This window comes from Zalophus californianus, chromosome 1 (genome assembly GCF_009762305.2).
Source record: "Zalophus californianus isolate mZalCal1 chromosome 1, mZalCal1.pri.v2, whole genome shotgun sequence".
Classification (NCBI taxonomy): domain Eukaryota; kingdom Metazoa; phylum Chordata; class Mammalia; order Carnivora; family Otariidae; genus Zalophus; species Zalophus californianus.
This window is the reverse complement of record NC_045595.1, coordinates 14869493-14991388: the sequence shown is the minus strand read 5'-3', so window position 1 is coordinate 14991388 and position 121896 is coordinate 14869493. Positions and strand designations below refer to the sequence as shown.

The 121896-nt window shown below is 43.2% G+C and overlaps 5 protein-coding genes and 1 long non-coding RNA gene across 13 annotated transcripts; 1 reads left to right on the top strand and 5 right to left on the bottom strand.

Annotated features, from left to right (window-relative positions):
* Positions 1-4624: 4624 nt before the first annotated feature.
* Positions 4625-8876, bottom strand: TMEM42 (transmembrane protein 42). 2 transcript variants are annotated; one of them, XM_027587261.2, is made up of 3 exons: positions 8652-8876; positions 6020-6166; positions 4625-5226 (listed from the first exon to the last, which is right to left on the bottom strand). In XM_027587261.2, the coding sequence occupies exons 1-3, from the start codon at positions 8841-8843 to the stop codon at positions 5038-5040; spliced, it is 528 nt and encodes a 175-aa protein (XP_027443062.1). In that variant the 5' UTR covers positions 8844-8876; the 3' UTR covers positions 4625-5037. The 2 variants fall into 2 exon arrangements, with proteins under 2 accessions (XP_027443062.1, XP_027443063.1); XM_027587262.2 differs by having other exon boundaries at positions 4630-5309.
* Positions 8877-11617: 2741 nt separating this feature from the next.
* On the bottom strand, positions 11618-82211 carry KIF15 (kinesin family member 15). Its single transcript, XM_027587906.2, has 35 exons — positions 82098-82211; positions 70700-70742; positions 70010-70193; positions 67879-67955; positions 62729-62766; positions 59873-59970; positions 58414-58593; positions 56345-56554; positions 54389-54514; positions 54099-54221; positions 51147-51270; positions 47700-47776; positions 47258-47467; positions 45993-46170; positions 43777-43918; positions 42793-42934; positions 37388-37585; positions 36419-36526; positions 35673-35778; positions 34367-34532; positions 31645-31795; positions 31363-31448; positions 30310-30379; positions 29847-29933; positions 28721-28825; positions 27505-27627; positions 23555-23701; positions 22600-22701; positions 22135-22299; positions 20470-20579; positions 17757-17829; positions 17254-17291; positions 12960-13125; positions 12578-12709; positions 11618-12243 (listed from the first exon to the last, which is right to left on the bottom strand). The coding sequence occupies exons 1-35, from the start codon at positions 82114-82116 to the stop codon at positions 12181-12183; spliced, it is 4167 nt and encodes a 1388-aa protein (XP_027443707.1). The 5' UTR covers positions 82117-82211; the 3' UTR covers positions 11618-12180.
* Positions 82212-82313: 102 nt separating this feature from the next.
* KIAA1143 (KIAA1143 ortholog) lies at positions 82314-105895 on the top strand. 6 transcript variants are annotated; one of them, XM_027583146.1, is made up of 4 exons: positions 82314-82484; positions 86906-87050; positions 87715-87925; positions 105875-105895. In XM_027583146.1, exons 1-4 carry the CDS (start codon positions 82377-82379, stop codon positions 105882-105884), a joined length of 474 nt encoding a protein of 157 aa, XP_027438947.1. In that variant the 5' UTR covers positions 82314-82376; the 3' UTR covers positions 105885-105895. The 6 variants fall into 6 exon arrangements, with proteins under 6 accessions (XP_027438947.1, XP_027438943.1, XP_027438942.2 ...); XM_027583142.1 differs by lacking the exon at positions 105875-105895 and adding an exon at positions 99028-99204; XM_027583141.2 differs by lacking the exon at positions 105875-105895 and adding an exon at positions 96664-96960.
* Positions 90227-91921, bottom strand: ZNF501 (zinc finger protein 501). The gene has a single exon (XM_027583140.1). The coding sequence runs from the start codon at positions 91040-91042 to the stop codon at positions 90227-90229; it is 816 nt and encodes a 271-aa protein (XP_027438941.1). The 5' UTR covers positions 91043-91921.
* On the bottom strand, positions 92346-96657 carry LOC118357014. Its single transcript, XR_004820098.1, has 3 exons — positions 96480-96657; positions 94440-94514; positions 92346-92400 (listed from the first exon to the last, which is right to left on the bottom strand). It is a non-coding gene; the product is annotated as an uncharacterized LOC118357014 (long non-coding RNA).
* ZNF502 (zinc finger protein 502) lies at positions 102383-113749 on the bottom strand. 2 transcript variants are annotated; one of them, XM_027583138.1, is made up of 3 exons: positions 113650-113706; positions 104499-104612; positions 102383-103986 (listed from the first exon to the last, which is right to left on the bottom strand). In XM_027583138.1, exons 2-3 carry the CDS (start codon positions 104551-104553, stop codon positions 102413-102415), a joined length of 1629 nt encoding a protein of 542 aa, XP_027438939.1. In that variant the 5' UTR covers positions 104554-104612; positions 113650-113706; the 3' UTR covers positions 102383-102412. The 2 variants fall into 2 exon arrangements, with proteins under 2 accessions (XP_027438939.1, XP_027438940.1); XM_027583139.1 differs by lacking the exon at positions 104499-104612 and having other exon boundaries at positions 113650-113749.
* Between the last annotated feature and the right edge of the window lie 8147 nt (positions 113750-121896).

The following is a 121896-nucleotide window of genomic DNA, read 5'->3' as shown; positions in this document are numbered from 1 at the left end:
GAGCTCTCTGCCAGGCAGGGGCAAAATATAGCCTCTTGTAAAGATCTATTTTTAAAACTCAAACACAACATTAAAGCAGCAAGAGCATCCCCATTATCCCGCTGCCTGTCACACAATCGATTTTTCTGTCTCTTTCCCTGATGGTACTTGCACACATGTATTTACCTAACCGTGAGCCGTGGATGGGCCATTTCCTATTATCTTTGCATCTGAAGTGGGGTATTTTTTTTTTTAAAGATTTTTATTTATTTGACAGAGAGAGAGAGACAGCGAGAAAGGGAACACAAGCAGGGGGAGTGGGAGAGGGAGAAGCAGGCTTCCCGCTGAGCAAGGAGCCCGATGCTGGGCTCGATGCGGGGCTCGATCCCAGGACCCTGGGATCATGACCTGAGCCGAAGGCAGACGCTTAACGACTGAGCCACCCAGGCGCCCCGCGAAGTGGGGTATTTTTAATCACCCCTACTGGCTTGCCTCCAGCCAGCTATGGTGTCAGCCGGCCTCAGCCCCATGATTCATCCAGACGGCTCTCCGGCTGCCCCGCTGTCTCCTCTCCCTGCTCCAGCCCCACCCAGACACACCCTACTCCTGGCTAAGACCCCGGGGCGTCTGAGGATGGAGGTCCCCCATTCCGTCCTTATGTGTCCACATCATTCCCCCACGACAGACTGGGAGACAGGATCCAGTGCTCCGGCCCCCCAGGCCCCACAAGCAGGGCTCCGAGCAGCACCCGCGCCCTGGGCAGGGTCAGGCTGTCCCGGAGCACCCGGCTGGACCGGGCCCGGCCACCAGTGAAACACCGGCCCATGCCGGACCACACGTTTGATGGTCTGGAGCGCCAAAGTGAGGTGAGGAATGGCGTGCTCCTTTTTCAGGAAGTCAGTGACGAGCATCTTCAGACCGGCCAGCCGCACAGCTCAGGCGCGGCAAACGGGACTTGGGCTCAGGCCTCATGCAGATTTCGGACACCGCTCCGCGCAGCCCCTGAGCTACGAAAACATCCCAGATGCTGGGCTGGACCCTCTGGGTCATGGAACGGGTGCCCGCGGGAGAGAGCCTGTCCTCTGATGGGGCCACCGGAAATCCAGCTGCTGAGAGGCTCTGTAGGCCATCGCTGTGTTCCTGCCCGTTGCGGAGGGCACATCCCAGGGACCCCGCGTGCCCCTGCCAGCTCGGACGACTCGGGACCCCCGAGGGGTGTCGGGGTACGATCGGCGTTCTGGGGCCTTTGCAGTTTGCAACAACGCCTCTCTGTCCCTCCTCTTCCTCCTTCCTGGTCCGCACACCTTAGGAAGACGGTTTGATTACGACATGCAGCTGTCCCCCAGAAAGGGCTAGATCTTTTCTAGGCTGCCCAGTGGATAAATGGTCAGGACAAACGGAGTGAGATGTAAACCACATCGGAAATATGTGAAATTTCAGAATTTCATCCTTCGCAATTCCTTTTTTTTTTTTTTTTTAAGATCTTATTTATTTGAGAGAGGGAGCACGAGCAGGGGGTAGGGGTAGAGGAAGGAGCAGGCTCCCCGCGGAGCAGGGAGCCCGATGCGTGGGGCTCGATCCCAGGACCCCGGGATCATGACCAGAGCTGAAGGCAGACGCTTCACCGCTTGAGCCACCCAGGAGTCCCTTAAGCTTCCTCTTCTATGAATGATCAACTCATGTGCTTTGCCCAATTTTCTTTTAAGGTGTACTGTCTTTTCTTCATGATTTGAAGTTTGAGGAACTTCGAGAAAAGAACTTCTACGAGCCCTTCCAACAACATCCAGCCACCTTACCTGGCGCTCTGCCCACAGACCAAAGTCCTGAGCTCTTGGAGAGTGAGATGTCTGCGGCCTTTGCAAAAGCCAACCCTCACGTGTGCACCGGCCCCAGTTCAGGGCTCTGAACAGCTCCTTTCCCTGCACCTTCAGTCTCCCCACTGATAGTTCACTGACATTAGCCTACGTAAACACGCTATTTCTCCTCTCACAACCAGAAAAAAAATAACCACCCCCGCCCCGTCCCTTTTCTGCCACCTACTGCCCAAAAACTCGTTCAAAGAGTCTTCACCACTAGCTGTCTCCAATCCCTCTTCCTGCCATTCCCTCTTTTCTCGGTTTGGTTTTTTTTTTTTTTAATAGATTTTTTATTTATTTATTTGACAGAGAGAGAGAGAGCACGAGAGCAGGAACACAAGCAGGGGGAGAGGGAGAGGGAGAAGCAGGCCTCCCGCCGAGCAGGGAGCCCGATACGGTACTCGATCCCAGGACCCCGGGATCACGACCCGAGCCGAAGGCAGATGCCTAACGACTGAGCCACCCAGGCGCCCTCTCGGTTTGGTTTTTATATGGATAAATACAATTATGACATAAAATTTACCAGTTTTAAGTGACAATTCAATGGCATTAAATACATTCACCATGTTGTGCAACGATCACTACTTACCCATCTCCAGAACCTTACTGCCCCAAACCGGAACTCTGTACTCTGTCCCCATTAAACACTAACTCCCCCACCCATTCCCCTCCTCCAGGTCCCTGAGCAACCACCCTCCTACTTTCTGTCTCTATGAATTTGCCTCCTTGGTATCTCATATAAGTGGGATCATACAGTGTTTGTCATTTTGTGTCTGGCTTAACTTAGCAAAACGTTTTCAAGGTTCACCTTTGTAGCCTGGGTGTTAGATCTTCATTCCTTTATAAGGCTGTATAACCTATTGTATGTCTATTACCACGTTGTTTATCCAGAATGTCTCCACCTCCTGGTCATTGTCAATAACGTTGCTATGAACACCGGCATATGAGCATCTGTTTTGAGTCTCTGCTTTCAATTCTTTGGGCTATACACCTAGAACTGGAACCGCCGCCATCATATGATGGTTTAGCTTTTTGTGCATCTGCCAAACTGTCTTCCCCCGTGGCTGTGCCATTTCACATTGCCACCAGCAATGCACAAGGGCTCCAGTTTCTCCACTCTCACCAATACTTGCCATTTTCTGTGGTTTGTTTTGGCAATAGCCGTCCTAATAGGCATGAGGTGCTGTCTCATTGTGGTTTAGATTTGCATTTCCCTAATGACCAGCGATGCTGAGCATCTTGCACTTGCTTCTTGGCCATCTGTGTATCTTCTTTGGAGAAATGTCTGTTCATGTCCTTTGCCTGCGTTCAAGTTGAATTTTTCGTTGGTGAATTGTGGTTCTTTATATATTCTGGATATTAATCCCTTTTCAGATCTATGGTTTGCAAAATAGCTCCCATTCTGCAGGTTATATATTCACTCTCTCGATGGCGTCCTGTGATGCACAAAAGTTCTTAATTTTGATGAGGCCCAATTTATTTCTCTCTTGCTGCCTGTACTTTAGGTGTCAAAAAATCATTGCCAAATCCAATGTCATGAAGATTTTCTTTGGTTTTCTTCTAAGAGTGTATAGTTTTAGTTCTTACAATTTTAGGTCTTTCATTTGAGTTCGTTTTCTATATGGTGAAAGGTAAGGGTCCAACTTCATTCTTTTATCTGCATATAGATATCCAGTTTCTCCAGCACAGGCTGTTGAAAAGATGCCCTTTCCCACTGAATGGTCTCAATACCCTTCTCGAAGGGCTTGGGTTCTCTATTCTGTACCATCAGTTCATGTCTGTAAGCCAGGACTATATATACTGTTTTCGTTACGTAGCTTTGCAGGAAGTTTTGGAATCAGGATGCGTAAGTCCTCCGACATTGCTCTTTCTCAAGACTGTTTTGCCTACTCAGGGGCCCCTTGAGGGTTCCTATGAATCTTAGGACGGGCTTACCTATTCCTGCAAAAAAACACCAAGCACGGGGGCAGGACTGGACATACGAGACTCGAGAACTGTTGAGATGCAAGTGTGGGGGGTAACTCAAGCGTGGTGGGTTGCGGGGGTATTAAGGAGGCAGCGAGAGAGAAGTTGGAGAGGTGGGCTAAGGCCCGATCCCACTCGGTAGGAGCCACGAACAGTTTTCGGAAGCTCATCCGTCAGCTGTGCAATGAGTAACAGAGGAAGGCAGTGGAGGTGCTACATGGGCAGGGAGGAGGGGCAGCCTGGACACCGCCCTTGTCCCCCCACCTCCCCCCCCCCACTGCCTACTGGCCACCAAGTTCCTCTCTACTGCAGGGAGTGTCTGAAGAAGACATGGAGGCGGTCAGCCTCAGGGAGAGCTGAGAGGGCGCCGGGACATCCAGGGGAGCACCCCCTGCCCCGAGAACCTGAAGCCCCACACGAGGGAGGGAACGTGCAGGCTACGTACACAGACCACGTGGAACATTCACACTGCGTAAGATACAAAAATGTCACAGGGATCCGATAAAGGAAATCAAAGGGCAGAGAGGCCTACGGGGGGAGTGAGGGGGCGAGAGCGGCCTCTGGGCCGGTTTCCTTTCCCACCAAGTAAAACAAAACTAGGTCCCCAAAGTGGTGAGGGCAAGCCTTCCTTCTTGCGTACCACGAAAATGGACAGACGCTGCTGAAACTGAAGAGCGCCAGCCTGGGTGGCATCAGGGAAGGAACCGTGGGCTCTATGAGCTTGGCAGGCAGGAGGACAGCTGAGCCCCAGGCCCCGGGGGGCGAGGGCGGCTCTCAATTCCAGTCCAAGGGCCACGGCTCACCTGGGCTGCTCCCTCTTACTCCAGAAGATTTGGAAAGGGGGAAAAAAAAAAAAAAAGGACAGTGTCAAGATTGCACACCTGCTACTTTTAACTTACAAACCGAAGGATTTATTAATCCAGTTTCCCTTCCCTTGCCAGACTGCAGAAGCAGGACGCAGATGCCCCAGTACAGCCGCGTGGAGGTGTCGGAAAGCTCCACCGGAACCCACCCCGGCGTCACGGGATGGGCCTCTGTTCGGCCACAGGACTGCAACCGCAGCGTGGCCTCAAGGCCGTGCGCCCAGCAGACTGACCCTTGGGTCTCCAGCGTCTGCCAAGGGGCACCGGGTGGGCCCAGGGGGCGTGAGAAGCACCACGCGGGCGTCTCGAGAAGGCTTCAGGCTGAACACAAGTGCACCTGTCCCTCCCCTTCCAGAAGGGGCGGCTGGCCAGCCTCAAGGCTGCCGGGTCGGAGGCCCATCTCCCGCGGCAGCATCCCCCTCTGGCTGATGGTCAGAAGGCCCTGGGAGGTGGTCCCCACACGCCATCCCGCGCCTGGGCCGCCGTGCTGTCTCTCCACCTTCCGCTACTTCTGCTTGTATTCGGGGGCCTTCCCGCTGGGCGGCAGCTCCCTGTGGATCAGGCTGAGGCCGCAGAGGATGAGGAACACGCCTCCCCACCACAAAACCTCCTGGCACTCTCCATACAACACAAAGCCCAGGAAGGCCTGTGGGACAGAGACCACGGTGAGGCCATGTCCACACGTGCCCGCAGGACTCGAGCGCAGCAAGGAGGCACCACCTCACTCCCCCAGGGGCTGACGGCCGTCCTGGGGCAGGAGGAAAGGTCTGGAGCTGGAAGTTGGGGGCCTGAAACCCAGCTGTCACCTTCCACAAGTCACTATTCACGTCTGGCTCACCTGGAGAGGGGAGGAGGGTACCTTCCTCACAGCCCTGGCCCCGAGTGAAGTGCACAAGAAAGCCCAGCAGAGGCCAGCCGCTAAGGCCCAGCACACAGCGGGCGCCTGGTGTTTGCTGATCCAAACCGGCCGGCCAAGCCCTCCCTCCCTCGACGGCAGGACCAACTGGGCTCAGCCCTGCCTGGCTGACATCAGGCTATCAGAGGAAAGAGTGGCCCCCCTCCACATCTCACGCTCAAGTTCACAGAGCCCTAGGCGTCCAGCTAGCACAGAGGTGGCCGAGACTTCAGAATGAGGGGCTGCAGCCTGGAAGGGCAGCATGCAGGTAGGCTTTCTCACAGTTGGACTTCATTCCCAGCTAGCTTCAGAGTTCGGCCAAGTTTGAGATGAGAGGAGCAGCCCCCAGGGGTCAAGCCACAGCCCACTCTCCGTCAGCTCCTGTCTGCAAGGGCGGGAGTTCCCCAACTCACCCAGAACCCAGCTTTGGGACAGGGGGACTGTACCCTCGGGCCACTCACCGAGCTGAGGATGTTTGAAAACGTCACTGTGACTGATGCAATGGCTGAAGACATGGAGAAACTGAGGCCCCGGCTAAAGAATGTCCACATCAGAGAATTGGTGGTCGCCATCACAATGACTCCCAAGATGCAGAATCCCATGTTCACCTGCGGGAGAAAGTGTCACTGCGGCCACGCTCAGCCAGGGCGGACCTGTGGCCCCCCTCACAGCACACCCAGGGGCCTGATCACCAGCAGCCGGGCCCCTACTGAGACCCCACCACAGCTCCTCAGAGCTTTCCTGCACAGGACCTCACCTAACCCTATGCTCAGCGCACCCATTTTACAGCTGAAATAAACTGAGACTTATTTGACCGTCTTGCTGGCCATGTGCCCTGGGGCAGAGCAAAATGCTAATCCGTAACCAGTACTTTGTTTAGAACACCAGTCCCTTACTGGTGTTGAAGATCAGTGCCGGAGGGCAAGCAGTTATTAGTCAGTATGTAGTGTGAGCAAATCAGGGGCAGAGTCCTCACCTCCAGGGATCAGATAAACCGTTCATTTGCCAAGCTTCCTCCCATCCTGTGCAGGCTATAGGACACGCAGGCCAGTCCTGCTGGGCATTCTGGAGTTTTTACTCTGTGCCAGGCCCTGTGCCCAGGTGTTTTAAGTGCACTCTCATTTATTCCTTAACTTCACTTTACAGATAAGGAGCCTAAATTAGTAACTTGCTTATTAAAGTGCCTATAACCCGTGGGAGCCACCAGGATTCAAACCCAGGCAGTGGCTCCATGCTCTTAACCAGGACGCAGCCCTGCTCAGGGAACCCCCCCACCCCACTTGACTAGTGATCCCAGGCATCACTTGGAGTACTTGCAGCCTTTTCCTTTCTTTTTTTTTTTAAGATTTTATTTATTTATTTGAGAGAGAGAGAGAGAAAGCACGAGTGGGGGGGAGCAGCAGAGGGAGACGGAGAAGCAGACTCTCCGTGGAGCAGGGAGCCCGACGTGGGGCTCGATCCCAGGACCTGGGAATCACGACCTGAGTTGAAGGCAGATGCTTAACGACTGAGCCACCCAGGCGCCCCTTTTCTTTTTTTTTTTTTAAGATTTTTATTTATTTGAGAGAGAGAATGAGAGATAGAGAGCACAAGAGGGAAGAGGGTCAGAGGGAGAAGCAGACTCCCCGCTGAGCAGGGAGCCCGATGTGGGACTCGATCCCGGGATTCCAGGATCATGACCTGAGCCGAAGGCAGTTGCCCAACCAACTGAGCCACCCAGGCGCCCTAGAAAGGAGAGGATCTTAAGCCTCCTACTCAACATGCAGATCCCTTGCTTGGTTTTGAGTTAGAAACCTGCTTGCAGACAGAGATGCCTCCTCTGCGGTGACCATCTACATAGCACACTCTTCTTTTTTAAAAAGATTTTAAGTAATCTCTACACCCATTGTGGGGCTCAGACTCACAACCCTGAGACCCAGAGGTGCATGCTCTCCTGACTGAGCCAGCCAAGCGCCCCTCATACTCTTTCTTTCCAGTGTCGTAAGGAAAGGGTGTCTTGGGGCACCTGAGTGGCTTAGTCTGTTAAGCATCTGCCTTTGGCTCAGGTTGTGATCCTGGGGTCCTGGGATCAGGTTCCACATCGCATCGGGCTCTCTGCTCAGCGGGGAGCCTGCCTCTCCCTCTCCCTCTGCCTGTCCCTCTGCCTATTCGTGATCTCTCTTTATCTGTCAAATAAATAAATAAAACCTTTTTTTTTTTAAAAAAGGAAAGGGTGTCTTTGCAGAATTTTCACAAAAGCACTGTATGAACCAGTGGCAACCTGCTTATGTAGTTATGAAGGCCTGGTGCACAACTACACAGACTAGGAAACCTCATGGTTCAGAGTTACTCATCTTCCTTTGGGGCACTTCAAGAATTACACCCAATAGGGCACTAACCTCAAGCATGGTGGTTCCCACTGGATTAGCCCTAAACAGGCTTACCCGCATGGACCAGTCTGTCCACTGTCCAGGTCAGGAACTAACCCTGGGGTACTGGGGCAGTGAAACCCCTCGGGCAGCAGACACTGGCCTACCACTCGGGATGGGAGGGGCAGAGGTCCACTTCAGCAGACGTGTGGAGGCCGTTTAGGAGTTCTCAGCAAGGGGATGGGAGCGGGGTATCCAGCATGCTTCTCCGTCCTCTCTTACGCCTACGTGTCCCAAACTCCCAATTTTCCTGGCAGCAGGGTATATGGGTCGAAACACTCGTTAATTACGGAGCAAAAGAGATGGGCAAAAGGCTTCTCACCTTAAGAGTCACGTGGAGAGACATGTTCAGGCATAAGGGGCTTAAAATGAAAGGTAGAGAGTGGATGCAGGAAAGCGAACTAGCCCAATCGGAGGACAGACTGTAGGTCCCTGGTAGGGAAGACGCTCAGGTCTCTTACCGCCTACACTGGACGAGGATTTGCCGGGATTTAGAATGCAGGGATGCTCTCCCGCCCCAGCTGACTGCAGCGCCCGGCTGCGGACCGGGCCAACAGACCCGCGGGCGTGAGGCTTCGCCCTGCGCCCCCAACCCCAACCCTCCCGGAGCCTCGCGGGCCCCGCAGCGCCCCTCCTCCGCCCGGGCCCACCCGCCCGCCGGCCGCGGCGGCGCCCCGGGCTCGACCTCGCTGCCGAAGGCCAGCTTGGCGGAGGCGGCGGCCAGAGCCCCGAACGCGCCGGCGCACAGGCAGTTGAATACACCCCAGAAGCGGCGCCGCATCGCGCCGGCCTGCAGGTGCGGGGGGAAGTCCGCGGGGGCGTCGGGGTAGGCGGCCGGGCACACCGCGCCGCCAGGGGACTGCGGCCTCTCGGCCATGGTGCCCGCCGCCACCTCTCCCGGCGCCCGGCGCACCCGCCACCAGCGGGACCGAGCGCGTGCCGCGATTGGGCGGCGGCCCCACGTGACGCGGCGCCCACGTGAGCGGGGAGGCCAATTCGGGCGCGGCGAGGGCCTCCGGGGGGCGGGGCCGGCAGCCTGCGGCGTTGGGCTTAGGTGTACCCGCGAGCCGTCCGGGGCTGGCGTCGGAAGCCGCGGCCGTGCCGCTGTGGTTGCTGCTGTAGAATAACTATCCGTGACCCGGCCGTTTCAGCCTTTGCCGCTGAGTGCGGCCCAGCATCCGCGTTCCCCAGGAACTTGTTAAAAATGCCGAATCCCGGGCCCGCCCGACACCCATTGATCAGAATGTGCATTCCGACGAGACCCGCTGGGGATTCACGGGCACCTTCCAGTTCCGGAGGCGCGAAGTGGAAAGACGCCTCAGCAGAGGGCGCTAGAGACCTCCACACTCGGCCCGGAGGCGGGCTCCGGTGAGGGCCTCTGACAAATCAAAAGGCCCAGATGGATACGCGCTCACTGTAGGATTTAGAAAATATAAGTCACCCATAATCACTCTGCTCAGATACCCAGGACTAACATGACTTCCCATTTCCTATGCACTTAAATGTTTAAAGTGTTTGTGTGTAAAAAGTAGTACATGTCTTTCCAAGAGAAGTGTTGGACTACTTCTCTCCGGGAAAATCATTATTAGCGTACTTTCTGTCTAGGCACAGTTTTATATATAGCACACGTTAAAAAAAAATGATCTGTATTGGACGTTTTTAGTATGATTTCACACTGAACTGTTGAGCAGCATTTTTTTTTTTCCATTCAGGAAGTTTTCGTGGAAGTCCTTCCTTGCCACTCTCACAGGGTGGTTTTGTGGCTCAAATTAAAGCATGGATAGCCCTGCTAACTGCTATTTATGGGTTGAATTGTGTCCCCCCCCCAAAAAAAAAGATATGTTTAAGTTCTAATCCTCCACACCTGTGAATGTGACCTTACTGCAGATGTAACCAAATTAAGAAGTCATTAGCGTGAGCCTTAATCTGACTAGTGTTCTTCCAGGAGACAGAGACACAGGGAGAAGGCCATGTGACAACGGAGGCCGACTGGAGTGATGCATCTACGCGCCCAGGACCGCCAAGGACTGCGGTCGGTACCGCAAGCTAAGAGAAAGGCATGGAACAGATGCTCCCTGAAGCCCTCAGAATGCCCTTGCTGACACCTTGAATCTGGACTTCTAGCCTCCAGAAACTGTGGGAGAATACATTTGTTTTTAGCCCTCCAGTTTGTGGTCATTTGTTCTGGCAGCCCCCAGACACTCCCATAGGTGGGTAAGACCCAACCAAGCCTCTTTAGTACCAGCTTCAGTGTTCCAACCCTTCTCCCACCTCCAGGGCAATCTCAGTTTCTACACTCTATATGCTGAATTTTATTTTATTTTATTTTTTTTTTAAGATCTACACCCAACATGGGGCTTGAACTCACAACCCCAAGACCAAGAGTCCCACGCTCTACCATCAAGCCTGCCTGGTGCCTCCTACACTGATTTTTAGTTCCCTTTTTTGTTTCTGGCTCTTAGGGATTGATTACTCTTTGGGAATTCAACTGTGCATTAATTTTTTTTTTAAAGATTTTATTTATTTACTTGAGAGAGAGAGAATGAGATAGAGAGCACGAGAGGGAAGAGGGTCAGAGGGAGAAGCAGACTCCCCGCTGAGCAGGGAGCCCGATGTGGGACTCGATCCCGGGACTCCAGGATCATGACCTGAGCCGAAGGCAGTCGCCTAACCAACTGAGCCACCCAGGCGCCCCTGTGCATTAATTTTTTAAATTGTTTTTCCTCAGCTTTATTGAGGTATAACTTACAACCCATAAAATGAAGCCATTTTGAAGAGAGTTTAATTTTTAGAAGATTTATAGAGCTAACTGTGTGCAATTATCACCACAAACCAACACATTTCCACCCCATCAAAAAAGTTCCCATCATGCCCTTATGGTCACTTGCTCCCATCCCCAGCCACAAGCCACCGAGAATTTGCTTTCTATCTCTATAATTTGCCCTTTCTGGACATTTCACATAAATGGGATCATACAGGTATGTGGTTTTTTGGGCCTGGCTTCTTCCACTTTTTTTTGTTGTTGTTGAGGTTCATCCATGTTGCCTCTTTTTATTGCTGCGTATAGTGTTCTATTATGTGTAAAAAATGCCCGGTATCATTAGGCCTTAGGAGAATGTCAGTGATGAGCTATAACGCAAGCTCTGGGATGGCTACACTAAAACATCTGGCAGTAACAGGAGCTGAGGAGGATGTGGAGAAGCTGAACCCCCTGCTGGTGGGAACATGGAGGGTACAACCAAACAGTGCATCCAGAAAGGGGAGGCAGATCTTAGAAAGTTAAACACAAGCTTACCAGCAACTCTACTCCTAGGTATCTTCTCAAGTCATAGGAAACACAGGTCCCCAGCAAGACTGGTACACAAATGTTTACAGCAGCCTTATTCATAATAGCCCCCAAACTGCCAATAGCTCAAATGTCCATCAAACGTTAAGTAAATCAAATGTGGTGTCTCCGCACAATGGAATATGATTCGCAATGAAAAGGAATGAAGTGGTGACACACACAAGTTCCTTGAGGGCAGGAGGTTTTGTTTGCTTTGTTCACGGATGACCAGGGCATATAATAGGTGCTCATTAAGTATATGGTGAATGGACATGTCTTTAATGTGGCTCTCCCAAGTGAACAATGTAAATCACTTTATTAAACTGTTAATTTTTAAAGGATTTTATTACATTTTGAAAGATGGCCATATTTACAGTCATAAAAAAATGCTCAGGAGAATACTGAAAGTAAGGATACAAAAATAATCTATATTAACAAGTTTGCCTTTTGTACATGCTACTCAATAGGATTAACATCATGGCAAGTTTTGAAACCACTACGTATTATTAGAGCTGCTGCTGTAAGACTCAAAGGAGATTATGGAAGATAGTATCTAAGGAAAAAATAACCTGGCCAACATCCACTGTAAACCTTAGCTACAGTTTTTTATTTTAAAAAGGCAAAAGGTTTTCCCAGTATTTAGAGCTGATTGAAAGCATTGAAATGGGATGGTAACTTCAAAATAGTATACTGCCGACTGTCACAGGGTGAGTATGGATGCAGAACATTCATCAGAAACTTGAAGTTCAGCCCCCAATGCCACATACACAGTTAGTAATAATGCTCCTTGATTCAGCTTTGTCAGATGCGCAAGGGTAGGGCTTACTTTTGCAAGAGGAAAGAAATTCTCCAGAAAGGTGATGCCTAGGTAGGTAGTTGACCAAGATCCTTACGATTCATTCCTTTTCTTTTCTTTTAAAAATACATTTTCAGCACGCAACTTTTCTGTCTCCTGAGAAGTAAATTTAAAAAAAAGGAAAAGAAAAAAAAAATTAAGGCTCAAATGCTTACAGGAAGTTATTCTTTGCATTCATGAAGTTTATATTTCAAATTAAGACTACAACCTTCAATTTGTAAATGATTTATAACATTAAACAAGAATCTGATTATGTTAGAGCCTGACAACGGACTGAATTATCCTTGGAATAATAAGGACTGATATATATTTTTTTAATTCATTAAGTTCCCCCAAAGAAGGCATTTAAGTGATTTGATGATTGAATTAAACTTTAAACAATCATTCTAAGACCAGGCTGAGTTTATGTAAAGTACTTTTCAGGGCTTACCTCAGCGAGCCTGACATTCTCCTTCTTCAGCCGCACGACGTACTGAATCTTCTGATGCAGGTTTTGGTGACCGACCAACTTCCCATTTTCCTCAGCAAGACACTCCACCTGCTTCCTTAACATTTCCATCTCCTGCAGGCAAATCAATCCAGGGAGGTAAAAATGAGCTGCTCTTAATTTTGCTTTTACAATCACATTATTTCGTGCCTCCCAAGAGCACGAAGTAGGTCAACTACTTGGCCAACTACCTGGGTGCCAGAGAGCCCAGCTTCCCGGCTCTCATGGCCATTCATCCCTGCGCATGCCAGAGCAACTCTAAACCATGGGTACCCCCTCCCAGACATGTCCTAAGCACATGAAAACAACCAACACACAAATGCACCTGGAATATTCTCTCCTTTTCCTCATACAGTTCTTCCAGCTTTGATCTCAGTTGTTCCTTTTCTTGAAACGCTTTAGATTCCAAAGTTCTGGTTCGCTCAACTTCCTCGGCCATTCTAAGGCAGTCCATCTCTTTGTTCTGAAGGGCACTCTGGACTTCTTCTAGGCTGTAACAACAAATAGCGTTTTGTGGGATTCCAAAGGAACATAATTACAACTGTATTCAAATGAGACATTTTTCACCCAAGCCCAGAATTTTGATTTGAAAGCGTCACAAATATTCAGCCCTCCCCTAGAGACAGCATAGGGAGATACAGCAAGGGATGCAGATAGGCTTCTTTTGTTATTTTATCCAAGACTTTCATTTTGGAAAACTCCTCAAACCATTTTTTAAATAATAAAAATTTAGAATGGAAACTTCTGGATCTGGCTCCTTTGGAGCAAATGTAACTTAAGTAGTATTATAGTCTGCATGGTTTATTCAATGCCCCATATCTTAATTCTTTTGGATTTCAAAAACTGGTTCTCAGACCATAGGACACCAGTCATTTCTTCAAGGATGTGCTATTGAGAATCCATACACTATACAACTATCAATTGAAAAGAAAAACGAGGAACAAAGTTATCATGGAATTACGTAGAAATGCACTGTTTTAATAAAATTGTGTGAATCCTATAAGCTGTCCAAAAGAAACAAGTACTTTTTACTGCATTTTTATGCATATGGAATAGAATGATTATTCTTTATGACATCATACTCAAAATTTAATATGCCATTTAAGGCAAGCTCATTTCAGGAGCAGTGTTTTCAGACTACATTCCATGGAACCTCAGAAGAACAGCATGGGGAGTAGGCACTGATGTTCTCCCTGATTCACTTGGAGCTGTTCTGCATTTGTCTTGTGTACTTTGCTTTAGTTTGATGAAATTTTTTTTTTTAAAGATTTTATTTATTTGACAGAGAGAGACACAGCGAGAGAGGGAACACAAGCAGGGGGAGTGGGAGAGGGAGAAGCAGGCTTCCCGCAGAGCAGGGAGCCCGAGGTGGGGCTCGATCCCCGGACCATGTGCCAAAGGCAGACACCTAACGACTGAGCCACCCAGGCGCCCCTAGTTTGATGAAATTTCTGTGGCACGGCAGACCCTGCTGCTGCTTACCCAACAGCCATTCCCTTGCTGTTTCTCTGCTTATATAAAAACTCATTTTCTTTGGGGGGATAAAGGAAAAAAAAGGAGAAGCACACCCAGTTCCCAAGTGTTGGTAAAAACTAAACTGGTCTAGGCTAAGCCTGATTTCTCTACCCTACTGCCAGATACTGGTTTCTTCTGCTTGCCTGGAGGTGTATTAATTCTGACCATGATGCACAGGCTGATTCTTGCGGGCTAGTAGGAGTTTTTTTCCTCCCCTGACAAAAGAAAGCCCTTTTGAACCCACCTCATTACAAGCTGTGATCCTCTTGTTTATGACATTTGGGGCTATGGCAGCCATCTTGGGGTCAAGAGGCCACAAGCAAGAGTGCCGAAAGTCAAAGAATGGGAAGGGTATGGGTCCTTGATTGCATCACTGAGTCAATGCACCTCCAGGCCTCTTGTGACATGAAATTAAGCATCTCCTGCCTACACCAGTTAGCATAGAATTCAGTTCCTGCTAGCTTTTTTTTTTTTAAGATTTTATTTATTTATTTGACAGAGAGAGAGACAGCGAGAGAGGGAACACAAGCAGGGGGAGTGGGGGAGGGAGAAGCAGGCTTCCCGCAGAGCAGGGAGCCCGATGTGGGGCTCGATCCCAGGACTCTGGGATCACGACCTGAGCAGAAGGCAGACGCTTAACGACTGAGCCACCCAGGCGCCCCTCCTGGTAGCTTTTTAAAGCATCCTCACATATACAAATAGATAACATCATGGTGAGAATCACTGCTGTAGGTTGGGACCGATAAAACTGGGTGTGCCACTTTCTAGTGTGTGCTTCCCTTGCCCACAGAGTGAGGTCCTGTAACTTCTAGGAACAGTGTATCACTGGAGACTCTTGGTTCCTAGATTATGAAATAAATTACATGCCAACTTAGAGAGCTTTCATTCTTTTTGCTGGAAAATCTAAAATGGCTATTACTTCTAAAATAGCTGCAATTCTACGAACTGTACAGCTGGATTCTCATAGATCCTGTAAGTGATCCACATTTCTGTCCTAGTTCTACAGTGACTAACTGTCTGGGAGCCAGTCCCTAAACTGCTCATAGGTAGAGCAAAGTATGGAACAAGCTCTGTTCCCCATCTATACTCTCTGATGCTATAAAGCAAATGACTAGGTAACAAATCTTTTTACAAAATGGGTGGTCTTTGTCAGCTGATCATTAAAAAGAATTATTCTTGGGGCGCCTGGGTGGCTCAGTCGTTGAGCGTCTGCCTTCGGCTCGGGTCGTGGTCCCGGGGTCCTGGGATCGAGCCCCGTGTCGGGCTCCCTGCTCCGCGGGGGGCCTGCTTCTCCCTCTCCCACTCCCCCTGCTTGTGTTCCCTTTCTCACTGTCTCTCTCTCTCTCTCTGTCAAGTGAATAAATAAATCTTTAAAAAAAAAATTCTTTTTAATGGGGGGGTCAGTCGGTTGAACGTCTGCCTTTGGCTCAGGTCGTGATCCTAGGAACCTGGGATAGAGCCCCGTGTCGGGCTCCTTGCTCAGCAGGGAGTCTGCTTCTCCCTCTCCCTCTGCTGCCCACCCTGCTTGTGCTCTCTTGCTCTCTGTCAAATAAATAAAATTAAAAAAAAAAAGAAGAGAATTTTTGATGACAGATCATGTAATTTTTGATATACTAACTTGGATGGAGTTCAAATAAGTGCATGACAAAATTCCTTCTGTTGCCATTTACTCACTATGTGAATAAGATTTCTCAGCACTAACAGTTATAAAAACAAAGCAGGAACGGAGGTGACACTGAATAATGTCTCATTCCAGAATTAAGTATAACAGAATAATGAGTAACTGAAGCAAAAGCATGAAGATAAAATGCACTGGGAGATACATTTCCACTTAAATTTTACTACGTATAATAATTTATAAAAACTTATAATAATTAAGGACACCATGATTAATAATAATTGTAATGAAAACTCAATCCAGAAGAAATATAGCACTAGAGCCAGCCATACAAATACAAATTACTTTTACGACACAAGAAAACTTTTACAAATTACTTCCCATTTGTATATATATTTTTGTTGCCCCAGTTATATGATAGGGTAATAAAAAAAAAATTCCCAAACCATGTATTAAATTAGGATATAATTCTGTGTAGGTATGGAACAGAAACTCAATTTGAAAGGAAAAAGGAACAATGTACAATTTTAGATTTAGGAATTTGTTCCTGTATTGTTAAATGGATAGAAAGTAGCAGGTCAGTGGGATACTTTTAACAGAACACCACCAGAGCTTTATTTCTATGGCCAGTTCAAGGTGAGACTTTTGATAGGACAATGGCCGGAACAAAACTGGAGATGTGTCATAAGTGGGATCCGAATCCACGCCTCCGTGCAGAGACCAGAAGTCTCGACCATGAGAAGCAGGTGCTGGAGTCTGTGCCTAAGACCGTTCGGCCGTCCTGACGCCAAGAACTTTATTCCTACGTGGCACTATTTTCAGTGAGAACTTCCACCCTTTGCTTCAATGTAAACTTTCAGTGAGAAATTTTAGACATTAAGTCAACTCCAAAAATGTGCACGACGGTATATGGTGTTTCAAAATTCTTTTAGGTTTAATAAGTGAAAATGTTTAGGGCGCCTAGGTGGCTCAGTTGGTTAGGCGACTGCCTTCAGCTGAGGTCATGATCCTGCAGTCCCAGGATCGAGTCCTGCATCAGGCTCCCTGCTCAGCAGGGAGTCTGCTTCTCCCTCTGACCCTCCCCCCTCCATGCTTTCTCTCTCAAATAAATAAAATCTTAAAAAAAAATGTTTGAGGCCCTCTTCTTTGGCTGAGTATCTATTCAGAGTGCACTATTTTTCTAATGTTTTACCATTTTATTTGTTAATACCAACCAGCTTACATATTTTGAATTTGACAGAAAATGCAGTATATCTTGTTCATCTAAGAATGAGGCAGTTTATAAGATTACATAAATTAATCTGAAAACTAGATGAAAAATTAAAATCCTGTTTATAGAACACATGCAAAGAGACCCAAGGTTTTAAATCAGAGGAAACCAGAAGGAAAGGAGTTACTTACCTGTGGATATAGTAAGTATTTCTTCCCTTAGAGGAGAAGAAAGAAAAGACCTACAAGAACTTGAATTACGAAACAGTGCACTTACTCTGCTTTCATTTTCAGCATCTCTTCAACTAATTTATTCTGTAATAAGACAAAAAGAAAAAGATGGCTTAAGTTTTTACCACTGCTAAGAAAAAAATTGATAGTGAGCAGTCCACTCTCCCTCATGGTAATGGGATCAGTTAAACCAACATCTGTCTCTTCCACACCCCAACGGTGCACCCCTAAAGGGGGTGCCTGTCTCTTAAGACTTCACACACTACGCCCTATGAGGCCTCCCACAGGGACCCTATACCTGCTTCTATTCTAAATGGAAAACTCTGTGCGGGGATGCTGGCAGGAGACTAACCGCTGAAACACGAAGACAAATTCACTCTTATTTCATCAACGATGTCTAAATATTGATGGTAAATATCAAACTTAACAGTGGGAATACAGAAGAGACAGAAATTTCAAGAGTAAAATGGTTTCTAAAATCTATAACCACAAATGCTACGTAGAAAAGCATTTCTCAGACAAGAAACGTAAAAAAAAAAAAAGTTGTACTTTAGCAAGTCTTTCTTTGATCATTTCTTCTTGTTCATTCTTCAGCTGTTGATGATCTAGTTGATTCTGTTCACTGCAGAGATGAGAAAGGGAGGATAGGGAAACGTGGTTACGCATATTCAAGTATCACTTTCCTATCTGCTATATGCAGCAATGCCAAGTTATGCAACGAAAAGCTAACTCTGGTGATTAAGTCAAGTTAGCACAGTTCACAAATGTGATTGATATATGGGGATGAAATAAGGCACCTCCCCAGAATTCAGGATGCCTCCCATACAAAACTGAGATGAACAGAGCTGGGAAATCCAATCAAGGCCCGGGGAAAAGAAAAGTAGAAATGGAGCCAGGAGTCGTACCAAATGAAGATCAAATGTGAGCCAAAGGGGGCCGAGACAGGCGGTCCAGAAGCCTGGTGATCAGCTGGGAGGGGGCATCACTGGGTGTGGGGAGGGTTCCTCAGGCCAGCCTACCATATGGAGCCCCAACGCCCCTTTACTTGGATTCCATGGTCAGCTGGCAATTTTCTGATGGCACTCTGGGATCCGATGTATGTTGACACCAGGGAGGGGATTCCCTGAGCACCAGACATAAATCTTTTCATGGAAAAGGAATGCTCCTCTATATAAAGGAAATTACATTTTGGACGATGCATCAGTATCATGTGAATCTGATTAATGGGAGTCCATCTCTGTGAGCCTGATGAGGGCAGGATCATAAATTGAGTTTCTGTGGGCCACCCCTGCACCAGGGGGACATCCCCCAGGAGAACCTGCCTGAATGCCACAGACTCCTCTAGAAATAGCTCTCACTGATGAGCAAAAAATCATTTCTTGAAGGAAAACAGAAGGTCCAGTAGTTTCTTTCACTTAATGAATCTGGCAGTCTAGACAGAAATGGTAATGAGACCTCAGTGAGGAAAACGCCTGAAACCATTAGAGAAGTGTTTTCTATGCTCTAATCCAAAAGTGGGTAAACTTCTTCTGTCAAGAACCAGACAGAAAGTATTCTAGGCTCGGGGAGCCGCGGGGGTCCCTGCCACAGCTATTCTACTTGGGCCACTGTAATATCAATGCAATATTTAAATGAAAGGACACGACTGTGCTCCAACAAAACTTTCCTTTTTTAAAAATAATTTTTATTGTTATGTTAATCACCATACATGACGTCATTAGTTCTTGCTGTAGTGTTCCACGATTCATTGTGCATAACACCCAGTGCTCCACGCAGCACGTGCCCTCCTTAATACCCACCACCGGGCTGACCCATCCCCCCTCCCCCCCCAACAAAACTTTCTTGACCAGACACTCTGTGGGCTTGATCCGACCCCTGAGCCACAGTTTTCTCCCCCTCTGATCTTTCAGGAAGGAGGTTCTGTATGCCTCCTTATAAGGGACATGTGGCTATGAAATAGAGTGTTTTGAACTGTGATTTTATAAATGGGCTAAAAACGTTCTATGTTCCATGCTCATACTAGCTCTTGATAAAAGACAGTGTACCAAGTACCATGCTTTTCTTTACATGGGGATGGAGCATGTAGAGAGCAGGTGCGCAGACTGCAGCCTACCCGCATCAGAATCATCTGGAAGGGGTAGTGCTAGTAAATTGAGCATCTCCAGTGCTCCCTGACACGTGAAGAGACGCATTCAGGAGTAGACCGTTAGCTCAGCCACCGTTACCATGCGCAAGCATCTGCTGTCTCAGTTGGGTTTTGGACAATGCATCTCAGCGCTGCTTCTGGACGGGGAAGGGGAGCGCATCTGCCCAAGACCTGCCGGCAGGGGTAGGAATAGTAGGCACCCCGAATCTGGGAAGCTGAATTCAGTCAGGACCTCCATCCTACATGGAGATCCCCTCTGATTCACTTCAACTTGCTGCATACTTTTCCAGGCCATCCTCATCTCGAATCCCTCCAGAAAGTTCACAGAAGGGCGGGATCGTAACTCTACCCTGTATACCTAGTATCTGCCACTTATTGAGTGACACCCCTCGGCCAAGCACTGTAACCCGCACTTTATCCACGTTATTTTCGGTCTTTAAAACACTGTGTGAGAGAGAGCCATCATTTTCCTCATTTTATGGCTCAGGAAATGGAGGCACTAGAAGTTAAAAACTGTGTCCAAAGTCACAGGACTTTCAAGTGTCAGAGACAGGACAGAGCCCGGGTGTGACTGCCCGTGACACCAGGCTGTGCCATTAGCAAATACAACTAGAAAACTGCCGTAGCTAAAGGCAAACCACATGCACAGATACCCAAACCCAAGGGAGCGCTCCTCTGGAAAGCTCCTTCCCGCGCAGGATCATTCCCTGGACCATGGGTCATGAAGCAAAATCATCTGGGAGGAAATCCTCCCTTTTTCTGCTGGATCTCTGGAACCTTATCTTGTAGAGATCATAGCTTCCTCACCCCATGCCCCTTTTCTGCCAAATAGCAGTAGACAGTTTGGTTCAAATGTTTCACGTGCCTGAAATTAATTTCAATAGCTCTACAACAATGCAAAGGTTAACAGAGTAGGCAAGATCATGAAGGCCTTATTCTCCCATTCTGGAGAAAGCAGCCCGCTCATCAGCCCTGACTTAAAAGCAACCGATGGGGCATCCCCTGGACTAGTGGTGAACACCGTGCACACCAGGAAACCAATTCCAACTGCTCTCACCAAACTACACCCAGGCAGGCCAAGAGTTAGCCCACAGAGTTCTGGTGGCTCTTTCTCACCTGTTGTTCTTTTCCCTCTCAAGATCATCCAGCTGACTTTGCAGGAGCCAGTTTCTTTCTCGCAACTGCTCAGCTTCCGTGCGGAGGCTTTCCATTTCACACAACTGCTCCTAATAAGACATCAAATCATGTCTTCAGAAAACATGTTGTAGGAGGCATGATTTTGCTCCCCAAGGCCACACGTGAGACACATATTCCTATTTTAAGCTCCTCGATGCATAGAACACTGCATGCATATCGCTGGATAAAAAGGAGACTATGACAAGCTCTTGGGGGCCTGGAACTGTGACTCATCTTCATACCCATGTATGTTAAACAGTCTCTTATCAATATCACAAAATTCATTAAAATCTCTTTATGAAAAAAGATGTTCAAAAGTCTCTACTTTGGTAAATGTTCTATTTGATTCTATTTAATAAATTCTAATTTAAAAAACCGATGTAGGGAATATAGTCAACAATACGGTAATGACATTGTCTGGTGACAGATGGTAGCTATACCCATGGTGAGTACACCGTAATGGATGGAACTGTCAAATCACTATGTTGTAATGTAGTGTCCAACTGAGTGCCACAGCCCATCACTCAAAATCCTTACGTGAACTTTAATTTGAAAATCATGAGCATAACCATCCAGAAGAAATAAATACTTGTCTGCAAGGAGTGTCCTTTCTCCTTTACTTCTACTTGCCCATTGTTTGATTTCTTTTAACCTGACCCAATTTCTTCTGAGTCCTAAAATCATGCCAATCTGGGTAGCAGCGACATTCCTGGGATAGCAGCATACGGAGAGCTGCCCTAAATAAAAAAGCAAGGAATGATCCCCTGCATGAGGAACAAAGCTTAAGAGAGTGCTGTTTTCATGTCCTTTCTGTCACTTGGTTACAGTAAGCTAATTTTGTTCCTAAACAAAAACTCACTATAGAGCAAGGGCCTCACAAGCCAACTGCGATCTTCTACGAAGCACCCTCTCTGTTCTACCCACACCCCTCCACACCCACACACCACACACCCAGGTGCTCCTCCACATACCTCCCGCCCCTCAATACTCCTCTAAACACACTCCCCGACATATAATCACCGTATCCCCAAGTCCCTGGGTAAAACCAAAACCAAAACCAAACCAGAAGGAAGTTTAAAAGAAGGGCAAACAAGAGTATTTTTAACTATCATAGACAAAAGCAAATCTCTCTAATATATAAAGAATGCCTACAAATCATTCAGGAAAAGCCCAACAATAGAAAGACGGGCAAAGGATATAGGTCAGAGAAACAGAAAAACCAAAGACGTTCCGTCTTATTCCTAATAAGAAAAATACAAATTTCAAAACTACCAAGAGCGTGTGCCTTAGCTACGAAACTGGCAAGGATCTAAGTCAGGCAGCACTGTGATCAGAGCAGCTGGTACGGCCCGGGTATGATACTATCATAAAACACAAACGCTTCCAGATGTGGTTACATGTGGGAACCTGGCCACAGTGGGAGCTGCCAGGGACGGTCACCTAGGGAGTGTGGAGTCAGCAGGGGGAGGCTTTTCCATGTACCCTTTAGTTCTGTGCCTTTTGAACTTTGTTATCGGTAATCACAAGAGATACTATTTTACTTATTTATTTTGGATACTGTTTGTTGTAAAAGATTAGGTTTATGCGGAAAAATCATGCAGTTACCTTTATCCTGAGGATTTCAGCATTTTTGACTTCTCTGTCTTCGTTTAGCTTTGTCACAAGGTGTTGCAGAGAAATCTTAGAGGCTCTTCCATCTTCTATCTCTTGTTCTTGTGTTTCCAGGAGTTTTGCCAAATGTGTTTGAAAATGAGGTGGTGTTTTAGGGCTCTATGATAAAATTAAATTTTGTCCGAATACTTGATTAAGTGAGGTTTGATAAAGACTTCACTGTAAATGTATATGCCAAGCACACAGAAAACACTCAGCTGTTTAGCTTGTTATTCTAATTCCTGTCCAATTAAAACAAATAAAACACCGGTACCTTTTCATCAAGTAAAAAGCAGAAAAGGTGTTGGTGAAAATCTTTCTATAAAAAACAAAATGAAGCTACGGTCTTCGTAATTTTCAAACTTTTATCACTCACGAAACTTCATTCTTCCCGCAACACACTCTTTTTCTGACAAGTACCTGGGGATACTCAGTAGCAGAATCCATTACGTGTTCAAGCTGTCTCATTTTGAAGTTATATTCATTCTTTTTCTGTTCTACTTCCTCCTTCTTCTGGTTCAGCTGGGAAAATTGAACAGAGGTGAGGTGATGCGTTAGAAAATCGTAGGGGGCCCATGGTCCTGTTAGAACAGACAAGCTGCCCAAGGGAGGAGGATACAGACTTCACGTTATTTTGTCAGGACTTCAGTAATAATCTGGAAAGCAGTAAGGTATTAAAAGCAGCCCAGGGCGCCTGGGTGGCTCAGCTGGCTAAGCGACTGCCTTCGGCTCAGGTCATGATCCTGGAGTCCCGGGATTGAGTCCCGCATCGGGCTTCCTGCTCAGCGGGGAGTCTGCTTCTCCCTCTGACCCTCTTCCCTCTCGTGCTCTCTGTCTCTCATTCTCTCTCTCTCTCTCAAATAAATACATAAAATCTTTTAAAAAAATGAAAATTTCACTCCCTCCCACACTCCCTCTGTGCTCTCTCTCTAATAAATAAATAAAATCTTTAAAAATAAAAAAATAAAAAAATAAAAGCAGCCCAGACCTCAGCAATGTTGACAGCTATAAACATTGCGCCTGCCGCTCATGTCTGTGGACCTTGGTTGCTACTCTGACCCTCTCCTCTCCCGCTTTCTCACAGTGTTTAAAAAAACGTTAAGCCTCACAGGTAATCAAAGGGTCATCTCAGGAAAATAAAATATAAAACAACAGCCAACAAGAGGACAAAAGTCAGCCATAACCTTGCCCCAGAGATCAGGACTTGGTGGTGCGTGTCGGGGGGCCGGGGGTGGGCAGAGAGGCAGCCAAGCAAGTCGGAACCCACGTAAGCAGCCGAGTCGTTCAGAGCCCGCCGTGCAGCCGGCCCACCTAAGCGCCCGACGGGCCCCCCTTTCTGTATACCGAGAGAAGGAGCCGAGGCCCTGGACCTCACCTCGTGCCGAAGTTCTTGGATCAGGGCCTCCTTCCTGGTCATCTCCTCCTGCGCGGACTGCAGCAGCTCCGAGTGCTTCTTCGAGGCTTCTGTGAGCATGTTCAGCTGCTCAGTGGCATGGGCCAGGTCCTCGCAGAGCATATCCCTCTGTCAGGAGACAATCCCCGCAAAGGAAGAATCCTCTCTTAACTGGGTACTCCACTAAGGATTAGCAAATCACCACTATACGCAATTTTAAAAGGTTAAGAAAGTCTTAAAAACTTTTACTTTTTTTTTTTGCTTATGTGTGAATCCTTTCCAAAGCAAACCAAACAGTTAATATTTAAGTGAGTGGGTCTAAAGAGAAACTACAGGAAATTCATACAGGTATCCCTATTGGCGTTTGATTTCATTCTACCCCTTTCCCCTAACATCGAACCTTTCCCCTCACCCCCAGGATCTCAAAGTTGATCGCTCTTCTCTTAGGAGGACTCCAGACACAGCTGTCTGACCAACTGACTCTAGACGTTTATACACTGGAAGGTAAAGAGCTGTAAAGATGAATGCCCCGCAGCCAGTTGGGGGAGGGCCTGGGCAGTCACCAGACAGTGTGATACGTAGTCACAGGCTGTCAGAGTTTCAGGGGAGCAGCTTGATGAAAAGTGGCAGAGAGAACTGGGAATACTGTAGGTTGCATACATAATTCCTATGTACACAGCATGCAATCCTTTCCAAGTTAGAGCAGAATCTGCTTACTCTAACTTTCCAAATGTGCACGTGTATATGTACATATATATAACTTATGTAACTACATATAAATTAACATGTACAATATTAGAATACAGAGAATACGTATATATAGAATATGTTATGTACACGTCACATACAATAATAATGTATGTGTATGTAAATGATATGATAAAAGAGTGCGGGAAAAATGTGATACATCCCAGGGGCACACACCCAGATACCTGATGTACCACAAACATTTTTCCATGTATTCACTCTTTAATCCTATCATTTTTCAGGGGGTGGGCTCGATTTCATTTTATGAATGCACCACAATTCAACCCATCACTGAATAGTTTGGCTGATTTGAATTTTTCACTATTATATGCCTTATATTATCACATCTAGATTATTTCTTTAGGCTGATTTCTAAAAGTGCAAACTCGAAGCATATGCAAAAAAAAGATGAAAGCTGGGTTTTACCAGACCACCTCCCCAAAGGCTGAACTTAAGCTTCACCAGAAGTGTGAGTCATCACCCTTCTCTGCTATCTTCCTTGGGTCTTAATATCTACCAGCTGCAAGATCAGGAAGTAGCTCTGTTTTTAATTCGCGTTTCTTTGACTTCAGCAAGGTTTATACCTCCCCGTGTCCCTTTCCCCCAAGGGTGTGTCTGTCCTTTCATGAGTCTTCGGATTCCTAAGAGCTCTTGTATGGATTAAGGCAAGGACTCCTTTGTCCCCAGTTGTAAATACTTTAGCTAATGAAGCCGGGAGATTAGTAAAAAGGGAATGTGAACTAACTGTGCGGTGAGTTCCACTCGAATCTAAGATACTTCAATATGCAGAGTCACCCTTTTTTTTTAAGGAGGGAAGAGAAAGAGAGACCCAAGGAGACAAAGGGAGGAAGGAAGGACTTTTTGGTGAATCATACTGAGCGCGCATCACTCAGCTCCTCCCACTCACACAGCGAGGCTTCCGTCTGCGCTCTGGCGACAGGCCGTGGCCACCTGAAGTTTTAGTCCCCATCTTATACTCTGTACAAGACCTTAGGGTGTGCCTTTTATGTGCCAACTTTTCCTTTTCTTTTAAATTTCTTTCTTTTCTTTTTTTTTTTTAAGTGCAGTAGAGTTGACCCTGTGTATGCCCTTTTCAGCTAGCCTCCCAGAACTGCTGCCCGGTCCCGGGGGCTGAGCCCTTACAGGGTGCCTGGCAGCGTCTGCAGCACTTTCCACGTATCACCTCATTTCAGCTTCTCACGCACGAAGCAGTAGTTTGTTCTCCCTGCTCCAGGGATGTGATAAATGAGGCACACAGGGAAATGTAACTTTCACAGGGTCACAGAGCCAAGACTCAGACTCCCAAGCATTCCAACCCCACAGCCCGTGCCCTTAAGAGCTTATCACTCGTCTCATCTTCCTTTGACCTGGATTTTACCTGCCTGTTTTAATCTCCTTGTATTGTATATATGTTAGCAGCTTCAAGTCTTTTCTGGGTTACAGGAGGATATAAGGACAAATCACCCGGGATATCGGCCTTGGATACCTACCCCCACAGGTTCTCACAGCTCCAAACTAGTGTGTACAAAATGTATTTCACTAACTTGCCTCAGGCCTCTTTTCGTCCATCTCAGGGGTACACAGAACCCTCCTCGGTCACCGTGGCTGGAGCCCTCGGTACCCACTCTGAATGCTCCTTCCGCCACAGCACCCATCCTACGGACACCAGCAACTGTCAGCGGTCCCTATGAGGCACCGCCCAGTTCTAGCTCGCCCTATATCCCCACCAGCACTTCTGGGCCCGGGGCCTTATCGCCTTTGGCCTGGGCTAAAGTCTACACCGCCCTGGTTTCCTAAAAGATACAGCTGATGCTCCTCGAGACCCTCCATGACACAGACTCCCCGACCTCCAGCCGGATGTACCCCACCGCCCCCCTTGCTAGGGACGCTCCGTTCCACAAACACCCACAGCTGCCAAGCTTCCCTCCCCCAGAGAAGTCTTGTACAAATCTGATCTCCTCTGGGAAGAGCTCTGGAATTCTCCAAGCATAATCACTCCCCTCCTCCCCTTCCTGTGCTCCCAGGTCATGGATTACATCTAAATACATCTAACTCTTAAACTAGATGGCATATTTTGAGGTAAGTAACAGTGTTTTAATCATTCCTCCGTTCCCAAATGCCAAGCCAGGCAAGGATGTATGGTAGGTGGGCTCAAGAGACATTTGTTGAGTTTGTTTCACGGGTAGCATAGATTAGCAAGAAAACTTTCTCTTTTTTTTAAGATTTTATTTATTTGTGGGCGCCTGGGTGGCTCAGTTGGTTAAGCGACTGCCTTCGGCTCAGGTCATGATCCTGGAGTCCCGGGATCGAGTCCCGCATCGGGCTCCCTGCTCGGCAGGGAGTCTGCTTCTCCCTCTGACCCTCTTCCTTCTCGTGCTTTCTATCTCTCATTCTCTCTCTCAAATAAATAAATAAAATCTTTAAAAAAAAAAGATTTTATTTATTTGTCAGAGAGAGCACAAGCAGGGAGAGGCATACAGGGAGAAGCAGACTCCCCGCTGAGCAAGGAGCCCGATGTGGGGCTTGAACCCAGGACCCTGGGATCATGACCTGAGCCAAAGGCAGAAGCTTAACCGACTGAGCACCCAGGTGCCCCAAGAAAACTTTATTTCTAAAGCAACCACAGAGCAGTATACTCAGTGGGTTACCATCTGTGTGGAAAAAAAGGAAAACTAAATGTATATGAGACTTGCCTAAGATATCTCTGGAAGGATACTTGAGGGAATGTATACTGCTTTATATAATTTGAATTTTGAACCATGAGATGGTATGGCTTAGTATTAAAAAAGATAAATTTATACCAACAACAAAAATTAAAACTCACTTTAGCTAAAACACAAGAGGCAAGCCTGAGGTTAACCTGTTGCCCAGCTCTCTCTCTGATCCCTGTTGCTGCCACCCTACCGAGTAAACAGCTTCCACTCTGCTCCCCTTCAGGAAGAGGGTCAGTTCCAGGAACTTACCAGGTGTTAGCACAAATGAATGAAAATCAACCAACTGGATAAAATAAAACAATTTTAATGTTACCTATTAACGGCCTAACCCTAGGGAAAATGGCTCTAATTATGACTTATTCCTTTAAGAAGCCCTCTATTTCTTTATTAATAACCCCCCCACACATATGCACATATAGACGTTGACAAGGGAAAAAAGCAAAAAAAGAGTCAGAATGTGTTAACATATACCTCTATGTCCTCAGAGAGTATTCTCAGTCTAAGGGCTTCTTTCAGATCCAGAATCTCCACTTCCTGTTTCTTAATCAACACTTTGCACTCCTCCTTGTCGACCAAAGCAGAGTTGTATTTGCACTGCAAAAAAGAAAGTTATGCTACAAGAGCTATCTGTTTTACTGTGTTTATATATATATATTTTTAAGATTTTATTTATTTATTTGAGAGACAGAAGGAGCAAATCAGGGGGAGGAGCTGAGGGAGGGGACAAACAGACTCCCCGCCGAGCAGGGAGCCTGACTCGGGGCTCGATCCCAGAACCCTGAGATCAACACCTGAGCTGAAGGCAGACGCTTAACTAACTGAGCCACCCAGGCACCCCTACTGTGCTTATTTTTAGATTAAAGTAACAAGAAAGTGTCAGAGCTCCGAGGTGATGATGAAATTACCACAAATCAATTAAGTACTCGTTGGAGGAAGGAACAGGTAAGTGCCCGAAAGGTGAGATATCAGAAAGTCCCATAGATACCAGTGAAAACACATCCAGGTTTTTGGTAATCTCTACACCCAAGGTGGGGCTCGAATCCACGACCCCGAGATCAAGTCACATGCTCCACTGACTGAGCCAGCCCGGCGCCCCATCTTATTATCACACCTTTATCAGGAGACTGCCGTTAGCAGATAAATGTGGAGAACAGCAAGCTCCCTTTGTAGCAGAGGAATGAGGAACGTGGACAAAAACTTTCACCTTGACCCGAGGTGAGGAGGAAGCACCAACACTCCACTTAGATATGTGCAAGGGAAAGCAGTTACTTGAGGAAAGCAGTTACTTGAGGAGATAAGAAAGTCGAACAGTGGAAAAAATTCACTATATATGAATGTTTCTGAACTTAACCAAAATGTGTCATTGTTTTTTCTTGAAGCAATTAAGGAACACCACATACCCTTAACTATCACAGACCACGGCCAGTCTGTTTCTGATCAGCGATCCCGCCCAGTGCACAAAGAACACTGCTCCTGGCCCAAGGCCGCAGCCTACGCCACCCCCAGGGGCGCACGCTGCACGGGGACAGAGTAAAGGCTCTGTATGTGCTGCAAAGCCAGAAACCTGTGGAACTTTACCTAGTATTTCTGAACCGAGGTGACCACAGAAATCTGTTTTCTGGTGGAGCATTTGTTAAACTCTTGAGGAATCTGTGAAGTGTGGTATCTCGTCGGTGACAGAACTTACACTTATGTCCTTCAGTTCTTGGTTCAGGGTGTCTATGGTTTCTGTTTTCTCACAGACCGCTGTTCTCAGCTCCTGGACCTGGCTCATGAGGTCAGCTACAACTTCCTGACAAGGACAGAAACAGTATCTTCATACGCAATGACATTAAGGAGGAGGTCATTTTTAAAACAACAAATAGTCTTTCCTAAAGACAATAAGAGAAGCCAATTTTATTTTAGCAAAATGTCACCTTACATTATTATCAATTTATATTTTAACGGCTTTATACTATTTTTTTTAAAGATTTTGTTTATTTGACAGAGAGAGACAGCAAGAGAGGGAACACAAGCAGGGGGAGTGGGAGAGGGAGAAACAGGCTTCCCGCTGAGCAGGGAGCCCGATGCGGGGCTCGATCCCAGGACCCTGGGATCATGACCTGAGCTGAAGACAGACGCTCAACAACTGAGCCACCCAGGCGCCCGGCTTTATACTTTTTTTTTTTTTTAAAGATTTTATTTATTTATTTGAGAGAGAGAGAGAGAATGAGAGACAGAGAGCATGAGAGGGAAGAGGGTCAGAGGAAGAAGCAGACCCCCCACTGAGCAGGGAGCCCGATGTGGGACTTGATCCCGGGACTCCAGGATCATGACCTGAGCTGAAGGCAGTTGCTTCACCAACTGAGCCACCCAGGCGCCCCGCGGCTTTATACTATTTTCCTGAGTCATTTGCTTTGGTTTTTCTGAATGAATTAGAGGCAGGCATATAAGGAATTTATACCTAATTTTATACTTGGACATACATATTTCATTTACTATTCTGGTGAAATTCAACAGCAGGGATTTGACAGTTTGTATTACGGGACTCAGAGCCAACAAGAAAAGGTCCTACTAACAGCATCCTAGTTAAAAGGGGCAGGATGTGTTTCAGACACAGTGCCATGAGAAGTGATAGAATGGTTTGCTCTTGCAGTTACATGGAGAATTAGCTTAAATAGAAGACCTTCTTCTCTGGCAACCTTGGAAGATGAACAAGGCCTAAGTGTCTATGAAAATGCCAGCTACCAGTCACCCTGGGGGAAGGAGACTGGAACGTTAAAGCGTCACTTATAAAGACAACGCAGAGGGATGCAGCTTTGGCCTCCACCAACCTTGTCAGCATCTCTAGACTTCTCCAGAGAACGTATTAGTTTTTCTGTAGCACATAAACTCTCTTCCAGTTTCTGTACTTTTGCCATCTATGGAAAAAAGTATTTTTAGAAAAAAAATTAAATCACAACGTTAACCACACACACATAGAAAAAAAAGGAGATGAAATCTGCTTTTCACATTATATAGTGTTCACTAGGATAACACTTGAAAAGGAGAAGCTGGGTTAAAAGGCGATGATTTTGTGGGTTTCCTCCAGGGGACCGCCAACAAAGTATGATTATAGCTATCTAGGAGTTAGAAAAACAAGACTTCAAAAATAATACAACCAACCAACAAGTCCTTCTTTTTATTACCAATTTTTGACACCTGAGAGCTGAAACTATGTTCCTAATACACCTCCTCTGACACCAGGAACAGAAGTTACAGACCTCAAATGCTGGAATTAGAGCACACATCACTCACCTGCTGCTCACACTTGGCCACCTCTGTCTGTTTCTCCTGACGTACGACCTCAAGAACTTCTAAGATTTCTCTGGAAGAAAAGAATGATGTTTTTTACTCATGACTTCCTCCAAGGGAAACAGGGACTGAGTGTGTCTGTAGAGAAGAGACTCAATGAACTACTAGGGAACTCTGTGCAGCGCACACTTGGTGGTAGGCGTGGCGTTCCAGCAGGAGTCAGGGGTCTACCTGTTTCTTCAACAACTATTAAAGGAGATCCCATCTTTGTGCTATGAGTCTTTTTTTCTTTACAGCACTTAGGACTTGCTGACATAAGGACGCGTTTACTACCTATCTCTCTGCTAGAATGTGAAACTCATGGGTCAGGGATATTTTGTTCACTGTCTCACCTCTTATTAAATAAATGTTCTGGCATTTACCAGAATAGTGCCTGGCTTGTTGGATATCACCTAGTATATGAACAAATGACTACATGTTAACTTTTTCCCAGCTAGGATGTATGCCCACTAGATGTATAAACCCCTGTATCCCGAGGCCTAGAGGAGAATCTGAGTCATACTAGAAACTCTACAAGTATCTGCTGAATAAGCAAATGCAATTTCTTCTCACTCGAGTAATGATCATCCTGTTGGCTGAGGCCAACAGACTGACCGAGATCACCAAGGGAAAGAACTCGGAGAGAGTGGGAAGAAAGACAATGGCATTCATATTAAGAGACCAAGAGAGAAATAGAACAGCTAGAAAAAGAAGAGCAGAGACGGAAATAAAACTCAGTCCCCCCATTCGCCCTCCATTCCGTTATAAAATTACTCTGATTTATTTAGAGAAGGCCCTAAGTTCTGATCACTGCCAACTGCTATGCGTTTCATAAGTACCACAGCTTATCAAATAAATTTCTCTATATACCCTCTTACACAAAAGAATCTGATATTCATTTTAGAATGCTTAAAAAAATAACTTCACAGGGTATCAGCAATAAAAAAAAATAACTCAAGTTAATGTAGTAATAAATGATATTCTAGTCAACTAACAGAAAAGATAAATAACACTCACTTAGAACTGTTCTCTTTATCTTCTTCAAATTGTAATAATAATTTGTTATTGCGTTCTTTTTCTGCCTCAAAAAGCTCCACCAAATTCTAAAAGACAACGTCATATCAGATTTTAAGTAATTGTTACTAGCAATGTGTAGTCAACAAACACATCAAGTACCTTCTACGCTGGCAGGCACGATGGGCCAGAACAGGAAGTTAGAACAGGCCTTGCCCTGTGCCCCAGGGAATAATCACACATCCAGGACAAAAGCACCGATTACCAATACCCTTCTTAACTTACATTCAGATCAGATTTCAGAGTTTCATTTTCTTTTTTGCAGTTTTGGAGGTTTTTTGAAAGTTGGTCAATTTCAAACTTCATTACTTCTTGTAAGTTGTCATAGGAATCCTGTAGGCAGGCTTTGCTCTCAAGAAGCTTTTCCTTTTCTAATCTTTATCAGGAAAACATTTTTACAATGGTAAATATAAACATTAAATGTAGTTCTGCTCGTCAGATTATCGGCAGTTCCAGTTCTCCCATCTACAGACCACTCCCAACTTACAGAAGCCTTGACGGATGTAAAGCTCCTCATGAACTTGTGTGGAATGTGCACAGTACACAAACATGTAAGACACACTGGACCACAGAGCAGTGTGATGGGGATGCAAGAGACAGGGTGGGCATGTTAGCCTGTAGCCGTCTACCTCCTCATTCCTCCTCCCGTGGTCTCAAGCAGACATGTGTAACTGATGGGCAGTTTAGGGTCATGGATTCATTTTAGGGGGTTCCGGACCTAACCCTCCCTCATGTAAGCTGGGGACTGGCCATTAAGTCAGTTTTGTTGATAGCTCACCTCTATCCATTCACCACATAGTCTCTCAACTCTAGGAAGGTTTTAAGATGGCAAATGTGGCTTTGATTTGAGCAAGAGAGTAAACTCCCTCAGAACTATCTCTTAATTAATATGATTATTATTTCCTGCTTTCTAAGTTCTCATTCCCTCGTGCCTCTCCGCACATGCTGTTACGCACTCAAACATCCAGAGCTCAGCCAAGAATTCATGTAAACAATGAACGTGACTCTGCACCATCCAAAACAGATGTCCCAGCTTACACACAGGTCATTAGACGGGGATCTATCTGCTTTACTAACTGAAAGGAGGGCAGAAGCAGCATATTACAAAGTGGTATAAATCAGTTGCTAAAGACAGACATACAGGGCGCCTGGGTGGCTCAGTCGTTAGGCGTCTGCCTTCGGCTCAGGTCATGATCCCAGGGTCCTGGGATCGAGTCCCACATCGGGCTCCCTCCTCGGTGGGAAGCCTGTGTCTCCCTCTCCCACTCCTGCTGCTTGTGTTCCTGCTCTCGCTATCTCTGTCAGATAAATAAATAAAATCTTTAAAAAAAAAAAAAAAGACAGACATACAGACAATAGATGGAAGGGAGGGGGGATGTGTGCATTTAGGATACAAACTGTATATATAAAGCAGCCAAATGATTCAAGAAACACACAGTGGTATTGTGCTATTTCATGCAGGGGCCTTCTCAACTCCTGGAGAGCCACGGAGTACAAGCAACCCACAGAGCGATGCACTCAAACGTTAAATCTGAGACATCGAGAAAAATTAAGTTATATCTAATTAAAAACAACGTGGCAATGCGCGTGATTTTTAAGACAGAATTTAAGTACACAAATACAGTGGATTCTTAACATTTTAGATCTAGTTCAACTGACATATAAACACAAGGAAATGAAAATCCAGTGAGATTAGTGGAGTGACCTTTAAAAAAAAAATCACACAAAATTATTTTACGACACAGCCAAGATGAGAGTCAGGGATTCAGATGTTAAAAACAAATGCCACGTGTCAGAAAAAAGGACAGTGCACGAGGGATGACAAAGGGCCACTGACCGGAGGCTTGGTGTTGGGAAAAGAGCGAGGGCAGTGGAGGGCGTGCACACGCCCCTGTCTTACGGGAAAGGAGATCATTCACATGGCAGGGATGGGATTTTCAGAGGATGCCAAAAGACAGATTGTTATAAGAAAGTTCTCAATTTTGAGACTGCTATGCTAAACTTTTTAAAACCAACCACACTGGGCAAGCCCAGCAAAAACATATCTATGGATGGATTTGGTCTGCAGATCTCAAGTTTTCTTCCTCTATTTTAATTCCTTATATATGTAGAAAACACATACAAACTGTAGATTTAAACCTTTGCCACATCTCTCACGCTCACAGTATCACATGCCAGATGTCCATTATTAAATTATTCCCACGGACCCATGAGACGGCATCAAAAACACAAAATGGTTTTACAAAAGGTTGAAACGAGCAAGAAAAAGAACAGTAAAAACAACTTAACATCTGTCATCCCTTTGTTTCAAGGTTACCAGCACTGACTCCCACCAGCCTCTGGCGAGTCACTGTGGACAACAATGATAGCTACTGATTTTGGTCTGCCTTGTACTGCCCTTATGTAAAAGCATACCTTTCCCTCTGGAAAAGGCGCATCACGTATGTTGAGCCTACACCACCTCAAACCTTTGATGAGTGACTGGTCCAGAGGTAAGCAGATTGACTCCAGCAAGACCAATTCAGATTTTCCCTAGAATTGATACATGGCTTCTGGGACAAAGGATTTCATTGCAGGGGTCGTTATGCTAAGAGACAAAATATGGAGTTGTCTGAGGCAATCTTTTCCCTGTCACATAAAGGCAGGCCCTCAATAGTAGGACAGAGTAAGGGCAACATACTGAGGGAAGCAGAGCAGGGACTGAGAGAGGGAGAGGGAGAGATAGAGACAGACAGAGACAGAGAGAACGTGCATTGACAGTATCTTTTGAGACTCAATCTAGATTGTTCCTAAAACCAAAATCACCTCTAGGCCTCCCCAGTGTTGTGAGCCAGTAATTTACCTTTTTGTTTAACTAGTTTGGGTTGGGTTTATAGCACCTGCATGGCAAGCAGGCCTGGGCTGCAGGCCAACCAGGCAAAGGGACACCATCACAGAACAACTCTACCTGACACTATCCAGCTGAAGCTGTGCGTGCGCGTGTCGATCAGAAAGGCTACTCAGTTCTTTCTCCTGACTCTCTCTGAATGAACTATACTCCAGTTTCACGGAAGATAGCTCCTTGTCTGCGGAATGAAGAACGACTCGCAGGTCATGCACCTCACTTTTCAAAACTAAAAAACAAACAAAACAAATCCTCAACAGGTTTCTTTACATCGATTTTTTTTTTTTTAACAAAGTAGGCAAATAAGTTTGACGGGTATCTTCACACAAACAGCAAAACAAGTTGAAGAGACCAATTTTAAGTTAAGACGTTAAACAACCAAGTGGTTGGTTCCTAGGAGCACGGGGATTATTTTCTTCCTCCCCCTTAGGATTTTTGATACATTTCTACGAAAACAGAAGAGTTAACATCTGTCCCTGATTTGCAGGTCACTTGACTGTTCTACGTTTCTCCTGTAGCACGTGCATGAAAACTTAATATAAGGGAAAGAAATCAAGAGACTTAGCATATTTTAAGTGACCTAATCTTACTTATTGAAAACTCCTTGGTAATGTACCAGAACTTTCTGAAATGGGTTAACCATTTCTGATCTTTTAAGGAAACTCCAACTGGAGGGAAAATTAGGTAACTCTTTAGATCAAAGAAAACACAATGGCTGTCTTCTGTTTTAGCTTTATTATAAACTGCTGCAAACACTTCGATGAAAGGAGAAATACACTGAAAAAACTGGGAATCAAGTGATAACTCCCACCTCAGCGGATATATACAAATATCTAATTTATGCTCTGTTTTGTCACTATCAAAACATTATTCATCTTATGATTTCAAGACACTTCATTTTCAAAGCAGTATTAAAACTTTCAGCCAGGGGCACCTGAGGGGCTCAGTCGTTAAGCGTCTGCCTTCGGCTCAGGTCATGATCCCGGGGTCCTGGGATCAAGCCCTGCATCGGGCTCCCTGCTCTGTGGGAAGCCTGCTTCTCCCTCTCCCACTCCCCCTGCTTGTGTTCCCTCTCTCGCTGTGTCTCTCTCTGTCAAATAAATAAACAATATCTTGAAAAAAAAAAACAAAAACAAACTTTCAGCCAACAGTTCAATCACTTGTTTGTGAGCTGTCCTGCTGCAAATTCCCCTTTAGGAGATATGACTACTACTTAACCACTGTCATGCAGACTCAAATCTGGTCATCTAATTAAAAACAAACAAAAAACAACCCACCAAAAACACAGGGGCAAGATTTATTCATAGGAGTCAAAAGATACTGAGTTAACGGTATTCAGGTCACAAAGCTCCCAGCTGTTCAAACTTACAGTCATTCTTAGTCTGAGTGTCCCGAAGCTGCATTTCAAGGACATTCAATTGTGAGAGATGCTCTTGCTGCTGTCTGGTCCAATCAGTTCTTTCTGATGAGAAAAGCTTTGAGAAAGAGATAAATTTACTGGAAAAGGAATACTGGTGTGCTAAGATACACTCCAAATCACTACCTTGCGTCTGTTTTAAAAATCTAGTTTAAGGTCTCTGACAGAAGAAAACTGGCCGTTCCCATGAATTACAGTGAGGATGACCAACAAAGGGAAGGATCACTGTGGGCACCTGGGCCGTCCGTCTTGCCTTGTTCCGAACTAACAGCAAGGGACCTATCTGCACTATTGACGACATGAGCTAGAATTCAGGCTAGGGGTGCATGTGTCATTATCAGAGCAGTATGTGAAGTAATAACACAATAAAGAATACAACTCAAGGGGCGAATGGGTGGCTCAGTCGTTAAGCGTCTGCCTTTGGCTCAGGTCATGATCCCAGGGTCCTGGGATCTAGCCCCGCATCAGGCTCCCTGCTCCTTGGGAAGTCTGCTTCTCCCTCTCCCACTGCCCCTGCTTGTGTTCCCTCTCTCACTGTGTCTCTCTCTGTCAAAAAAATAAAATCTTTAAAAAAAAAAAAAAGAATACAACTCAAATTAGCCTTGACAAAGGCTTTGTGAAGTCATTTTCTTCTTATAATACTCTCACTTTGAGGATCTGTTTCATACATTTTTCTGGGGCCATGCTCTTGGTCTCACCTCCTGTGTTTGTATGGAATGATGTTCCAGTTTGTCAACGTGCTGCTGAAGCTTTAGGTTTTTACGTTCTTCCTCATCCAACTTCACTTGAAGGGCACTCATTTGTTCCTACAGCAACAAAAAAACTTCAGTTGTCAAAAATTCTTTTTAATGGAACTCTCAAACATTCCACTGTTTCTTCTGCATTAGAAAAACAAAAAATAAAATTCAAAACCTCACATGGACAAAGATATCAAAGGCCAGTTTGGAGCCAGAAAACAATTTCAAAAGACTACACTAATGACTTCCCACGTCTTAGAATTATACTTGTGGTCCATCAAAGTGGAAAATTTGAAACACTAAGGGAAAAGGTGATTAAAATTAAATGGGTTCAATCATGGAGCCATCTTGAGACTTCTAAGAAGCTTTCCCAGGGCTGCATGTGAGTGACTTCACCAGAATGGCCTCCAGGCCTTGGAAAGGGCAAAGTTTTGGAATTTGAGGGTGGTCTGGCTCACTCTAAGTTTTACTAGACAACAGAAAAATGCTTTAAAAAAATAAATCACCAAAATAAATAAGTCACCAGAATTCTGAGATAAGCACATTTCACATGTTCTTTCAAATATACCAAAAACTGTCTGAAATTTGATAAGATTCTTTCAATTATTTTAATTTTATTTAGCAGATACAGTACTGTGCCATATCAACCAGTTCTGGAACCTGAAGCTGGTGGCAGACTGGTCTCTTCACATATGAGAGAACCAAAGCCCGAAGAGACTATAGAGTGGGACTTGCTAAATACTGCAGAGCAAACTGTAAGAGCAAAAGCAGGCTGGTTTTGAAGCCAGGGGCTTTCACACACCCCTATTTAGAGATACAAATTTAATATTACACAGGTTTGAACACTACAAATTACAGAGTTAAAATGGTAAGGGAAGTTTGTTTTCAATGAATGTCTAATTATTTATGTTTTCTAAAACCAAACATTACCTGCACCATTCTAAGCTCTTCAGAAATGGCCTCAAAAGCTTGTTCATTCATCTCAGGTGGAACTGGCTCATTCACGATATTATCATCTAACTCACTGGAATTCTGAGTGCCCACAGGGCCAAAGCTCCCCACTTCGGGGCTTAATTTTGGTACTGGTCGAGACCAAAGTTGGTAAGCCTTGGTTGGCGTCGTGATAATCTGCAACAAAAAGTGATGATGAAACAGCATTGGCACACGTGAACAAAACAGCAGAAGTATTTAGTAATTGTGTGAACAGAAAGGATAAAATTGAAATTCTAATCATCAAAAGAAAAGAAAGAGTATCCTTAAGAGGGAGCCGAGAAATGCCCAAGTAGAAACAAATCTAGCAATTCAATGAGGTCCCAAGCAAAATTCTGGTAAGATTTTTAAAAGTGAAACTTGATAAGCTGATTCCAAACTTCATACAAAGAATAAAAGTTCAAGGAAAGACAATTAAAAAGAGAACAAATCAGGAAAACTTCCCTGGCCCACATAAAAATACATTTTAAGGGTATAGTCATTAAAACAGTGATTAGCATATGAATAGTCAAATAGAACTACTGGAAGAAAATACACAGAAGAGTGATCTATATGTGGAAAGTTCAAATTGTGAGGAAAAAAAGGACTATTCAAGGTTAAATCCCTGTGTAATACCATTCAAAAATAAAATGGCAGATGAATTAAACATCTCAATGTAAAAAGAAAATTATAAAAGTAGTGAAAGAAGTAGAACATACTGATGATCTTCAGATTGTCTGGGCCTTTAAAAATACATAAAAGAGGCTCTCTGCTCCTCCCCATTCGACAGACAGTCCACATCTCTGATGCAGTCCCAGCTGTGTCCCCCCAAGACACAATGACATGATGGTGAAGGTGTATGGGGCACCTGGTCACCAGGGCTGCTTTTAAACTCCGGCAAAGTGGATATTGTCGCCATTAATGATCTCTTCATTGACCTCAACTACAAGGTCTACAAGTTCCAGTATGATTCCACCCACGGCAAATTCCACAGCACAGTCAAGGCTGAGAACAGGAAACCTGTCATCAGTGGAAAGCCCATCTCTATCGTCCAGGAGTGAGATCCTGCCAACATGAAATGGGGTGATGCTCGTGCTGAGTATGCTGTGGAGTCCACTGGGGTCTTCGCCACCATGGAGAAGCCTGGGGCTCACTTGAAGGGTGGGGATGGGGGGTCATCATCTCTGCCCCTTCTGCTGATGCCCCCATGTTTGTGATGGGCATGAACTATGAGAAGTATGACAGCTCCACCAAGATTGTCAGCAATGCCTCCTGTACCAACTGCTTGGCCCCTCTGGCCAAGGTCATCCATGACAACTGCGGCATGATGGAGGAACTCATGACCACAGTCCATGCCATTACTGCCACCAAGACGACTGTAGACAGCCCCTCCAGGAAGCTGTGGTGTGATGCCCAAGGGGCTGCCCAGAACATCATCCCTGCTTCTACTGGCACTGCCAAGGCTGTAGGCAAGCTCATCCCTGAGCTGAATGGGAAGCTCACTGGCATGGCCTTCTATGTCCCACTCCCAATGTACCAGTCATGGATCTGACCTGCTGCCTGGAGAAAGCTGCCAAATACAATGGCATCAAGAAGGCTGTGATACAGGCATCAGAGGGCCCCTCAAGGGCATCCTGGGCTCCACTGAGGATCAGGTATGCCCCGCGACTTTAACAGTGACACCCACTCTTCCATCTTTAATGCTGGGGCTGGCATTGCCCTCAATAACCACTTTGTCAAGCTCATTTCCTGGTATGACAATGAATTTGGCTAGACCCAGAGAGAGCAAAAGGAAGAGAGGCCTTCAGCTGCTGGGGAGTCCTTGCCCCAACTCATCCCCAACACACTGAGAATCTCCCAACCTCTACCCAATTTCCACCCCAGGCCCCCTAAGAAGGGGAAGGTCTTGGGGGAGCCCTACCTTGTCATGTACCATCAATGAAATATATTGTACCCAGAAAAAAAAAATACATAGAAGAAGTCACAAAGGTGAAAGATGAATAAACCTGGCTATATCAAAATTTTAAAACTTCTGTATAACAAAAGTATCACATACAAAGATAAAAGACAAGCAACATGATTGCAGAATACACTAGCAGTAATATATGACACATAAAAGAGTAACATGTAAAAACTACAAATCAGAAGACAAACAACTAGTAGGAAAATGGACTCTTTTTTTTTTCATAGAAAAGGATATGCACAAATAGACAGTGATCATACATGTGTGACCTCATCAGAAATGAAGGAAATGAGAATTAAAATCTTCAAAAGATACCATTTCTCACCCATCAGACTGTCAAACATTAAAGAGGCAGTTCTGGGGGCTGGCACTGGGCAGTGAGTGCTCCCACACCTCCTGCGAAAGCACACGGCACAGACACCTGGCAGGCATGACCCCAATGCTGAGATATAAAAAGAGACCACTCCTTCACAGACTCTCCCCAAAGAACACCTACACTGGCAACCACCTCAGCAAGCCATGGGTTGTCCAAAATATGGAAGCCTAGATTTAAAATCAGGTAGAGCTCTTCGTACTAGTTAATGTGGGAAGACCCAAGGCATATCCCAGAGTTAACAAAAACCCACTGCAGATAACATATGTAGGATGATTCCATTTACTTTTAAAAAATAAAGCACAACTGGGGCACCTGAGTGGCTCAGTCAGTTAGGCAACTGCCTTCGGCTCGGGTCATGATCTCAGAGTCCTGGGATTGAGCCCTGCATAGGGCTCCCTGCTCAGTGGGAAGCCTGCTTCTCCCTCTCCCATTCCCTCTATTTGTGTTCCCTCTCTTGCTGTCTGTCAAATAAATTAATAAAATCTTTAAAAAAACAAAACAAAACAAAAAAACCAAATCACAACAAAAAATAATCTATGAAGTAACTCTCTGTATTTTCCCAGTCCCTGCATATTTACTGTACAAAACTGCTACATAGGGGCACCTGGGTGGCTCAGTTGGTTAAGCGTCTACCTTCGGCTCAGGTGATGATCCCAGGGTCCTGGGATAGAGCCCCCTGTCAGGCTCCCTGCTCAGCAGGGAGCCTACTTCTCCCTCTCCCTCTGTGCCTCTCCCTCTGCTTGTGCGCTCGTACTCTCTCTGACAAACAAGTAAATAAAATCTTGAAAAAAAAATGAAGGGAAAATTCTTTTTTTTTCCCTTTAGTCATGGGACAAACTCTAAAGACAAAAAGCAAAAACCCCAGGTATAGAATGATGTATGGAATAGGCATTGTGTAAAATTTAAAAAAAAAGTATAAACAAGTGCGACTACATCAAAGTAAAAGGCTTCTGCACAGCAAAGGAAACCATCAACAAAATAAAAAGGCAACCTACTGAATGGGAGAAGATATCTGCAAATGATATATCCAATAAGAGTTTAGTATCTAAAATATATAAAGAATTCATACAATTCAACACCAAAAAAACCCCCAAATAATCCAATTAAAAATGGGCAGAGGACCCGAATACACATTTTTTCCAAAGAAAACATCCAGATGGCCAACAGACACATGAAAAAATGTTCAACATCACTCATCATCAGGGAAATGCAAATCAAAACCATGACGAGATATCACTTTGTACCTGTCGGAATGGCCAGTATCAAAAAGACAAGAGATAGTAAATGTGGTCAAGGATGTGGAGAAATGGAAACCCTCGTGCAATGCTGGCGGGAATGTAAATGGCACAGCCACTGTGAAAAACAGTATGGAGGTTCTTCAAAAAATTAAAATAGAACTATAATATGGCCCAGCAAAATTCTATTTTTGGTATTTACCCAAAGAAAATGGACACACTAATTTGAAAAGAAACATGCACCCCTATGTTTTTTGCAGCATTTTTTACAATAGCCAAGATATATAAGCAATTCAAGTATCCATCAATAGATGAATGCATAAAGATGTGATATATTTATATACATACGTGTGTATGTGTATATATATGTATATCCACAGGCATACCCCGACACACACACACACTGAAATATTACTCAGCCATAAAAAGGAATGAGATCTTGCCATTGGTGACAACATGGATGGACCCAGATGGTAGCATGCTACCTAAGTCAGACAGAAAAAGACAAATACTACCTGATTTCACTTATATATACAATCTGGGGGAAAAAAAAAAACAGAAAAAGACTCATAAATGCAGAGAACAAACTGGTGGTTGCCAGAGGGAAGGGGCTGCAGGGGATGGGCGAGATGGGTGAAGGGGACTAAGTTGTACAAACTCCCAAATTAGAAAATAAATAAGCCACAGGGATGTAAAGTACAGCATAGGGATTATAGTGAATAATCCCACAATGACTCTGTATGGTGACAGATGGTGACTACACCTACTGCGTAAGTACTACATAATGTATAGAATTGTCGAATCACTATGTTGTACACCTGAAACTAAAATAATATTGTATACCAACTATATTTCAATTAGGATTAAAAAAAAGTTAAAAGATGGAAAATAAAACCCTAAAAGACTTGCTGATAGTGACTGCCTCCAAAAAGGGTGTGGCTGGTTAGCAAGAAGGACAGCAGAGAGAGATTCGTCACTGTATACTCTTTGTACCTTTAAAAATTCCAGTCGCGTGAATTGTCTATTCAAATGAATGAATAAAATTTCTTTTAAAAGCAGTTTCCTAAAAAGTGACACCAAAAATATCACTTCTAAAAATAAGCATTAGAGATAAACATCTGTTTTTAAGTTTAAGCTGTCTAAAGGAAAGATTTTTTTAGCCTCCAGAGAATCTGGTACAAAAAAGCTCAATCACCAGCATCAACATCACCACCTTCTTAATCTTTGGCTTTCCTTGGGCTCTCCTCCTCTCCTCATTCTCAGATGTTCATACATATTTTTTCTTTTATGAGGGCAATGGTTGTTTATGGAAAAAAGTCCTCCCGTTATCACTAGTGTTACCCTGGATCCTTCCACGGTCCTTGTCTTTAGGATTTCTATTCCTCCACCACAAGCTGGGAGCACATGGTACTTTACAGCAACAGCTGCCGAGCTCCACCAGGTGTCAGGCACTCTACTATCTCACTAAATGCTCTAGAAAACCTACAATCACATTCTCCTCATCCCCAATTCGGAGACCATAAATAGGAGGCTCAGAAGTTAGGAAACCCTGCCTAAGGCCAGGGACAGATTAAAATCTGCACCCAGGTCTGATTCCAAATACTGCATTCTTTCCCACCCCACCCCCGCCACTGGAGGCAGACATCAGAACACTAGGACCAGAGTCACCCTGGGGGTCACTGCCTGCCAGGGATTCTAGCATATCTGGGTATCATCTGTGCAGAGTCTCTCCATGATTAACAAAATGAGATCAAACTGACTTAGGATTGAAGAATTGCTTCAGACCACCTACCTTAAGCGTTTCAGCATGAATTTTATTCAGCTGAGAAACTTCTTGCCGCTTGTAGGCTTTTGTTGCTTCCAAAAGGTTTTCAAGATTAAGGTTTGCTTTTTGCAAAGACTGAAGCTCTGATTCCAATTCTAGCTGCTTTTTCCTAAGGGATATTTAAAAATTGAGTATTTCAGGCAATAAGTAATGTCATACACTTGTACAGTTTATACTCTCACATAACTTGATATTTATCTCTCTAAATCTGAGATATTCTCAGATTATTACCCTCAAATTACAGTTGGGTAATATACGGCTATGAGAATGAACTACAGTTTAAAGTATTTGACTAATAAATGGTAGAGTTCCAATTCAAAAGCCTTAATAGTCCGTGACGATACCACACGTGGTATGTTATTTTTAAAATAAACACTTTCTGGGGTGCCTGGTTGGCTCAGTCAATTGAGTGCACGACTCTTGGTTTCAGCTCAGATCACGATCTCAGTCGTGAGATCGAGCCCCAGATCAGGCTCCATGCTCAGTGGGGAGTGCTTGGGATTCTCTCTCTCCTTGTGCCCCTTACCCCCGTGTGCGCTCTGTCTCTTTCTCTCTAAAATAAATAAATCTTTTAAAAAATTTAAAAAATAAAATAAACACTTCTTTATATTTTAGGATAGCATTAATCTTAGTTATACTATGAATGTGGCTTATCTTTGTTTTGTTTGTTACACAAGGAACATAAAGAACAAACCTGTAATTTCCAAAAATCCTGATTTGATTCATAACAACGTTGATTTAAATTTGCTGAACAGATACAGGTGTATCCGTGAAAACATCTGTATCATAGAGTTCGTTAAATATATTAAGGAGCTTTTTCTTCATGTCAAAACAAGGTAATTGCTATATGAGAATTAATATTTAACGTAAAATGCTCAATTAAATTGTCAATGTTATATGCTAAAACAAGATGCTGAAATAGGTAAGCATGAATGTGGATTTACACTTTACCTCGTTAGTTCTTTGAATTCTTCATATTCTTGCTTTGAATTATTCAGCTCTGTCTGAATTTGCAAGAGTTGTGCTTTCAACTTCTCAGTGTTCACTAATGAACATGGCTCCTTTGGAGCTTTAGGAGAAAATCCCTGTTGACCTGGTAATAAGGAAACAACATGGTCTTTGAAAGAAATAACAGAACACGTTTTCTAAGTTCTTGGTCACGTATCAATTTTGAAGCAAAGATTGGAAAGTGGACCCTAAGAAACAAGAGCCTGTAGCTCAGCGGAGACAAAGACACAATACAGTGTGCCAACGAGTGCTGGAAGCTGTTTCTGAGAAGCTGAGAAGCCCCAGGATGTAGGGGCACATTGAAGGCAACACCTTTTCTATCAGGAGAAAGAGCAAACCATGAAGTACAACACACGTCAGGCTGGTGAAACGTCAACAGGCCAATACTGCAGAAATCCATGCTAACAGCTAAAGTGAACACTCAATAAATTATTCAGGAAAGGAACCAAAGCAAAAGCAGCAAGTTGAAAGAGCATGGGATCATCTAACTGGTGGGAAATATTTTCAGGGATTGCTTAGAGGACCGTATATGTTGAAGAGAGTTCTGATGAGTTCCGCTGTGGGAAAACATCATGTAAAAGTTGTTTATAGAGAATGATCTTTGTTTAGAAGATGGTGGGTTATATGCAACTGATGAATCACTGAACTCCACCTCTGAAACTAATAATACACTATATGTTAGTTGAATTTAAATAAAATGAGACTTAAAAAATTAATTTAAAAAAAGATGATGGGATCAAGAAATGACTTAGTATCTTTCCAAGGTAGTAAGTCAAGGAATTATTTGAGGTCAAAATGGCCAATAAAATAGAGAGCACTGCAGGGAAAAATAGCTGAAATAATACACAAAACCCAATCTTAACTTTGCATCTAAAATCAGTCTCTCCACAACCAAATTTTATTTTTATTCAGTCATAACAGAATGGAAGAAGGCTTGCAACATGAAAATTTTAAATGGACACAAACAGGCTTCGTTACAATTGCAGAATGAGATTAGAGTGTTCTCAATTTCTGTTGGAAATGACAAAGGCTGAGACAGAATCTGATAAAAGCCCGTGAAAATGTTCACTCAGAGTGGGGCAAATACAGACTTTGTTTCCAAATCCCAAGGCATTAACACCCGTAGCTGCCCAGTGTGTGAGATTCGGTACCAACTAAACCACTTTTCACAGAGCAAAAGCAGACAGAAATAATGTAGAACTAACAGTGTATGCTGGCCAGTGTATAACTAACAGGGTATAACCAGCACCCACAACTTTAGGACGCAAGCACTGAGCTGGCATCAGGAGTCTCACCTACAGACGCCTCTCACACTGTACAGACCTTAGCCAGGCAGGTAAACATCTCCACTTGACATTCATCCATGTTGATTAGTTAAGCAATTTTCATTTCAAACAGTTAAAACAGGAAAATTTCATTTAATAAAAATTAAAAGAAATATCTGAATCAATCTTTTAGCAACAAAACAGAACCATAACAGGTGTTTCTTTTTTTCTCTTTTTTTTTAAAGATTTTATTTAATTATTTGAGAGAGAGCAAGAAAGGGAACACAAGCAGAAGGAGTGGGAGAGGGAGAAGCAGGCTTCCCGCTGAGCAGGGAGCCCAACGTGGTGCTCAATCCCAGGACCCTGGGATCATGACCTGGGCCGAAGGCAGACGCTTAACTGACTGAGCCACCCAGGCGCCCCATACTAGATGTTTCATTGATATGTCTCTTAGCCTACATAACTCACTACTATGAGATTTATGAGAAAAAAGTTTAGAAAATGCCTTTTGGAAACATAAAAGCATAAGTATGTATATAAGAAATTAGCACACCAGGGGGCGCCTGAGTGGCTCAGTTGATTAAGCATCCACCTTCAGCTCAGATCATGATCCCAGAGTCCTGGGATCTAGCTCTGCATCTGGCTCCCTGCTCAGAGGGAAGCCTGCTTCTCCCTCTCCCTCTGCCACTCCCCCTGCTTGTGCTCTCTCTTTCTCTGTCAAATAAATAAATAAAATCTTAAAAAAATAAAAAAAATAAAAAAATAAATTACCAAAAAAATTACCACACCAGGTCTACAGGCAATAAAATGAAGACCCTACCAGCGAGGCAATAAAAATGCCCTTTCAAACTCCCCGCCCCCCCAGAAGGCATGCAGACAATAATCATTTCTTACCCTTGTCCTTTTTTTCTGTGCCAGAGAGTTCAGAGAAAGCTTTTTCTAGTACGGCAATGGTCTGGGCATCCATTTCTTGGGCTCTTTTCACAGGCTCTAATAATCTCAACCTTCTGTTCTCCTCCCGGAGGGAATGGTTTTCCATAGCATACTTTGCAACTCTGGGGTGGTGCTCTATCTGTGACACAGAAGAATTACAGACTTACAGACAGACAGACATTTCCTCAATAACCAGTCTTGCTGCCGAGCCATTGGGAAACATTAGGAACGCTGCACGCACTGCTGGCAGTGGCCGGCTGCAAGGGCTGTGGAAAGCACCCTGGCATTTTGTGACCACACTGACTATGTGCGTAGCCTACGACGCCATTATTCCATATCTAGGTCTGTGCCTTGAAATTTTTACCCGGGCGTGGGCTTGTAAGGAGAGAAGTGCAAGGGTGTATGCTGTGGCCAACTCTTCAATGCAGTGGGGGCTGTTGACATTAACATGCTGTAAAGAATAAGGAAACGCTCTATTGACCAGGATGGAACACCCTCCAAGAGATATTAAGGGAAAAGGACAGCAGAAAAGTATGTATGGTAAGTTGCCTTTTGTGTTGAAAAGGAATAAAAGTAAAAATATCCATACTAGTTTGAATATGCATTAAAAAGCCTCAGAAAGGGGCGCCTGGGTGGCTCAGTTGTTAAGCGTCTGCCTTCGGCTCAGGTCATGATCCCAGGGTCCTGGGATCGAGCCCCACATCGGGCTCCCTGCTCGGCGGGAAGCCTGCTTCTCCCTCTCCCTCTGCTGCTCCCCCTACTCGTGCTCTCTAATAATAAGTAATCTTTAAAAAAAGAAAAAAAAGCCTCAGAAAGATACAAAAGCCAGAAACAGATTTTGTTTTGTTTTGTTTTGTTTTTAATGATGTGCCTGTATTAACTACCCATCCTCCACAGGGAAAAGGAAAACCAGCAACAAGAAATTGGAAGGGCCCCAGTGTAAAGAGACTGCTGATTCAGACAACCACAACTGCCCATCGGGACAAGGGACAAGGGACACTTGCCTGCTGGGTGGGGCGCTAATGCAGCATCTCACAGCTCCTCCCATCCCCCTTCATTTTACCATCTTGGAAAATGGGGGGAAAGGAGCTGTGCAATCATACACGTCAACTGAATTCATTGAAAACACTTTCCACTGTATTAACTCACATGAATTTGGTGACAAATTTATATTTGCCTTGAACCTCCCTTCTTTTTTAGAAATACTGCAAATGTCATACACTCACCTGTTCCCGCAGAGTTTGGATCTCATCCCTTAATTCCGACAACAAGCGATCCTGTTCTGCAGGCAGAAAACTTCCCCGGGATTCCTTGTGGAGCTTCTCCAGGCGCATTATTTGATCCTCTCGGAATTTCACAATCATTTTATTAGATTGAATAAATTTTTCTTTTTTGAGGGTGAGGTCTTCTAATTGGGTAACTTTTTCTACCAGAGACTTAAGAAATTCATAATTTGGTTAAACATGAAAAAAATTCAGCCTCCCTGAATTTCCACAAACCAAGCAATAAACACTAACTTGACACTTAATCTCAAGGGCAAAATTAGATTTTCCACGGTTTTTCTTTGTTTTCTTTATTTACTTGTGCCCTTTATTTCACTCAGAAAGATACCACGGAGCAAAAGCCTAAAATATCTGGAATCCCCTTTATACCGACTCGGTTTCCTACCTTCTTTTCCTGTTCGGATTTCTTAAAGAACAACATCGCCTCTTGGAAATACTTCATGTAATTAGTTTCATCTTTGTCTATAATTGATCCAGTAAGAAAGAAAAGGAAATGGAAAAAAAATGTTTCTCTCTCAAATTTTTAGACCAAGAATTGAGCTAAAACAGCCTCTGACTGACTGCTCTCAATCAATCTAAAAGAATCAGACTGTCATCCCCAGATCACAGATTTCAAATCAATCAAATCTATATATTAGCAATTCTTTGAAGAAAAATAAGTTCTTTTATCCTGTTTAATAAACATATACATGTTACATATGACTGAATCTTGGAAGTGGATCTAAATGAATTCAGTTATCTCTTTTTAGCATTTGTGAGGAATGAATTATTCTAAATTATTTCTCCTCCTCCTTCCCATCAGACCCGCAGATATGATACATATGGTATCTGTATCTGATTACAAAGTATGGGCATCCCTCCTTTTACTGGGCTTTGCTTTATCATGCTTTGCACTGCTTTCTTTAGCAATTGAGAGTTTGTGGCAACCCTGCATCGAGCAAGTCTATTGGTACAATTGTTACAATAGTATTTGCTCACTTTGTGTCTGTCTCTGTGTCACATTCTGGTAATTCTTGCAACATTTCCACATTTTTCAGTATTATTATTATATTTGTTATGGTGATCTGTCTGTGATCAGCGATCTTCGACTTTACCATTGTTATTATTTCGGGCAACACAAACCATGCCCATGTAAGACGGTGAAATTAACCAATAAACGTGTATTCTGACTGCTTGCCTGCCTGGCTCTTCTCCTCTCTCTCCCTCTTCTAGGCCTCCCTGTGCCGAGACACAAAAGTATGGAAATTAGGCCCTTTAATAAGCCTACAATAGCTTCTAAGTGTTCAAGCGAAAAAAAAGTTGCACATATCTCCCTTTAAACCAAAAGCTAGAAATGATTAAGCTTAGTGAGGAAGGCACGCAGAAAGCCGAGACAGGTTGAAAGTTAGGCCTCTTGCACCCATTAGCCAGGTTGTGAATGTGAAGGAAAAGTTCTTGAAGGAAATGAAAAGTGCTACTCCAGTGAACACATGAATGATAAGAAAGCAAAAAAGCCTTATTGCTGATAGGGAGAGACTTTTGAGGGTCTGGATAGAAGATCAAACCAGCCACAACATTCCCGTAAGCCAAAGCCTAGTCCAGAACAAAGCCCTGACTCTCTTCAATTCTGTGAAGGCTCAGAGAGGTGAGGAAGCTGCAGAAGGAAAGTCTGAAGCCAGCAGAGGTTGGTTCACAAGGTTTAAGGAAAGAAGCCGTCTCCCTAATATCAAAGTACAAGGTGAAGCAGCAAGTGCTAATGGAGAAGCTACAACAAGGGATCTAGAAAATAATTCATGAGGGTGGCCACACTTAACAACAGGTTTTCAATGTGGATGAAACCACCTTTTACCAGAGGAAGGTGCCATCCAGGACTTTCATAGCTAGAGAGAAGTAATGCCTGGCTTCAAAGCTTCAAAAGACAGGCTGACTCTCTTGTTGAGGGCTAAAGCAGCTGGTGACTACAAGCTGAAGCCAGTTTCAGAATTTACCATTCTGGAAATACTAGGCCCTTAAGAATTAGGCTAAATGAAAAAAAAAATCAACTTTAATTCTACTGAATGAAAAAAAAAAAGAATTATGCTAAATCGACTATGCCTACGCCCTAGAAATGGAACAACAAAGCCCGGATGACAGCACATCTATTGAACATGGCTTACTGAATATTTTAAGGCTACTGTTGACATGTACTGCTCAGGAAAAAGATTCCTTTCAAAATATGACTGCTCATTGGCAATGAAACTGGTCACCCGAGAGCTCTGATGGAAATGTACGAGATACATGTTTTCATGCCTGCTAACACAACATCCATTCTGCAGTCTATGGATCAAGAAGTCATTTTGGGGGCACCTGGGTGGCTCAGTTGGTTGAGCAACTGCCTTTGGTTCAGGTCATGATCCTGGAGTCCCAGGATCGAGTCCCGCATCGGGCTCCCTGCTCAGCAGGGAGTCTGCTTCTCCCTCTGACCCTCCCCCCTCTTATGTGCTCTCTCTCTCACTTTCTCTCTCAAATAAATAAATAAAATCTTTAAAAAAAAAAAGAAGTCATTTTGACTTTCAAGTCTTATTATTTAAGAAAAGCATTTCATAAGGCTATAGCTGCATAGACGGTGATTCCTCTGATGGATCTGGGCCAAGTCAATTGAAAACCTTCTGGAAACGATTCACCGTTCTAGATGCCATTAAGAACAGTGATTATGGGAAGAGGTTAAAATGTCAACATGAGGGTGCCTGGGTGGCTCAGTTGGTTAAGCGACTGCCTTCGGCTCAGGTCATGATCCTGGGGTCCCGGGATCGAGTCCCACATCAGGCTCCCTGCTCAGCAGGGAGTCTGCTTCTCCCTCTGACCTTCCTCTTTCTCATGCTCTCTCTCTACCATTCTCTCTCTCTCTCAATAAATAAATAAAAAAAAATTAAAAAAATTAAAAATAAATAAAATGTCAACATGAACTGGAGTTTGGAAGACATGGATTCCAGCCCTGATGGAGGACTCTGAGGGAGTCAAGATTTCAGTGGAGGGAGTAACCGCAGATGTGGTGAAAACAGCACAAGAACTAGAATCAGAAGTGGAACCTGAGGATGGGACTTAATTGCTCCAATCTCATGATAAAACTTAAACAGATGAGGAGTTGCTTCTAATGGATGAACAAAGAACATGGGTTTCTTGAGCTAGAATCTACTCCTGGTGAAGATGCTGTGAAGACTGCTGAGATGACCACAAAGGACCTAGTATATCACATAAACTTAGTTGATAAAGCAGCAGCAGGGTTTGAGAGGATTGGCTCTAATTTTGAAAGAAGTTCTACTGTGGGTAAAGTGCTATCAAACAGCATCTCATGCTACAGAGAAATCATTCATGAAAGGAAGAGCCAATCAATGCAGCAAACTTCAAACTTCAGCCCTCAGCGGCCACAACCCTGATCAGTCAGCAGCCATCGACATGGAAGCAAGACCCTCCACCAGCAAAAAGATTACAATTTGCTGAAAGCTCAAATGATGGTTACCATTTTTTAGCAATTAAGTATTTTTTACTTAAAAATGTACGTTGTGTTTTTAGACATAATGCTACTGCACACAATATACCAGAGTATAGTGTAAACGTAACTTTTATATGCACTGGGAAACCACAAAATTTATCTGACTGGCTGTACTACAGTATTGGCTTTATCGCAATGGTCTGGAACTGAACCTGCAGTATCTCTGCGACATGCCTGCACCAGGTTCCTATGTGGGTAACACAAATACACTTGTTCAAAAATGTGGGTAGCTTTACTGTACTGCACCTATCCTCAGAGGGTTCTCAAACTAATATCCGCATGTGGTCTTCCTCAGGATAAAGGACACTGTGTTCGTCTTACCTTCGGTCAGAAAGCTTTCCGGTAGTAACTGCCCTGAAGTAAACTGGGCCAGCTGTTCTTTGAGCCTCTTCACTTCAGCTTGGAGCTGGCTTACATTTCCTTGGGTGTCTTCATTTACCACTGCCTGTTCAAAAATTTTTAAAAAAGCATTAAAAGAATATTCTTGAGTCACACAACCTTGTGTTTCTATTTGTTTATAGGATTTGGAATGACAAACACCAAACAAAACTGTACCTCCATCCCATACACAGTCACAAGGCCCCTAGAATCACAGTGTGCTGGAGTGGGGAGGAAGCCTCCCTTCCCTGTGTCTCATAGCTACAGCCAGGGACTCTGCCCACTCACCACCCCTCCTGTATGCTCCCACTTAGGGCCCCACCCTATTGGGCTGGGTCCCAGGGATCTGAATGTTCATCTAACATTGCCTTCTTCTTGGGACAGCCCCAGCCCCACCCCCATGGAGAAGAGCTCCCCTCTGGAAGGAGTATCCCCTCCCCTCTGTCTTGGCCCACTTAGCTGCAGAGTTGGCCTGAGCTCCATCAGCTTAGCAGAAACCACTTTCTCCAAAGGAATCCAACCCTATATTTCCTAACAGCCCTCCTGGAGAGAAGAGTTGGTTGGATAGCTCTATTTCTGTTTTATTACCACACTCAATGTTATTTTATTTTTTTAAATTTTATTGTTATGTTAATCACCATACATTACATCATTAGTTTTTGATGTAGTGTTCCATGATTCATTGTTTGTGCATAACACCCAGTGCTCCATGCAGAAAGTGCCCTCTTTAATACCCATCACCAGGCTAACCCATCCCCCCACCCCCCTCCCCTCTAGAACCCTCAGTTTGTTTTTCAGAGTCCATCGTCTCTCCTGGTTCGTCTCCCCCTCCGACTTACTCCCCTCCATTCTTCCCCTCCTGCTATCTTCTTCTTTTTTTTTCTTAACATATATTGCATTATTTGTTTCAGAAGTACAGATCTGTGATTCAACAGTCTTGCACAATTCACAGCACTCACCATAGCACATACCCTCCCTCAATGTTATTTTAAAGAAATGTCTCTTGAAGAAATTATCTTAAAGAAATGACTTCTTTAAGACAACTTCTTTTTTTTTTATTAAAGATTTTATTCATTTATTTGAGAGAGAGAGCACGAGTGAGTGTACAAGCAGGGGGAGCTGCAGGCAGAGGGAGAAGCAGACTCCCTGCTGAGCATGGAGCCCAATGAGGGACTCCACCCCAGGACCCTGGGATCATGACCTGAGCCAAAGGCAGATGCTTAACTGACTGAGCCACCCAGGCACTCCTCCTCAAGACAACTTCTAAGAGGTTCAAAAGGCCCATAAAACCTATAGGGTGATAATAAGAGCCAACAGTTGACTACCAATCAGATCAAAGGGACCCAGTTGTGAAATACCCAATATCCTAAAGAGGGAGAAAAACTCTCTGACACAGTCCCAAGGTCCCCGTGTTCTTGTCTTAAGCCGGGTCTGCCCATTGGGAAAGATCTAAATAGCACATCCTTAAATGAGTCCCAGACATCCCAGTCACTTTCCACCAGTAGGCTGCAGTACTGGACTTACCATTGTTAATAACTAGTATTAAGGCTCCTCCTGGTTTTATCATTTGATGTATTCAGAAGCCATTTCTAGTTGCTTCTGATGCTTATGGCCAGTCTCATTTCAAGGCACTCCTGTAGATTCCGACATCACTGCCACATCAGTGACATCACAATCCTAATTATCCCTGCAGTCCTCCACTACCCAAAAACGTCTAATAGGTCCAAGAGACAGGGTCAGGAAGCTCTAGTGATTTTTCTTCCATATATTACGAATACCCCACCACAGGGTCATAATCCAATTAAAATGAATCAACAACTAGACCTATACTCGTCTGACTTACCCACGAGAAGAGGCAACATGGACCTCTTTACTCTTACATGCTAAGATGATCAGGGAGTCTACTTGGGGGGTAGAAATGACCAACTTCTCCTTTGAAAGAAAGAGGAAAGTAATCTGCCAATTCATGGCACTGTGATTCTTTTGTCCAGAACCAAAGTGGCCTCCAACCTTTCCAAAAGAAGTGGGGGACCCCTTGCTCCAGGGGCTGGGAAAGAGCTGCCTGCTCACGGACCAAATACAGCCTGCCATCTGTTTTTGTAAGGAGATCTGCGCCGGAACACAGCCACGCCCTTACGTCTGCGGACTGCCGACGGCTCCTTTCTCACCACCAAGGCAGAGCTCAGCAGCTGGGATAGACAGTACACAGTCCAAGAAGCCTCAAATATTTACCTTTACAGAAAAACTTTTCTGACCACTGGTGTACACCAATATCAAAGAATCTTCTTATATATAAGAAAAATGGGGAATCCTTGGAGGTATAGACAACTTAAAAGACAAAGCTTGTTAATATCAAACTATCTTCACAGTGAAGCCCCACCACACATAGACAGACAGACAGACAGACAGACACACACACACACACAGAGCTCTGTTAGCAATGGTTTAGGTAAATAAATTTAGTCTCTAATTGAGTTAGAAAGGAAAAACTCTGCTTTCCTTTAAGAAAAATCGAGCCAGGGGCGCCTGGGTGGCTCAGATGGTTAAGTGTCTGCCTTCGGCTCAGGTCATGATCCTCGATCCTGGGATCGAGCCCCGCATCGGGCTCCCTGCTTGGCAGGGACCCTGCTTCTCCCTCTCCCTCAACTGTTCCCCCTGCTTGTGCTCTCTCACTCTGTCAAATAAATAAATAAAATCTTAAAAAAAAAAAAATCGAGCCAAACAATACCAACCATAAGACCTAATCTAGATCTCAAATTACTTGAGCAATACAGAAGGTTAGGAAAGATGAAATAGAAATCTTGCTTAGAATTAAGCTTTCACAGAGTATTAATATTAGGGCAATCACAAGCTTAAGTATTTTTCTAATTTACTTAGTTGTACTCAGTATTTTACCTTATTTTTAATCAGCTTGGCTCTCTGAGCAAAATTAAGTGTTGATAGGGTTTCCCCAAAACACCTGGATCCAGGATGAACGTTTGCAATAATGGCTGTTTTGGCATTGCCTCCAAGGGAATCCTGTTTAATGATATGAATGGTATGCATTTTCAGGGGAGAAACCACAAGATCTTTGTTAAGCCAAGAAAATGGATATTCTTACCACTAAAGCTGAGAGATTACATGACTGTCAACCATAGTGAGCATAACCCAAAAAAAGGGCCCAGGAAGCCAATGGTCTACTTTACCCGAAGTAAAAAGGTAAGTTTGGAGTCTCTGTAGCAAACGTGCCTCTGTTTTCCATTACCCACGTCGACAAGCGCAGTAATCACTTGGCCCAGGCAGCTCAACGACCGGTTTATGTTACCTGCCTCCTAAGGGGAGAAAGAACAAAAATTGAGATGCACTGGTTTCATTTTAGTATTCTGAATTAAAATATGCCTAGCAGTTAATTTTGAATGGAAAGTCGAGTCATGGACAATATTACTAAGGATAACTGACTTTTCAGCAGATGTCCTCAACTGTCCCTAACCTTTTCCTATTCGACACACACTGCAATTTTAGTATTTAGAGACAAATGCAGAAATTATGCGAAGGAAAAAAAAAAGCCACCTCATGATTCTAAGAGTTTTAAATTGACCTATAGGTAGGGATAAAAGCTAGAAAAGAACAGAGAAAAAAAGGTTGGAGTAGTGCATTAATGGGCTTATTTTTCAATCCTTTTATGTTAAAATGTTTGCTACATTAAAATAGTGTGATAACTAATAACCTACACCACGTCCCACAAAGTGACTAATGAACTTATTACAAGAGATTTTTCAGTCTAATTCTGTGAAGTATAATAAGACCCTTTTAAAAAGTGGTTTGGGGAGGGAAAAATATTGGGGTTGAATATGTTACGCTGGATTTTTATTGTAGTTATCATACTTCAATAACTGGGTCTGCAGTGGTGGAAGTACAGAAAAAAGAAAGAAAGTGCATATTCTTAAGCAAGATGCACTGAGTTCAAGTGCAGTTGTCTGTTTTAGCAGTCAGTAAATAAGAAAGGTGTTGACAGCACTGTCTGTGGAACTGGGCTACTTCTGCTTGAATTCCAGATCTACTCCTAGCTGTGTGCCCCTGGACAATTTCATTTCCATTTCTCCAAAAAGGAAAGGATCACAGTACCTACTTCCTAGAGACGCTGGGAAGATTAAATGAGTTGATACACATGAAGCACTTGAAACAGGCCCAGCATATGTCCTAATATAAACACTGGCTATTTCTCTTTGCTTCATGTCTCAATAGAAACATAAGCCTAAGTTCACCTTAAACTGCCTGAGAGCTCAGGAGGCTCAAATCCTCCCTTTCAATGCAAAAAGCAGACGGTCCTCCACCATTTCCGACTCTCCGCCCCTAGTCCTCATATACCCTCACCTACAGCATCCACGCATTTTACTGACAACGCAGATCACAATACACATATTCATACTGGCAAAACATACTCAGAGAACCTCAGGTCCCAATGTCAATCCCTCAGCCTAGGACTAGGTCCTTGCCCTCCCCTTGAAATATTAACCAGCACAGCTGCCCTCCTTTCTCTCTAGACTCTCCCCTCGTAAATCTGGCAGCGGTGGGCCAGATGGCTAAGCTTCTATAAAAGAGGCTTTTGCATGCAATCACTCAAAACTTTTCAGTGTTTCCCAGCGTGTGGAGAACTGAGTGCAAACCTGGCCTGGCACTCCTGGTCCTCAGTGACCCGGGCCTGCTTGCACCTCGAGTCCAGCCCATTCACTGATCCACGCTGAAATGCCAAATGCCATACTCCCTCTGCATCCATAATGACCCTTGAGATGTTCCCCCACCAAGCATGTATTTATTCCTTGTTCCTCTCTCCCAATCCAAATCCTGCCCCCTTGGAGAACCCAACTCAAGAACTACTTCTTTTCCATGCTTCCCCCAAGCAGTCCAGTCCCTTCTTCCTCTGACTCTGGCTGGTATTTATACTATCACCCTTCTGTCATGAATTCAAATACTCTGGCTCCCGACAGACTTGTTCTAATCTACGTATGTTTAATGTCCCTACCCCACAACAAAAATTTCCACATCTTTAGAATGGGAGCATGTTCTCATTCCTTTGTAACCTCCACACACTCACCTTGGTACTGACTTCTAGTAATTAATTCACACACAAGTTGAGTTGAAGATCATAATTCCATTCTTACCTTTAACCTCATCCCTTCTGCATGGGTGTCTTTTTGCCTTTCAGATCCTGCTAAGTCCACCAGATTGAGTAGGGAAGTCCGTATATTCACAGTCTCATTGCTTTTCTCCATTGACTCTATTGTAATTGTAAAAACTGCATGAGACCGAGAAGATTCTCTATTCATTGACGTAGATGCCACACGTCTGTTTCTCCATCCTCCAGACAGCACCTACGCAAAGGGAAAATTTCCACAACTTTCAAGTGACACAACAGCCATTTTCATACTGACAGATTATACAGACAAAAAAATTAGTAAAAATGTAAAACCCTGTATCCAAGGATATACATTCTTCTCATGTGCAAGTTTACAAAACTGGCCCACTGTATTAATTCATAAATCATTTTTCAATAAATTTCAAAGCATCTCACAAGACCATATTCTCTGATACCATGGCAATTAAGAATCAACATGATAAATAAATTTTAAATTACCATAAATCTGGAATTTCAAATCACATTTCTAAGTGATTCACGGGTCAAAAAATAAAATTATAATAGAGAAATACTTAGATCCATAGGACAATTAAGATATTAAAACTTGTGTGAAGTTTAAGCAATAGTTAAGTAGTAACTTATAGCATTAAACACTTATGTCACAAAAGAAAGGGAATAATAAGCTAAGCATCCAGCTTAAGAAGTTGGAACAAGGACAGCAGGATGAACCCAAAGAAAATATTAAAAGAGCAAAGCCACGTAAAAAATATCAACTATGCAAAAAAACAAAACAAAATCATAGTTACAGCAAAGTATTTTAAAAATAAGAATACTGGGAACAGCTTTATGCCAATATACTTGAAAACTGAGAGGAAACTGAAATTTTCTAGAAATAGAAAACTTCCAGAAACTTCTGACCCAAGAAGAGGTAAAATGCCTGCATGGCTCTAATACAGAATTTTCACACTTGATCTAACCCAAAACTGCAATGCAATTCCAACCAAAATCTCAACATAATCTTTTTTTTAGTATGTATCTATATGTACACACAAAGACACACACAAACACACTGGATCACATGTAAAACCTATTGCTTACTATGAGAATCACAGTTTAAAAGGTTTGAATCAGGAGACTTGCTTGAAGATAAAAGAATAACGAACTGTGATATATATACGTATATATATATACGCACATAATACATGCACACACTAATGTTCATACAATGAATTATATAGCAGTGAAGATAAGTGAAATGCAACATGGATAAATTTCATAAACATTGTTGCGTTTAAAAGTTATAGAAGGCTAAATAGACACAATTTATTAAAACTCAAAAACAGGCAAAACCAACATTTTCAGAAATACCTATGTATGTGATTTAAAAGCAGAAGGAAATGATCATGAGCATTCAGCATATGAGGAGCCAGGGACATGAGATAGGGAGAGACACACAAGTAGACAGGATAGTACTGGTGATACCTGGGTCTTGAATTCTTAAGGTCCTCTAAGTTCATTTTAACATTAAGCTCAGCAACTTCTAAGCACACGGCAGTATTTTGTATGTATCAAATATTACATGATAAAAAACTGTTTAAAATCAACTGGCCAGATCAGATCCCATAAAAATGGGCTATTTTGTAAATACCTGACAAGAGGTTTATTTGCCCTAGCAGAGTCCTCAAAAGAGGTTGGCTTTTGACACCTAACAAGTAAACATGGGTAGAAAATAAAGGGAAGAGAACAGACAGCTGGTTTAAAAAGCAGCAATCCCAGAAGCTACTCAAAGGGGCAGCTCCCAGGAAGAATTACTGAAGAAATATGACACTAATGAACTGTCCCCGTGACTTGCAGGGTACCTGACTGGAATGAACAGCACCAAAGTCATGCAAAATCAAGAGGCTCAAAGTTCTATTTTAACTAAGGGAAGATCTATAAAATAGTCATGTTCTTTTTTGCTTCTCATGAACATTCTGCGTCACGCCTTTACAGAATTATTTTTAGTAGCTCAATTCTTGCCTTTTTTGAGATCAAGGTGCTTTTTTTCACAGCATGCGACATCGCCTAAGGATCAAAGTGCTCAAGGTAGGGTACCTGATAGGCTTCAGCAGCTGAGGTCACCACCTGTTCCACTGCACCAACAACAAAGACTCCCTTCTTGATGTGCTCCCTTAAGTATAGTCCAGCTGATGCAGAGTCCAGTAGGTCATAGATCTGTTCATTGTAGATTTCAATAAAGGAGCACTTACAAAGGAAACTCTTTCCAGCTCCAGCCTGGAAAGAGAAGCCTCATTTAGATATATTCTTTTCATGAGTTCATCCGTATCTTTCATGAGCATCACCCTCTCACGTGTTTCACAAGGGGTACATTTCCTACCATGCTCTCCTTTACACAATACAAGGTACCTAAAAGCCAGTTACAAATCCAGGTGACTAGTTTTAACACACTGTTACATCTTAAGGCAGCATCAAACTGTGATCCCAGGAGGCCTAGGTCTCCAGAGGTGACTCAGAAGCAAGACAGGGAGATGGGACTGGAGCAGTCCAGATGGGCAATTCCACCTTCTTAAACTGAGGGATCACTGACATACATCATATTAGTTTCAGGTGTACAACATACTAATTCAATATTTATATATGTGGAGAAATAATCGCCACAGTGAGTCTAGTTAACATCCATCACCATACACAGTTACAAATTTTTTTCCTTGTGATGAGAAGAGCAATTCCATTTTTATCTATTATATACTGGACTTCCTCAGAAAGTTTTACTTGCAACAAGGGTTATATTCTTGAAAAGACTGAAAATAATTTATCTCAAAAGCCTCTCTCTAGGATTTTTAACCACAGGAATACGGGGCACTAAACTTTCACTGGCACCCAAGATGCATGTCTAACTGTAAAGGTTAGGGATTGTTTCTGCAAGAGAGCAAATGGTAAGCCAATGTTATGTATCCATTTCCTTGGTACGCATGGAATGGAACAGTAACACTAAGGGCTCCTAAACATTCACCAAGCTAAAAAAGCACAATCATGAGAAAGGCCCAACCTAAGAGCCAAAGAGGAGGGAAGCCCACATCTCCAGGATGATGGAGTCACACCACCACGTATGAAAAAGCAAATTATGGTCAGGTGGTAGAAGGTGCTGCAAAGGAGGCAAGGATGGGCCCATCACTCCAGGGCACCCTGAGGATCTAGAGACACCTGTCAACTGTGCCTACGTGCAAGTAGGTGATGGGCCTTAACAAATCTGTTTTCCTCAGTTAAGATTTTCTTTACACTTTCTTGCAAAATCTGAGCACTAAGAAGCACTACATTCTTTATTTTTTCTGAGTTCACAGAGGATGCATGGTTTAGAAACTAAAAATTTTAAGAAAATTAAATTTTAAAATGAATCTTTCATTTTTTAAGAACTGAGAGGTTCTTCTATGCCACACAAGCCTATCCACATTGTAGAGTACCACCCACGACGCTCTATGTGTTATGAGCTAATTATTAGTAGCTAACTACTCGAAATTAGAATTTCATACGACTTTATTTTTACAAGTTTTACCTTCTCTTTTTCACGATCAATTAAGGAAAACAAATATTCAAAACTTCGTGGGATTACTCCTCTCAGGTTATGAGAAAAATGATCTGATTCAGATGGTCCTAAAGAAATGTAAAAAACATACATATGTAGCTATTCATCTTTATTCTAGAACAGTCCTTCAAAATGGCAATACTGGAAATTTATACAGAAATCAGATGACACATTGTATAATCAGTTCCTTCTTTGTGCCCCAAATAAGTTAAATTTTAGTCTGAAAGATCGAACAGAACTTGCCTATCAATAGGACTGAAGGAAGGGCCCATAATAGCCACTAATGCTGTCTTGGTGTACTATAACCTGGAATATTTTAAACGGCCCTTGTAGGGGCGCCTGGGTGGCGCATTCGGGTGAGCATCCAACTCTTGGTTTCAGCTCAGGTCATAATCTCAGGGTCTTGAGATGGAGCCCCACTGCTCAGTGGGGAGGCTGTTCGAGATTCTCTCCCTCTGCCCCTCCCCCCAAGCACGCTCTAAAATAAATAAATATTAAAAAAAAATGGCCCTTGTAAATTGTACCTAAAAATATATATATAATGGATGTAGAAAAATACAAGTAAATAAAGAGGACAAATAAGTATGCAGATAATTTTATAACATTTTCCTGTTAAATAATATATATATAGAAAGATTCAACATATTCTTTAGTTACCTTCATCATCTCCTGCCTCCTCTATGCCTTAGTTCCTCATCCTGCTTCCACTCTAGCCCCTCCCAGTCTAGTCCATTCATCTGCCTGAGTAATCCTTTTAATTATACATCAGATCATGTAGTTCTTCTTTTTAAAAAAACCTTCCAATGAAGGTTTTTTAAAAGGACCTTTTTTAAACCTTCACATCCCACGCACAAAATCCCAAATCCTTGCCATGTCCTACATGACCTGGCCTCAGGATACAACTCTAATTTCCCTCACTACTAGCCCCTTATTCTGGGAAACTGCCCGCTAGGCCCATGGGTCTTCTTGCTATTCTTTGAACACTCCCAACTCAGAGCCTACTGCCTGGAAGATGCTTCTCCCAGAGAGTCTCATGGTTCCTTCTCATTTCACTCAGTAACACTCTTTCTGACTGCAACTCACGATTCAGAAGTGTTACTGGAGTGGTTGGGGGTGGGAGGGATGGGGTGACTGGGTGATAGACATTTAGGAGGGTATGTGCTACGGTGAGCACTGTGAATTGTGCAAGACTGTTGAATCACAGATCTGTACTTCTGAAACAAATAACGCAACATATTTTAAGAAAAAAGAAAAAGAAGAAGATAACAGGAGAGGAAGAATGAAGGGGAGTAAGTCAGAGGGGGAGAGGAACCAGGAGAGATGATGGACTCTGAAAAACAAACTGAGGGTTCTAGAGGGGAGGGTAGGGGGATGGGTTAGCCTGGTGATGGGTATTAAAGAGGGCACTTTCTGCATGGAGCACTGGGTGTTATGAACAAACAATGAATCATGGAACACTACATCAAAAACTAATAATGTAATATATGGTGATTAACATAACAATAAAAAATTAAAAAACAACAACAAACAAAAAACCCACAACTGAAATTCAACAAGAAAATAAAAAACTTGAGTAAAGGGAAAAACCTTAACTGAAAAGAGAAATGAAAAACCTAGAGAAAAATCTATTATCTATATCGTAGACAAAGGGCTAACCTCCCTATTTTACAAAATCCCCACAAATGAGTAGGAAAAAGACAAGCTAATTTTTTAAATGGGAAAAAAGCTTGAATGGGCATTTTACAGAGAGGCTGTTCAAATGTCCAAAAAACATATGAAAGGTGCTCAGTTGTCAACAGACATCAGGGAACTGCAAACAAAAACACAATGAGATGATACTACACATACTCCAGAATGGCTAAAATTTTAAAAACCAACAATACCACGTATAGACAAGGATTCCTAGAACTTCCATATCTATCATGACCATATCTACTAAAGCTGATACACATGTAACTGTGATCCAGCAGTTCCACTCCTGGAAATGAACTAAAAAAACAAGGTGGTCATGGCTGCATTATTCATATGGTCTAAAACTGGGGATAATCCAAATGTCTATCAGCACTAGAATGGAAAACGTGGCATATCTGTACAATAACACATTATATAGCAATGGAATAAACTACTACAACATGCAACAATACAGGCGAATCTTAGAAACTTAATGCTGAGAGGAAGAAGCCAGATATAAAAGAGTACATAAAGTAAAATTTCATTTGTAGAAGCTTAAAAACAAACAAAACTAATGATGACAGAGAAGTCAGAGTAATACATACTTCAGGAGAAGGGGGTGAGGTAGTTACTAACTGGGAATCTTGATCTGGATGGTGATTGTGCAGATTTATAAATATATAAAAAGTCATTAAACCCAATTCAGGACACCTGGGTGGCTCAGTTGGTTAAACGACTGCCTTTGTCTCAGGTCATGATCCTGGAGTCCCAGGATCGAGTCCGAATCCGGCTTCCTGCTCAGTGGGAAGTCTACTTCGCCCTCTGCCCCTCCCCCCCTCATGCTCGCTCTCTCTCTCTCTCTCTCTCTCTCAAATAATAAATAAAATCTTAAAAAAAAATAATAAACCCAATTCAAAAACTGTCTATGGAGCACCTACTCTGTGCTGAGCGTTGACTGGGAACGTAGCTGCAAACACGGACTTTGCTATCATGGAACTCATAATCTGACAGAAGCCTTGGGAAAAGCCCTACTTTTATGAGGTCAACATCATATATAGAAAGTATGCCTTCCCCCAAAATGTACTAGGTGCCTAGGTGCTGTCATTGCAGAAAGAGTAGATTAAGCCAGGATATGATCATCTTTAATTCACTTACCCATCATCGTAAATGTTTTCCCTGAGCCCGTCTGTCCACTGTAAAAATAAATGTTTCATACATTATTTTGACATATGAAACTTAAAAGACTACCCTCTTACTTTAATATGGCCTAGTAGTGTATAAATTTTTCCCACAAAGATCTTATTTTCTTTCTTTTTAAAAATTATATTAGGTAGGAACGCCTGCCTGGCTGTCAGTAGAGTGTGCAACTCTTGATCTCAGGGTCATGAGTTCAAGGCCCACGTTGGGCGTAGAGCTTACTTTAAAAAAAAAAAAAAAATGGGGCCACCTGGGTGGCTCAGTCGGTTAAGCATCAGACTGTGGCTCAGGTCATGGTCTTAGGGTTCTGGGCTCAATGAGGAGTCTGCCTCTACCTCTCCTCTCTGTCCCCACCCCTCACCTCATGCTTTCTGTCTCTCTCAAATAAATAAATAAAATCTGTAATAAAAAAAATTATATTAGGTGAGAAGTGAATGATTCATTATCTCTCTCTCTCCTATTCTACCACCAAGAACTACACTGTCAATTGTCTGATAATGCATCAGGATTATACAAACACAGCCATCAGATTTTTCATTTAATTTTTATTTACGAAACTGAAATGATGCTCTTCATACTGCTCTGCAATCTGTTTTGTCCTTTAATTTTATCTCGATATTTTTCTAAGTCAGTAAATAGAGATCTACCTCATTATTTTTAATAGCTACATTGTATATTCCATGCATGTATAATTGATTTAACCAGAAACAAATTTTTGTTTCCAACTTTTTCTATTCTAAATAAGTTAGCAATTCCTTTCCTAAATTCTGCCTTTAAAGGCAGAAAGACATTAAAAATGTCATTTAAAAATAAAGCAATTTTAAAATTCCTTATGCTATAGGCCTGATTCTGTATGTAGTGTCATATCTTCTTCATTACCCCAAGAAACAAGAGTAAGAAAAACTAAAAATAAAAATGCTTATGTTAAAGATAGATGTCAGTCAGGGTGTCAAATGTCTTTAGCTTGGATTCACAGCACAAATATAAAAAAAATTTTGAGGTGCACCTGGGTGGCTGAGTCGGCTAAGGTCTGCCTTCAGCTCAGGTCATGATCCCAGGGTCCTGGGATTGAACCCCACATCGGGCTCCCTGCTCAGCTCCCTGCTTCTCCCTCTCCCTCTACCCCTACCCCTGCTTGTACACACACACTCTGTCAAATGAATAAATAAAAATCTTTAAAAAAAAGTTTTTGAATTCATTTTTTGTTTAAATGCCCCAAAAGATAAAATAAACAAAAAGAACCCGAGTATTATCTAGTTGTTTACCTCTTCCTTTTAGAAGTAGGAAAAAAAGTTCTTTAGTAACTCAGAAAGAAAAACGGTTATTATTGAGTCTCCTACTTGAGAGTGATGGGAACACTATTAATAATTGCCCTAGAATTGGGGCTGTTTTAGGTAAACCAGAAAGTATGTTCCCCAACCAATAAATCAAACACTCATTTCTCATCAAGTGTTTCTCATTTCCACCTTCTTCTAGCAAAAGCAATTTTCATTAAGTTATTAATGAATATGCCACAAATTAAACATAATTAGTAGGCTTACAAGGTCTTCAAAGATAACAGTTCTAAAGATAATATAATCTCTGCCAACTGTGGCTCTTATTTCAAATTCATTTTTGAACTTTACCACTCAAAATATTCTGTGAAAAAAAATACCTTTTTTCTCTTGAGAAGACAGATGAGAAAATAGGTACCTGTCTCACTGCTAAAGAGAGAACATTTAGTTTTCCTGAACACAACTAAAAAGTAAGCATGAAAAGCAAAGGCAAATTTTCAAGGATGTATGTGCAATATGAGCCTAAAGTTTACACTTTTTTTTTTAAGATTTTATTTATTTATTTGACAGAGAGAGACACAGCGAGAGAGGGAACAGAAGCAGAGGGAGTGGGAGAGGGAGAAGCAGGCTTCCTGCGGAGTGGGGAGCCTGATGCAGGGCTCGATCCCAGGACCCTGGGATCATGACCTGAGCCAAAGGCAGACGCTTAACGACTGGGCCACCCAGGTGCCCCAAGCTTACACTTTTTAATGTGTTTTCTATTTTCTTGTGCCTTGAACCAATTATAGATGAACCAAGGGCACACGCACACAAAGCATCAGCTGCTCAAATGTCTTATATAATTCACTACATTGTTAAAAAGCTCTAGTTCTAAATAAAATTTAAAAGTCTGCTAAGGAAAAAAAATTACACTACAAATTATACTATTTATGAAATAAATCTTAAATGATACCAAAATTCACCTTGTATAATTGCCAAGGTCACAATGTTTTCTAAACCTCCATCTTACATTCCAACATTAAATCTATAGCAATATTTTAAGGCTGCCAACATTTATTTATTTATTTTTTTAAAGATTTTATCTATTTATTTGACAGAGAGAAACACAGCGAGAGAGGGAACACAAGCAGGGGGAGTGGGAGAGGGAGAAGCAGGCTTCCTGCGGAGCAGGGAGCCCGATGCGGGGCTCGATCCCAGGACCCCGGGATCATGACCTGAGCCGAAGGCAGACGCTTAACGACTGAGCCACCCAGGCGCCCCAAGGCTGCCAACATTTAGAAATTCAGGAACATGACTCACTTTAAACATACATTTGGAAAACAATTTGGCAGTTTATCACAAGGTTAATCATAGACTTACCATATGGTCCGGCAATTGCTTTCTTAGGGATTGACTCAAATGATTTGAAAAACTTATGTTCATACAAAAACCAATATTCAAACATTTGTAGCAATTTATTCATAATCACTAAAAACTGGAAGCAACTAAGATATCCTTTTACAAGGAAATGGATAAACAAATCATGATACATCCATATAATAAAATACTATAGAGGAAAAAAAAAGTTTAAGTTATTGATGCATGCAACAACACAGGCGAATCCTAAATGTATTTTTTACTAAGAGAGAGAAGGCAGATCCAAAAGGCTACATATTGTATGATTTCATTTATATGGCACTCTGGAAAAGGTAGAACTATAGGGATGGAAAATATATTAGGGTACCCTGGATGTGAGGGGTTGGGGGAAGGGGGAGTGGCTGACTACAAGGGGGACAAACAGGGGAAACTTTTAAGGTGAAGGAACTGTCCTCTTCAGTGCTGGGGTGGTAAGTACATGACCCTCTGCATCTGTCCAAACACTATATAACCGTACATCACAAAGGGTGAACTTTAAGGTATGCAAACTAAAAAAAACAAGCAAAACACATCAACCAGGGTGTCAGCGGTCCCAGGATGGAATGCAGGTAAGTACATTACAAGTGCGTGACATAAGTGCACTCAAGTGGGTGGGCAGCAAAAGCGCGGACCTAAGTAACTTTAGAAAAGGAGGTTTTGACTGGAAATTGTAAGGCTATAAAATAAAAAGAACTGTACATCAATACTGTCCTCAGTAAATTTCTCACAGGGATACATGATAACACTTCTGAAAGTTGTATATGGGGGTTGGACAAATAAGTGAAGGGATGACAGAAGGTGGGAGCCAGGGTTCTCACCGCCAGCAAGGGAAGTTACAGATAAACAAGAAAGAAAGGTTAGAATGAACCCATGTGGATTCTAAACCCTTGGATTAGAGTCAGATACATAGGCATGAACTTGTGTTTAGCTTAACGCGTGTACAAACAGATATATACAGAAACAATTACAGACACGCCTATATACATGACTTCGTATATATACATTTATTACCTAGCTGTCTGCTGAGAAGACCTAGAAGCAATGACACTCCAGTAGCAAGAAACACACCTAGTGCCCACATCTTGGTTTCTAAAAACCATTCTCCAATAAAAGGAACCAGGGCTCCTTGGCTGAGTCTAGGTCTAGGACAGGGAAAATACAGATGAACCAGGAGCAGCCTGGAGCATCATAAAATAAGGAAGTGCTCAAGCAAAAGACTGTGACATGTCAAAGGGACACAGAAACCAACCTCAAATAGCTCCCAATGGCCAAGCTAGGACAATATGAGCAATAAGATAAAAATAATATAGGGGCGCCTGGGTGGCTCAGTCGTTAAGCATCTGCCTTTGGCTCAGGTCATGATCCCAGGGTCCTGGGATCAAGCCCCGCATCAGGCTCCCCACTCGGCAGGAAGCCTGCTTCTCCCTCTCCCACTCCCCCTGCTTGTGTTCCCTCTCTTGCTGTGTCTCTGTCAAATAAATAAATAAAATCTTTAAAAAAAAAAAAAAGATAAAAATAATATAGGGGCGCCTGGGTGGCTCAGTTGGTTGAGCGACTGCCTTCGGCTCAGGTCATGATCCCAGGGTCCTGGGATCGAGCCCCGCATCGGGCTCCCTGCTCGGCGGGGAGCCTGCTTCTCCCTCCCCTGCTCCCCCTGCTTGTGTTCCCTCTCTCTCTGTCTCTCTCTCTGTCAATTAAATAAATAAAATCTTTAAAAAATAATAATAATAATATAATGGGGGATGGGTTAGCCTGGTGATGGGTATTAAAGAGGGCACAGTCTGCGTGCAGCACTGGGTGTTATGCACAAACAATGAATCATGGAACACTACATCAAGAACTAATGATGTAATGTATGGTGATTAACATAACAATAAAAAATTTAAAAAAATAAAATAAAATAAATAATATAATGGATTATAACTCCAAGGAGAATAAATGGGGGAGAAGAGACAAATCTTCCTCACAGAATTCCAAATAATATAAGTAGATGTTCTCCTCTCCAGGAGGTGGGAGTTTAATCCCCTCCACCTTGATTATCCCGGTGGGGCCAATCCAATCACATGAATCTTTAAAATTAGGGAACTGTCCCAGCCATAGTCAGACAGAGATGTGACTGAGGAAGAAGAGTCAGAGGGTTGCATGTTGTTGGCTTCAAAGACAGAGAAAGGGGGTGTAGCCATGCAATTTGAGTGGCTCTAAAAGCTGGAAAAGGCAAGGAAATGGAATTCTCCCCTAAAGCTTCCAGAAAGGAACACAGCCCTGCCAACACTTTTATTGTAGCTCAGTGAGACTCGTGTCAGACTTTGGATTTACAGAACTGAAAAATAATAAACTCATATTGTTTCAAGCCACTGAGTTTGGGGTAATTGATTACAGCAGCTACAGGAAGAAGCACTTACTAATTGTACCCTTGTATAGGGACAGTCAGGAACTTACTATGCAAAGATGGTACCATTATAACCGCTCATGCAAGATTCCACAATGCCCTTGGCCACAGCTGAGAACACGGACTCCTACAAATGTAAGCACCAAGCATTTTAACATTTCATAGAAACGAAAACATTTTTCCTAAACCAGATTCTAAAACAGAATAAAAATAACATGCTTAGATTTTTCAACCCCTGCGATAACATGAACATTGCAATCACTATAGAAAAAAAGCTAGGGGCGCCTGGGCGGCTCAGTTGGTTAAGCGACTGCCTTCGGCTCAGGTTATGATCCCGGAGTCCGAGGATAGAGTCCCGCATCGGGCTCCCGGCTCGGCAGGGAGCCTGCTTCTCCCTCTGACCCTCTCCCCTCTCATGCTGTCTCTCTCTCTCTCTCGCTCTCTAATAAATAAATAAATAAAATCTTTTTTAAAAAAAAAAGAAAAAAGCTAAAACATTTAAGATGGGATAAAACATTAGACAGTTATGTCCATTAATCTCGTATACAATTATAGATTTAAAGCTTACATCTACAATTTATACAGAATTTTGTTCAGCATGTTGCATGCAAATAGTATACTGGCATTAGCATCAAATATGTGGCCCTATATGTTCTTCAGTGCTTTTCTTACCAGCTTATAGTAAAGAATCAATACCTGATTTTCATTTTCATATTTACATGTAAGTAGATGCAATCTTATCAACAGTGCAAGAATTCCTAAACCTACTGTCTAATACCATAGCCATGAGCCACATGTGGCTACTGAGCACCTGAAATATGGCTAGTCCAACTTGAGATGTATTGTTATGTATAAAATAAACACCAGGTTTGGAAGACTGAGCATGAATAAAAAGAATGGAAAATATCTCATTAATAATTTGCTTTATATTGACTACACATGGAAATGATATTTTGGATATATTGGGTTAAATAAAATATAGGATTAAAATTAAGTCTACCTGTTTTTTTTTTCCTTTTTTTTCAACATGGCTACTAGAAAATTTTAAATTATATATGTGACTAACTTTATATTTCCATTGACCAGCCATGTCCTAGATGAAAAGATCTAAATGTCTCACCAAAAACATCCATGTGTGTAAGGGAATAATCAAGATCTGTGATATCCAGTAGCCATTAGTCATATGTAGGTATTTAAATTCAAATTAATTAAAATTAAATAAAACATAAAGTCAGGTCCTTAGATGCACTAGTCACATTTCAAGTGCTCCATAGCCACATGCAGTTAGTGTATCTGAGAAACTAAATTTTAGATTTTATTTAATCTTAATAAATTCAAACTTAAATAGCCACATGTGGCTAGAGGCTACTGTAATGGACAGCACAGATAATAGAATATTTCCCTCATTACAGAAAGTTCTAATGGATAGTGCTGACTAGATCTGAACTAAATTGTCCTTAATTAGAAAAGCAGTTACTGATATCATAGCAATCATAAACCTGCTACTCTCTACTATGGACTGAATGTTTCCAGTGTCCTCCCCAACATTCTTATGTTGAAACCCTAATCCCCAGTGTGATGGTATTTGGAGATGGGGCTTTTGGAAGATAATTAGAGGTCATGAAGGTAGAGCCCTTGTGATGGGAGTAGTGCCCTTCTAAAAGACAGGAGAGAATTTGCTTTCTCTCTTTCTCCGCAGTGAGAAGGTAGCTGTCTACAAGCCAGGAAGCAGGTCCTTACCAGACACTGGATCTTCCGGCCTGGATCTTAGAATTCCCAACCTCCAGAACAGTGAGAAATAAATGTTTGCTGTTTAAGCCACTCAGTTTGTGATATTTTTGTTATAGCAGTCACAATTAAGATCCTCTCCTTAACTAGGAAGTTCAACTGTACTTATCAATCATCCAAGTGGCTCTGAAAAATACACCTCCACTAATCTCCATCATTGGATGGTGAGCGAAAGTAAAGCAGGCTTGTCATTCTGGTACAAAGTGTGATGAAGGAAGAAAAATAATAAAATTAAATCTAAAATATTTTAAAATATATTAAATCTAAAATATTTACATAATGTTTGAGTGTCCTTATCTGAAATCTGTCAAGCTAAAGAGACCAAAAATGAAATCCTCACAAATAACAGAATCTTATCCAAATGGAAAGTTAAGTTTCCAAAACTATCATTACCTGAGTGGTGTGCATGTCTGCGACATGATCAAATGTGAAGGTCTTGGGCTCAGGGTTGGAGTGAAGCCGGAGAGTGGTAGAGGAGAGCACAGATAAGCATAAGTTTTGCTCTCCATCAGCTGATCCAGAACCTTCTGTAGGTGGACGAATTCGCACAAAAACTTTTATGGCATCACCTTCATTACTAAAGACAAGAAATGTACCAGCCTAAGTTTACTGGAGAAAACTAAAAAAGGATGAGTCTCATATTGCCTCTAATGTTTCCATACTGAGTTTCCCCAACAAAGCCCCAAATCTACCCACTTACATTTACCTCTTCTCAAAGAGCCTCACATGACTTTACTGATTTACTTCACGATACTCATCTTCATAAGCTTTTATCTGAAATCAACTCAAAGAGAGTTGATTCCATGGAGCTCCAAGCATGTCTGCTTGTCTGATTTCCCTCTTAGTAGCAGTAATAAAATAAGTCACCCCAAAGGAGAATGATGTTACTGATTCCATTTTTTAGCCTAAAAGGTGAGAGGATGGGGGGAGGGTTGGGGAGTAAGTGTGATGTTTCCAGATTTCCAGGTAGCTGAGGACCAAGCTTAATTCTAAAATAAGTACCCCTTACTACGCTAAATGGTTGTTTTAGGAATACCACATCCCTAATTCTTTTGGTCTCATCAACGAGATTTTTTTCCTTACCTTGGTTGGTTAGACTGACAATTTGTCACATTGCGTAACTCAGCTAGAAAAAAAGACAAGAAGTTATTACAGGCATTTAAAATTGTACTATAAAAATCTCATTCTTATCTAGCCTGGTCTTCTGTTGCTGACACTCCTCAGTCTCCTCAGCTCTCCGACCTCCTGACAGCAGGACTTCCAGGGCCCAGGCTTGATCTTCCTTCTATTCTATCTGCATCTACTCTGTTGGTGATGACACCCAATCTCATGGTTTTAGATGCTAAGTATATGTTGATGAGTCCCAAATTTAAACCTCGCTGGACCACTCACTCTCCTAAGCACCAGACTCTCACATCTAACTGCCTGTTTGACATACCCAGTGGGATGCCCAGTGCGCAACGTCTCAAATTTAACGTGTCCAAAACTGAAATCCTGATTACCCAACCCCCACCCCAAACATGCTTCTCCATCTCAAATAAGGACAACTCTATCTTTCTTTCTTTTCTTTTTTTAAGATTTATTTATTTATTTCAGAGAGAGCAAGAGAGAAAGAGAGAGACCATGCAAGGGGGAGGGACCGAGGGAGAGGGAGAGAAAGTCTTAAACGGACTCCTCGCTAAGCACGGAGCCCGATTCAGGGCTCGATCTGAGGACCCTGAGATCATGACCTGAGCGGAAACCAAGAGTTGGACACCTAACTGACTGTGACACCCAGGGGCCCTGACAACTCCATCTTTCTAGTTGCTCAGGCCAAAAACCTTGGAGCCATCCCTGACCCCTCTCTTTCTCACACTTCATATCCAACCTGTTAGCCAATCTTTGGCTCTACCTTCAAAATACATCCAGAATCCTACAACTTCTGGTCAAATCCACTGCTATGGAATCAAGCCAGCAACATCCCTCATTTGAACTATTACAACAGTCTCCCTGCTTCTCTTTCTCACTCCCTCATCCCCAGGATCCCACCTATTCTCAACCCAGAAGGTAGAATGATTCTTTCGAAAAAGAACCCGGAGACCAGCTTCTAGCATGACCACATGAGGAACTCCAGTGACCCACTGCCCTGTAAAACTGGTGAAATAAAAAACAGAAAACAAAACAAAAACAACACTTAAAGTCTCTAGAAACAGCCATAAAGGCAAACAGCCAAATGAAAAAACATCTAGTCAAGATCTATGAAAATTCCACAGCAAAGGCGAGAGTCTATGGCAGTTGAGCCAAGGTCCCTCCCTTCCAGCTCAGCAAGCTGGCGACTCTACTCCAGCCTGCACAGCCAGGAACACAGGCGTCCTCCTCCGCTCCCCTCAGCTTCCATTGGGAGGGCTTTCTTCCCAGGAGCAGGTTATCATTCTCATCCTGCCTCCAGCCAGCTGCCTGTTGCTGAAGCCAAATCCTAAATAAATATGGCTGAGAGGTGGGGGTTCCCTTCTCCCACCAAGCCTCCACTCGTGGAATGAGGCTGTACTTTGGATATAGGGTACTTAGAACACTGGGACCCTGATCACCCCGGTCTGGCTCACAAGGCAGTGGTTCTCCACTAGGAGAAGTCAAGGGGACCCCAGCTGCTACACACACACACACACACACACACACACACACACACACACACACGCACACACACACACACACGCGCGCGCGCGCGCTCTCTCTCTCTCTCTCTCCCCTCCCCAACAATACTCAGCAACTAGAGCAGAGGTGTCGCTCAGAAGGAAGGCTGTCACTGTCCCCACCCCCAGCTCCCGAGTCTAGGCTCAGAGATTTTGCCTCAGGGGAGAAACAGACCATAAAGCAGATTGCTCCAAAGGAGCTGACCTCATTTACAACAGAGCATGGAGAAGTTCAAGCCTAATCACACACTCAAGAACAGTGAAGGTTGTGGTGAGAGGCCTTTAGGAGGTACAAACTAAACCGCAGACCTATTAATTACAGGAGAGAACTGGGGCATCAGACAGCTGGGAGCAGCTTTACTGGGGTCAAAACAAGTATCAAACACAGACCTCAGAAACTTTTCCTTCAAGTGGGCAAGAATCAGGGGTGCCTGGGTGGCTCAGTTGGTTAAGTGTCTGACTCTTGGTTTTGGCTCAGGTCATGATCTCAGAGTTGTGAGATCAAGCCCTAGCTGAGCGTGGAGCCTGCTTAAGATTCTCTCTTTTCCTCTCCTTCTTCCTCAACTCCCTTCATAAAAGAGGGGTGGGGAAGAATCTAATTAGATTAATTTGTAGGGCAATGTTCAGGCATTGTTCAAAACAGGGCAATCAGCTGGTATTCCTAAAGTTTAAGAACTAAGTGTGGTCAGGGAAAGAGAGAAAGAGATCCTCACCAAAACCACTGTCATCAGGGTAACTAAGGCAACCCAAAACTGGACTTCTCTGAGGAGCAAGAGGCTTAACATTGTGAAAGGGAAAGAGATGTGACTAAAATGATCCAGTCAGTAATTAAACAAACAAGCAAATAACAACTCCCAGAGGGTAGAGACCAGTATCCAAAGCTGCTATAATTTATTATCTAAGATGTCAAGTATCCAACAAAAAAATGCAAGGCATTCAAAGATGCCATGAAGCAGGGAAAAAAAAAAGCTGGCAACAGAAATTGCCTATGATAGCATCCAGATGTTGGGAGACTTCAGATATAACCATTATAAACATGTTCACAGAACTGAAGGAAATGATAATTAAAGCATTAAATAAAGGTATAATGACAATGTCCCCACAAATAGAGAACAGAGATAGACATTATTTTGAAAAATTGAAACTCTGCAGTTCAAGAAGTACAATAACTAAAATAAAAATTCACTAGAAGGACTCAACAGTGTATGTAAACTGGCAGAAGAAAAAATAAGCAAGCTCAAAGACAGATCAACAGAGACCATACAAGCCAAAGAACAGACAGAAAAAAAGATGAAGGAAAGTGAAGCAAGCCTCAGAAAAATGTGGGATACCATCAAACACACCAATATGCATGTGATGGGGAGCACCAGAAGAAGATAAAAGACAAACAGCAGAAAAAATTTCAAAGATATAATTGCCAAAAACTTTCCAAATTCACTGAAAAATAATGTACACTCCAGGAAGTTCAATGAATTCCACAGAGGATAAACATAGAAATCCACAAAGAGACACATCATGGTAAAAATGGTGAAGATCAAAGAGAAGGAAAACATTTTTTTTAATTAAAGATTTTATCTATTTATTTGAGAGTGAGCACGAGTGGGGGAGGGGCAGAGGGAGAGGGAGAAGCAGACTCCCTGCTGAGCAGGAAGCCAACGAGGGGCTCGATTCCAGGACTCTGCGATCATGACCTGAGCCAATGGCAGACACTTAACCGACTGAGCCACCCCGGTGCCCCAAGAGAAGGAGAAAATCATGAAAGCAGCAAGAGAAAAACAACTTGTTATTTACAAGAGAACCCAATTACATCAACAGCTGACTTCTCAGCATAAACAATGGAGGCCAGAAGGAATAAGAGAGAATTTGCTGCTTGCCCACCCACCTTTCAAGAAGGTGGTAAAGGAAGTCCTTCTGGTTCAAAGTAGGTGACCCCAGTTGGTAATCTGAATCCATATGAGAAATCAAAGAGCACCAGGGAGAGGTGATTATGTAATTATAAAAGATAGTAGAAATGCTTATGTTTTCCTTTCTTCTCTTAATTAATTTTTAAAGCTTTAGAATGTACATAATGTATTGTTTCTTTAAAATGTACATAACGGGGGATGGCTGGCTGCCTCAGTCGATACAGCACGTGACTCATGATCTCAGAGTTTTGAGTTTGAGCCCCAGATTGGTTATAGAGATTACTTAAAAAATAAAATCTTAAAAAAAGCAAATAAAATAAAATGTACATAATGTATTGTTGGGTCTACAATATATAGGAATGTAATATACATACAAGGTGGTAAGGAGCAAAGCTGTACTGGCCTGAGGAAGTGACTAAAGTTGGTAAAGTAATATAGCAGTGTATTTTTGGGTTTATAACATTATTAAATGTAATATGTTTAACAATATATCAAAAAAAGGGGATGAGAAGGAATAGAACTACATAGGAGTAATGTTTATATCACTGGAATTAAACCAGTATAAATCTGAAACTGATTCTGATAAGATGAGCATGTTAAACCCTAGAGCAACCACTAATAAAAAAAAAAAAATCCAAAAAAGAAAGCAGAAAAGGAGGAACAGGGGAACACAAAAGATGAGAGACACATAGAAAACAAAAAGTAAAATGGCACATGTAAATCCAACTATACCAATAACATGTGAATGGATTAAATAACTCAATTAAAAGGCAGAGACTGACAGACTACCTGAGAAAACATGCTCCAACTATACAGTACCTACAGGAAACACACTTTAGATTCAAAGATAAAAATACACTGGAAGTAAACGATGAAAAAAAGATATCTTACTCAAACAGCAACCACAAGAAGGCTGGAGTAGCTACACTGGTATTAGACAATACAGATGTTTAAAAACGACCAAAAAACACTGATAAAGAGATAAATGAGATAAAGAGGGACATTTTATAATGATACAAAGGTCAATCCTTCAGGATGATAATACAGATATAAAAATATATTCACCTAATTCCAGGTCACCAAAATACACGAAGCGAAAACAGAAAAGTAGGGAGAAATAGACAATTCAACAATAACAGCTGGAGACTTTACTATGCCACTTTGAATAACGAAGAGATTGTAGTTGTTACTTAGGACTGGTGGGAGATAGAGAGGTGGGAAGGAGGAGGGCTGAAGGTATGACATTTCTTTTGAGGTGATGAAAATGTTCTAATGGACAATGCTGATAGTTGCACATATCTGTGAATATACTAAAAACCATTTCACACTTTATATAGGTGAATTGTACGGTATCTGACTTACATCTCAATCAAGCTGTTAAAAAAATGTCAGATATCAGTACTAAATGCAATGAGAGATCTGGTTCTAGAGAAGAACAACTATAAAATAGATTATTGGGACACTGGATAAAAGTAAAATATGGACCGTGGATTAGATAACAGTATTTTTTTTTTTTTAATTTATTTTTGACAGAGAGAGAGCACAAGCAGAGGAAGCAGTAGGCAGAGGCAGAGGGAGAAGCAGGCTCCCCGCTGAGCAGGGAGCCCGACGTGGGGCTCGATCCCAGGACTCTGAGATCATGACCTGAGCCGAAGGCAGACGCTTAACTGTCTGAGCCACCCAGGCGCCCCTAGATAACAGTATTATATCAATATAAAATTTCTTTTTTTTTTTAAAGATTTTATTTATTTATTTGACAGAGAGAGACACAGTGAGAGAGGGAACACAAGCAGGGGGAGTGGGAGAGGGAGAAGCAGGCTTCCCGCTGAGCAGGGAGCCCGATGCGGGGCTCGATCCCAGGACCCTGGGATCATGACCTGAGCTGAAGGCAGACACTTAACGACTGAGCCACACAGGCGCCCCTCAATATAAAATTTCTTGACTTTGATCACTGCAATGTGATTAACCAACAGAATACACCTATTCATAGAAATTACTCACTGAAGTATTTCGTGGTAAAGGTACCCATTTTACTCTCAAATGGCTCATAAAAAATACTATGTATACACACACACAATCGGGAGGATAAGGGAAGAGGGAGAGAGAATGATAAAGCAGATGTGGCAAAATGGAGAGTGGTTAATATGGGTAAAGGGTATTATGCAAGAATTCTTTGTACTACTCTCACAATTTTTCTATCACTTTAAATTATAGCAAAATTAAAAGCTATTAAAATAAGGATATGTGTGTATCATAGCAAGTCACTTCTCTCTTCAAAACTCTGCAGTGGTTGTCCATCTCAATGAGAGTAAAAGGTAAAGTTCTTACAACACCCTACAGGAAACTACAGGATCTAGTGCCCCTGCCTCCCCCTGTGACCACCTCCACAACTCCTTGGAGTGTGGAGTAATTTCCTATTACACTCCTTGTTCCACTACAACCAAACTAGATTCCCTGTTATTTCTAGAACAAGTCACACTTCGGGACCTTTACGCATGCTATACCTTCTGCCTAGAACACTTCTTCGGGCATTCACTTAAGTATTGTCTTCTCAATAAGGCATTCCATGACGTCACATTATGGGAAACACCAGCTTATCTCCCCACCCACCCACCTGTCTATCACTCTAACTCCTTTCCTTGGCCTTTCCCTCAAAAGACTTACTGCCATCATAATATATATTAATTTACTCTCTTTCTCTTCCAAATTAACTGTAAAGCATTGTCTAGAGCAGTGCCTGACAAACAGTGAACACTCAGTAAATATCTTTGAATGAACTAAGACATCAGTAAAAAAAAAAAACTTAATTTCTATTCTTTCTATTGTTTATTTCTATTCTTCATTTCATAGCACAGAAACTCAAAGTAAATTTTCACCACAGAACAACTGTTCTGGAAACTACCCTTTCCATACCCTCAAGCAAATGAACATCTGTGAAGTGGAAAATAGACCAGACTACCCAGTTCCCCACCTGCCCTTCACAGTTTCTACAAGAGTTGGCAGCAAAGAAACAGTCCCTCTGTACCTTTATCAAAAAGAAAAAAAAAAATGAGAATGCCATAATACGAAAGGAAGGCTTTCACGTTAGGAAAGCTGAAGTCTGATCCTTATGAAGAACTGGGGAAAGAGGAAAACGAAGACTAGAATAGGTGATGTGAGCAGGAGTCACATACCCGGACAGCAGAAAAGGTAAGCAAAAGATACAAAGGCATAGGTCAGGCAAGTATTCAGACAGTTTGGGAGGTTGTAGGGGGAGGCAGTTCAAAACAGGCAGCCGCACCTCAGAAATCTAAAGGCAGTGTACCATGCTATGGGGCGCCTGGGTGGCTCGGTCGGTTAAGCGTCTGCTTTTGGCTCAGGTGGTCTCAGGTCCTGGATGGAGCCCTGAGTCAGGCTCCCTGCTCAGCGGGGAGTCTGCTTCTCCTTCTGCCTCTGCCCCTTCCCCCAGCTCGTGTTCGCTCTCTCTCTCTCTCAGAAATAAACGAAAAGATCCTTAGAAGTTAAAAAAAAAAATAAAGGCAGTGTACCACACTAAAAGCAGGCACCCTTTAATTCTATACAAATGATGAATAAGTCATCTCTTTATCACTACTATGGTATGAATGTTTTTGTCTCCCCAGAATTCATATGGTGAAATCCAAACCCCCAGGGTGGGGGCCCCTGGTAAGTGATTAGGTATTGAAGTCAGGGCCCTCGTGATTGACACTGGTGTCCTTATAAAAGACACCCTAGGCAGCTCTTCCCTTCCACCATATGAGTTTGTAGCAAAAAGAGAGCCTCAGTGAGGAAGTGGGCCCTCACCAGACACCAAATATGCAGACACCATGATATTAGACTTTCCAGATTCCAGAACTGTGAGAAATAAATGTCCACTGTTTAAAAGTCACCAGTTTGTTATTTTTGTCAGAGCAGCCCAGACTAAGACAACTATCATCTACAACAACCATGAATCCTCAAGATGACAGCAGAAGACACATTTTTACATCAGTTTTTTTTTTAACCACTTAAAATTGAAAGGTTCAAGCCACCATACATGTTAACGTTAGTAATACAATCAGGATTTGAGGTGCTAGGCAGGAGCATACTGGGGAAAAAAATGACCCTACCCTAAATTGTAGTTTTGGCCCTTCCTCATGCCAATAGACTGATTTTAAACTTGTTTCTTTTTGTGCTTCCTCAGATACAGATTTTTTCTTTTTTCTGTCCTGGAATAAAACTGAATTTATTACAGTAAGGCTTTCCTTACTAGGACAGTCTAGAACTAAAGGACTAATTTACTTCAGACCAACCCTCCTGCCTGAAAGCAACTAGAAAAGCAGAAAAAGTATAAAAAACATCTACTTGGAGGCACTGGAGACCTGCCAAGGCAGTGAGCAAATACGGAGCCAAAACCCAAGAGAGGACGGAAGTCCAGAGGTGTGAGCACAGCATCTGAGGCTGCTCTTTCCTAGGAGGAGATTACTGATTCTGCAAGCTGCAGCTAAGAGGCTGAGATTTTGAGCAGAGTTTTGAATAGACTCACAGATTAGAGGAGCAAAATTTGGGGTTCAGTGCCCTATTGAACGTCCACGCTTTCAAATGGGAGGCTGAAAGGCCACTCCCTATGTGTAAAGATGGAACCAGAAATAGGCCCAGACAGAGACTGGATTTACTGTCATCTTACGTAACCAGGAAACTGGGAAAAAACACGCAACAAGTTTCAGACACTGGACAAGAGACAGCACAGTAAAGTGACCCTGAGAGCAGGAAACAAAGGCAGTGAGCCCTTTAATTGCTCCAGCTCAACTGCCTAGAGTTTCAAGTCTGAAGTGTAGGGAGGGGAGTCCATATAGCCTCTGGTGGCCCAGTCGAGTAGAGAAGATGCTGGATGAACAGCTGTTACAACTTTTCTGTACACCTAAAATTACTCCAAAATGAAATGTTTACTAAAGAAAAGAAAAAAGCCGGAGCGCCTGGGTGGCTCAGTCGTTAAGCGTCTGCCTTCAGCTCAGGTCATGGTCCCAGGGTCCTGGGATCAAGCCCCGCACTGGGCTCTCTGCTCGGCGGGAGGCCTGCTTCTCCCTCTCCCATTCCCCCTGCTTGTGTTCCCTCTTTCGCTGTGTCTCTCTCTGTCAAATAAAATCTTTAAAGAAAAAAGCCAAGTTAGTAAGCCAATAGTGAGATAAAGTGAAACAAAAAATTACACAGGTAGATAGTTCTGGCATTAAGCCTAATTCAGTTCTGAGGCAACGTTGTCACTGAGAAATGCTGCCATGTGAACCCAGGCATTCAGGATCCAGAGCGCACATTCTTAACCACCTCAGTGCACTATATCTTAAGCAACGTTTAAACAGAATATAAAAATTTGGGGGCGTCTGGGTGGCTCAGTCAGTTAAGCATCTGCCTTCGGCTCAGGTCATGATCCCAGAGTCCTGGGATCAAGTCCCACGCCGGGCTCCCTGATCAGCGGGAAGCCTGCTTCTCCTTTTCCTCCCCGCTCATGCTCTCTCTCTCTCATTATCTCTGTGGCGATCTCTGTCTCTCCTCTCTCTCAAATAAAATCTTTTAAAATAAATAAACAGAATATAAAAATTTATCACATGGCTGCCATCAAAGGTTGACACAACAAGGGTCCTTCATAGGCACTCACTAAAATTCTTTTAGCTCTGAGGTCCTCAAGGCATCTACCTTAAAATATGTTGAAGAATATTTACAGCAGCTTTATTCATAATAGCCCACCTAGAAACCCAAATGTACATCAAAAGAATAAACAAATTGTGGCATACTGACAGGATGGAACACTAAATGGCAATGTAAAAGAATTAACTGCTGCCACAGACAACAGATAAACAGTGCTCAGACATAATGTTCACTAAACAGCCAGAACAAAAAGAATAAATATTGTACCATTTACATGAAGTTCAAAGATAGGCAAAACTAGTCAATGGTGATAGAAATCAGTGTAGCTGTTAACTACACTGTAGTTAACAGTGTAGTTGTTACCTAGGAAGGATCACAGGGAACTTTCTGGGGCATAGGAACCATTCTTTCTTGATCTTGGTGGCAGTGACAAGTGTATTCTTTTAAGATTTTATTTATTTATTCATGAGAGAGAGAGAGAGAAGCAGAGGGAGAAGCAGGCTCCCTGCTGAGCAGGAAGCCTGATGCGGGACTCGATCCCAGGACCCTGGGATCATGACCTAAGCCGAAGGCAGACGCTTAACCATCTGAGCCACCCAGGCGCCCGACAAGTGTATTCTTATGTAAAAATTTATCGCATAGTAGTCTTAAGATTTGTGTCCTTTGCTGTGTATATATTAATCCTCAACAAAACAGTACATCTTTTTTAAAAGGGTCTTCCTGCTGTAAAACAAATAAACAAACCCATAAGATACTTTATTCTGCAGTCCAAATAAATACCTATGGATCATTTGACCAAATATGATTAAGTTCAGAAAGGGAATCTTGAACTCAGTTTCATTGGGACTGTACTTCACATTCTCATTTCTCTGATTTCAGTCAGCAACCCATGTTACTAACGGTGTCACAAAAAATAACCTTCATCGGCACAAAAGTTGTGGACGGCACTGAGTGAGTTCCCCAATTCATGCTCCAGATCGCTGGACTGCAGGGAATGCAAGCAGCACTTACTTACCTGGGATGTCATCAACCTCAAGGTTGCTAACAGACTACAAGGAACAGAAGAGTTCCCCATGGAAATCACCATTTTCACACAGGGGAGTTGTCAATATCCTTGTTCCCATCACTTCTAGAAAGTGATGTACATAGACAGGACAGAGTCCTTTAATAGACATACGTCACTTTCCATTATGTAAGCAGATGCTCTAATTATATCACAGGTATCAACTGTCTTGTTTGAGTCCAGATTTACAGAACAAATACTGTGGTTGTGCAGGAAGCCCAACGAACATTTCAGTCCAAAAACGTACCAATTTGTGTGCTACTATTCCCTGAATCCCGAAAAAATGGCGAGAGAAGAGAAACATTTTAGACGGAAAAAGAGCACAATGAGTAGGCAGTGAAGGGTGTGATGACCTAGAAAGTTCAGGAAACAACAAAGACATCAGAAGACAATTACAATTGACAGCTTGAAGGATTAACGTTGTTGGAAGTCTCGTCAAAGCCCAAAACTTCAGTTTCACCAGTCTTCTAACATAGGCCTCTCCTCATTGCCATTTATACCATTCACCGAGATCTATCGAATTAGCTCAAAATCAGCTTTAAAAAACAAGACTCCTTAAAGGATTAGGCAATGTTAAGAGATGGGGCACGTACACAAGAACGGCAAAGGACCAAGAAATTAGTGAAAATTGGAGGGTTTAACAAAAGCAAAAACTGGCAGTGCTCCTCTCCAAGAAAACAGGAAGAAACCGAACGGGTCCCCTTGAGACGAAAATAGGTATTTGTGATAACCCAGGGCTTATCTAAAGAGATTCTACAGCAGGCCCTCCAGAACAGAAAAACGTGCTTGGAACATGAGTAAGTTCTCCCCTTCAGGATAGTGATGTGAAAATATGCAGAAGGTGGTAAGAGTCAGAAGGAGGTGAGAACCTCAGGTAAGGGTACGTAGAGGCAGCCCCAGTCGCAGAACAGAGAACCGGAAGGAAGAAACCAGCAGGTGGCTGGGCGCCAAGCTCCTGGAGGATTGGGCTCTCCGGTTCACTGCTCAGCCCAAGCGCCTAGAACTGTGCCTGGCTCGTGGCGCAGGCCCAATACACAGATAGAAGGGAAGACAGCTGTTCCAGCCGCGTATTGTCTGTTTGAGGGACAGAGAGGTCCCAAACGCCCGGCGCCGCTCAGTCCACTCCTGCCCTTCACGCCCAGCCGGGAACCCTAGGCGGGGGGCCGTCCTTCACTCCTGTATTTGGGGGCGGGGACGGGGTCACGAAGCCGGGGCTCCTTACTTACTTTTGCAGCCGGGCGCCATGGCGCCCTCACCCCTGGATCCCAAAACCAATGCAGAGGATACCCCCACCTCCAACCGCGCGACGCGCCGGGATTCCAGACGCTCAAGATGGCCGCAAATTTGAATTTGGCGCTCGGGTCGGACGTTGACGTCAGCAAGGAGGCCGCCATGTTGCCCGGCCTCTGGCTAGGGGGCGGGGCTACGTGACGTCACGAGTAGGCGCCGTCGCCAATGTACCATCTCCAGGCGGCCGCGGTAACTTGTTTTTCCCCGGAGCAGCTATGAGCAAGCGAAACCAGGTTTCGTACGTGCGGCCAGCCGAACCGGCGTTCTTGGCTCGCTTCAAGGAACAGGTCGGCTACAGGGAAGGGCCTACCGTGGAAACCAAGGTGAGCCCAGGCCAGTCGCGTTACCTCAGAAACGCGGGCTACCCTAACACTTCCGGCTTCTGCCTTGGAGGGCAGGCACTGACAGGTCCCCTCTCTCACCTGCGCCCAGTCGGGAATCTGGATGGGCCTCAGCCCCCAGGCTGGTCCTCTTCAAACAACTACAGCTGCGTATGCCCAGGAAGCTATTTGTCGTTTTTCGTAGTGCTGTTATGTTCTTGAAAATGACTTGACGCCGATAAAGCGCTTCGTCTTTGGTAGATGGTTAAGAAAGATCACTTTCCTCTCTCGTTTTATTTGCTTATCCCAAAACCTATAGTTAGCAGGATGAGTGGTAGCTTAGCCCCGTTTTCCAGATAAAGAAACTGAGGCCACTTGATCAAATGGCCTGATGTCCTAGGCCTGGAGTCTGGAGCATTTTTGGAAGAATGCCCTAGATCTATTTTTATGCTTTGTTGTTTACCGCTCCCCCCACCCCGCAAAAAAAGCATGTTTAAGAATATCCTGGATCTAAATAGAAGAGGAGCTTCGGGAAGGAACAACACCTGAATAGTTTAGAGATGAGAATCAGTGGGAATCAGTCTGAGCCCTCCCAGGGGCTAACTGGGGCACTGAGTGAGTTCCCCAATTCATGCTCCAGATCGCTGGACTGCTAGGAATGCAAGAGAGAGACCTGCCCTACTTCTTTCAATAGGAAGAGACTGTTATGCTTAGGGATTGTGTGGAGAAATAAAGACTTCATTTAGCACTCTATGTCTAGTACTTTCACTAATACCCACTCCTCAAGTCACTTAGAGTTTAGGAAAAGAAACAAGATTGACTTGGGTGAAATTACTGAATCCAGTGTGTATGTGCTAAATCCAGGCATTGTGCCAGGCTGTTAAAGGACAAAGGGATGGATCTCCAAAATACCATATTCTTTTATAACCTTTCTGCCTACCTGATCTCTGCCTTCACAGGTTACACCTCTGTGAACCTCTTCAAAACTCCTCCAATGACTTTTCCTCTGTTTTTCTATTCACTTTGTCCATATCTGAGATATTCATCATTTTGCATTGCAACTACTTGCTCTCCTGTGTATCACCAGCACTAAATCAAACTCTCTAAGTTATTATCTTAATCTTTCTGTATTTTCCCAGCACCTGGCACAGTGCCTGGCACCAGCTAGTAAGGTGACCCATTTGTATTGACTGTGCTTATCAGGCAAGGCTTCATGGACAAAGGGATACTTAGAATCTTGAGCATGGGTAGGACAGCAGGTAGAGATGGAAAGAAAGGTGGATAAAGGTGTAAAGATGGTGAGTCAACGGGGCGCCTGGCTGGCTCAGTCAGTGGAACACGTGACTCTTCATCGCAGGGTTGTAGGTTCGAGCTCCACATCGGGTGTTAGAGATTGCTTAAAAACAAAATCTTAAAAAGAAAAAAAAAAAGATGATGAGTCATGGACTGTGTGTAGAGGTGATTGAGGAATTGTGGGAGGGGAGGCCACATGGCCCGTTCAGTAGGCAACAAGGAGCCATTTTTGGTTAGAGATAACATGATCAGGGAGTGACGGATTCCCCCAGGACCAAAAACAGTGATAATGACAAAGAGGATGAGATTTGAGGAAAGAGACATGGATTTAGTAATGAGAATATGAGACCTAATTTTATAGTTTGCTTGAGGTCCTTGTGATGATCATGTGTACATAATTAACACCTTGAAGATTCTAGCATGGAATGCTGTTTTAGGAGAACTTGGGGTGGGGACAGCCGCTTTCCCAGTTCATACCAATGATTTAGACTGACTGACTTAATTAAGAGACTTCCACAGAGGGATACCCCATGTTTCTGTGTTTGAGAAACCAACTGCACTCTTAATCAGGTTGGCAGTATAACCATCATTCTAGTGATGTATTAACAAAAAGAAGTGTTTCATGGGAAATCATTATATAATTGAGCTACATTACCTTATTCACCTTCTTGAGAGTTAATTCAGGAGTGGCTTTGAGCAGCCACTGTTTCTTTGACTGTTTCTTATTTTCCAGGCAGTTGTCTAAACAAAAAGAATCAGAATTAATGATTCTCAAGCTATTGAGCACCAGGAATTTTTTTTTTTTAAGATTTTATTTTTCAGTAGTCTCTACACCCATTGTGGGGCTTGAACTCAACAATCAAGAGTCACATGCTCGGGGTGCCTGGGTGGCTCAGTTGGTTAAACCGCTGCCTTCAGCTCAGGTCATGATCCCAGGGTCCTGGGATCGAGCCCCACATCGGGCTCCTTGCTCATGCAGGAAGCCTGCTTCTCCCTCTGCCTGCCACTCCCCCTGCTTGTGTTCTCTCCCTCTCTCTCTCTCTCTCTCTCTCGCTATCTCTCTGTGTGTGTCAAATAAATAAATAAAATCTTAAAAAAAAAAAAAGAGTCACATGCTCTACAACCAACTGAGCCAGCCAGGCGCCCCAGGAATTATTTTATTTTATTTCACTTTCCCATATCCTTGGTGAAAAATAATTACCTACTAGTTTGTGGTCACTTACTGGAATCTTTGTCTTACTGGGAAAAAAATAGGCAAAACTAATGAGTAGTCAGTGAACTAACATGGATATTATTAAAGAGCATGCACTTGTGTCAAGTGATTAAGACAAAATGAATGAATGTGCCTGTGAGTGACTTGCCAGCCAGGGCTTTAGGTAGTTCATTTTTCATCCTATTAGTCATTCATGAGTGGATCAACAGATACTCCTTGAATCCCTGATGTTTGCCAAGCTCTGTGCCTCTAGATACAGAGATGAAACACATAGTACCTCAAAGGAGCTACCTAGTGGAACCAGATAGAAAAATATGGATAACTCAGTATGGCGCATGCTCCCTATGAGCTATGCACGGTGTGAGAAAGAAGATGAGGCTACATTAGGAAAGTACTTCTGAAGAATCTAAGTCTTAGAAGGCAGCTAGAGTAGGTGTGGACGGGGGGCAGTGGAGCTTTCTAGGCACTGGGAACTTGTTCAGAGACAAGGGAGGTGAAGGAGCTAATATGTTCATGGATATGCAATCCTCCAACCTGGCTGGAGTCCAGAGGTCATGAGTATGGTATAGGATAAAGCTGTGTTCATGGGCCAGATCCTGGAGTGCTCTCTTGCCGTGTTTGGGAGACAAGGAAGGCTCTGTGAGAGGTGGAATAACAAGTTATTTGAATAATGTGTGGTGGGTATACTGCCTTTCAACCCAACAATTCCACTTCCAGGAATTTATCTGACATATGAGTTCACAAAAGTGAACAAAAACAAGTACGTGGTAGAAAAAGGTAAACAAAAATATGTGCATAGTGGAAAAAAAACTAGAAACAACCAGAATTTTTTACAGGGTTTTGGCCAAATAAACCATGAGATGACCACATATATACTTAAATACTAGGCAGTGATTTTTAAAATAGATAATTCCAGGGACGACTGTGTGGCTCAGTCGGGGTTAAGCATCTCCCTTCGGCTCAGGTCATGATCCCAAGGTCCTGGGATCGAGTCCTGTGTCGGGCTCCGTGCTCAGCAGGGAGTCTGCTTCTCCCTCTGCCTGCCGCTCCCCCTGCTTGTGTGCTGTCTCTCTCTCTCTCTCTGACAAATAAAATCCTTAAACAAAATCTTTAAAATAGATAATTCCATATTAATAGACAATTCCAAGGTATTATACAAAGATATTTTTTGAGTAAAAAAGTTGGAGAGGGACTTTTATGGTATCTAACATTTTTTGAAACTCTGAATCAACTGGCCAAAGGCTACCACTTGTTACATGTATATGCTGAATACATGGTTTGTGTTGGTGTTCTCTGTACTTTTTTATGTTTGGGAACTTTCGTAAAGAAAAGAAAGCAAGTCACATAGTACGATGTACAGTATCCTGTTTGTATACAGAATGGTTTCTATACTTCCATGTTTTTATACACTTAGAAAACAGCTGATAGGATGCCCACAAAACTGAAGCCATTGGAAGGGAGGAGAGATCATCAGAAGTGGGAGAAAGACTACCTTTTACTTGCTGCTTTCTGTACTTTGGGGTTGATTATTTTTTTTTGTCAGGCTTTGAGAGGCGATGGAAGTGAAAACAGTCGATGAAGAACAGAGAGAACGGATGCGGTTCAGCACGCCCTGAGGAGGCTGGGCATGCTGGCAGTCCATGAAGCAGAGGCCCCTGACCCTGGGAACTGCAGACTGCGGTCCTACTGAGAAGGATATTAATCCTTTTGGGTCTGCACTGCAGGGTAACTGGCAGGTAGACCTCTTACCGGGTGTGGCAAGGTTAGGCCCTTAAGAGTTACTTGAAAATTCTTTGCCAAATATATTTAGTGAATCAAGTTACCCTTGTCACTTAGTCATCACAGTGTCTCACAGAGACAGCAGTTGTATTTGGTTCAAGGTCAGCAGCCTCCATATTGTGTTTGTGTTTTCTCCCAGAGAATCCAGCCTCAGCTCCCAGATGAAGATGGTGATCACAGTGACAAAGAAGATGAACAGCCCCAAGTGGTGGTTTTAAAAAAGGGAGACCTGTCAGTTGAAGAAGTCATGAAAATTAAAGCAGAAATAAAGGCTGCCAAAGCAGGTATGTCTGAAAGTAATCTGGTTTTTCTAACAGTGTAGGGAGCCTGGAATATGAAATTGTCTTATGTAATAGTATGGTATGTTTGAAGGAGACAATCCTAGGTTCAAACTTTGGTTTTAACACGCACCAGATACGTGATCTTGAACAAGTCATTTCACATCCCAGCCTCAGCTACCTCATCAGTCAGTGGGGACTATAATGGTACCTACCTTACCTGGTTGTTATGAGGATTAAGTGCAAATTTAAATAAAAACATCCTGTTAAAAAAAAAATAGGTGGTTAGTTTTACAAATTAGTCAACAGAGTGTATTTAATCAGTACCTGAAACGTGACATGCTACATGGTATAGTTTTCATTTTTCCTGAACATTTATTACATTGCTTTGAGGAAAAATCCTGGAGTTCCAAACAATCACTTTTCATAATACTTAAAAATACAGCGTGACTGTAATTATTTGGGGACTGGCAATATGATGGAGTACTTCAGGAAGTGAGCGTTTTTTAAGGGACTACATGTCCTGTGGGTGTAGCTAGAAACAGTGGAGAAGACCAGACTGAATTGACTTAGAACATTGTTCATTATCATCTGAGATGTTCTTGCCATTTGAGTCTCTAATAAAAACAAAATAACGAGAAAAAGTTCTTTAACTTTGTTTTTGCTGCAGATGAAGAACCAGCTATAGTTGATGGAAGAATCATGTATCGAAAACCAGTCAAACGTTCCTCGGATGAAAAATATTCCGGTTTAACAGCAAGCTCAAAAAAGAGGAAGGCAAATGAAGATGAAATAAATAAGCAGGACTCAGTTAAAAAGAACTCACAAAAGCAAATCAAAAACAGTTGCCTCCTTTCTTTTGACAATGAAGATGAAACTGAGTAAGTGTAAATATTTTGGACTTAGTCATGCTTATGAGTATGTGGGATGTTTTTTACAGTGACACTTTTTTTTTCCTATTTAAAGATAATACAAGTTCATTATAGAAAATTCAGAAAAAATTTAGTATGATAAAAATTGTATCTACCAATACCCCTTTGACATGAGGCTAACTCTGTAGATATTAACTACTGTTAACATTTTGGAACTCCCACGTGTGGGGTATTTTTTAAACAAAATTGAGATTATATTGCATATGTTTTCTGTCCTGCTTTTCACATGACATTATATTCTGAGCATTTTTCCAGATCAGTAAAATTCAAAAATTTAACATAATTGCTACAGAGGATTTTGTCATTAAACAGATCTTCATTAGCAGAAGCCCACTTTGGAGGAAGATGATAATGTGCCTATTTAAGAATAGTTCCCCAGCTCCTGCTAAAGGTAGCCATATAACAATTCTGGCAATTTTAGAGATAAAAGTGGATCTTGTACAAGTGAGCTTCTAATAAAAGGGATCTTAATAGAAGAGAGGATCTAATGTATAACATGGAGACTGTAGTTAATAACACTATAAAAAAAGAGAGATACAAGTAGAAGTCTGCTTAATAAAGCTACCAGGCGTTTGATACAAGAAAGCAGATCTGGCAAGCACGAACCTTTGTCCTTCTCGCTACATCCTGCTACATCCAGGAGCACATACATGAAACCTAGGAGTATTGGAGCCATTTTTTGGCCTAAGGAAGGCAGATCCTTTCTCTGGGTGGTACAGTGGAAAGATTCAAGGCACTTGGATCCTAATAGCATGCCTCGAGGAGCTGCTGCACCAGCCACGGGCTGCCAACCTCTGGACTTGTTACACGAGAATAAACCAAAAGTTGTTGGTCAGTAGTACCACTTGCTGACACTTGAGAATTCAATGTCTCCTGCCCTCCTTTTCCCTTAAGAGGCCCCCGTTAGTGTTGTGCTCTAGAATTTGTCAACCTTAAAAATAAAAGTCAATTATTTTACCAGTATAATGAGTATATTTGAGAATAGTAGACAATTGCAATTCAGGACATACAACCTACTACAAAACCGTAGACAAGTCAGGAGGGGACTGCTCTTTTACAGAGGAAAGGGGGAATTTGTGGAGTTGTTGTTATAAACTAAATGTCCATTGGAGTACACTGAGAGTTTGAAACGTAATGGCTTTTCATTGGCTGAGTTGTGACGGGCTCATTGGCCGGGCTATTGCCAGGCAAGGAGACAATCTTCCTTCTTCCTGCTGGAGGTTAGTAAAGTAGGCTTCTTGTTAGGAATGCAAGGTATGGCTCTTTCTGTTGGTTCTGCAAAGGGCTGCAAGGTGTCGTATGTGTGAGCTCCTCCCTCTGGCCTCCCAACTCTATTTTAAGTGAAATTTTCTTTATTTAGTTACAAATTCCAAACAAGTACAGCCACATACTAATCAACGTACTTATGTTCTCTTCTATTTCCACCCCTCTTTATTCTCATGTAACTTCTCCTCACCAACCCCCTCCCCGCTTCTCCCCACAACACAAACACACAAAAGTCCTACAACACAAGTTTTTATTTAGTGTCAGCAAGGCTTCCTTTTCATGGAAAAGAGAGGTCTAGAGCTTGAAGTGAAGATCCAACAGTGGGAGGTATCAAAATCTAAAAAAGCTCTTCAGGGTACCCAGAAGTACACTTCACAATGTCCACTCAAATCCCAATAATTTCTTTTTTCTCTGATTAAATCTGAATTTTCTCAAGGATAAACTGGTCTTAAATTGTGTTCTATTTAAATCTACTTTCTGATGTAATGTCTTTCAGACATTTACTTTCTGTAGATTAAGCATGAAATCAGCCCAATTTCAAGAATGTTTAAAAAAAAGTTCCTAAAAAACACATTGAGAACTAAAAACTAATGCTGAACTTAGCTTGTTTTCAGTAGCTAGATTTATATACGTTTGGAATATCTATAACTCAAAACCAATTAATGGCAGTTATTTATTACATACAACTTACTTTATTTTCAAGACAACCCTAGTAAGTATCCTCATTATTCTTCTGAGGAGGATGGGGAAAACAGGCTGAGAGAGGATCCGGTCTTACTCCCATTAAGTGGCAGAGAAGTCCCCAAACTCAAGACTATCTAGTTCTGAGTCGATTTTCTTAACTTTCAGGACACATTGCATCTTGCTCAACATACAGAACATTTGTCCCAGCTGAAGACTGAGTCTTAAACTCCTAAGAATTTTGGAGAGGGGGGGAAATGGCACTTTCATACAAATCTTTCCACGCTGGTTATATCCCAAGTTTTATTCTCCAGCATGAAGCCTCTGATGTCGAACAAGTGCTGAGCTGTGCCTGAAGGATTTCCCACATTCAACACATTCATAAGGTTTTTCTCCGGTATGAATTCTGTAATGTTCACTAAGGTGTGCTTGTTTGCGGAAAGTTTTTTCACACTCACTACACTTGTAAAGTTTCTCTCCAGTGTGAGTTCTCTCATGTTCAACAAGGGAGGAGTTCTGAGTGAAGGCTTTACCACATTCAGTACATGTGTAAGGCTTCTCTCCTGAATGAATTCTCTGATGCTGCATGAGGCATGCGCTCTGATTAAAGGCTTTCCCACATTCATTACACTTATAAGGTTTATCTCCAGAGTGACTTCTCTGGTGACGGGTAAGGCAAATGCTTTGACTAAAGGCTTTGCCACATTCAGCGCATTTATACGGTTTCTCTCCAGTATGAATTCGCAGGTGTTTGATAAGGGATGGACTCTGACAAAAGGCTTTGCCACATTCAGTGCACTTATAGGGTTTCTCTCCAGTATGAATTCTCAGATGCTGGACAAGGATTGCTTTTGTTTGAAAGGCTTTCTCGCATTCATTACATTTATAAGGTTTCTCTCCTGTGTGAATCCTCAAATGCTGAGTAAGATTTGACTGTTTACGGAAACAAGTTCCACATTCACTACATACATAGGGCTTCTCTCCTGTGTGAATCCTCTGATGCTGGGTAAGAGATGATCTCTGAGTAAAGAATTTCCCACATTCACTACACTTTGAAGATTTCTTCTGCATGTTAAGTCTCTGAGGGTTCATTTGCAGTGAAATCTGGCTGGAACTCATGCTGCCTGTAACACAAGGAATGTCTGTCCAATAGGTTCAGGTTTAGAGGAAACTCTCAAATTCATGACACTTAACAATGAACGTTCTCAAAGATGATTATGGTTACAGTAACTCTGTCCTAGGAAAGCTTTGGGTATATGTGTGCATGCACTGTTCCCTTGGGCATTCCTGCAGGATACCCCTTCTCTTCCTTCTTCAGCATGCGTCTTTACCTTCTCCAAACGCAAACCCAGATGACCAGGTTCTCTGACCCTGCACATCTTCCACAAGTCATTTAACACTGTTGCATCAGGCTTGGTCATCTTGTCTGGGGGGAAAAAAAAATCAAAAGGGAAAATGTCCTCTGTGCAGAACAGGGGACGTGCATTGTGGAATCTTGATTTTTATCCTCTTCTCAGTAATTGAGATAGATCGCAATGACCTGGAGAAAAGATTAGATAATAGGGAGAAGAGATTAAGTAGTGACACATATTGGGAAATCTATAAAATTCCCTATCGTGATTGATTCTGGAACACTTAAAGACTAAAAACGAATCCAGGTAATTTAGGATCATCCAGAGTGATAAATAGTAGAATGTGAAAGGGATAAGTATACCAATCTTGGGCAAATTAGTGTTAGGGAAAACTACCTACTTACCTACAGTCTCTACTACTCAAAAACTAGGTGAAGAGTATATTTCCTTAGGTTGCCTGTAAGCAATATATTGCTCGTGCTGCTTGAGAAAGTACAAGCTTCTATCATTCTTTAGAAATTAGAGTTTCTCTTTAGGATTTCAAAGGAGGGTTGCCTGGGTGGCTCAGTAGGTTAAGTGTCCAACTCTTGGTTTTATTTTTTATTATTTTTTTGAAGATTTTATTTATTTAATTGACAGAAAGAGATGGCGAGAGAGGGAACACAAGCAGGGGGAGTGGGAGAGGGAGAAGCAGGCTTCTCGCTGAGCAGGGAGCCTGATGCAGGGCTCGATCCCAGGACCCCGGAACCATGACCCGAGCCAAAGGCAGTCACCCAACCAACTGAGCCACCCAGGCACCCTGACTCTTGGTTTTAACTCAGGTCATGATCTAAGGGTCCTGGGATCAAGCCCCATGTTGGGCTCCCTCCCAGACCCCATAGAGGGAGTCTGCTTCAGATTCTCTCTCTCCCTCTGCCCCTCCCCCTGTCTCTAAAAATAAATAATTAAAAAAAAAGGTTATCCAGGCTGTAATTTTTACTAGGTCCATCACACCAATCCTTCCTATTCACTTACCTTGGTTAAGTGTCTTTTTGGACTTCTCTCTCCAAAACATTCAGCATCTGTAGCTCTCCCCTCTGCGTCCATCTGGAAGACCTTTAGGTTTGAAAACTAGAGCCCTGCTTACTGAAAGAAAGTAAGATATCATTGTTTTGTTTAGAGGAAAAATAGGATGGGGTGGTCCTTAGGGAAGAGATTCCCGTTGGACAGTAACTTGACTATAGCACCATGGTCCAGAATCTGGCCCTCACCTTTGACACTAATGAAGTGCTTCAGAATCTGATGTACACTATCAAATTCACAAAACAATGTACAAAACAGTCACCTTTCCTGATCTACAATGAAAAATTTATATGCTCAATGTCCGGCGGGTTGACACATTCTCTCCACTACAGAAAAAACTATATGGGAACCGTAATCATTGTCATCAGGACACTGCTTAGAACTGGAGAAAGAGAAATACTTAGATGATCTTGGTGGCATCAGACTTTGAAACCCTGATGCTCTGAAGAAGGGCACAGAGAATCTGAGAACAGATATTCAGGTGCCACACATCAGCAACATCTTCCCTGGATGGTGCTGGAGACACTGACACATTACACATGAATAGATCCTCACATTATAATATTTAGATAATACAGAAGGATATAGGATAAATTAGTCATTTTTTTATCACCATCCCACCCTACCCATACAAGCCCATTTCCTTCCCAGAGATTATCATTAAGTTTGGAGTATATTCACTCAGTCTTTTTTCCACATATTTTTATACATAGACCATTTGATTCTCTCTACATAAAATTGTTCTATAGGTTCTGTGTTTCACTAAAGAATGTGTCTTCAAGATCATTTCTTATTGGTACATATGGATCTACCCTGGCTAAGAGTTAGTTGGTATACACTGGTATCTCTGCACAAATTATGTATAGTCAGAGACTGATCTGATTGGACAGCACTGTACTGCACTGGTTGTTAAATATATTGAATATTTTTCCTGAATGCATCTATCTAATGTATAAACTTCCAGGATAGATATTTCTGTCTATAAAAATTAACGCCAGGAGCGCCTGGGTGGCTCAGTCGTTAAGCGTCTACCTTCGGCTCAGGTCATGATCCCGGGGTCCTGGGATCGAGCCCTGCATTGGGCTCCCTGCTCTGCGGGGAGCCTGCTTCTCCCTCTCCCACTCCCCCTGCTTGTGTTCCTTCTCTCTCTGTGTCTCTCTCTGCCAAATAAATAAATAAAATATTTAAAAAACAAAAAAAAACAAAAATTAACGCCAGGTGGTTTAAATAGCTAAACATAAAACCAAAACTCTAACCACGCTTTTATTTCCTTCACTTTTATTGTCTCAAAAAGTTTTTTTTTTAACCATACAAAGACTGCATACTCATTCTAAAAAACAGTCAGTTAGTCCACAAAGGAAATTACTTGAAATCCTACCACCCAGTGAAAATACAGTTGGTTTTTTGATGACCTTTTTTTCTAGGCATCTCTCAATGCATATACACATACACAGACACACACGTACATGTATTATGCATACATATTAAACTAGACTGAATTCTTCAGGCCATAAATGGTCACAATCTATTCATAGAGTTTCCATAGCCTAAAAATCCAGTTCATACAGTACTGTTCTTACTGAATTTAACAGATCCCCAAGCTCCATGTTGCCTTCTGATGCCCAGTAACAGTGAAGTTGCTCTTACTTAGGCTCTTGTTCCAAACAGAGCCAGGAGTGCATTCATATTCTCTGAGGAAACACTGAAATCACTTTTGCCATGGGTTGTCCAGTAATTTCCTACCAGTTTTCCACACCTGACGGCTACATCATTAGGCATTAGAGTTAGCAGTTCAGTGACCAGCTACCAGGTAACTGCACAGGGGGTAGCTATTCTTGCTACAGTTTAAGTACATGTGATATAAAATTAGTACATTCTCTGATCTGTCCTATAGCCAATTATTCTGTTGCCTGCTTCCACAATGGGCCACACTCACTCTGATTTTAATAAGGTGGGACTATTTTTGGGTGGTTCTGTGTTTTCAGTCTGCAGGGTTTAGGTGTAGTGGTCACTGGTGGGTCCCACTGTAAGTCTGCCACCACTTCAGAATGAGCACCCCCGTAAGAACCCATCCTAGGCGCTCTAGTTAGATTTACACTTACCCAGAGATAAGCTGTGAGGAACACAAGCGACACTGGTTTGTCTCCTGGGGGCTTCTCTCGAGGAAGGGCAGGAATCTGAGGCATGGAGGGAGGAGAAAAAAAAGCACCCATAAATTGTCAGCCTACTTCCTATTCTGAATTCAGAGGAACTCAGAAATAGCCAATCCCTAACCAAATAACTATTTTAAGTCTGAATGAAGAATATCATTATTTTCTTAAAAGAGTATCACCCATGGGGCGCCTGGGTGGTGCATTTGGGTAAGTGGTTGATTCCTGGTTTCGGCTCAGGTTGTGATCTCAGAGTGGTGAGATCAAGCCCCACGTTGGGCTCCAAGCTCAGCCCAGAGGCTGCTTAAGGCTCAATCCTTCTGGGGCGCCTGGGTGGCTCAGTCGTTAAGCGTCTGCCTTCGGCTCAGGTTGTGATCCCAGGGTCCTGGGATTGAGCCCCGCATCGGGCTCCCTGCTCAGCGGGAAGCCTGCCTCTCCTTCTCCCACTCCCCTTGCTTGTATTCCTGCTCTCACTATCTCTCTCTCTCTCTCTGCCAAATAAATAAATAAAATCTTAAAAAAAAAACTCAATCCTTCTCCCTCTGCCCCTCCCACATGCACTCTCTCAAATAAATAAATCTGAAAAAAAAGTATCACCAATGACAAAAATCAGTAAGTGGCTTGTCTTCCAAGAGATCTGACAATGCACAAAGGGGGCAGGTGCTCCTAAGGACTATCCTGAGGTGAAATTTCCTCCACAAGTGATAAGTTGGAGGGGTGCCTGGGTGGCTCAGTCCTTGAGCATCTGCCTTCGGCTCAGGTCATGATCCCAGGGTCCTGAGATTGAGCCCCACATCAGGCTCCCTGCTCCGTGGGGGGCCTGCTTCTCCCTCTCCCACTCCCCCTGCTTGTGTTCCCTCTCTCGCTGTCTCTGTCAGATAAATAAAATCTTTAAAAGAAAAAAAAAAAGTTGGAGCCAAAGGCCTCCCCAAACCGACTGGGAAAGCCATTGACTTCAAAAGTCAAAAACTGGGGCTACAGTAGAGGACATTAGAACAAACACTGGCCTGAGTCAAGAAGTCTGGATTCGAGTTTGGGCTTTGCCATTAACGTGTTCGACCTAAAGCTAGTCACTCAGTCTTCTCTGTGATTTGTTTTCTGTGAAATGAAAGTGGAAAACTAGTACCAACATTCTGTGATCCTTTGATTCTAAAAACACATGGGAAAAGAGCAAAAGCCTTAAGTCCAGTCCATCTTTGATTGAGGATGGTTATTCATTTATTTGAAAATACTAACTGCGCAGGTACTATGTCAAAAATGAGGTCAGCTCTTCTGAGAACAGGCTGAGTCAACATCAAGGAAACTCCTTTCCAGTTATCTTACAACAGAGGCAGAGGAATTTCAGGAAAATAAAACCGCATCTATGTGAAGCAGAATCTCCAAGAAAGGACAGGGGGAGTCTTTTGGAAGATGTTAAGGACCCCTCTTAGGAGGAAAGCTTTTAAGAACTCCCTCTGAACGGAAAGGAAAGAACATTATTAAAAGGCTGGCAACCAGTATAATCCATCCCAATCCACTGGCACCCCCTATTTGACACTGAACAAACTACTTATTTTCAAACTTACTCAACTTTAATATTCAGCTCAAATGTGAACCACTACACATGGCTAATTTTTCTTGACTTGCAAGGCCCTTTCTCCTCAACATTCTCAAAGAATTTTACGTGGCTCTACTGTAGCACTTCCCATTGTTTTGATGCTCTGATTACATTTTTGTCTTACGGCATGGGCTCTGGGGCCAGGACTCCCTGGGTTTGAATCCCTGTTCTAGATTTATTAGCCAAGTGATCTTGGGTAAGCTATTTAACCTTTCTGAGGTCGTTTTTCAAATGTTATATGGCGTAGATAATAACTACTTCATAGGATTGTGATGATGCATGAGTAATACATGGGAAGTATTTAGAAAAATGCCTTCAATAAATAGTATCAGCTGTTAAAAGTACTGTTACTATTAGAGGAGAATAAAAGCTTAAAGGAAGTTGATAACTCTCACATATAGTCATTCCGCCCGCGCAACTTTGTCAAGTGGCAAAGCAAGGAACAGCATGTGCTTCTCGAAATCGGAGAACTGAAGCAATCAGAAGTTCACTTCCTCCCTTAAGTACATACAAATGGAACCCAGGTCTCCCGACTCCCAAAACAGAGCTCTCGAACAAGCTTCTCCCTTCCCTCTTCAGGGCCAGCTGGCTCCGACCCCTCGCTCCAGTTTCCCGCGCTCCGGGAAGAGGCGTTGCGGCCGGCCGGCCCCGGCTCCGAGAACAGACCGTCGCAGTCCAGCACGCCCGCTCGACACACGCGGCGTTTCCCGAGGGCCTCCGGCTGCACCTGGCGGCACTCGGGCGTCGGAGCGCCCCCGGGCAGCTCGCAGCCAGTCCCTGCCGCGCCGGCGTGACGTCAGCAGCCCGCGCCGCGGTCAGAACACTGTGGTCTCCTCTCTAGGAAGGAGTGAGCGGCTTCATCTCTGTGCTTCCTCCCCGGCCCAGAGCTCCGGGGGTTCAGCCCGACACCGGGGCCGCCCCTGCAGAAACAGCCCGCAAACCCACCTCACCGCGCTCCTTCCCAGAGTAAGGAAACCGAACTGGAGGGAGACTGGTGGCCGACCACAAGGCGCTCTTACTATTCATTCTGCAACCTGGCCACATTTATCTTCCTAAAAACTCTTCCACGTCACTGCCTTTTGGAGGTCTTCCCAAGGGTTTCACAAAGCTGGCTTCAACCTTCCTTACAGTCTCACCTGCCAGAAAATTGGCCTCTTCACAGGAACCCCAAACACCCTCTGCTTTAGGTTCTTTGTTCAACAACTGGCCCTAAGAACGTAAAGAGCTCTGTTTTCAACTTAAGTCCCAGATTATCAGCGTGTAAACTTGGGCAAGTTACTTACTTCTCTGTACCTGTTTGCCGACTTACAGAACAGAAATAAATAATGGCACCGAATTTCAGAAGGTTATCATGAAGATTAAATGAGATTAATATATGTAATTACTAAGACCTTCCAGCACTTAAAAAAAGTTCAGTAAATGTTTGTCCTATCATGCTCCGCAAATTCCAGCTCCAGTCCTCTTTGTTCTGCATTGGCTTCAAGGGACCTTGCCAGCCCTCAAGGCCCTCATCTCCACTGCAGCAAAACTTCAGATCTTGCTGAGACTCACTCAGAGAATACTTGCACATACAGGCTCCTCTTTGACAGTGTATTCCCGGGATGAAGGCGTGGGTAGCAGGGTACCTGATCCACTTCCAGGCATTCTTACTGATGTGCAAGCTCTGGGAAATAGAGTTGTCTGCTTACCGTATCCCTAGTGTACAATCCATAAGGGACCCTCAGGAAATACTTGAAAAAATGAATGAGATGCAGCAGAGAAGTTATCTGCTCAAACTTCCAGACTGGCAACTTAACCAAAATGAAGTCCCTTGAGGAGGCTGAAATTAGGAGTGGAGATGCCCCAGACTAAGGCCATCACTAATCCTGTTCAGCTAAAAGAGGACCCTTTGTAGAACTGTCAGCTGACATGCCAGGGAACAATAATGTTGAGCTCACCTTGCTTTTTACCAAGTGTCATATTCTCAGCACTTGTTTGGAATCGGAGAGCAAGTTCTACCCCACCCCCACTCCCTAACATCCCACAGGCCAGAGAGCCTAGGCCTCATCGTTTTTTTCCCTTTTAAGCTTCAAAAAAAAATCTAAATCAGCAGGCTCTGCTGTGTAGGAACTAACTCTAGAGTGGGGATCCCTAGGAAGAGCAATTTACTAGAAACATGAAGCTGGGGCTTAACACAATTTGGGCTGAGCTTCTTTCAATGAGGGAGAAAAAGGATGGGGGACGACGGTGACACTGGACACCAAAAACATTCCACAAAACTAAGGTGACCTTAGCCCTGCAGTGGCCAGTAGCTGAAGGGGAGTGAAACTGAAGCCACCTGAGGTCAGAGCTAGACTTCTGCATTATATAGGAAGAAAGGTGAAATCAAAATGCAAAAACCAATTTATTTCTCACACTCACACACAGGAAGGTCTGAGGGCAAAAAAGCTTTTTGGCCTAAAATTAGCTCCCAGGGGCGCCTGGCTGGCTCAGTTGGTAGAGCATGTGACTCTGGATTTCGGGGTCGTGAGTTCGAGCACCATGTTGAGTGTAGAGATTACTTAAAAATAAAGTCTTAAAATGAGCTCCTCCCATCCTCACAAGCAGGGCAAGCCTGGAGTCCTATGTGGTCAACTCTATAACAAAAAACAGCTAAAGAGGCATCATGGAACAGAGATATGACCAATAACGAGAAATCTTAAGGAAAAGCGGGAAAGGACACAGGAGTTTAAATTTCACATGACACTTACTAGCTGTGTGACCTTGGGCAAGTCCAACCACCTGTTTTCTCTACTGTTGTTTTGAGGATCTGATGTGGCCTCATCCCATGTCCTTGTGAAGTCACAAATTAAATTTCAGCACGCTGAGAATAAGCAACACATTCCAGTTCTTGATTATCTGGGGCCATGAGCTCAGGAAGTGCTTCCACATTGGGATTGCTAAACTCAATCTCTCTCCTGACAGACCAGCATCAGGATCCAGCTCCTGCTTCTTACTTCAGGGATATTCCAGCTGACATAGTTGTGCTGCTACAGCGGCAAGCATTTGCCTCTTCCTGTCGACCCTGCCATCAACATATCTGAAAGTACTTTGTTAAACTGTGATGGGACATTTTAAATGGCTAATTTGTAACAAAACAAGGGATTATTTTGCTACAAAATACTACTTTTCCTTAAGGGGCCCTCTGCTTAAGACAACCATACAATCTGTGTCTTGAGGAAACGTTCAGAATGCTTGCACCTGGCACCTGGCGAACACTTCATGGACACACTCATATCCTCTCCAAACCTCCTTTCTGCTGGCAACTGTGGACCTAAGTCACAACCTGCATGTAGGCGTGGAGAAATGTCTGACTCAGTATTTTAGTTGAGCTCAGTAAATATTTACTGAGCACATTCGAAGTGCCAGGGACTGTGGATACAAAGATGAATAAATATCATATGGCCCCTGCTTTGACAGAGCTGATAGTTCAGTGGGAAGAGAAAAATTTGGAAACTAGCCATTACAATGTAACATAAATAAGAAGATAAGAAAATACAGAAATAAAAAACATGTGAGGTCAGAGACAGCTTCAAAGATGTTGCCTGAGCACATTCATTAAGTGACACATGGGAGCTTTCCAGGCAAGCAGAAGGCAGGCAGGCAATTGAGGCAATAGGAACAGTCTATGCAAAAGGTGCCAGAGTCCAGCAATGATATGGAATCACAGGAATTTACACTATGGAACAGTGTGCAATGCAGGGAAGGCAGCGGAGAGTGATGATGGAGGCATGGGCCAGTGGAGGAGCTCTATCTAACTATCTATCCATCTAATTTTTGTGGAGGAGCTTTAGATGCCTTCTAAGGGGCTCGGATAGTCTGAGATAATAGAGCTGCCAGTTGTGTCTTGCAAAGACCATCCAGAAGAAATGTGAAAGACGGCCTCACGGGGCAAGCAACTGGAAGACTGATTGGGAAAATAGGAAAATGGTCTAGGAAATAAACTGGGGAGTGGACTAAAGCAAAAGCAGTGGAGATGGCTTCCATATTTCGGAGATGTAAGCAGGATACAGTGGTTGCTAGGATATGAAGACTGAGTAAAAGACTGACCAAAAGCAGTTCCAAGATTTGGGGCTGGCCTGACTGGGCACTTGGCTGGCCAACAACTGGGAGCAAATATTTGCAAGTATGAGACTATGGGATGAGGAGAGTAGCAAGATGACAAATTCCTTGCCTAATCCTGTTTTCCTAGGAAGTGAAAATGGTATCAGACTCTTAGCCTGAGGATTAAAACATTTTTGGATTGTTGGAAAATCTTTCTAACAAGAACTTGGAAATATCTTTCATCCTTAGAGTTCCCATTTGCTCCTTTAGAAAACCCTCCCAATTCTAATCTCCACTCAAGAAATCTAAAGACAGTAGTGTGTACAAATATTACTCTAAATACCTACATATCAGGAAGTTGTGAAAGTTTCTGGTGGGCACAGGTTGATTAAAATATACTAATTCAACAAATATTTATTGGACATTTACTGTGTGCCAGCAATGAATTCTATAGTGTTATTTTCACTTAGAAAGTACAAATACATCAGTATTTCCTTTGAGTACTATAATTTTTTCATGAACATCAAGTTTTAAGGGTTATTTTTGTCCATAAGATATTAACTTACTCAATTATGAATTGCCCTGTGGCAGGTTTTGAGAATATAACCTTCACAGCTGCAGAGGAAGATAGTGATGTTTCTGCCACATTCCTATTAATGGTGATTAACAGTTCAAACCAATGCTTACAAGATAGCTGTTCTGGGGAAAAAAAATTAATGCTGAGTTCTAGGTAACCAACCATTCCAGAATCAACGGACTTTGTTTTTTAACAGTCATTATTTTAAAAATTATATAAGCTTCAGGGCATAGAAACTATTACAAATAGCAGTCAAAGGCAATCCCCACCTCATCTCTCAGAGTTCAAGCTCTGCGTAGCAGTAAACAACATGAAAGGGAGTAAAGAAATAAAGGAAAAACCATGCCCTTTCTCTTAAAAGAATAAAATACCATCATGGTAGCAAACTGTACTATCTCAATACTCAGGGACTTCAAAAAGAGGTAGTTCTCTCTCGAACACTTTCCAAATTTATTCCATGAAAGTGTCTCCCTAGCTACTCCTAACCTGCAGGGAAGGGTAAATATCCGAGAATAAGATAGTCCCAATAAAAATAGAAGTATCTGAAATCTAACACACCTGCTTAAAGCCACCAATGACATAAGTACATGAAACCTAGGCCTCCCTGATACAATGACCAACACTCTCTTGAAGACTGGTCCAGAGCCCCAACTCCAGCCAACCTAAAAGGCTGTCTTCTCTCTTCATTAATGGTTTCTCCTCCCTAAACGTCAATTAACCGTTGTTTGGACATAGTTAATCCTGGTGGGTCTCTCTCCCCTGGACCCTACAAACCAGTGGCCCAAGCAAACTGGACTAAGTGTACACCTTAGTCCAGGCTGGGATATGTAGGTGACCTGCTCAGTCAAACACAGGCTTCCTGCTCTGGGCCTCAGCACCAGCAGTCTAGCGCAAACCATTTTCCTCCTGGGTGAGTCAGTGTTCCTCTGGGACAAAGGTTGGCCCTTCTTCTTCCTGGCCCTCTGAGCAGATCTGACTCCCTTCCCACAAACTGGCATCATTCAAGATAAATTTCTCTTGACCTACTTCCTTTTTGGCCCCAAATTGCCTTCCAGCTTGAAAGGATCAGGAAAGATCTCCCTTACCCTGAGAAAGCCTTCTTCTATCTGTAGACATCAGCCCAGTTCTTGCCACCTATCCCTTTATTTATTGAATGAATGAGCGAATAAGGATTCTTTGTTTTCCCTTGTTTCCATCTCCCCTTCACGAGACCACTTCTAACAGATGGCATGTTCAGAGCAGCCTCAGGTATCAGGAGGCTACTTAGCACCACCTCAGCACTGCTAGCACTTTCATGCTGAATGTCTGGGAAAGCACCTCAGCCTCCTGGCCAGAGAACGCAGGTCACAAGGTGGAACGCAGGAGCAGGGCTGCAGTAAGGGAAACGCAAGTGCTAACTTAACAAATGGCACCTCAAGGCATGAGAGTCACAAGGGGAAGGAGGAGTGGCAGGCAGCGAAGATTTATGCGAAGAGCAAGAACTTCCTTTCTACCCTGTCTTCCCAGACGCCCAGCTGGAGTAGGCTCTGCATTCTCCAAGCTCCCGCCTCCATAAGTGGAAATACTCTTCTGAGTATAATACTCGGTGTTCCTTCATCCTTCCCTCCAGGAACTCTACCTGCCCCACCGCCTCCCGCCAGATTCCTAGTCACTGTTTCTAGAAAAGCTGCCATAACCTGAATGCCAGGGTTATTCACCATTGTGAAGTTTCTGATGTCTGAAAAGGACTGAACTATGTCTGAAGAATTTTCCACATTCAAAGCATTCATAAGGCTTCTCACCAGTGTGAATTCTGTAATGTTCACTAAGGTGTGCATACTTGCGGAAAGTTTTCTCACATTCACTACATTTATAGAGCTTCTCACCAGTGTGAGTTCTGTGATGTTCAGTAAGAGATGAGCTATGAGCAAAGGCTTTCCCACATTCTTTACATTTATAGGGCTTCTCTCCAGTATGAATTCTCATATGCTGAGTGAGGCAGGTATTCTGATTAAAGCCCTTCCCACATTCACTGCATTTATAGGGTTTTTCTCCAGTGTGACTTCTCTGATGCCGAATGAGGCAAATGCTCTGAATGAAGGCTTTACCACATTCACTGCATTTGTAGGGTCTCTCCCCTGTGTGAATTCTCTGGTGCTTAGTAAGTGGGGTACTCTGAGTAAAAGCTTTGCCACATTCCTTACATTTATAGGGTTTTTCTCCAGTATGAATTCTCTGGTGTTTAATAAGGGATGGGCTCTGACAAAAGGCCTTGCCACATTCCTTACATTTATACGGTTTCTCTCCAGTATGAATTCTCTGATGCTGAGAGAGGTTTGCCTTTGTTTGGAAAGTTTTCCCACATTCATCACATTTATGGGGTTTTTCCCCAGTGTGAATTCTCTGATGTTGTATGAGATTTGAGTGTTTGCGAAAAGAAGAGCCACATTCATTGCATAAATAAGGTTTCTCACCAGTGTGAATCCTCTGATGATGAATGAGGTGTGTGTTCTGATTGAATGCCTTCCCACATCTATTACATTTGTAAGGTTTCTCTCCAGTGTGAATTCTCTGATGTTCAGTGAGATGTGAATGATTGCGGAAGGAATTCCCACATTCATTACATTTATAAGGTTTCTCTCCAGTATGGATTCTCTGATGCTGAGTAAGAAATGATCGACATCGAAATGTTTTCCCACACTGCTCACATCCATATGGTTTTACTCCGGTGTGAATTCTTTGATGCTGAATAAGGAAGGAACTTCGACTAAAGGCTTTCCCACATTCCTCACATGCATAAGGTCTCTCTCCAGTATGAGTCCTCTGATGTTGGGTAAGGGATGAGCTCTGAGTAAAAGTTTTTCCACATTCATTACATTCCCAAGACTTTTTCTGTGTAGAGAGAGTTGGGCATTTACTTTGGTCTGAAATCTCATTAGTGTGTATGCTACTTGTCTCCCACTGATGTCGGCTCTCTTCTGTAGAAACCCTGAGATGTGTAACAAAGTTGGAGGTCAAGAGCAAGCTCTGCTCAAAATTGTATTCTTGGCTAATTGTTTCAGGAGATGCTTCCTTGTGGATAAAAGTTATTTCCCCCAAACCTCGTTCTTGAAAAAGGCATGGTCCAGGAACCTCTCCAGAAGGGTTTTCCTTCATGCTCTCACATGCATATTTTTTTTCAAATATAGAATCCTGGTTCACATCCTCTGGTAATCTCTTTGCTACTATCCCTGGTGAATTAATTTCAGAGACATCCTGCTCTGGAACAGACCTGTCCATCAAATCTGAAAGAAAACATCAGAATGAGTATCTCTTGTGCAGGACAGAGGGGAAGTCCCCGAGGCTATAGGGGCCTAATTCTGACATAACTCAATAATGGCATATAAACAAGGGCCAATAAAACCTAGTGGAGCAAGTAATTCAATTATAAGTGGTGGAAGAGATCTGTATCAGGGTAAGGTTCACCATTAATAAGGAACCCCATGGAATGGGCATCTACAGACACTTAGGAAGCCAGAGAAGCAGAGACAATAGAAATAAAGGGAAAGTAACAAACAAGAGCAAGCTAAGATTAGGTCAAAAGAAGAAAACATGGACAGTGGGAGAATGTAAAAGTAAATGCTGGAAATGAGACAAAATGAATACTGGGGGAAAGTTGGCCCCAGGAGATGTTCACCCACATCTGCCCCCAACATCCCTAAAAGGGTAATTTTATTTCCTGAACTTCAATCATTTTCTCTTGTAAAATTTCCAAAGCCCCGCTGTTTCTCCCATTGGTTTTCCCTTGCTCACGCACCTGGACAAACCTCTCTTCCAAGCTCTCTCTCTTCAGCTCCTTGTATATTCAACATCCACAAATCTTTTCTTTGTTTTGATTGGAAAACACTTCAGAGTTGGAAAACTGGGAACCCTGCTCATAGGGGGAAAAAAGGTGGGGAAGGGGATATCACTGTCCCAGTAAATAGGAAAATGAGAAAGAACTGTTGCCTAGGGATACTATCTAATAACTCAAACAAAATCTGTCCGGATAGCAATGTGACTGCATCAGCAAAAATCATGGTTGGCTTCCAGCCTTCTAGCTTCACAAATTCCATTTGTCAGCTGTGTAAAAAGTGATAGCCAGACTGATATACTAGCAAACACTCAAGCGCTGGATGGATAAACCAGAATGTTATTTATAATGATAAAGATACCTATGAAGTGGACAGAAGTATTCATGTTTTTATACAACAATCTATATGAAAGGTCAATTAACATAATCAAAAGTTGCATAGGGAGAGACGCCTGGGTGGCTCAGCTGGTTAAGCATCCAACTCTTGGTTTTGGCTCAGGTCATGATCCTGGGGTCCTGGGATCAAACACTGCATCAGGCTCCATGCTCAGTGGGGAGTCTGCTTCTCCCTCTCCCTCTCCCTCTGCTCCTCCCCTATTTGCATGCACATACTCCCTCTCTCTCAAATAAACAAAATCTTTTTTAAAAAAGTTGCATAGGGAAATGGCCTCATAGCAAGGCTAATGCATTAAGTTTGATCCACCCATCTCCACTATATGCCAAGGAGCTGGACAGTAGTTAGGGAACTCTATTTGTACAACTTAGAGATACACTGATTGCCCTTTCTTCTAGGTGTCAGATCAACTAAAGAGTTTTTCTTCAGACAGAGCTCAACATTAAGAGTGTAGGCTGCAGGGGCACCTGGGTGGCTCAGTCATTAAGCGTCTGTCCTCGGCTCAGGTCATGATCCCAGGGTCCTGGGATCAAGCCCCACATCGGGCTCCCTGCTCCGTGGGGAGCCTGCTTCTCCCTCTCCCACTCCCCCTGCTTGTGTTCTCTCTCTAGCTATGTTTCTCTCTGTCAAATAAATAAATAAAACCTTAAAAAAAAAAAAAGAGTGTAGGCTGCAGTTTAAAAAAGAAAGAAAAGGGGCGCCTGGGTGTCTCAGTTGGTTAAACGTCCAACTCTTGATCTCATGAGTTCAAGCCCTGCATTGGGCTCCATGCTGGGTGTGGAACCTACTTAAAAAAAAAAAAAACACAACAAAACAAAAAACGCTGATATTGTGAAATAATTTTTGACTTACAAGAAAGTTACAAAAAACAGTACAGAGTTTCTGGTGTCTGGAATGTTAAATCACAACTGTTCATCCAAAAATGTCTCTCCACATAACCCTGAAGTGAGAAGTAGAATCAGCAGCATTATTTCAAGGAAAAAGGAAGACGGAAAGATGATTTTACCATAGCAAGAGCTCAGAAGGCATATAAGAATGGCATGAGTCTGCTGAAGTACGCAGTAAGGCTGGTACTATGGGCTTCTCATCAAAGTCTGCGGCTCTGTGTTGAGTTTTAAAGGTTTAGGAGGATCCTATCTGGGAGGCTCCTGGTTGACTCAGTGGGTTAAGCATCTGACTTGATTTCAACTCAAGTCATGATCTCAGGGTTGTGAGATCGAGCCCCGCATGGAGCCCCACCCGCATGGAGCCCCACCCGCATGGAGGCTGCTTAAGGATTTTCTCTCTCTCCCTCTTCCTGTGCCCCTCCCCCACCTATAAGCATACAAAGAATCCACCACACAATCCTACAGAAAACCATGAAGTAGAGTGGGGTTTCAGTATAGTCAGAGTTAGACAGTGCACAAAAAGTCAGACATGCCCCCACCTGCCTAGAACTTATATTACAGCTGAACAAAGACATTAAAGTGCAGTTACAATTATGGGAATTACAAAATAGGAAATATGGGATACAGGAATGTAGAGCAGAGGGAACCTAATGTAGTCTGAGGAAGAAAGCCTCCCTGAAAAAGAGGTAAATAGGAATGAAACAGGTGAAGACAGAAAAGAATATACCAGATATGAACCAGAACATACAAAAGGAAACAAGCTTAGTATTTTGGAAAAATTAGATCCAGTAAGACAAAGTATTAAGCACCAAAAATAAGACATGAAGCGAGGCAAGCAAAAGCCAGATCAAATACAACCCTGAGAACTATTTTAAGGAATTTACCTTAAAGTGAGTAGAAAACCACAACAAGAATACGATAAAGGTTTGGGGGGGGGGGAGTGACATAAGTATATCTGCTGTTTAAAAAAAAAAAAAATCCTTCTGCCCGTAGCAAAGAGGGAAGCTATATGAACGGTGGAAGGTGGGGAGGCAAGGTGAAGGCTGGAAGACCCCCTGGGAGGCTGTTTCTGCAGTCCAATAAGGAGACTGGACCAAACTAAGAGACAGAATCCACAGGATTGGATAAATATTGGGGGAGAGGTGTGAGGGAGAGGGAGAAATCAAGATAATTTGCTGGTTTGGGGTTGAGTGATGACAGCGACCTTTAGAGAGAATGGGAACACTGGTTTGGGGAGAAAGAAGATACATTTAGTTTTCAAATATCCAAACAGAAAGTAGGCATACATATCTGGAAGAGAGGAGAGAGGTGTCATGAAGAGAGTAATTAACATCCTGGGAGTAACAGATAAAAACATCAAAGGAGTGTGGCTAGGAAAACCTCAACAACTACTTTACATATTAAAAGGAAGTTTAACTCTGGCTTCTGATTTTAGAGATTCCTAATCCCCTGAGAGACATAAATAAAAGAATTTAATGTGATAAAATTGGCATTTCTAAAGTCATAAAAAATTATTTATAAATTATGTTGGAACCGTTGCTTAACTACCCGGAAAAAACACGTAGTGAGATTCCTACCTCACACCATATACCAAAATAAACCTAAACTGGTTAAAGGGTTAAATATAAAAAATGAAACCACAGGGGCGCCTGGGTGGCTCAGTCGTTGGGTGTCTGCCTTTGGCTCAGGTCATGATCTCAGGGGCCGGGGATCGAGCCCCGCGTCGGGCTCCCTGCTCAGCAGGAAGCCTGCTTCTCTCTCTCCCACTCCCCCTGCTTGTGTTCCCTCTCTCGCTGTGTCTCTTTCTGTCAGATAAATAAAATGTTTTTTTAAAAAATGAAACCACAAAATAAAATATTAAGAAATGATTGACTTTAGGGTTAGGATTGGCTTTTCTAAGCAATATGCAAAAAACACAAACCACAAAGGAGAAAACTGGATAAAAGTTCTGATCACAGAAAAGCAACAATCTCTCTAACCAAAATACAAATAAAATTAAATGACAAACAATCTAAGAAAAGTATTTTTTATTGGGACGCCTGGATGGCTTAGTCGTTAAACGTCTGCCTTCAGCTTGGGTCATGATCCCAGGGTCCTGGGACTGGGCCCCGCATCAGGCTCCCTGCTCAGTGGGAAGCCCGCTTCTCCCTCTCCTGCTTCCCCTGCTTGTGTTCCCTCTCTCGCTGTGTCTCTCTCTGTCAAATAAATAAAAATTTTAAAAATAAAAAAAGTATTTTTTATTTATACATCAAGGAGTAAGTACATGAACCTAATGGATCAAAGACTTCTTATTAAAGAGTAAGGAAAAAAGATGAACTCATAAAAAAATGAGAAAGGGGCACCTGGGTGGCTCAGTCATTAAGCGTCTGCCTTCAGCTCAGGTCATGATCCCAGGGTCCTGGGATGGAGTCCCACATCGGGCTCCCTGCTTGGCGGAAGCCTTCTTCTCCCTCTCCCACGCCCCCTGCTTGTGTTCTTTCTCTAGCTGTCTCTCTAGGTCAGTTAAATAAATAATTAAAGTCTTTTTCTTTTCTTTTTGTTTTTAAGATTTTATTTATTTATTTAGCACAGAGAGACACAGCGAGAGAGGGAACACAAGCAGGGGGAGTGCAAGAGGGAGAAACAGGCTTCCCGCCGAGCAGGGAGCCCTAGGCGGGGCTAGATCCCAGGACCCTGAGATCATGACCCGAGCCGAAGGCAGACTCTTAACAACTGAGCCACCCAGGCGCCCCTCTTTTTCTTTTTTTTAAGATTTTATTTATTTATTTGACAGAGAGACAGTGAAAGCAGGAACACAAGCAGGGGGAGTGGGAGAGGGAGAAGCAGGCTTCCCCCAGAGCAGAGAGCCCAATGTGGGGCTCGATCCCAGGGCACTGGGATCATGACCTGAGCCGAAGGCACTCGCTTAACGACTGGGCCACCCAGGTGCCCCTAAATAAATAAAATCTTTAAAAAAAAAACCCAAAAAAACAAATTGGAGATTTTCTTTTAAGTGTTAAAAGTCAAGACTGGCAAAGGTATGGGGAAAGATGGCTTCTCACACAAGCAGTGGGAATGTAAACTAGTATCATCCTTCTAGAGATAATTTGGCAATATACATCAGGTTTTAAAGTTGTAGGTTGAGTTGCAATTGGAATACTGGGGTCATCATTTTGTAAGTACAGGAACTCAGAAAAGAATACTAAGTATATACAACACTTACAATGTATCTCAGAAGATTCTCAAAGGCATCAGGATGCCTATAAAATGCCTATATTCTTTGATCTAGTAATTCTACTATTAGAACTTTCTCATAAATAAATAACATCTCAGGGCACCTGGGTGGCTCAGTCGGTTAAGCACCTGGCTTTTGATCTCAGTTCAGATCTTGATCTCAGGGTCGTGAGTACAAGCCCCGAATTGGGCTCCATGCTGGGTGTGGAGCCTACTTAAAAAAAAAAAAAAAAAAGTAACTTCCCAAAGAAGAAAAAAGCTGAACTCTTTTGTTACCTGTAAAAAAAATACCCTGCAGTGTTGCTGGGAAACACAATCTTTCTACCAATGGACACTGAGGCTTAGCAAATTATGGTACTTCCTCTTGGTGGAAATTATAAAGACGTTAAGATAATTAAAAAGGAAAATATGTAATCATTTGGAAAAATACTTATACTCAATGTAAACGAAAAAAATGGAGGATATTAAATTTTCAAGTACATCATAACATCGTGTATGTATGTTAAAACATGCTTTCTTTTTTAAAAACTAACTCTAATCTTAAGAATATGTATCAAGTTGTTAGCCATGACCATCTCTGGAGAATAGGATTATGGTAAACTTTTGTGTTAGGGCCTATCTTTGTGTAATGCTTCAAAGTTTTCCTGTAGGAATAAATAGCTTCTGTAATCAGAGGGAAAAAAATGAAAAAATACGATCAGAGATGGGCACAGAAATGTATGTACAAAGATCACGCTGTTACTATAATTGTAAAACAAGCAAATAAACATTGATGGCAAATCAGTATGATAGATTTTGTAACTATTAAAAATCATATTTTCAAAAGACATTCATTAGAAAATACAGAATGTTAAAATAGGAGAATACAAAATCAAAAACACAAGAAACAACAAGTGTTGAAGATGATGTGGAGGAAAAGGAACACTTGTGCACTGTTGGTGGGAAGGCAAACTGATGTAGTCACTGTGGAAAGCAGTGTGAAAACAGTATGGAGGTTCCTCAAACTGTTAAAAATAGAACTATCCTACCACCCAATAATCACATTCCTGGGTATTTACCAAAAAATACAAAAACACTAATTCAAAGGGATACATGCACCCCTATGTTTATTGTAGCATTATTTACAATAATCAAATTATGGAAACAGCCTGTGTCCATCAACAGATAAATGGATAAAGTACATGTGGTATATATACACAATGAAATATTATTCAGCCATAAAAAAGAATGAAATCTTGCCATTTGCAAAAGCATGGATGGAGCTAGAAAGTATAATGTTAAGTGAAGTAGGTCAGAGAGAGACAAACACCATATGGTTTCACTCGTATGTGGGATTTAAGAAACAAAACAAACAAGCAAAAACAAAAAAGAGATAAAGCAAGAAACAGACTCAACTACAGAGAACAAACTGATGGTTACCAGAGGGGAGGGAGGAGGGGGGATGGGTGAAATAGGTGATGGGGATTAGAGTGTTCACTTGTGATGAGCACTGAGTCATGTACAGAATTGTTGTCACTATATTGTACACCTGAAACTAATATAACACTGTATGTTAACAATACTGGAATTAAAATTAACAGCTTTTAAAAAAGGAACAAGTGAAAATTACATAAATTTGATTTTGGAAAAATTATTTAAATGCCTGCTCGATTTTGATGTAAATTCTGGTTAAGATTCACTCTGCTGGTCTCCTAGGTACCATGAAGTGAAGGAGCTTATCTGTCTTGTTCACAAAATTCCCAATGCTATCACAGTGTCTGGTTCTCAATGATTACAGAGGAAGATGATTACTGCTCTGGGATGGGGTGAGCCTGGGGCAGAGGAGAGGAATCTGGCAACTTCACAAACTTTTGTGTATGGGCACTGGAGAACTTTCTAGTCAATGAATCTGCAGAGAAATGAAGCACGTAATTCTCAGGGCTCCTGCCTTAGCTCACGAATGAAACTAATAATCTATAATTCCCAAAGGCACATCTTTTAACTCTGCTACAGTAAAGGCTCATGTAGATATTAACAGCTCTCAAAATCCTGGATCTCACTGGCTAATTGGAACAATCTGGCTTGATATGTAGATGTAATGGCTTCTAATATAAGAACTATACTCTGGAAGAACAGACTTTAAAAAGATCATTTTGGTGAGCTGCACAACTAACCCTAAGCCTTGCAGCGTGAGGCAACAGGATGAATGTATATATTTGGGTCTTTCACATTCTTAATACAAGAGGTAGTTTTGTGGGAGGATTTGCTTCTTTAAACGTCCTTTTTATGAATGAATTACACCTTTTCCTTCTCAGGACTTAAGAGTTCCTTACCCTTTGTTTTCAAAGAATATCCATGAGAAAATACAGTATGTTAAAACAGAATACAAAACACAAAAATAAAAAATATGCATACATATACCAGCACTAAGTAAACATTCAATAAACAGGAACTATTATTAATACATGGATATATACAAAACACACACAAAGAACAGAAGAAATCCACCAAAATGTTAACACATTGATCCCTAGGTGATTTAATGGGTTACTTTCCTTTGTCCTTTATACTCATCTATATATTTCACTTTCCCTACAATAACCATGTATTACTTTTATAGTTAGAGGAATAATCATGTAAAAAATGACAGTCCTTGCTCACTGGTTTCAACAACCAAAAAACCAGAAACAAAAGCAACAACGACAACAAAAATGCCAGATCCAATAAATATGGTATTGGCTTCTCATTCGAGTAAGATTAAAGTGGACTGAAATGGGAATCAGGAAATTGCTCTGTCACAGCCTTTGTGAATGGGCCTACATGACCAGCTATTTATCTGAAAAAGCTGACAAATTAGATAATACCCATGGGGGGGAGAAAAAGATAATATCCATGAGTCCTTTCAGCTTTAACATTCTGTGAATCCTTAACTAAACGAGTTAATTTATGTAAAGTATTTATAAAGGTATCTGCCCCATGGCAGGCATTCCACAGGGGTCAGGCATTATTATGTTTGATACTAAAATCTATGGAGAAGAAAGGACATATTGGTGACAACCCTCTCCTCCAACTGTGGATCATCTGAGCTGTCAGCAGTTTAATGTCAAACTGCAAACTTTTTCTGTAATGGGCTAGAAAATCAATAATTTAGGTTTCATGGGCTATATGGTCTCTCTCTGTCACAACTATTCAACTTTGCCTTTGTAGTTTGAAGACAACTAGACAATATGTAAACAAATGAGCTTGGTTGTGTTTCACTAAGACCTTTTTTTTTTTTCTTTTTTTACAAAAACAGGTGCTAGACCAAATTTGGCCTGTGGGCCATAGTGTACTGACCCCTAGTCTATAAATTCCCCAGAGAGGAAGGTACAGGTTTTTCCACCAATGCCTAGTGTAGAATAATCTGATTGTCAGTGATCTTAAAATGATTAAAGGAGCTGTATGAATCCAGGTTTGCGGGAGAGATAGGCATTATGGTGAAGGGTAAAAGGAAAAAGGAAAGAAGCTTTTAACAGCTTAATCCTGTTAAGAATAACAAGGAGCTAGCTCTCTCCTCTTACCTTGTAAGCTTTCTCTTCCCTGCCACCTCCTTACCTCTCAATAATTAGCTAAAGGATTACGGGAAAGCCAGGTGGGATATTTCACGAATTTGAAACCACAATTCCTTCAATAAGACCATACTCAAATGTACTCCTCTCTGAAGCCCTTCTTGGGCTTGTCAGTTGGCCAAAAGTAACATACTCATCCAGGCTGGAGGACACACTGGGTCTCTCTCTTCTGCAGCCTTGGGTCACTAAGTAGCAATGTGTCCTTAGTCATCTATTCTCTCCATACCTCAATATCCTCATTAAAAACTACAAATACGTTGTTGTGAGGGTTAAATACATTAGCCCAACTGCTTCTAACAGTGCTATTTAGCACTAAGTATAGTTTAAATTATCACAAAAAATCTGCTCACATGTATTATCTTCCATCACTACACTGGAAGCATCTCCCTTTGGCAGGCTCCAACGTCACTCATTCTGTAGCCCCGCCCCTGAGTTCTGTGTAGTATTTGGCAGGTTACGCATAGTAAAATTTTGTTGCAAGACATTAACGTTTCTATACGTGCTATCACATACATGCTGTCAACTGAACCTTGTAAAGAAAGGAAGGCAGGGACCACCAGACAGTCCAACTTTAGAGATCAAGCAACAGCCTCTGTATCCTCAGGAATTATAACTCAGACACTCGAGACTCGCCACCTAGTGAGCTTTACACACTGCCGGTTCCTCGTACGACGGTCCCTAAAAAAGTTTCTGAGCTGCAGGATTAATTGCGGGGGAGCAGCTGGTATCCAAACCGAGAACTCTCAGCCCCGGGACTTCGTTTCCGAACACGGGTCCTAGCTCTGGATCATCTATCCATCTATCCATCACGCAGTCATCACTCATTCGTTCATTCACTCCACCATCTTCTTAGACGCCTGCTCTGTGCCGGGCCCTGTGCTGAGGCCGCTGGGAGTTCTGGGCCGCACGCGCAGACAGCAGTCCGAGGGAGAGCGAGGCCGGGACAGGCTTCCTATACAAGCCTCCTGCCCAACGTCCCAGCCGAAGGCGCCCGGAGCCACCCCTTTCCCCTCCCTGAGGCCCCGCCCGCTCACCGGAAGGTCGGGGGACGCCCCGCGGGGTGGCGGCTACGGTCCCACAGGTGCGCGCGAGCACAGGGCACAGGCTTACCCCCCGACCCACACCCCCAGGCCGGAAAAGCAGTGGCGCGGCCGGTAGTGCGTCACCAGCGGCTCCTCGCCCCTCGTCTTGCGCATCCTTCCGCCGCTTCTCTAGGAAGCGGGAGGAGAGTCTCGATGGGGTCCTCAAAGAAGGCGATCCGGGGGGCCTGGCTTCCCTCCGAACCCAGCCAAGTGCCTGAGGTCCCATAACCTTTGCCCGGAACAGAGGGACCGCCTTATCCCTCAGGAAGACTGTAGATGGGGTCGTTAGGGTTGGAGAGAGTGCTGGGTAGGAGTCGGAATGGGCTGCCCCAGCAAGGCACTAGTGTATTCCATCTGCTAAAAAATAGCCCCTGATTAAGAATCTTCAATGATCCACTATTTAGTGGGAATAATGGGCAAATTTCCGTTTTAGGCCCCCACACACTGACCTCACCCGGCAATATCCGTTATTCTGCTATTATTCACATTCTCTGTCATACGTGAATTCCCATTGGTCCCCTGAAATCTTGTCTTTTTTTTTTTTTTTTAGATTTTATTTATTTGACAGAGAGAGATACAGCGAGAGAGGGGAACACAAGAGGGAGAAGAAGGCTCTCCGCTGAGAAGGGAGCCGCATGCCGGGCTTGATCCCAGGACCCTGGGATCATGACCTGGGCCGAAGGCAGACGCTTAACGACTGAGCCTCCCAGGCGCCCCTCTTGTCTGTTCTTGACACTGGATCTTTTTTCCAGGATTTGCCCTTCTGGAATATTCTTCCTCCCCTCTACCTACTATCTGCCACCCTGGCCGTTCAGGTCATACTGGTTCTTCCAGACTTATTGCCAATATTTACTTGACCTTCACCAGTGTTTACACTCCACTATCACCCTTAATTAGCTGGCCTCCTAAATACACACACTTGTCCACTTTCAAACATTATTAGAGAGATATACACGTAATATTCCTCCCAAGGGCAACTATGAAGGACCCAATTCATCTCTATACAACTCTACGCAGGCACATGGAGCTATTACTTACCATCATATCCCAGTGTTTAGCACTGTCTGGCAGAGAAGGTATTCAATAAATATGTATTGAATCCACTAATCAAATAAAAAAGTAAAGTTCAGATATTTGCATTCTTGAGGAATTGAAAAATGTAAATGTCATAAATTACATCCAGTAAACAAGGCTCTGAACATCAAGAAGGAAGGACCTCTAGCTGGCATATTCCCATCTACTCACCTGTTTATATATCTGCTGTCTCCTTCAGTAGAATATAAGCTTTATGAAGATGAGGACCTTCTCTCTCTTACACTAACATCTAGAACAGTGGCTGACATATAGTAGGCACTCAAGAGATATCTTGTGAATGACTGACTAAACCACCAGAATCAGAATTCTTTCTTGAGCTGAGCAATTACACTGTCATTACTGATCTGATCCATCTAGAGTTTCATCCCCAAACATAAATAGATCACTAAAATCATGAAATTTTTGAGGAACACCAATTCAAGAGCGTTTCAAATTCATCATTACCAGATTCATAGGAGATATGATAGCTGGTTACAGTTTATGTTCCAACACGTTACATGAATTAGTTACTCCAAGTAGATGTATATTTCTTCTATATGAGAGAGAAAACTGCTGGAAAACCCTCTTTCTTCCCCCAGATTACCTAAGGCACATACTCTAAATAGATAAATGTTACTTCCCTTTGGGAAATGGAAACTCCTGGTAAATCATATTTAACCACCCTTCAAAAGAGATTACATGAAGAATATGCCATAAAGATGTCTTGTTTCTCTATGCAAGATGCAACGACCAGTACCATTCACAGTTGCTTACCCAATATCTATTTCTCCCTTTCCCCCTAACACTCTGTCCCAATTTACCATCAAGGAAAAAAGGCTAAGAGAGGTTGATACAACCAATATCACCCAGATTGTAAGTTAAAGAATCAGACCAGAAGGTTAGAACTTCAAACTCCAAACCCAGTGCCCTTTGCAGGTTACAGCAGACAATTCCCCTTCCCTTTCCATGATTTAAGCTCTCCTTTTTCCTTATACCATCTCTAAAGGGACCAGAACTATATACCCAAATTGTAGATCCAACGACCACCATTTTAGCGAGGATAGTATGGCAAACACTACATGTTGCCCATAAAGTATCCATTCTCATACTGTTCCTTACTAATCAACCCAAATTTTTATTCAGGGTAGCACTGTGCCCAGATTTCTCAAGTTTCTTCTCAGCTAGAGCTAGCCATATGACACAGTTCTGGCCTAAGAGATAAATATACAGGGCTTATTGCTGGAGCTTTCAGAACACCACTGTTTTCCTAAGTAAAAAGAATGGACTGGGTTGGAAAATTTGTTTTTCTTTTGCACTTCTCCCTTCTTAGAACACAGTTTTGAGGCTGATGATGCAGCAGCCATCTTATAACCATAAGGTGCAAGTATGAAGATGCTAATCACATGTAAGAATGGCATGACTAAAGGAAAAGAGGAGCATGGCTTTTTAGTTACTACACCAGCCACAGACTGCCTCTCCTGGACACCTTATTGAGTGATAAAAAATTAACCTCTTCTGGACCATCTGCCCTAGTTGAGTTTTCTTTATATGCAGCCAAATGCTTTCCCAACTGATTCACTTCTGCAAGGAGACTATATGAAAAGGTATGGTCTACACACCTAAAAGTTTTTTCTCTAGGAAAGATAAAACTGCTAGTAATTCAGCTTTTCAATCCAACCAGGTTACAGGAAACATGTAGTCTACAGAGATGAATTTCCTTTCTCTGTGGGATACAATGACTGAAAACTCAGGGGTTTTTGTTTTTTGTTTTCACCAAAGCAAGTAATATGAAGAACACACACACACACACACACACACACACACACACACACACACACACACACACACACCACCATACCATATATATATATATATATATATATATATATATATATATGAAGAGAATGAGCTGTGCAGTGGGGAGCTGGAGCCTTATTTGCTCTAGCTTCAGTCCCCCTCAATTTAAATCATCTCTCCTGGATGCCCAGGGAGCCCCAGAAGGGCCTATTCAGGACCCAAAGGGTAACACTCCCAGGTAGAAAGGTTTTAGCTCACCCTAAAGAAGGAGCCAATGACTCCTTGATTTAAGCTCTCCTTGAGCTTAAATCACACACACACACACACACACACACACATACACATATACCCTTGCTAGTAACTCAAGTCTCCTTCCCAAGAGGACAACACAGGATATACAGTCAGTGCTAGATTTTAGAAGATCTTCTGAGGCACTAAGTTTTAAAAGATATGGTGAGATGCCCCCAATCTCAACACACATTTTAAAAGTAATAACCATGGCTGGAGGAGGAGGAATTGGACATTGGAGGAATAGTCAAAAGGTACAAATTTTCAGTTATAAGTTAAATCAGTACTAGGGATATAATGCACAGCATAATCACTACAGCATCACATGTTGCTTCTCTCATACAAAGGGGGCAATCAGCACCTAATACATGAAGACACTTTTCTAGACACTAAGATAATTCAATGAATGAAGGAGACACAATCCCTGGGACTCGGTTCCAGTCTGAGTCAGACAATTACTCTAGACATTATAAGTAGTCGTGTCCACAATACATTAGATGTGACACCCTTGAGGCCTCCTTAGACATGGGTGAATCCTCTCATATTCTGACCACGATCATGGACGACAGGACCAATTAAAACAGGAGGAGACCTCCTGTCTCCACAGAGCAGGGAGGGAGAATATAGGGGCTGTAGTTGGGGAGGGACTGGCAGAACCCTGGATCTCATGGGTCTTTTGATTTCCATGGGAGGGCTGAGGTCTGGGGCCTTTCCCTGCATGAGGAAATGAATCAAAGAGAACTATGAATGTGGTTCCAACCCCCCACCCCAGGAAGCACAGTGCAGGCTGGGCTGAGTTTGTTCCTGAGAGATCCATCCCTTCCATAGTCCCATCTTGCTCGGGCCACCCCCCTCCATCTCCTAACCTCCGCAACTGGAGCCCAGAACAGAAGGTAAGGTGAGCAGTCTGCTCACAGATCTACCTCAAACCTTAGTCTTGATGTCTGTGTGCATGGAGGATGGAGTAGTTTCTGCCACGACCGTGGGGAGAAGAATGTCACTGGGAAGACCAGATGTCCACAGGTTCTCTGTCAGGCCTGATGAATAACCAAGCCTTCCACTGCAAGGACAGGCTGAGAGGAGTTGGAAGTGCACTGACTCTGTCCTCTGGGACCCATACTGATAAAAACGTGCTGTAGGAGCCTAGTAAGGAGGGACAAGCCAGGCCTCTGACTCTGCCCCACACATGACTCTCCTCAGGGCCCTCCCTCCCATTTTGAGTACCTGACCTGACCAGAATTTGTAGGATACCTCGCAGTCACTCACCATCCATGTTTCAAGCTAAAGTTGGTCCCTGTGCATGTCAATTTGCATAACTAAGACCTGAAGAACTGTACTTGCCTTATGGAACCTCTAGAGCCTACTGAGGCAGAGTCACAGGGCAAAGGGGATTGTGATCTGGAGAGACTACCTGGGGTGGGGTTCATGGGCTGGGTATTCCTTTCAAGGACGTAGGATCATTCCTGTTTGTGGAAGGGCACATGGTAAGTCAGTTATGTAAGTAAACCTTTCTCTTTATTCTGCTCCAGCACCAGCTTCAGGGCTCATTCCAGATGTAGAGCGAGAAAAGGGGTCTACTATGGAGTTAGACGTAGCTCGAGACCTGTTTCTACAATGACTCCCAAGTGAGAGCTAGTGTCACCTCCATCAGCTTCTCCAGAACCAGAGCAAGTGCTAACATCTTCTTCAGCATATATGTGTCAGGTCCTGAGATGGCATCAGCTCAAATATCAGCTGTAATGGGAATTCCATCTCTAGCTCCAAAAATAGAGACAGAGCCATCTGCAGTCTCAGAGTCTTCCTGCCCCTGGCTTGTGACCAGGAAGAACCAGCTAAAGGGGAAGCCTGACCTCATGGACTTCCCTCCCAAGCTGGTGGCAAAGCAGTTGACTCTGATGGATGCAGCAAACAGCTGGGCTCTCAGGGAGGGGCTGGGGCAGGATTTCCTTCTGCCCTAAGCTGCCCCAGACCTGCCTTTCCTTGATTCAGACTCTTATGATCTGAGTCCAAATCTCAGGTCCACTATTTACCAACCGTGTGACCTGGGCAACATTTTTAACCCTGAAGCCTTTACTGTCCACTTGTGGGTGGACACTAGTAGAACATACTATACAGAGTGGCTGTGCAGATTAAATGACGCAGAACAGAGAAAAAGGTGGGGGAGGGGAAATCACTGTGTGCAGCCAGGTCCATAGGGTCACTCACCCATCTGCCCACCCAGCAGCCTCAGCACTTATTAGGCATCTGATGTGTACCTAACTATAAGGAAGACAAGCAAACAAACCCACAATTGTAGCTGCCACAGTGGAATATGAATCTGAATGGGGGTAGGACCAGAGAGGTGATCAGGATGGGTGGAAGATGCCCCTTTGGGAGGAGCTGACTTGAGCCACCTTCTAGAGTTTGACATTAGTGAGAATGGTCAGGGTACAAATGTCTTTCTCCCTTCCCTGCCCGTTATGGGTCCTGGATCATCCTGTAGTGGGTGCCTACCATGAAAAGAGAGCTAAACCCAGGGACTCCCACAAGGCTCTGGCCACACCCTCAGCTTCCTGAGCTCCAGCTCTGACCTGTGACCCCTGCCTGGGACACTAAGCTGGGGTATTGCAGAGCTGAGTGACATTCCCCTTGTTTCCCAGGATCTGTTCAAGGTGGTGCCCACATCAGTGCCGGGCCCCATCTGGTCCCACAAGAATAAGCCTGGCAATGAACACCTGGAACCCATAGTATATGTCACCATAACCCAGTTCAACAGTGTGGACAACTCCCTTGGCAACCCAAGCGTGATGCCCTGGGACAGAGCCAAGGTGATGGAGCACTGGATAGAGGTGGCCAGTGTGTGCTATGGAAGACCTAGCTGAGTTGCTTTCCTGAGCCTTGGGAACTTCCTCTTCTCCTTTACCAACTCTCAAGATGTAAGTCTCTGGTCTAAGACCCTGCACTATTCCTAGGCTCTTCCTTCCACGGGTATTCTGACCTTGATTTGCATGTCCCGGTGGTGGGATGCTCACTTCCTACCTGGCTCCTTCTTTAGGGTGAGCTAAAACCCTTCTACCTGGGAGTGTTACCCTTTGGGTCCTGAATAGGCCCTTCTGGGGCTCCCTGGGCATCCAGGAGAGATGATTTAAATTGAGGGGGACTGAAGCTAGAGCAAATAAGGCTCCAGCTCCCCACTGCACAGCTCATTCTCTTCCCATACTCAGGAGTACCAAATCCTCAAGATGTTCTCCCTCATTCACCCTGATCCTTCTACAGAGAGAGACCTACTCACCTGGAAACTTTCTCTCACATCTTCAGACAGTGAATTGAGGCACTCTGCAGGGCAGAGCATGGCCTAAGGGGTTCTCCAGGGAGGTGAAGCCTTTGACATGGCCTCAGTTCCAGCCTGGGGGCCAGAGACTCCAGTGGGGATGGGGTAGGCAGGTGCCACTCAACCAGGCTGCCAAGACACCTCATGCCACTCCATCCGCAGCTTGGCCCAGGACACACATAAAGAGCTCGATGAACAGGACTCTTGTCAGTGGTAGGGCTGAGAGTAAGGGTAAAGGCACCTGGGGCCTGGCCTCTGGCAGGGAGGGGAAAGTGGCCTTTCCACTGTGGGCTCCTGAGCAAGACAGTACCTCTTTGGGCCTCTGTCTCCTCATCTGGGAAAGAGAGGGATAATTGTCTATGGACCAGACCTCACAGAATGGAGATGAGGCTGAAGAGAGGAAAGAAATGTGCTGAGTTTTCTGCTCTGCTCTACCTGGAGAGGTGAGGGCGATAACATGATGATAGTAGTATGACACTGAGTCCTCAGAGACCTTGTAAGACGGGTGGAGTTTTCACACTTCGCAGATGAAGAAACAGGCTCACAGAGGCCAGGCTTCAGGCCCAATGTCACACACGGAATGAGTGTGGGAGTTCCGACTGACCTAGAAGCAGAATATTCCGGAGGACAGAGAAGCATTGGTACCTGTGGAGCTCCTACCTCTCAGTTCAACCATTATTCTGACTCCCAAGTACTCATCTCCAGCCCTGATTTCTCCTGCCCTCACATCTGGGCTCTGTAGCGTCTTCACATGAATGGTTATCATGGATAAAACCACACTTCTCTCCCTCTCCTCCTCCACCAGCTACTTCAAACTTCCCTGTGGATGTTCCCTCTTTCCTGGGTACCCAGGCTCAATTGTTCAGAATCATCTATGATCCATTTTTCTAGATTCAAGAAGTTATCTGGCCATGTTGACTCTAGCTCTAAATGGAGTGGGTTGAGGAGTGATGGGTAGAGGGAAAAGTAGAGATAGCAAGCATAGACCCAGTGAGTCTGTGATGGGCATGAGAACAAAGGCAGTAGCTGAGAAGAAGGGCAGATTACAGAGGGCTTCTGAGGGTAGAGGAGATTAGACAATGTTTCTAAACACAGACTGGGGAAAGATCTGGTAGAAGAGAGGTTGACCTTTAAGACAGAAAGGATTGTTGCTAGAAGCCTCAGTAGGATTCAGCAACACCCTATCTTACTGGTAGCATCAAATACTCTTTCAGTTAGAAATACTCCAAGTTACAAATCCTTTAGAACTTTATCCTATAAAGGGGTGCCTGGCTGGCTCAGTCAGAAGAGGATGAGTTTGAGCCCCATGTTGGGTGTAGAGAATATTTAAATAAATATAACATTTTTAAAAGATTTTAATTTATTTGACAGAGAGAGAGAGAGACAGCGAGAGAGGGAACACAAGCAGGTGGAGTGGGAGAGGGAGAAGCAGGCTTCCTGCTGAGCAGATGCTTAATGACTGAGCCACCCAGGCACCCCAATAAATATAACTTTTTAATAAAGATTTTTAATAAATAAATCTTTAAAAATACATATAATAATCTTTTTAGGGAGAAAATCCTTTCCAAAAAAATTCTCCAGCCTGTTCAAATCCAAGTTTTGATTTACAATATCTATTCAAGAAGATTTCTTTTCTTTTATATAAACATATAACATGGGAAGAGGGAGCATTGCTACATGGAGCAATTAATTCCTTTTACCATTTCTCTATAGAATCATTTTACTATTAC

Coding starts and splice junctions, on each gene's coding strand:
- ZNF502 (XM_027583138.1), bottom strand. CDS start 104,553: ATGTTGAATATACAAGGAGCTGAAGAGAGAGAGCTTGGAAGAGAGGTT. Junction 103,987..104,498: donor TGGAAGAGAGGTTTGTCCAG/GTGCGTGAGCAA, acceptor GTTTTCTTTCAG/ATTTGATGGACAGGTCTGTT.
- TMEM42 (XM_027587261.2), bottom strand. CDS start 8,843: ATGGCCGAGAGGCCGCAGTCCCCTGGCGGCGCGGTGTGCCCGGCCGCC. Junction 6,167..8,651: donor AGCTGGCCTTCGGCAGCGAG/GTCGAGCCCGGG, acceptor TTTCTCCCGCAG/GTGAACATGGGATTCTGCAT. Junction 5,227..6,019: donor TTTCAAACATCCTCAGCTCG/GTGAGTGGCCCG, acceptor CTGCGGCCTCAG/CCTGATCCACAGGGAGCTGC.
- KIF15 (XM_027587906.2), bottom strand. Junction 37,586..42,792: donor TTCATGCTGAAACGCTTAAG/GTAGGTGGTCTG, acceptor TTTTTGTTGCAG/ATTATCACGACGCCAACCAA. Junction 17,292..17,756: donor TCAAAGAAAGACTTGCTAAA/GTACAACTTTTT, acceptor GTCTTATTACAG/AATAAATTAGTTGAAGAGAT.
- ZNF501 (XM_027583140.1), bottom strand. CDS start 91,042: ATGAGTTCCAGCCAGATTTCACTGCAAATGAACCCTCAGAGACTTAAC.
- KIAA1143 (XM_027583141.2), top strand. CDS start 82,377: ATGAGCAAGCGAAACCAGGTTTCGTACGTGCGGCCAGCCGAACCGGCG. Junction 82,485..86,905: donor GGCCTACCGTGGAAACCAAG/GTGAGCCCAGGC, acceptor GTTTTCTCCCAG/AGAATCCAGCCTCAGCTCCC. Junction 87,051..87,714: donor AATAAAGGCTGCCAAAGCAG/GTATGTCTGAAA, acceptor TTTTTGCTGCAG/ATGAAGAACCAGCTATAGTT.